Genomic DNA, 144179 nt, shown 5'->3' on the forward strand with positions numbered 1-144179 from the left:
CCGTCTGGCTCTTGGCAGCGCGGTTGTGGTTCGACCGCAGCTGCGGCGTTCTGAGACCAGGCAGCCCCGGCCTGTGGGAACGAACTCCCCTGCGGCAAACACCCTCAAACGCGCCCCCCCCCCCTCCCCCCCGGGCCAGTGACCGCACCGCGAAACGCCGTGAGCCCAATAGAGCTCTTTAAAAAAACACACTTCCAGGAATTCAATGTCAATGTGTTATATATGCCATTATAGCCACATTTGCAGAGGTTTGCAGTGTTGCATCTGAGCATACGACTCGTTCGTTTTCATTTCCCTGCATAGGAAATGCACAGAGTGAAATGCACAGAGTGAATAAGAGGGTAACGCTTTGTCACACTGAATACTAACATATACCAGCCAGGCTAAGACCAAACAGATGCCGCAGTCCACTCTATCTCCTTTATTGGACAGTAGGGCTACTTTGTTCCAGTGCAATGACAGGCACACATGTTTTCACATAAGACACACATCTGAGTTGCGTAAAGGAGATGCAGTACATGGTTTCGATAACTCATGATTTACTTGGAAGCAATGGCTGGAGTGACAAGCCTTTTGCTTTTATGTTAGAAGTAGCTGTTCTTCCAAACACACTCGGCCTTTGTACTTTTACCTCATTCATTACTGTTGGAAACTGGCGACAGTTAATTCATTTCCAGGTTCTGGGCGTTGTTCCTTTTGTGCTTCACTGCTAGCTAACTCTTTCTGTCTCAGTTCGTATGCTTGCTGTTGTAATGTTTAAGGTGAAACTGTTCCTGAAATGGGTTTTTACGGCACAGATATAAAATCATATGATGGTGAATAGATAATAAATTGAAATTTGTTTTTGGGGGAGCCCTCGTATTTTTATGGCAGTGAAGAAGTGATCTAGGTTTTTATTTCAGTATGAATATTAGTACAGTACTTTAAATGAAATTTTATAATGGGATTGAGGATAGAAGAATACCCACAATTTCAATTGTCCAATTTAAAGTTTGTTGTCCAAGACAATCCCATAAATAATATGCTACCCAGTGAAATTCTGACATTTATTTTACCCATACGGGTTGACAAATGATAAACCCCCAGTCTTACCCATCTTGTGTTTATTTGAAAGATTCTGGGGGAAATTATAAAGCACCACACCATTATGAACTCTCTCCTTCAGGAAATGGGCCTGACTTGTGTATCCATATGCTAAGGGTCTGTTGCGCGGGGGTTAAGCTGTGATTTATAACGGGGGAAGATGTGGTTTATTTTCAGCTCTGTAGTAGTGATGAAAGACGGCTCGCAGATTGCTCGCTTGGTTATAAATTCCAAGCTCGCGAATGGTGCTTTCTAAAAAATCTGTTCAAAGTTTTCATGACCAAAGGAAATCAAATGTAAAAGTTTTTTTTTTTTTTTTCCAAAAATGATTCCCATGCAAAGCTTCCAGAATATAATGTATAACAAAAGAAAGACTAGAATATGTGAACTCAGCGGGAGTTAGTGGTTAAGGATATGGGATTTCCATCCAATTAATGTTTAGGATTTCCACTAAAAGAAAAGGAAACAACACTCTTTAAAGGATTGTTTACCATGTGTACACAGTTAATCACCCTCTGAAGTACGAAAACGAGCCCCTGTTCTATTCTGAACACAACCCAATCAACAGCAAATATCCTGTAAAAAAAACATTATATTATTACAGAACAAAGACAATTGCATGGTCAAGTGCTTGTTTAAGATTACCAAGCATAGCCATGTCTGTGAGTGGCTATATTTATGAAACTGACATGAGAAACAAAATTCCATTTGACCGAAGCCTGCCTACGATTCCACACAAAGACAAACTAGACTTTGCAAATGCCTATTTATATTTATAATCTTTCATAATGTTTGTGAAAGTGAAATTCAATTTTAAGAACTGTATCAAAATGTGCCATTGAACTCAGGTCATTGATGCTAAATACCTTACCCTATATAAATGAGCCAGCTAGCACTATGGTATTTCTGCAAATATTATCTTGATAATAATGATGTAGGCTACAAGTAAAGAAAATGAAGTTCAAAATAAAGAAATGAGTGCACAGATTTGTGTGAAATGAATAATTGAAAAATTGGCTAATGAAGTGACTATTGCTTAAATTAAATTAAATGAGTGAGCAGTTATGCCACTGACTCACATTCTGATTGCATCAATATTCATGTCGTAAGTACAGCCTCCATTTAAAGATATCTTAATTTTGTTCATGAATTGAGGGCCTTATATACATACCATTCAGCATAAATGTTGGATAATGCTCATGGTTTACTGATTATCAGGTACAGTTGCTTAGTCGTATAAGCCTTTCAGTGTCACGTCTCATTTGATTTCTTGAGATATGGCATGTCAACACGAGACCATAATGATAGTGCTGAATTGATGCATGCACCAAAATTGCCTGCACTAATACATACTGTATATGTTCAGCCACCATATAAACATATGGAGGCATTAACATTTTTTCAGAAAATATGCAGTTTTGATATTATGATATTATCCTGTCTTTATCTTTCCAAATTTCAAATACTTAATAATGAAAGGTTGTTTCCGTTCAGGATTATTGGCAATTATATTCTTTGGATACCTGGTAAGAACCAACTAACACACACACACAGATTCTATTTCATGCTCTTTAGACCTTTGACCCAAGCATTGACAAACAGGTGCTCTCTTTACAGTATCTTGTAACATGAAGGATCGCTCTCGTCTGGTTATTTTTCAGGCCAAGTAGCTGTTGGAATCATGAGGGAGCGGTAAAGCTAATTCTTTGTTTTAGACATTAGACGTCAAATTATTTTCTGAGTTCCAAAGAAAGAATCACTGTGTGTCTAAAGGCAGATTAACATTTTGCATGCATTCCATGAATGTTTTTAGAAAATGCATCTTATAAAACCCAACAGCTGGAACCAAATCCAATTGCTTGTATATTTTATTACTTTTGGGTCTAAAACATTTAGATTTTTGAATCACCGCCATGATAGATAAGTAAGGGCAATAAGAACCAGATGATATGAATTATAAATTCATTTCAGCGATTTTGAAGGAAATAAACTGACCTCAGTGTCTGGGCGCATTTGTACAGCTGCTTGACCGGTACAGCTATTGCCTCTCGAATCAATATCTACATCGGTTCAGACTCACTTAAAAGTTAAAAGTTACTGTGCTTTAAATATCAACCAAAAGAATGGACATTCTATCGTATATACCATCAAACCCCAATGGACTTTTTCAGACCAAATGGAGAAGCAACATTTTTGTGAGATAGAAATAAGATTCCTAATTAATCCGGGTTTGCTTGAATGGTGGTCAGTATCACAATGCTAGTAGTTTCATACATAGAATAATTGTTGTATTTAGCTATTCTGATGTAATCTCTACCTCAAATAAGCACATTTACTGCATGAAATGTACCATAGAAGCACCAATCTTATATTTTCCAAACACGGTGTTAGAGCGGACCTTCAAAATCAGAATCCTGACACAACTTAACACACACACACACACACGCACAAGCTTTCATTCACAGTCTCTGTGTCCACACCTGGATATCCTTGGCTTTTTGCACAAGCCTGAGATCCAAGTTCTAATAATCTCGATGTAAATTGAGAACACTTAAGTGATCTTGCGGGACTAGAATGCTCGCCACCAGGGGTCTAGGAAGTGGCTTGTGCCACAGATGTGCCTTCTGGCTTAAACACCGTCCGCACATAAAATTCTGCATACTGAGTGACAGCAACACGGGTCATTGTGGTCCTCGATTCCTGCTGAGAGCTGAGTCATTATTACTAATGGGAGCATCGTGAATGCATGAATGCATTATCCTTTAAAGCACCATGAATGCATGACTGACAATCCGTTGTCAATCCTGCACTAACAGAAGTAAGCATTACTTAAAATACAGGTAATGGCTAAAATTACCAGACAAGTGCTCAGCTAGTGTAACATGTATAACAGTTTTATCATTGTTGTGACAACCAAAGCTTGTAAAATTTTAGGTCAGTGTTCTAGAACTCCATTGCTTTCCATTACCAGTAGTGATTGTCGCACCAGCATTAGAATGTTCCGTTAAGATCACATGTTGTGATCTTACATCTGAAAGGGTTAAAGGATTAATGATTGGGAGAATTCTCCCCACAGCCGACCCATTCTATTGCACTATCGTCCGACATCTGGCAACGTGGTTCTTAGTCCTCCGGCTGCGTGGATCATATTGAATTGATTCAATCCTTTGTCTTCCATTGTTCATCCTTCCACCATCCAAATGAGAGGAAACCACCGTCCAATTGCCCGGGTAGGTCATGTGGGAAATAAGTTTACGGAAAAAAAACGCTTGATAAAACCGCGATTTTGAGAGTGACATAGTTTCACAATTCACTGGTGAATTTAAATGACTTCTCTCTCGTTTTTGTTCAGTCCATTCCCCTGAAGGGGAAAAAAAACACTTTATCAAACTGTTCACAACCAGCTTTCTGACTGTGAAGCTTGCAGTGCATTTGGTATTAATATCGAGCATCAATAATAAGGTCGTTTTACAAAGACATCAGGCCCCCATTAAGAGAAAATGACCAGGGACATATCTTTCAGTGTTACTAGAATATTCCTTCTGATTTGGTTTACATCTGTATGTTAATTTCATTGTAATAAAAGGTTTAACTTTATGAGCCACATTTTCTATAATTACCATGTTAGTCATATATAGGCAATGATATAGATATAGATAGATAATTCAAAGTATGCTCAGTCTAATCAGCACCACAATTCATTATGAATGTATAGAAGTTATTTAAAAAAAAAAAAATAACAAAGTGATTACCTTTAAAAACATGTGGCTTTCAACAGCAAATAATGTATCAAATGCACCAGCCACTGCTGGATGTTGCATAATGTAGTCTTCATCACTATGCATTCTCAACCTCCCATGCCAACTTCATCATTCAATTACTTTTTAAACAGTCCCATAAGGAATTTATACATTCTTTTAAGTTCAATGGTTGCATAATACTAACATTTAGTATGGTATAAGTTATTATTGTTATTATTGGACTTTCTGTGATTTTAATTCTGTTTTTCATTTCAGGATAAAGCAAACTTCAGTGTTTAAGATAATGCCACAATTTCATTTATTGCAGTATAGAATCAATAAACAAGTATTTCCATTTTTAATGGGTGATTATAGAACAGTGTTTACTCACAGGAGCAATAGAAGAGTGATGAATTATTGCATGAGTGCAACAAAGAACTGAGAATAGGTCAGATTGGCAGGTGTTATTCCAGTACAGGAGTGATCTGCTTCAGCCTTAGTCTATGTGTCTCAGTTTGGTTCAAACCGCCAGGTAAAATAATTACAGAGTCATTCAAATAGCTGTCATAATTCCCCTCAATTTTCTAACCCGCCTTCTCAAAATATGTTATCGAGGGGGTCTTACGGGAACTGTTTAATGTTCTTCACTGAATCACTGCCTTGACAGAACATAAGATTAGCATATATTTGTAAATCATCCTGGCATTGAAATGTGCAATTATAAGGTATGGTGTAAATATTCTCAGAACTTCTACCATGATCGTATACCAGGCTTTTTAGTCTTGTTTACAGTCAGCTGAAGCCAATATTGATGCAAAATGTTTACTTGAAAGCTAACGTTGAGCCCAGATCTTTGTTGTTGGGCTTGGGATAGCATCAGGACACAGTCCCACTTGCGCAGGCCTCCCTTAGTCCATCCCACAGATCCTATCGGAGGCCGCGTGTCTTCCAAAAAATCCCAGAGCTGCCTTGGCAGAGAGCGACCGTCTCCAACTGCCGCAAACAAACTGTTTCAATCAGGCTGAAAACAAAGCCGTACAGGAGGCCAAGAAAGGCCCGACTGCACAAATTACATGTGAAAGAAAAAAGTATTTCTGGAAAAATGATCTGAGGAATACAATAATTATGTTAATTTGCATTACTCCTGATAGCTGTTTGGAATGTTGGGATGGATGTGCACAAGCCTGTGTTCCGGACTTCTGGAGAAGACCCTAAATGAGACGATGTGTTTGTAGATTCTGGAGAATAACGCTTATTAATGAAACAATGTAGTTGGGCCATTGCCAGTTTGCACACTTCTGACAGACTCCATTTTGGGCCTATTTGATCAGGTTTTGTTCAGTAGAACAAAATGGCCTTTTGTTTAGAAATTGGGCGAGGTGACGTCCATGTCAATGGGCTTGATTAAGTGTGCATTTATGCTGAACACCCAGTTTTAACTGAAAGAGCTCTACTCACTTGGTCAGCTTCAGGTTCTTCGGTGTTACACGATCACGTTCATGAGCCATGACCATGAAACAAGGAGTACAACGTTCTTTATTTTAAACAGCAATGAGCCTTCTCCTTTTCACTGAATACTGTACAATATGCATTAAAATGTATTTCATATAGACAGATCAAAACAGCATAGTGTTATAGAGGTGCAAGTCCAATAAAGACTAGGTTCTCATCCTGGACTGGTCAGCCACAGTACCTCTGAACCTAGCAAAGTGGACTCAAAGAGGCTTTGTGAACCCCAATATATGTGGCATGTAAGTGACAGTGTAGTAGTATGGAACTGGGCTTGCAAATCTGAGGCTGTTGGAACTCCCAAGTAGAGCTTGTTGCACTCTTGAGCAAGGCACTTAACCTGTCTTTCTTCACTAAAAAATACACCCAGCTCTATGTATAAATAGCATGTATAAAGAATGTCAGCAGGCTATGCTGCTCTGAATAAGAATGTCTACTAAATGTCTGAAATGTTAAATGCTGCCTCCACACTAGCTGCAGACAGAGGTCTTACTTTCCGGTATCAGAAAAAAGACAGTTCAGTTTATTCGTGCTTGAAGACAATGAATTTTTACATTAGATAGCATTGTAGCAGTGTAATGTGGGAGGCAAGGCTAGTGTTGAGATGGAACATTCCAATGTATTTGTACTTTACGATGAAGAATTCTTAAATTAAATAGCACTGCAGTAATGCGGTGTGTGAGGTAAGGCTAGTGTTGAAATGGTACATTTCAATTCATTTGTGCTTTATAATAATAAATTCTTAAATTAGCTAGCTCTGCAGTAGTGTAGTGTATGAGGTTAAGGCTAGTGTTGAAATGGTTTACTGTGTGAGGCTAAGACTAAGCTGGAGCGGGTGTTTGAATGCTGTGCAATGCAGCGCTGAAGTGGCAGTGGTGACAGATGGGATTTTTTTGCATGGAAATCCATCTGCACTGTTTCAGTCCGGCCGGTTGCCAGTACCATGTGAGAATCATTACAGCGCTGGTCTAGTCAGCTTTGGCACACAGCGGCCCGCATCACTGTCAGTGACTAATTCTAGCGAGTGTAACTGATGTTAACCAGTGCCTGCGTTTAGAGGACTTTCCTTTGAGATGGTGCAACAGCAGGACCACAAAGTCCTCCTAATGGAGGCATTTCTTCGCTGGGTATGCTGTTAATGCATACATACTGTATGTGTGTATAAACACAGACCCCCCTCCCCTCTCCACACACACACACATACACACACACACGCACGCACACACACACACACATACACACATTCAGCTTGATGACCCTTCCTTCATACTGCAGCCCTCCTCGCCAAGGTCACACATATTTTAAACCAGGCCGTCGCAAAAATAACCTCCCTTCCCCCACCCCCCAAAGGCCTTCCCATGTGTTTTATATCATTTCAGGCTTTCAGGTCCACCGCAAAACAGAAGGCTTTCATTTTTCACTGTCAGGTACAAGCAGAGCTCGGATCCAAACGCCAACCGAGAGCATTCGCCTGTTTTAATTCGGCGGCTCAGTACTTGCAGCTGTGTCGTGGAAGTGGTGTGTCGTGGTGCTGGGACAAGAGACACAAGGACGTGCCCTCCACTGTGACAGCTACGGGGCTGAAGGCCAGTCTCACTGTGGAGTCATTACTGGAAAACGAACGCCCAAAATGCCTTTCTGTCCAACAAAAGTTACAATGCAAGCCATTGGCAACCAGGAGACATGCTGAACCATTCAGCAAAATAGAGAAAATCTATTTCTCTTCTCCCGATTGAGATGACAGATTCAGTGTAATCAATTCTACCATCGCCATTTATTTGTATTCTTAAATGCTGAATATACAATGAGAGGTTGTCAAAACTATTCTGCTGGCAGATAGCGATCCAGTGAATTGATATTTGGAATGGGAATCAGTCCCGGGTAACAAGCTCTGAAAACACTGGATGGCAGCATTGTACTGTAGCACATTAAATGTTTCTTTTATGTATCTCCCACTGGTTGTACAGGCTGTATTTATGCAGTAGCATTGTGCTCCACACAAATATCCCGGTGGGGACAGTAAAAGTAAATATTAAATCTTGTACCATTTACTGGAACCAAAAATGTATTTCATAAACTGCAATTAATTACAGATAATGTCTACGATGTAACTACTCTGAATGAGGCCGGGTAGTAGATCATTTCTGTAATTTTCCATGTTTATTGCAGTTTGTATATGCTGCTGAACCAATTACTGTTCCCTTCCCCCAATAACACTGTGTGAATGTTCAAATATTTGCCAGTCAAAATCATAGTGCTGTCAGCATTCAATAAAGAGCGACAGAATTCTCCACCTGACAATAAGCAGACATCCATGTGCGTAAAGCAGTGCTGTGGATTGTGATCATACCGCTGGAAGGGAAAGCGTATTTAAGATGACAGATGACTGCAGGGAATTGTGGGCCAGGATGGCCTGGACTACAGATCATCCATTAGGTTCCATAACAAAGCTTAACTGCTACTTTTGGAGAAATCATCGCTGAAGAATATCAGGACGCACCGTCATGGTTTAGTTGCATAAATCATTTAACAGAAAAACGCATCGGGGGAAACAAACTGTTGAGAAGGTTTTAAAGATTGATATTGGGTCGTAGTTATTGCTATTGAACTAAGGAATTCAACTAAAACTACTGCCCTCAAAAAAGGAGAAAGAAAAACAAATATCAATGATAATACAGAGTTCTGGTTAAAATGCATTTACCCAAAAAGAAAATAGTATTTTCAGTCTGACTGCAAACAGATACGCACAATAAATGCATGCATTTTTCTGCCAGCCAGTATGTTTTCTCCAATTTGCGGCTACGAATTCCAAAACGAAGATAAAAAATTGGACCACTCCAACCCCGTCCCTCTCTGCAGTCATGGACCGCTGTAGCCCTGTTCCTCCTCTGGTTCGTGCCAACACCTTGATGCAGCCTGGAGCTCCAGATGGATCATTCTGCCCCTCTAAACTGCACACTACATTTCATTTGGACTTCTACTTTTCCAGCTAGTTTATAACATCAACTGTAACCTGCTCAACCCATTTTATTTGCTATGGTAGATCCCTTATTACATTTTGGTTACATCTTCTATTGCTATTTTACACCAGGCCAGCCAGCAGAGGATGAACTCCCCCTCTATAGCCAGGTTCCCCCGAGATTCCTTCCCATTGGGGAGTTCTTTTTTCCACCATTTGAGTTTTTCTCCCCACTGGGGAGTTTTCTTTTAATGCATGTCCTCACTATTCACAGGTTCAGGTCTGGTTTTTGCTCTTTTACTTCTACTCTGTAAAGTGTCTTTGTGACAGTTCTCAGTAACAAGTGCTATATGAATAAAATTGATTTCATTTGAAAAATGACCCAGCAGCACTGATCTGTGCGGAACACGTTATTATGAGGCCAGCAGCTTAGCGTCGCCATCTTCAGGTCACGTAGTGCTACTGCTCAATTTACAGCTCATAGTTCTCTGAACACTCCCAGGATTATAAAAAGTTTATGAATTTGAAGTCCAAGTCTTAATCTGTAGCGACACCGGCTTTCTCATAGTGCCAGAACTGTCATCAGTAACTTTTTCAGGTTTCGATGATCTGTGCTGGTCTTTGCAACAATTATCATTTTGTTTAAAAAGCGAATGTGAAGTTTGAAATGAAAAGCAATTTATATGCAAAAACCCCACAACCAGGGTTATAAGATTGCTTTAAATGCAACCTAAGATCAGGTTCATGCAAGTCCAAAAATTCTTTAACTAGATAACTGAATTTTAGTAATAGCTGCCACGGCAAGTCTTTTAAAAATTAAATTAAACACAGTAAACTTATTTATTAACCTTTATTTATACAGGGGGAAAGGTTGACTGAGCACACAAACTCTTTTACAGCAACGCCCTGTTAACACCCCCAAGTCTTTGGATTGTGGGAGGAAACCGGAGCACCCAGAGGAAACATGCAAACTCACAGAAAGGCCCCAGCCAGGATTCAAGGTACCTTCTTGCCAACAGTGCTAGCCACTGCACCACCGTGCTGCCAAAAACCATTGAGTAGATAAAAAAATATGTTTCCGGTTGGGCGGACAAAGAGCAATGCAACACAGCCCACCAATTCAACCACTTTTCAAATCAACATCACATCATTAAAATATGATTAGTGCTTCATAGTTCAGAACACTGCTTTGGACACAAGATACACATTCAAAGTGTACATTTCCTCATAACTCAACATCACCAATGATCCCACCCCCGGAGGCTTGCTGTGACTAATAGCACACTTAGAGAGGTTTAGGGAGCATGTGTTTCTAATTGGGGTGCTAAGAATCCAAGCATGCAATGGGAGGGCAACAAAAAGTGCTCCTTCCTCCAACAGCTTTGGTCTATAGTAAAAAAAGGCGGGATAAGAGGACGTTACCCTGTGCTATGGACACTAATCTCCGTTTGCTTATTGGATCAAGGTTGGCAACTGAAATCAAAGCCATAGGTCAATATTGTGTGAGGATCAAAGACACTCCAAAACCAAATCGTTCATTGTACTGTACACTAACCATTTCCATAAGGTTAAACACATTTGAGGAATATATTACACATCAGAAAATGCTTGTCACTGCCAAGAAGAAAGGCTATCATAAAACCATGAAAAAAGTGATTCCATCTGAAAAGCACTTATGACAATTGATACACGATGTGACCAAAAGTATCTGGACACCCCTTGGTTTGGGGCTGTTTTTCATGGTTTAAGCTAGGCCCCTTAGTTCCAGTGAAGGCAAATCTTAATGCTACAGCATACAATCACCTTATAGATGACTCAGTGCTTTCCCAACAGTTTGGGGAAGGCCTTTTCCTGTTTCAGAATGACAATTTTTCCAGGCACACAGCGAGATCCATATAAACATGGTTTTGTTGAGAGCGGTGTGGAAGAACTTGACTGGCCTGCACAGAGCTGGCCCTGACCTCACTAATGCTCTTCTAGCTGAATGGAAGCAAATCCCAGCAGTAATGCTCCAACATCCAGTATAAAGCCTTCCCAGAAGAGTGGAGGTTGTTATAGCAGCAAAGGGTGAACCAACTCTATATTAATGTCCATAATTTTGGATGAGATGTTGGATGTCAGGTGTCCACATACTTTTGGTCATGCAGTGTATGCAGAAGTAAAAATCTACCTTTGCTGCTGTATACATTTGATTCAAAGCAGTCTTTATTGCAATCTCTTGGCAATACTTTGAAAGCTTGTGATTGTTCACATTTTGACATAACCACTTACTGATAAAAGCTAAAAACAAAAAAACTATTTTTATTGCATGCATAAATTATCTTTAAATTAAACATTAATAAGACAGTGAATAAATTACCTAAATTAATGGTCTCATTTAAAGTACAATTTGTTCCAGGCCGCTGGGTGGCCGAATCTGCTAAGGCACTGATCTAGTGCATGGAAGGACATCACAGTGTGGCACTGAATCTGGACTGCACCAGTGCCAACTGTGGTTGGCTGCCCTGCCAAGAGATGCACAAGTGGTTCTAGCATTGGCCAAGGATTGGAGGGTCTCAGCTGGTCAGAACAATGTCACTGTGCACCTGTGACACCAGCTCACCAATTTACGATGCGTATTTTGTTGGTTTTTTTGGGGGGTTGGAGATTGGCCAGTACAGATAACATAAGCTTTCAAATATTTCATGGGAAGGAAATGGAAATTGTTTATTCGGGGACCTGTACAGCGGAAGCATCCAGAATATTTAGCGAAACAAAAGCAGGGACAATTTCCAAAAAGGTAAAAACAATGACGTCGACAACAAAACAAAAACAGACTCTTCAGCTTTAGAATCTCTTCCTCTTCACAATCTCCGGTTTCCAATTAACTGGATGGGTTTCTTCAGTCTGAAAGCAGAGCAGTCAGTCAAAACATTAGTAGCGTCAGTAAGTACAATCCTCTCAAGCGTCTTCATTGACGCATTTCATCATACATTGCAGAACAGTTCTAGACTCTGTGGCTTGTTGAGTGTCATGTCATTTAGGGTTTTTGAATGCCGGGTCTCCTGGCAACAGGGGCATGCCAACGACTTAAGTTTGCCAGGCTGGTCATGGAACAATACTTGTTTCTTCCTTTTTTGCACGGTAGGAGTGCAGAGGCAATTTGTAAAGAATTAGACATTTGTTCTTCAATAAATGTACCCTCAGAAGGCTTGGGATATACTCAATGCTAAATACAGAACCAAAAGACACTCAGCACTAATTGGTAAAGAGCACTTAGGACTAGAAACACATTCTCATCTTAAATGAGGTTGTGGCGAGGCAAAGGTTGTGACGTCCATCTCTCACTCAAGAGGTTTTTACAACCAATGAACTGACTACAGTTCAAAACGTGCAAGACCACCCACCGAGCCCACAGATGTCTGGGATTAAAATAACGAGGACATTAACGAGGCAGGTCTTTACCGCAGTGTCGTCCTCTCTGTACACCTTGATGGTCTTGTCGGCCTCGGCGGTGATCAGCCTGCTCTCCGATTGGTCAAAAAGGCAGGCAAGATGCCGATCGCTGTCAGGAGCCGCTGCACGCGCGTGATCCGCTGGAAGTTGTAGCCGGTCCTCCAGTCCCACATGTGGATGGTGCCGTTGTCGGCTGAGGCGGAAATGACACATCTCAGATCAGCAGTTGCGCAATTCCCTCTAATTTCATCCCACAGATTACCAATCAGCAGTTAAGTCAGGCAAAATATTAAGTGAGCATACCATTGCCATTGCTTTTAACCTTTTAAGGTGTAAGATAACAAATATGTGATTAGAATGTTACATTACATTACATTACAGGCGCTTGGCAGACGCTCTTATCCAGAGCGACGTACAACAAAGTGTATAACCATAACCAGGAACAAGTATGACGAACCCCTAGAGAGAAGTACGGTCAAGTGCAGGAACAACTGCATAGTTCAACTTGGACCCTTAGGTTAACTGATTAACACTAACAACTAGAACGGCAACAACGCAGTCTATGGAAAATACAAGCAGTATTAAGACAGTAAGCATCAATCACTATGAAACAGCTGCCTAGTTACAACCTGCTTACAGTCATTTACAGGGGTAGGAGGATGGAGAGTGCAGCCTGAAGAGGTGAGTCTTCAGTCGTCGTTTGAAATGGGAAATGTTCTTCCCTGAACATTCTATTCCTGATGTCACAATCAATACAGGTAATTGAAAGCAATGGAGTTCTAGAACACTGACTTAAAATTTTGAAAAAAAATAAAAAAATTCCAAAACACCCACTCTTCAAAGAGACAAGAGAACCAATGGCCATTTGCTCTTTTTTCCCACATATTTTCAAAAACAAAATGGTGATATCACAAACTGCATATGTAGGTGCTTTTGTGGATTTGCCCTCTGAAAACTAGTCAGAAATTGATCCAAAGTAGAACTTACAAAAGTACAATAGCTAAACTACACATTCCCAGAGTCCTCACATCTGTAATGAATTAATTTTAAATGATGATACTTTAAAAGCTGCACCTTGTTTTATATAATTACTGCACTTGAGAAAGACTCCTCTCTTATATCCACCAAGGCCATAGTTTACCTCCCGATACCAGAACGCCGTCTGAGTTGACTGCCAGTGTGTTGATGATAGCGTTGTGGCCGGAAAGGTTCTGGATGAAGCTTCCATCCGGGAACTTCCACTGCTTAATGTTGTCTGGGGAACCGGAGGCGAAGGTGTATCTGGATGGAAGAAAGATCAAACTCGCCAGGTATTTCACGCCTGTAGTAAATGCAAGCTGCTAGCCTTGTGATGCTAACATCTGAAGAGGCACAACCAGCCGCTGGAAAGCCAATGGGTAAATGGGTACTTACCCCGGCATGCTGCTTGTGCAGTGGTACAACTTGGTGATGATGGGGCTGTGTTTCTACGTTCTATGAAAAGGCATTTCTAAGTCATTTAGCTCCCAGTAGTTGACAGTCAGCTTACATTACATTATGGGCATTTAGCAGACCTTAAGCACCTTGCTAAAGGGCACAACAGCAGAGTCCAATCTGGGAATTGAACCTACAACCTTTTGGCCACAAGCCCCGTACAAGGACACTACACCAAAGCTTTCCCTTGTTTAGCGCAATCATGTTAAACGATGGATATTTCCCATGATTTTACAAGATACGTATTAAGTGATGTTAGCAGAATGTGGTACTCACTGACGGGGGTGCAGAACAAGGGCTCTGACAGACTTCTTGTGATTGGTCAGCGTGGCTCTGGTCTTCCCGGCGACGAGATCCCACATTCTGATGGTGGTATCGTGGCTGCCTGTTCAAGCGAAAGGAAGATGGACGAATGAGGCTGAGCGTATTGAAGCAGACGATACAAAAAATGGTTCCTGGAGATGTATGGCCAGCGGTCCAAATGCACTCTGTATTAACAGCTTCCATAAGCTGGAGGCAGCTCCTTGATGTTTTCAAAAGGAATCTAAATTCTGACCGAGAACTGTGAAAAGTGTGCGGCAGGGGGAAGGGGTTACCGTGGATACAGAGGGAGGGGGCTGTACCTGTGATGACCTGAGGTTCCGCGGCCTGGCACTTGACCGTGGCCACCGTGTTGGTGTGTCCGGACAGCGTGTGCACGTTAGCCTTGGTCCGGATGTCCCAAACCTGCAGCAGCAGCACACGGACTCATTCAACAAACGCACTTTCTGCCACGTCTCTCAAGATGGACGACAGCCGATCACCTGCGGCTTCTCAAATCACCGACACCACGGCTTTTTAACGAGAGAACCCGCCAAATTAAACCGTGCCTGAAGCTATGACACCTGCTAGACGCAGACGGTTACATGAAGCTCCCCCCGCCCCCGTTTCCCAAACCCGTGCAGGGAGGAGCCCGCGGGGGGGGGGGGGGGCGGGACTCACCCTGGTGGTGGAGTCTCTGCTGCAGGTCACCAGGACGTCGATGGTGGGGTGCAGGTCCAGGTCGTACACCGCGCTGAGGTGGCCGTGGTAGTGGCGGATCACCTGGAAGGAGGGGGCGAGGCGATCAGCGGGCTGGGGGCCCTCGGGAGCAGTGACCCCCCCAACTCCCCGTCTCGCGGAGGGGAGAAAATAAAACGAACGGGGGGGAGAAGGCACCTTGTTGTACTCCAGGTCCCAGCACTTGACCTGCTTGTCCTCCCCGCAGGAGAAGAGATAGGGGCTGCGGGAGCTGACGGCCACGCCCCGCACCGTGCTGATGTGTCCCGTGAGAGAGAGCTTGAGCTTCCCACTCGCCAGGTCCCAGATCTGTCCACAGAGACACGCACAGCTAAAACACATACATCCTCACACATCCCATGTACAGGGACAGGAGACATTATTGTCATTGCAGAAGGTGGGGGGGAGGTGACAGTACTCGCCTTTATGGTCCTGTCGGCTGACCCGGTGACAAACCACTGGTTCCCTGGCTCTACCGCGATGGATCTCACCCACCCTAAATGACCACTGATGACCTGGAAGAGAGGTACATATACGACCCTGACAAAGTACATAAGGCAGAAGAAGCACTGGGCACAGATTGAACAGGAACCCAAACTGGGGTTGTGTCTTTCAAAACCATCCCAAACTGAGTCAGTCTGAACCAGGCAGTAATGCGCTGCACAATGCTCTTATTAAATGAGACACCAGAGGGCACTGTGCTATTGCCTTAGGGCAGTGGTCTCCAACCCTGGTCCTGGAGAGCTACAGGGTCTGCTGGTTTTCATAGTGACTCTGCACTTCATTAATCAATTAGAGCAGTTGATTACACAGTTAACTTAACTCACCTGGTGACTTTGATCTCAACTGGGTGCTGATTTTAAGGTGAAAACAAAAACCAGCAGACCGTGTAGCTCTCCAGGACCAGGGTTGGAGACCACTGCTTTAGGGCCAACATTGCTTTACGACCCGCAGCAGTTAGGCCAAAACGGTTTTGGAGACAGAGAGCTGTGGAGGAACCCCTCTTACCCGGTACAGTTTCCACGGCGGGTGCCACTGTGGCTTGGGCATGGTCGGAGCTTTCCTCACCAGCGACACGTTCTTAGTCCCTCCTGCCTCCGTGAGGGACTGAACAGCGCAAAACGGAAAGTGAAAAGACAACAAGTGGCAACAAGCAGAGGCGAAAACTGTGAACAGCGGTCAAGGACGAATGATATGCACTTGCGAGGTTCCGTCATTCAATGCCTCCAGTGCGGCACAACTTTGCGATACCACACATTTTTGTTTGATATCAAAATTGGTTATGACAGGCCTCCACATCCATTATTGCTGCAGCCATAATGCAGCCCCTGAACCCGAGGCAGATGTGCTCACCATAGCATGGAGAGGAGGCTGTGACCTGTCCGCACTCCCAGCATGTCTGTGAATGTCCGCTACACTGGCTGCAGTGCGAGTGGTATCCTGCCTGCAGAGGGCAGCAGAGAGCAGATTTTTCTTACTTTATCAAACACTATGCCACTAAAATTTATACAGATGCACTTTAAACTTTAAAACTTTGCTTTGATGACAACCACTAATTACCATAACCTATATCTCCTACTTCTTGCTCACACCAGTCCTAACCTTTCACCTCATATTTTCTCAAATTTTAAAACTAATTCTGATAATGAGGAGTGTTAGAATTTGCCCGCCACTGGTAAAACTTTGAGGTCTCTTACAGAACAAGGCATTTTCATTGTTCAGAATGACATTATGCAGATACTGTCGCAAAAAGGAAGGGTAGTACCTTGCTTGTGATGGAGGCAGTGCTAGCGCCAGTGACTGAACTCCACCTTCACTGGGCATCTTCTGCATCTGTGTGTCGGCCGTCAGAGCTACCCCTAGTGAGAGAGAAAAACAACAATTCTTGCAAGTGAGAGTTAAAACGCATAATGCTTTGATGACAACTGCCACAGATACTACTGATGTTTTAAATGACAAAAAATAACAGCAAATGGCAGGAATCTCACCAGGGCCTGATGGATAATGATGTGTTCCAGTGATGAGATACTCTGGATCCAGATCTGAAAATGAAGCAAAACCTTGTTTCAGGATGACGACAGATTCAACAGAACCCTCATATATCATCATTCAATCGGAGTCAGTAGATCTCACCAACACACAACATACCATTACTTCAGACTGAGGTATTATTTCAATACAAGCATTCCTAATACATTGGGCAGGACTGTAAGAACCTGCCTGAGTGTGCTGGGTACCCCTGCTGGCTGTAGGGGTCAGTCATCTGTTGCTTGGCTTTCTCCTTCCCCTCTTTAAGAACGGGCATGTGCAGAACACCACCATACTCCGCACGCAGCTTGACTGTCATCTTCAGTTTATGACTTTAAAACAACCCATAACAAAAAAAAAAACTCAATTCAGTCAAGAGAACAATTAAGGCAGTACAACCACAATCCGGTCCAATATTAATTCTTTCTGATATGATAATCTCCACAGAGTGAAAGCAGAGAAAGCGTGAGCATTTAACGCACAGCGGGTCGACACTAACCTTCCCTCGTCAATGGCTATCGGCTTGGCATGATCTGCCACGAACATGTCATGCGTTCTCTTGAGCGACCTGAACACCAGCGTGTGCACGGAGTGTTTCTGAACGTCCTGGAAAGGCGGACATACAAGCAAAACGAACGAACATGAACAACGATCGTCCCGATACCTAATGTAAAGGTCCGAAAACAAAATGAGTGTAATTGAAGTTACCAAGGAAGAGCAAGAGTTATACAGCGTAGCTAACTCGTTATACTAACTAACACGTTACATAAGCTGTATTTGCATTTCAGACTACGGTACGTGAAACGTGTGACGATGACATACCTCTGCCATTGTGAAATGTTTTTATTAAAACGCGATAATAACACAAGGAAAGGCAATTCATAAACAAACTGCCACCTCCCTCCGTGGCTGCATCAAACCACGCACGCCCATGCGGAAATATTTCCTTGGTAAATAGGTTATACTTCCGGCTAACTGAGTCAAGACCATAGATATGCATATTGAAAGTCCTATGGTCAAGACATAAAAACTATATTTAGGAAAAGTAAGAACGTAACAAGTAAGTGATATGCTCTGAGTGTGTAGGAGGGTTGGAAAATATCCAGTTTTTGTGTTGCTCTGTGATTCTGGAAATAATATTGCGTAAATAGTATGAGTCATGTAACAAATATTTTTCTCAATGGACAATTTCTCTTTAAATTTAATATTATCCTTTAGACATGAACGAATAAATAAGAGTTTGATTTATATTAAATGCTTTAATTTAACTACTCTTTATGACTTTTAATTCGCATTCTTAAGTGAGTTTTTCTTAGTTCAGTGAAACAGTACAAAGTGTCTGTTTGAGGTTCATCCCACACATCCAATCATGCCATTGTAGCAAACAAACCTGGGGCAAGGAGGGCAGTCAAACAGGGTTGTCAAACAAAGTACATTGATTCCAGCTTTTTGTAGTTCAAACAAATTTTCTTGCAAAAATAATCTCTTATTTTCCCTCAAGAACAGGCCTACAGTTAGATACCGTTTTTTTGTGGTCCTTTTACCTTTTACTAAGGATAGGTTGCTTAGGAATAATAATACTAATAATAATAATAACTGGAGTAGAAATGTTTATCTTGCAATGATCCTTTTTCCTGTGTTGGATTGGATCTGTATTGGATTGTTAGGGATGTATCCAAATCTGAAAACCTATTTGTAAATGTACAGATGATGCATTGTATACAGATATTATTTTGTCCAATGATACAAATTGACCAAGATATTTCAGTAAGATATTCTGAAGATGGGTTGAATGGAAAAAATGAGAAAAAGAACCAATATGCAATAAAACAGAACCAACATACAATAAAACATGAATATTTGAATACACAGCTGTATCTTTAGCAACTTCATTGGAAAACGTTTTTACATGTCTTCTATTGACAATTAAATAAAATGAATCAATATTAATTTAGTGCTGCATACTAGCCGAATTACCATTTCACTGAAAAGTAACATTGTGCTGTGGTTTGATTGACAAATTGCCCCATTCCAACATCAATTCCCAACAATGTTAGTCAGTGTTGACAGAACATTTTGGGTTGAATATTAGACAATGTGTCATACAATCCTACCAACTGAAAAACAGTACCTTAAAGTGGAGAGGGGAGGAGTCTGCGTGAATATATAAATACTGTGCTTTGCCCTGAGGAACATGCATTAGAAAGAAACCACCATTACAGAAACCAAGACACATTTTTCTTCATCATGAAGCGGCTTCTGCTTCTTTGTCTCTTTGTGTATGCTGTGCAGTGTGCTAGCACAGACTATGATGAGTCTGACCTGGTAAGTTCCTTTTAAGAAGGATTTGGTCGTGGTAAATATATCAGTCTTACTAAATAACATATCTCAATATTTTAACATTGCCTGTAGTAATTAATGGTCTTATCTTTTGCAGGATGATACCGTAGATCCTACGGTAAGATTTCTTTTTCTAATGTTATCCCAGAATGCATAATCCCATTAAAAAATAATACATAAAAATTTGGTGACTACATCTCTAATAAAGATTTAACCATTGTGTTCATTTATGTAACACATTTGTGAAAAGTACTATGAGGTGTGGGAACACAAGGAACTGTTTGATAGGCGAAGCCTATAAGCAGATCCTTGTCCTGGTCACATGACTGACGTGGTGAATGAGCACTGACTTAGGCACTCTCTTCTCTTTAGGCCAAGACGCTTGACCCGAGGGGACACAGGCCTGTGTCGAGAGGCAATGACCGCTACTCTACCTATAATCCCGCTCCTCCACCTGTCAGCGGATCTAGTACGTACCGGGGCCGGCCCTCTACAACTACCACGGACGAGAGTACCCAGGAGCAGCAGAAGGAGGAGCAGCCGGACGCAGGGGGCTGCACCCACCTCTCGGAGAAAATGGTGAGTCATCGGTTCTGTTTCTCTCTCCGTTACTCAGGTCCGTATTCAGGAAATATGTTGGACGATGACTGCTAATCTGGGATCAGTTTAGTCTTTTAGCTCAGGATGAATAAGGTTTGGTTATGTTCGAGGGAAAACTGATCCTAGATCACCTCTCCTTCTCTGAGGCACTTTGTGAATATGGCCCTCAGTGTACAAAAACTTGGTCTGTCCATCCTGAATGTGTCAAAGCAGACATACGCTGTGGTAGTGATACAATGAATTAATATATTTATCAATTATCAAATACTATGGTATATGATATGGTATGGCAAAATGCGGTACGATGATTATAATAATTAAAATATAAAAATAAAAGTAAATATAAAGAAAAGTAAGGAACAGTCTGAATCCATTTTTAACAGTAAAGGACAAGGCAATTTGTTTTTGATCATGTTCCATTTATCATTTAAAAAATTAGTTTCCCTTTCTCTCAGTTCTCTGCAGAAACCTTGTTGTATGGAATGATGGTTCCCAATGTTATATGCACTAATAATTGTATGATTCCCTTTCCTAACAGGGTGTCATGTGTCCAACTGGATGTGAACTGAAATCCGTCATTTTGAAACAAGAGAAGTCCGTCAAAGCCGCGGTCACTAAGCTGAAGGAAGATGTGAACGACCTGTCCAAATCCTCAAACACCATCTACCGTTATGTGGATGGCCTTTCGAATGCTCTCAGAGAGAGGCAGCGCGTCAGTGAAGGTAAGCTAACACCTCATTCCGCTGCCTGCGCAAGACTTCATACTGTACTCCAGTTACCATGAATAGCATATAACATAGTAGGGCCAGCCAGCGGGGACCTGTACTATTCCTGAATATAGTTCAGTACCTACTGATAATTCAATAATTCAACAGTTGATAATGTAACATTTACAGTGATGGGTTTAGCCAAATTCTCTTCATGTTTCCCCTCTGCCTCACTTCCATTGTGCTATTCACACCCTTTCCTTGTGTGACAGACAACACCAATGTGGTCGGGCAGTACACCAATGACCTGGAGGGACAGCACGCCTTCGTGAAGGACACCATCGACACAACATTCCCGTCCAACATCAGGATCCTCCAGAAGGTCCTGGAGAGCCTGCGGGATAAAATCCAGAAGGTGGAGACGGCCATCATGGCCCAGAGGACCAAGTGCGACAAGCCGTGCACCACCTCCTGCCCCATCCCGGTGGTTTCTGGGAAAGAGTGCGAGGACATCTTCCGGAAGGGAGGGGACAACTCGGAGATGTACCTGATCCAGCCTGACTCCTTCTTCAGTCCATACAAAGTCTACTGTGACATGACCACTCTGAAGGGAGGTGAGTGACAAAAAACTGTTCTCTCCCTCTCCAGCTCAGCTGATGTGTGGTGAACATTCTGGCAGAAAATGGCTGCTGTGCATTACCCAGTTGGGTTTATGCGGGTTCTTGTTTTCAGGCTGGACTCTGGTCCAGAACAGGCAGGATGGCAGTGTGGACTTTGGCAGAAGGTGGGACGATTACCGGGCCGGTTTCGGCAACATCGCATCCGACTCCGGAAAGGGTTTCTGCAGCAATCCAGGTGAGGCAGCGGGAAAAACCCATTCACGTCAGACACTGACATTGCCCACACCCTCATGTTATGCCTTCTGTAAGTAAAAGTCCTACCATCTGTTTCTTCCACCCATGAACTCAGCCAGCTGATTTCACTAATTAGTTCTACTTGCTAGCTGAAGATTTGTGCTGATTAGCAAATCCTGGCAATTGGAACAAAATACTGGGGAGGATTTTTATTTTATGAACCTGGATTTTCCACCTCAGAAATTTGGGAAAAGAAAATGCGCAGGAGTTGCGTAATGGTAATGTGGCTCATACACGTTGACATGCTCTGTGTTTGCGGTCGCGCTTTTATTCTCTGTGAATGTTGCATAGTGAAGTTACATGACCGCAGTGCCACAATGTGCTAAGTCTGCTCTTCCCGTGTATTAGGGGAGTACTGGCTCGGCAACGACAAAATCAGCCAGCTGACCAAAATGGGCCCGACTGAGGTTCTGATCGAAATGGAGGACTGGAAAGGAGACAAGGTCAAGGCCCAGTATCAGCAGTTCACCGTCCAGGGCGAGATGTCGGGCTACGTGCTGGCGGTGGGCAAGTACCAGGGCACGGCGGGCAACTCCTTCCTGGACGGGGCCACTGAGCTGACGGGCGAGAACCGCACCATGACCATCCACAACGGCATGATGTTCAGCACCTACGACAGAGACAACGACAAATGGTGAGTGCGGCGGCGAAGGTGGTCGACGGTGGGCTCTGGGTGGCCTCGTTTAGCCGGGTCTGGCTCAGCGGGGTTCTGGGCCGCGGTGTCTCACGGCGCTCTTTGCCTGTGTCCCTTAGGCTTCCGGGAGACCCGACCAAGCAGTGTTCCCGGGAGGACGGAGGAGGCTGGTGGTACAACCGCTGCCACTCGTCCAACCCCAACGGCAGGTACTACTGGGGTGGGCAGTACTCGAAAGACATGGCCAAGCACGGCACAGACGACGGCATCGTCTGGATGAACTGGAAGGGGTCCTGGTATTCCCTGAAGGCCATCAGCATGAAGATCAGACCGTTCTTCGCCGCGCGGTAATGCTCGTCCCTGATGGCCGGAGACCTCCCTCAAGATCACCCGACAGCCTGACATCATACCACATTATCCCAGGCCTCCATCTAAGTGTTAAATAATGGCAACAGCACTCAGCAATGCTGGTTACATTTCAAAGACCTTAAAATACCGTTGGCAGTGTTTTAACTTGGAAGACGTTTGAATGTAAAAATAAAAAAGAAGTTTATATGTGCTAGAGAAGGAGAAACAACTGTAGCTACATGGATAGCTAAATATGTACTGTACAACATGCAGGTAACTAGTGTTGGTTCTTGTTATTTGAAAAATGAAAGAACTTGATCAAAAAAATTGAACCAGAAAAAAAACAAAAGAATTATACAGTCCAAAGCTTCAAATCATACCTGTTGGGGATGAATTTTCATAGAGATATTACATGATCACGACTTTGCAAACTGGACGTATAGGAAGACAAGACAGGCACTAAAACTGCTATCTGGTCATTTGATTTGTTTGTGCAAAGACAAAGACATGGGATGGCCTGAGTTGATGTGGTTTCTTGGTTTCTGTCCATCAATAAAATGTGATGATGAGCATCTTCAAGACTTGTGTGATTTAATTTGCACAATCCTTGCATAAACCTCTGTGCCATATATATAAACACTATTGGGTTATTGTGACCTGTTCAGTCAAGGACAGGGTGGGGTGCAGCACCCCAGAACAGTCCCATGAAGTAAGTTAACAATAGACTGCCAGACAACACAAAAGAAAGCAACATAAGCTATTCTTTACCATCGTATACTGTACTAACATTGTAACACTGAGCTACTGTGAAGTAATATTATACTTGACAGCAGTCTCAAATCCGGACATTACAGCCAAATAAAGAAAGGCTTTGATGTCCCATATCTAAACTTGAAAGCTATTTAATTATTGTAATGGCAGGCCTACTTCCTGATCGATCACACGTCTGTTCTGCGACACCTGGGAGTGTGGCTTGCAGCAACAGATGGGAGGGAGGTTAAGATAGGGAAGGCACTGCACCATGTACCAGCGTTAGCATTTTAGCAAAGCCACATTGTTTTTGTAGATAGTTGGTGAAGTTCTCCTTACAAAAATAAACACTACATATATTAACTCTTGGGATTATTGCAATATTGCAGTGCCCATGGAACCTCCAGAAATTAAACCCATTTCCTGTGGGTCTCTTCAGTTTTTGAAAAAAAAAAAAGAAGAAGTATATTATGAGTTTGTCACCCATAGCCATCACCAGGTGCTATACTACTGCTATCTTCAGCTCCTTGTTGCATTTGGATTCAGACCAAGTGAATGACTTGGCCGATCAATAATTTTCCAGTTTTCGGTTTTGAAAAACTACTTTGTTGCTTTAGCAGCATGTTTGGGACCATTGTCTTGCTGTAGGATAAAACGCCCATTTGCTTGAACTTATGCAGATGAGATGCTTCTGTACACTTCAGAATTTTTTATGCTGCTATCAGCAGTCACATCAGTTACAATGAAGACAAGTGAACCAATACCTGTGGCAGTCATAGCAAACTGTAAACCCCCATCGCCATGTTTTACAGATGAAGGTGCTTTGGATCTTGGGCAGCTCCTTTTTGCCTCAATGGTTTGCTCTTGCCATCACTGTGATACATGATCTCATCTCTCCACCATCCATTTTTTCCAGAACTCTGCAGGCTCTTTTAGGTACTTATTAGAAAACTGTAACCTGGCCATCCTTTTTGCAGCTAACTAGTGCTAGCTAACTAGTTTGCATCTTGCGGTGTAGCCTCTGTAGTTCTCTTCATAAAGTCCTATGCAGAAAGTAGTTACCGACATATCCATGCCAGCATTCTCAATGTGACTGATCTGCCAGACAGGTGTTTAGGGGCTTATCTTTATCATGGTGAGGATATTATTTATTTTGGTCATCAACTGTAGAGATATTGCTTGGCCTACCAGGCCCTTTGAGATTACTGAGCTCACCAGTGATCTCTTTGGTCTTAATGATGTTCCAAACAGTTAATTTTGGTGAACTTAAGATTTGGCCAGTGTCTCTGACTGTTTTCTCTTATTTCTCAAACTCATAATGACTTCTTTGACTTTCATTAGCACAGCTGTGGGCCTAATTCCAATAACAGAACCAAAAAGCCTAGAATCAAGACTAGACACTGAAAGCTCTCTTATACCTGCACTAAGGAAGCAATTGAACACTCCAGACTTATCAGGAACATTTTTGAAGCCATTTGACCCAAAAATTATGGTTCCATGAAATGGGGAACTATGTATCAAAAGTGCTGTAATTTATACATGGTCAAACCACAAATCATAAAAAATACCCTTAAATAAAAGCTGAAATGTGCACTGCAACGACGTGAGAACTATTTGATTACAAATCTAAAACAGTGGAATACAGAGCCAAATCAAGAAAAAAATGTCTTTGCACCAAAAATTCTGAGGCTCACTTAATGTATACAGATGTGTGTTTCTAGGTTAATGTCTGAGGTGAAATATAAACAATTTTATTAATAAAAAAAATCAAAAAAGTGCCTGAAGCAGAAATGCCACATGATGCAGTACAGTACATGTCAATTTATATAGATGTGTGTACCTAGCCCGAGTAAATGATGGGACTCTTTCAGGCCTAAGGCATGTTGATGCAGTGTTAAAAAGCAATGTACTGTTTGAAGGTTCTAATGAGAGGTTAAAACTATTTTATTTCAGGAGAAATGTTCAGAAATATAATAGTTTGTGAATGGCATCTTCTACCACAAACTGATGTCTCAACCATACAGTAGAGGTCTGTAATTAAAAAAAAGGTCAAGTTATGAAAAACCCGCTAAACATTGTTATTTGGTATTTTATTAATATTATCTATTATCTATTAATAATCTTTTAATTTCCTATTTCAATGACAGGCAGTTAAACTGTAAAAAGAAAATTTGCTTATGGTGGATTATTGAGTTTTATTTAATTTATTTACATCCCTTGGTTATCAGCAAATCACATAAGGAAAGTTTGAAGCCTTTCACATACTATATGCAAACATTCTTATAACCTCTGGTCATAAATATCATAAACTTTTCAGCCATGTAAAATAAATAGTCTCTCATCTCCTTAATGCAGTGTTCATAAATGGAGAAATGACGTGAATGTTAAATGATCAGGAGTGTGATGGTCATATTAACCTAGAAAATCAGCCTCCAGCACGACAGAAAACTAAAACAATGGCTTAACTAACAACGGTACCGCAAAGTTCTGAATTCTCAAATGAAGGTAGGTAGAGAGTAGCAACTGACTGAATGTCAGAATTCGGGAGACAAGGTGACCAGGCAGTTTTTACATTGGCTGTCGATCTAAATATTTAAATTCCCTTTTTATCTATCGTCAAAATCACTTGTCATGTTTTCCACTTCAAGTTCATATTGTTCGATATCTTCAAAATGCGTCAGAAGTTCTTGTTCAGAGAAAGGAAGCTTTTTCAACGAACGCAATATTGGGGGATCGTCGCTCAGCGGTGTCTTTTTCAGTTCCCCAGTGTCAGGTTGCTCCACCTGCTCAGAGACCTGACGGAATTCATGCAGTTCTTTTTCCAGCGTTCTGTAGCTCTCTCTGTCAATGTTATAGACCTCAGCATTTTTACATGACCCTTGACATGCTCGGATTTTGATGTCAACGTCCACCTAGAAAAATAAACATCATTTATCAGACGGGCAATTACATTTTAACATTGAACAAACACAAATGTCCTTGACTGGGCAAGATTTCCTAACATGAATACGATGCAAAGGTCATACTTGTTTTCTTTATATATTTTTTTCTTTTCTTTTTATTCCCTCACAAAACGGAGCCTGTGCTGCAATGTAACCATGACAATTGTACAGAGCATGATCCAAATACAAATCGACTGATTAACCAACATGCTTTTTGCCTAGATCTCTAAAATTCAAAAGTGTAAATATCTTTACAGTAAACCTTTGCATGTGTATACAATCCCTTATTCCTTAGTGTTGGCTGCAGATTCTTCATTCCTCTTACCTCTGTTCGGTAAATGGCTGCTATCTGTTGCTGTATTTTGTCATATTGACCCTTCAGTTTCGCTGAGAGTTCAGTTGCACGTCTCTTCACAGATGTAAGGTTCTTTTGCAGTTTGTCCATAAGCTCCAGATATTTAGCCTCAGCAACTGTTGTGGAACAAAAATAGCATGCTGAAACCCAAGTTAGAGGCATGCACCTTCATCTTCATACCATGTATGAAGATCTCTTCATTAAGTTTACACTTATCCCCTATTAAAAAATAATAAAGCTTGGCATGAACGCAGTTTCAGTGAAATTCAATGTAATCATCAAGCTCTTTCTTAATTACATGCATTTATCATTTGTACAGCTTTACAAATGCCACTCTCAGTGACTCCCAAAACAATAATGCTATACTGCCTTGAAAATGTTAGCACTTGATTAAGATCCATTACATAGATGTACGGACAAAACGCTTTGCAGCTAAATTGAGCTACAGCTATTTTTTGTTCTTTCAATAACAGATACTGGCAAGAATTATGAAGCCAACAAGTAAACATCACACGCATGAACTTGAATTGTTGTAATAGCTGTTGGTTACCATAATTTTTCACTATAATTTTCCTGTTGGCTCTGTGAATTTGTTGGGTCCACAGCATTGTCTTCTCTGCTTTATGTCTGTCTTCTTTTGCTCTGTCACACATTTGGCCAAAACGGCCAAGCAGGCTTTGTTCGGTTGCATCAATATGACCCTGCAGCCTACAGCCTGAGGGGCATTTGACATCCTGTCAACAAATTGCACAAGATTAGCCAGTTTTTCTGTGTGTTCATGTGCAGAACAAATAGGCTTGTCCCGCATGTCCAAAATTGTTTGAACAGTTCCATAAGGACTCAAAAGATAAATTACATGCTGTATTTATCACGCCTAAATAAATTAAATACCTGCAGTTAATTATAAGACTGTTATTAAAATAATCCCCTAATTGTAACAATCTGGCCTCAGGTAGAACTGATAAAAGAGTGTAACAAACCAAGACAAAAGTGGTAATAATGCAAGAATAAGATTAACATTAAGATGTCATTAATGTCAGTGCTTTTATAATGCATTATATTATGATATATTATGATGGAGTTGTATGACCCACCCAGTCCTCGTCCGTACACAGGGGTGGCTGTGGATGGGTGGGGCACCGTGACCCCCGTCCCCTGAGGTATCCCCGTCTTTCTCTTTGGTCTGGCTGAACGTTCTGTTTCCAGACTCTACACACTGCAGGACAAAAACAAATAAAAACAGTGTGTATGTTTGTGCACGAACCTGCAAGTTATCATGTAGTTATTATGTACTGTGTGTCTCTGTTGCTTATGTCCTTTAATGTTACTTTAGTATGTGGACATGAATAAAAGTATTAAGATGTGTATGCTTATGCGTGCATGTGTGTCCGCCCACACACATATGCCCCCACAGTAAGCATTGATAATTCTGCTTTTAATTCCCCCCGTCTGTTTATTTTTTAAACTTTACTTTTCACTTTTTTCCTGCAGATGTGCTCTAAAATATAATGGTGTGTGGATTACTTACATACCTCTACACAGGCATGCATATTAAGAGCATTTGGCGAAATGAAGAGTGAGTAGGGGGCGGGGATATCACACTTGACAGGGACCCATCACCAGTGATCCACTATCCACATGTATGCATGGATAAATTATGGAAAATAAACATAACCAGTTCACTTCAGCAGTGTTCCTATAACTGTCAGTATAAATATAATGAGGTTATTTGTGCTCATTTTAAGTTTTGTTTTCCAAAATGGAAGAGTTAATAACAACCAACGTCTGTTACCTAAGCCTACAGAGTACAATAAGCCACCAAAGGCTAAAACTACAACTATCTTATAACCTTAGTTGTGTAGCAATTATATTTGCATTTGTATCTATGTTTGCATGTAGCCTATGCCTGGATTCATAATGGACCATGAAAATCAATGCCTCTCAAGGTACAACACTGGGTGTAACAATGCTTTTTTTGACCTGTGTTTTTTCTAAACATTGAGCGAGGTGGACTACATCACTGTAGCCTAGTAGTACCTTAGATCACTGTAGCTGTCCATCTCAGAACGGCTTTTCGATTTTCTGAGGAGTGGATCTAAGTAGATGTGCCCTAAACTGGCCATCAGAAATTACACTTGAAATGGAATTTGTTCTTGTAATCTGATTCACAGTGGACATTTTCATCATCCTTCTCTCCTGTTACTGCTGCTAAAGTGATTTAGCTTTCACTGAAGTAAGTTCTGATTTCATGACAGAATGAGGTAGTATAAAAGGTAGTTTTGGGGCCTGGATCTGTGTGAGAAACACTGCTCTAGAAAACTGAGATGGACTCTGGATTCACTGCATCTCTTACTTTCTTGGTCTGGGCTTTTCTTTCCTTTCTTTCAAGGGGGACACCCTGGGAATGTACGGTCTAAAAAATAAAGATAAAACCCCTTTAAGTGCTTGGCTTGTGCAAGAACAGCAGACAGGCAGTATCGGGGAAAAAAATGAGCACAATACAAAATATTCAGTGAACACATGTTTTTTATTGGAAAAGCTTCTCGGAGTTACAGTGGGTTTTTTATATATTAAAATTCAGATAATTTTTTGTGATCTAGACAAATGTAGTTCCAGACGTGATCTCACATAGTGGCAATGGGCCTGACTTTCATCCGAACAGTTTTCAGTGAGTAGTCTGCTGGCTTCAACGGCAGCCAGACTACACCATTTTCAATCTCGTAGGGAACATTGCTACCTGGATCGTACTGACCCCCCTTGAAATATATGCCGTTAAGATTAGCTGACCGGCAGTTGTTGTACCACCAGCCACCCCCATACATCTCGGCACAGTTCTCCTCCCACTTATCGTTGTCTCTGTCATATGTGCTGAACTTCATGTTGGCGTGAGACAGGAAAGCACCTAAATCGGGTTGCCCACTCACAAGTGCATCCCCAGCGTTGCCCTGGTACCCAGAGACATGTATAGGATACCCCTCTGCCTCTGTTCCTATCCTAACCAAGTACTCTGCATAAAATTCCTGGCCTTCCCAGTCCTCCAGTTCTACCCTGAGCATGCTCTCTGCCTGAGTGAGGAGATGCAGGTACTTATTTCCCAGCCAAAACTCCCCCCGGCCTCGCTGGTCTACACTGCCAAATCCATCCCTGTAGTCCTTCCAAGTCCGGTTGAAGTTAACGGACCCATCCATTCTCTGCTGCACCAGGACCCAGCCAGCGAGCATTGTGTCATGGTCACAGTAAACCTCTACTACATCCTGTGAGCCATCTGGCTTAATTTTGAACAGGCCACTTTTATCTCCTGATGTATGCTTCTGGAGGATATCAACGCAATCTGAAACAAGATTACACCTGCAAATTAGTGCTTAACTGCATGGGCTTTGGAGGATCCAAATAGCAACATTTCCTTAACGAGTTTTTTTTCCCTGCTGGGTAAATGGGGACTCAATGAGTCATATCTCGACTCTTAAGATACAGAGAAATTATAGGTGCAAAAAAAGGAAATAGCACCAAAAAACAAGGTTCGTGTTTGATCGGTCTAATAAGCATTACGGTAACTGAGAGAGAAGCTCGCTGGTACATTATCTGTGGTGCACACTTTGCCTTTTAGTCTCATTAGATTATTTAATGTTCATGGTTCACTGGTCTGAAAATTGAGATTCAGACTAACTGGTTCTGGAAGGATTACGCCGGTGTACCTTTTCCAACATAATCGCTCTGCCGTGCTTCAGAGGGGCTCTTCAGACTACGGGCATGGATGTCTGGAAGGTCCTCTTCCACTGCCCCACCCGTCAAACCACCAAATTCAGAGAATACGTCCTTGAGGGACCCACCCTTCACGGATTTGGTGCTGGTGGAGCTATGGCTGGTGAACTTGAATAAATCATCACCGCCACCTTGGCTGAAGGTTGTGATTGATTTCCCATTAGTTGGATCCTCAAAGAAAGACCCAAACTCCCGGGAAAAAAGGGTGGTCCCTGTACCATCTTTTCCGTGACCATCCAGACCCTTGCATTCTGGTGATTCCTCGACAACCTCCACTTTCTCGACAGACCCGTCTTTCGTATGTGTTTCCTTTTTAATGGTTTTAGTGCATGAAATGGTATGGGTGCTGCTGTGTACCTTTGTGCTCGACCCTGTTGCAGTGGATGGTAGGTGCCCCGTACCTGGGTCCCTGCTATTGACTGTGGTCGATGTCGAGCCGGTTGCCATGCCCTCCAGGGATAACTGACGCTGGTCAACATCAGCGAAGAAGTCTTGTTTCTGCTCCTGCCCCTCACCTGCGCCGGACTTATAGATACTGGGAACAGTAACTTCCTTCAAGATCGTGCTCTTCATCACCCGGAGGGTGGTCACGGTCTCAACTCTCTGGATAGCCATGGCCTCCAACTGGGCAAGCTGTTTGTCCAGGGTGATATAGCTGTCTCTGTCGACAGAGTACTCTGTGTAACTGGCGCAGGAGCCCTTGCATGAACGCAATTTGATGTCGATATCCACCTGAGGAGGAGAAAAGGTTGAGTTTTACTTAAATTGAGTTTATCTTGCTTTTGAAACACATCTTTGGATGAGGTATGACAGTATATTCAAGCCAAGTAAATCATTCAGTAGCTCAACCAATTCAAGCCAAGTAAATTATTTAGGTTATATAGCCTAATAGCCTAAGACAGCCTAATTCACCATTTCTGAACTGTATTACAGATTTGTCCTTTACACCTGTGGGTACCTTCTGTTTGATAATTTCTCTGCGATACATCAACATTGAGTCTAAGGATATAGCTTCTGTTCTGTGCTATTCTGCTTTAACTTTAAACTGTTTTTTTTTTGCAGTTCCTGTCTAGTGCATTGTAGTTCTAGCAGTTACGGCAATTTTACTGAACTATCACAGAATTACCTCCAATCTCTTCATCTCCTTTACTTGATCTAGAACACGTCCCTTCAGTGCCTGAAGAAGTTTGAGTTGGGCCTCAATCTTGACTTTAATACTGGCTATTCTGGTCCGTAGCTGTTCAGCCAGACCCATGTATTTGTTGTCATTGCCTATTGAGATAAAATAGTACACAAGACAAAGACTTAAACAAGAGAAAAGGGAGATTACAAACAATACATAGAATTCCATTCCTATAAGTAAAAGTAAAGTGATGTGTTGAGGACATTGATTAATCATAATTCTGCCATGACTTGCTATTTTTTGCAACTGAAATTGCTGTAGAACAATCACTATCCATTCACCTTCAAATTTACTGAATTAAATCTAAATAATCAGTAACTGATTTTCCTTTCCAATTATGGACCTTATTGTTTCTTCCAGTCAACTGTCAGTTTTGAAACAAATGCAATTGTGGGTAAAATGGCTTTCAGACACAACGCACTTTCTCTGCAACCAAAGCAGAAAACACACTTCCCAGGCCTCACCTGAGTTTATGAGAACTTTCGCCTGAGTCTATGACCAGTCACGCCCTGAATCTGTGGCCAGCCACACCTGAGTCTATGACCAGCCTCACCTGAGTCTGTGACCAGCCTGTCTCGCAGAAAGTCGTAGGTCTGCTTGGTGACTTGGTCAGTGGAGCGGTAATGTCTGCGGTTCTCCTCCAGAAACTTGCGGATCTTATCGATCTTGTTAACGAGATGCCGATCGGCCTGGTCTAAAAGCCCCTGAATCCTGCAGCCAGAGGGACATTTGGGACCCTGTGTGTCCAATACAAAAAAAAATACAGAAAAGGCTGTTTTAAATATTAATCAACCAATAAAGTAAGGGATTATACCAATACCCCAGAAGCAGACCAGAGAACGTGAGTCTTCTCATCAGTGTCCCCCAAAAGCATATAGGTCTCTACACTACAAAATGTTCAGTGTGTTATTAGTTAAATATGATGTAATGTTTCTGTTACAAACAAATGCATTGTTTTGTTCTTTATTTAAATCTGATCTTAAATCTTCTAACATTTTGCTGTGTATGAAGTTGCCTTGAGGTTGTGTCTGAGTTAAATTACAGTTCTGATTTATGCAGCATTAACTTTCATTTCCTTTCCAAAGATGTAATAGACAATTGAAAAGAATGGCAAAATGCTGGGAATGCTGTCATTTTGGTGAATTGTATATTAATGTCCAAATTGTACTATATGGAGTGACTGAATGGTTTTGGAAAATGCCCACTGTCTTACCCAGTCATCATCTGTGCAAGCTGGCCATTCCTTTTCGGTAGCACACTCTGAGGCTTTGTAGCCATGCTCAACAGGGCGAGCTCCCCTTGGATCCAGCAGTACCTGCAACAGCAAGGTAACACATAGGGAACATGTTTCGCTAATACCAGTAGGGTTTCTTCTTCAAGCAATCCAGTTTCTTCCTCAATAAATCATTTTAACTTACACCTTACAATACCATATTCATGAAATTCTGTATGAGCAATTATAGGCATGATTGTTTGCTGCAATCACATGGGAATTATCCCTAGATTAAATTGGCATTCGTACATTTTGCAAGTAAATGAAGGTGCCACATTTTTCAAGGCAATCCTTTTTTTTCAACACTTATTTGATGATCATTGAAGTTTAACATGCAAGACAACAGATACAACGCTTTAATGCTATTCTGAATAAAAATTTCAGGACGCTTCAGGTCTATTTTATTGAATGACTTGTGTTATGAAATGGTCAGCCACGCAGCATGGTAGAAGAGGCAACTCACCGCGTGGACTGAGAAGACCAGCGCCAGGAAGCAGCAGGAGAGGTACAGGAGTCCCATCTTTTCTTGTTTCACTTGGAAGATGAGGGAAATGCAAGTCTTGCCTGCTTGCCCACCCAATTTGAATCTTTCTCCTGACTAATTTGGGGTTAGTCATTGTTTATCTTCTATTATCTTTGGGAGTTCACCACCCCCAGATTTGTGAATTATTGATGGATGGACATTTAGTTCAGTTGCTCAGGCTGAACCCTTGGACCTGCTGACGCGGGAGTCGGGAAGATATTGATTTTGAAAATGACCTGCTACTATTGGGTAAACTTGTTTGTTTTTTTTCCCAAAAAATCAAACACACCGATGTACCCTTCAGATGTACATCAGTCCACGCCCACACCCACGCTTGTATGCCAGCATGGGAATCATTCCTGCAAGTGACTAAATAAAACATTGACAAGAACATTTCATTACTGCACAAGTTTACTTGGTCCATTATGCAGACCTATTACAAACAGTTACTGGCACTGTCATTCAGAGTGGGTCCAGGAAGGTCTGATATTGACTGTGTTATGTCAGGTTGTTTATGCATGGTTGAATATTAATGTTGTATTATATTCATTTTAGTACACACACTCTCTCTCTCTCTTTCTCTCTCTCTCACACACACACACATACACACACACACATCAATAATTTGCTCTCTTATTAAAAATATAAATGCAATGCGCAAGTCTTAAATAAATGCAATGCCCAAGTTCCTTTTTGAAGGGTAGTTTCATTACTAAACAATATGGGGAAATACATTGTTTTATGATGCATCTGATATTCACCACACTGAATCAAATGCTGATATTTGTTTAAGAAGCTGACAAGAAGCTGAATCAGAAATGTTTTCTCACCTCTATTAAGTATTGTTACATTTTTGTATTTATAAACAGATCATTGAGCTGAAGATTGGTGATACATTATATGACCTGCATAATAAACTTTCTGAAATTGCGAGTGTTGAGAAACATGTCTTGTTGTTAAACGTTAACGGCTATGTAATATGTGTCTTTTTAGTATTCAGTATGAACATGTATTTGTCTTTCGTACATATCCTGCGCTTCCATATGTACAGTCCGTATATGTCAGGGCAGTGAATGTGAATGTTGTGTTGGGGGTAGAAAGTTAATTTGGGAGAGGTGACTGGGATTCATATATATGCTATATTTTTAAAACTGTAAATTGGAGTTTTATATTTATCCGCAAAATCCCACTGCATGCAGTTAATCTGGTTTATGTTTATTTTAAATCAGAAAACATTATTTAATACTCTATGAGTAAAAATGTGGGATGGACCCATCCTGAATCCTGAGCTAAAGCAACAAAAATTGTGTCACTTTCCCAATGCTTTCACAAAATATCAAAATACTCTTGTGTATTAATCAGTCACTGATCATTGCTGGTATTTAATTTCAAGACAGCAAATTTAATTAAAACACCACATTTTGAACATAGAATCATTTATTTCACAAATACACAAGTACAAACAAACGAGAGACAGATATTGAGGTATTCAGGAACAAACATGGTGTACAATACATGTAATAGCTTAAGTCCTGTTCTCAGAAGCATAAAGCTTTGTCCTTTAGATGTCTCCCAGATCTCCAAACTGTTTTACCGTCTGTTGCCCCCCACCCATGGCCATCCTGTTAATGGGGATAATCTTCATGGAGGTCTCTTTCATGGAATACCAGCGGCTATGCCATGTCGCCCAAATGATGCCATTATCATACTCATATTGACCAGCATCCTTTGCAGTATACTTTCCACCTGGGGGGGGTGAAGGCAAACAGTAACTATTTGATTTACTCTAAAAACCCCAGGATGCAGTAGAGACTGTGACAGTCTGTAAAGTTACCTTGAAATAGTGTTCTGCAAAGAACACTCTTTCAAGTTAAATTACATTCATTAATTAAATGTCAAAATATTTTGAATTTTGTACATTAACATTTTCATGTTTTTATTCATACATTGATTATGTTGTTAAATGAAAGGAAGCAATAAATAATTAAATTAAAAATAATTTTGATACTGTGCCTTTAAATGGTTCTGTGTTTCAAAATAAACTTGAATAATTCACATAACTTAATGATTAAAATAGGATTGAATGAACTGGATGATTCACAGTGCCCTCTATGAAACCCTCTGACCATGCAGCTGCTAAACATGCCCAGAACAATGGTCCTGAGTATGTCCTTTGATTAATTGGGGGTAGCAACGCTGATTTGCCTGTACAATGCAAATCAGTGTTGCTACCCCCAAAAGTGGTTTCAGACTCAGAGTGTTGCCTGGACGCCAGAACATACCTTGGTAGTATTTGCCATTGAGATGAGCTGCGTGACAGCGGTTCATCCACCAGCCAGACCCGTCCTGTCGGGCACAGTTCCCCTGGTACTTGTCGTTGTCCCTGTCACCGGTGCTGAACTGCATTCCGTTGTGGGAGGTGAAGAACTTGTCGCTGGGGTCGTCCCCAAAGTCAAAGCCATCGAAGGCATCGCCAGCGTCCCCTCCGAAATAATAGGCGTACGTCAGGCGGTAGTGGTCTGCCTCTGGTGCCACTCTGAACATGGCGTAATCTGCATGCCTGGGGACAAGATAGAGACAAAATGATTATAGTGGATATCATAATTACTCACTGTAGGGATGTGCAATAAGAGCTGATCCATTTCAGGATTCCATGCCAACCACAGCTGTTAATTATTTCATTGGCCAAATACGCTTGATATTAATTTGTTATTTGTTTCTAGGCCCAGTAGAGGAAAGGACCAACAGTGGTGCACTGGTGTAAATTAAAGTCAGAATAATCGGTTGGGACAAAAACCAACCAAAGCACTATCCCTCCTGGCCTGGAGTTATGGGCCCTTGATCTAGAGTAACATGAGAACTGTGTTGGTGTGACTTGTGGAATCATTACAGGTTGACATTCTTCATTAAATTCGACATGAAAACAGCAGTTGCTGCTTTTTTACTTAAAAAAAAAACATAAATGAGGAGTTCTGTCTTTGATCAGATCAAAAGGTTTTGTAAATTTTGCCATGGACGACTCCTTTACTGTACTTTTTCTGGCCCTCCCAGTCGGTCAGTTCGATCCGTAGCACGTATGGAATAGAGGACTGAGTGGACAGCAGGTGAATCTTCTCATTGCCCAGCCAGAACTCAGTGGTGTCGTCTGGAGACAGGTAGCCAAAGCCCTCTCTGTACTGAATCCAGTCCTTAGAGAAGCTAATGCTACCATCCCGCCTCTGGAAAGAGGATTGTCTAGTTTTAGACATTTTCAAGATACAGAGGGGGGAAAAAAATCACAATATGACAAAAAAGCTTACCCTTTGAAGCACAGTCCAGCCACTTCCGAAGCTGTCAATCTCACAATAGACCAGGAACTGCTCTTTTGACTTCAGGGGCTTAATGAAATATAAGCCACTGCTCCTAGCACCTTTGTTGGCAACATCCTGACAGTCTAGTATCAAGAAAGGAAAAAAAAAACACTATGATATAACAGAAATAACTACACAATCCTCCTCATTTCAAGTCCAAGGAACAGTTCTGAAATTATAAACTGATTCCCAATTTACACAAACTGTATCAGCTACAGCCTTAGGAAGAAGGTAAGAGATCTTTGTTAACATGCCTTTACGAATTATTGTAAGCAAATCCATTGGTTTAAGAAAGAAGACAAACCCTATAAAATATTGTAAACCTGTAAGTATTTGACTTAAAGCCAGCCTTTAAATCTAAATCCAGCACAAATTAGTGATTTATAAAGTTGTTATGCTGTGGTAATGAAAGGTGCCACAAATAGATGTTCCACAAAATCTTTATGAATACATGAAATACATGATCATAAACTGTTCTTCTTGAGGGAAGTGCACCTAAACAATTACAACGAAGCATCTGTATTTAACCTTTTCCTGTGGTGGAGTGAATCTGAATGGTGTCCTGGCATGAATCTTTACATTCCCTCTCCAGCTGAAGAGACAGGTGTCTGACCTGGAGCATTCTCTTGTCATTTGAATCCAAAAGGTGATGAAGCTCACTAAAAAAGACACGTTGTTTTCAGTATCCCTTTAGCACAACTGAGCTCTACCCAAAGTTAGACAATTGTGACTAGCAAAATTTTCAGTTATACTTATGAGTATTAATTTACAGATGCAAGTTACATTTTTTTAATTGGCAGAATATTTTGTTTTCATGAATACATTACATTACAAAAATGATTAAACCAGTTTAAAAAAGAAACAGAAAAACACTCACTATATTTGAGCCTCTTGAGCAACAATGCTTTTTTCAAATCTCAGGATGTCATCCAACATAGCTGATGATCTTCTGATGTAAAAATCTGCTCAAAGGATTTTCACAAGGAAAAAAGAAATGACATGATATTGATATATGGAAATGAATGAAACTGACCCATACAAAATAAGAGCCAAGCTTGCCTGGTGGAGTGGACCTTTGGGCATGTGAGGCAGAATCTTTCATGTAAACCACCTTTTCCTCTGCACCTTTGGTTTGATTTCCTATTTTCTCCAGTAAATCCTCTAAGTCATTGAGGTTTTTGTCCACACTGGGCTTATACCTGTTCAGGTAATCAGCAACTCCACATGTTGTGGGGCAATATGAACCCTATAGGAGAACAAATTTAAATGAAACAACTAATACTGGCAATCATGACACTTAAATATATACAGTAGAACCATCATGATATTAAAGTCAGAGATTTATGCATAAAAGGTGAACATTAAATGGAAACTAATAGCATTTTCCACTCAATACATACATACATACATACATACATACATACATACATACATAAATAAATAAATAAAATTACCTTGCCCCACTACAACTTTTTTCAGGGGTTTTCAGCTTTGGAGCATCACAATAAATATGGGCAAGTTAATGTTCTAATGAGACTACTGAGAGTGGGAGCTTGTATAACAGCAGGGGCTAAAATAATTAAAAATGTATAATTTTAAGTAAAATTGGCATGTTTTCCACTTCACTTTCAAAGTAACATTACAGAGTTTTAAACAATCCCTATTCCTGAAGTGTTTGTATCTTAGACATTCTCCATTAAACGCGCACGCATGCGCACGCACACACACGCACACACACACACACACAAACTGGTAGTGTTTATATATAAACATACTCACAAACTCATCACTTGGTATACATGATTCAGGTTGGTACATTGGTTGCTGTCAAGGGAGAAAAAAGAGCAAACAATGAAGCAATGCAAAGCACAAAGGATATTGACCAAATGCACTCTGGCAAATAAATGAATCACACTTACTGCCCATGATGATGGAGAAAGAAAAAGCAAGAGGCTGGTTGCATAAAAAAATAATGGAGCCATAATGCCTGGGCAGTCCTCAACAAAGTGAAGTTATTCCACTTGAAGACTCCAAATGTATCTGCACAAGGCTGTCCCCGGAATGGGGAGATAAAGGTTTCTTTGGGCAGGTGGGGTAAGGACATACCCGTGATCCCATTTTGACCCTCAAACTGAGAGGTTAAAGAGCACTGACTGTTAGCGTGAGCCATAGAAGCATCGCCTATAGTTGACATAAGTGTGAGTGACCCTTTGTATTAATTAAAGACATAATTTCCCCCTTTAATCCCAAAATTTGGAATTGTCAGTTGTTCATCTTCAGTTACTGACTTGCCATCTACTACAACCATACAACAGGAGCACTGCAGGTGAAGCACATACATCCATCAGGTGCACTTTATGGCAGGCCAGCACATATTTGATATACCTTGGTCCACACAGTGCTAAAGTCAAAGTGTTTTTATTTGTCAAGTGCACAGTATAACACAAGGTCATTCTGAGCAAAGAAATTCTTATGACATGGCAGGCAGCAACTACGTAGGAGCAAGAGCAAAATTATCAAAAATATCTAAAATATACACAATATTAAACATAGTATTAAATATTAGCAGCAGTTCCAGCCTGTACAGATGGGGGATATGGACAGTGAGAATAGGATTATTAAATATTTAAATATTAACCATATAAAGTGCAGGAGTGCTGATGAATATGTGCATAAGATTGTGATACATTGTGATGTACATTGAACGTGCATAGCATACAAAGGAGGTCATGTGATCAATGTGATCCCTGAGATTAATGTTGCTGGTTGAGAAGCCTGATGGCCTGGGGGAAAAAACTGTTTGTGAGTCCGGTCGTCCGTGCCCGGATGCTCCGGTAGCGTCTACCAGAAGGCAGCAGCGAGAACAGACCATACTGCAGGAGAGAGCACTTCTTAAGAAATATTACTCACTGATTGATGATCTCTGACCAGTCATTAGGAGGAACTAATGCAGTGGTAAACCATCCCAAGTTTGGCAGGATAAGACCAATTGTGTCAAATTACTGTAGACTCCAGGTCACAGTCAGCTGATGACATGGCCAGTGCTTGAACCTGGTACTAAGGGGTGCAGCCTACACTTGTGGGTGAGGTTCTGAACTGACTGAGTCACTTTGGAGTCCAGTAGTACTGGACTGAATGGTATTTTAAGGAATTTGTTTCAATGGGTTTTTATTTATTTATTTATTGCTAATATGTGGACGTGACTTCGTTATCACAGTAATAGCTCTCAACAATCTATACAACCTAAGACAGAACACCATCTATGTGCAAACATTACTGCAACCATCTTGGCTTGCTAATAATTTCTCGATCACTTCAACACTAAATTGAACTTCCTTAGGCCTACTCATGGTTTCCTTTTTACAGCTGGGATTGTTTACTTATTTATTGCGTGTGTGTGCAGTGCCCCCTTGTGTGCGTTTCAGTCCAGCATACGCGAAAAATCAGGAACCATTGAACTGCTATTTTGACAGCACGGGTCTTATTTCTTGAAGCACAGAAAATCTGTACCTTGAACATTAACATTACATTAAACTTACTCAGGAAAAAATATAAGTTAGATCATGTTTAAGATCTTAGTTTTACGTCGTAGCGTCCAAGGACCAGGTTGGATTACGCTGAAAGGATGTCATTCCGTTTCGTCCTTGAGGTCCAGCTGTGGTAATAAATTGATGAATTCAGACAGTGCTAATGTTATCAATGATCTATCGACATACGCTCAGAAGACCTACAGAAATTCCATACAGTTGAAGACATATCGTCATGAAGCCAAGAAATGTTATTCATCTGCAAAGACTACTGTTAGAATTGGATGTGCATCGGGTTTCTGGGGAGACACTGCAACCTCTGGTAACTAACATTGTCTTACTAGTCATGACGCAAAGGTTTATAAACACCCAGCTAGTTAACGTTATCTAGTGGCTGGAATGTGCATAATTGACTTGCTAGCCAGCTACCATCGTATATTTCGTTCTCTAAATCTGTCACTCTTGGCTAGCGAACTAGTTTAGTCGTCTGCTTGTTAGCCATCCGATATAGAGTACTTGTACCTGTTATTTACCTGGAATTGTTGGGTAGATAGCAGGCATTTTCAGTGCTCTTGTAAGCAGGCTAACAAAAGCTTGACATCTAAACAGCAAATGTCACCTCTATGCAATTTGTTGTAGCAAGGTGAATTGTCTAGGTAACTATGCAATGTTTTATAATATAACAGTGATTTCATAGCTGGCTGAAGTTAACATTTTATTCAGATTGTGCACAATATCAAATGGGCTGGCTAGCTGTAGTGTAATCACTTACCTGTATGTTAGTGATTATGAGGTGCAAATATTTTTTTGTATACATCACAGTCCCACAACTCATATATGGAGGGAAGCTGGATTTCTTGGTATTCGATTATCTCTCAGAAATTACCATGTCCTTGCTCACAGCTGTCAAAGCTAAGGTTCCTGTAAGTGTCAATTTCCTTTTCTTTTTCAATGCTACTGAATGGATTAATGAAAATTTTGAATTATAGTATGCTACCTAATGTACAGTATATGCATAAAAACAAACAGACCAAAAAAACAAACCAAAAAAAAACAGTAGTGTTTTTTCTTTCGAATAGTGCTAGTAACTATAACTGCCAAAATTGAGTGTATAAAATTACATTATATTTATTTTTTGTGACTGTTTTCTCTTAAAGACTATGGGATACGCCCCTGATTTTGTGCAAGCTGCCATGGCTCCGTACATCAAGGACATCTATTCAAAAGGTAAAGTAACAGAAATTTAAGTCCAGTACAGACACTTAAGCAAGGACAACCCTCAATCTAATGCATTTCTCCAAAAAAACCACTAGAGGTTGTTCAATAGCCATTTAAAGTTGGCGAGGACCGCTTGGTGGAAAATTATCTGGTCTAAAACAAAATTTACTGCGTTCATATAACAAACCCAAGTTGACCGTACTTCCCAGTAATATTGTGGGAACATGGTTGGATTTGCTGGTCATGAGCCTGCACACAAATCCTTGGGCCTAAATAATAATTCATGAACATAATTCCTTGTATTTCTGACCTCTGAGACTGTACTGTATGTATTCAGTGCTCTGTTGTATATGTGCAGAACTCGGGGTATTTGACTGTGCTTGTACTTGCGTCCTTGCAGGGATCCGTGTGATCAGCAACGCGGGGGGCGTGAATCCCCTGGCGTGTGCAGCGGCCTTACAGGAAGTGGTGCAGAAAGCTGACCTCAACCTTAAAATTGCCGTGGTAACTGGGGACGACCTTATGCCACAGGTAAAGAAACTGGCCACTGTTAGGATCAATCAGTGCTTTTTTCAAAGACTGTTGAGCCAAAAGATGATACGTTTTCTGTTTGTTTTAAATGCACTGATATTGGTGTTGGTGGTGATTTATTTTGCTCTCCAGAAGGACTCATTGTCAAAATTTAGGATGGCTGATGATGAAAGTTCAAAACCCCTTCCCAAAGGCATTCACAGCATGAATGCATATCTTGGGTAAGCCTGTATAATGCTCTTAAAACTTTTATGCCTCTGCATTAGCCGCAACGGAACTTTAGCTTAAACTCTTTTTTGCTTGTATGTTAGCTGCTGCTCAGCGCATTTCATTTCAACAGTGAAGATTTGTCTGACAGATTATTTGAACAACAATGTCTATATTGACATATATGCTCAACGGCTTTTGGGTTTACTTTAAACCTCAATTAACTGGGTTATAAATTCAATCACCTGTGCAAACGTGACAGAAACAGCCATGAAAAATTGCACAAATTTGTTGAGCTGTTGAGGGCATTATAGCTAGAACCCCCCCGAAGCTGAAAATGTTGACACATCACGTGTGTGCTAGCCATACATTTTTTTTTTTTTTTTTTACAAAATACGTGCATGCTTCACATTATGATTCTAGTGTTTCTAAGTGGGTGCATGTGCCACAGAGTAAAATACCTGAAATGAGTATCCAAATTGAAAATGATTAAGCTGCATGGAACTATGGACTTTCCTGTTTGATTAGCATTATTTATAACAGTAAAACCTGTAATAAGGAAGTCCTCCCAATTACAATATGGGCAGCACCCAGACAAGTTGTTCTCTGTTATATCCTTTTAAAAAAGAGTTGGTGAGAAAAGGAAAAAACAGAAAAGAAAATTTTGGCAGTTATGACTTTTTAAGCCACTGTGCCAAGTTAAGCCACAAGTCAAGTTGTGCCTTCAGAATTATGAAACTCCACATGCTGCCATGCCATGCTAGCCATGCTGATACTAATTTTCAAACATGAGTTCATGTTTCATATCCCTTTGTTATGCAAGCTATAGATGAGTGGTCAGTTTATTATGCCTCTGTGTGATATGTTACTGTGTTACTCTACTAATATTATTTATCATAGCAGAACAAGCTATGTTTAAAACAAGCAAGTTAAAAATAAGCTACACTAAAGGTGGAAAGACAAACTACTTTGGCCTTTTCAAAGTGCAGATTCTCCACTTTTATTAAAACACCTTATTGAAGTACTTTATCAGGAGGCAGGTGTGGGTGTGTCAGTGACTACTGTCCACAGAAAACTTCACAACAGAACTACAGAGGCTACACAGCATGATGCGAACCTCTTATGGTTTGGGCATGTATGACTGCCACAGGTACTGGTTCACTTGTCTTCATTGATGATATTACTGCTGATATTACTGCAGCAGCAGAATGAATTCTGAAGTGTACAGAAACACCTGCACACATTCAAGCAAATTCCTTCCAACTCATTAGACAGCCCTTCATCCTACAGCAAGACAGTGACCCCAATCATATTACCTAACACAACAATGGAGTTTAGCTGAAGAGAAAACTTAAGGCAACTTGCCCAAAATCAAGCTGAAGATGGCTGCAGTACAGGCCTGGCAGAACAGGGAAGATATCCAGCACCTGGTGATGTCTATTAGTCATAGACTTCAAGCAGTGATTTCATGCAAAGGATATGTGACTAAGCATAATATAAATTTGCATAGATATGAATATGTCCCAAACATTATGGTGCCCTGAAAAAGCAGATTTGTTGATTTGTATTTGTATTGACGTGCTTCTGTTTGTTACTCTTTTTGTCCTTTTCAGTGCCTTACCCATAAAGAGGTGTCTGGACCTTGGTGCAGATATAGTAGTGACCGGCCGCTGTGTGGACAGTGGAGTGGTGCTGGGGCCTCTGATGCATTCGGTACAGTATTTTATCATGCTGATGTACCCATGACCGCAATATGAGCAGTTCTGTGGATGATAACCTGAAAAAGACGTTAGCTGTATTCATCCAAATGACAGCAGTGGAATTTGTTTTTCAATTGTTGATTGTACAGATTTTAAAGATGTTGCAGATGCTGTTGTTGTCCGTCTTGAACCTTTTGACTCCCCCCCCCCCCCCCAGCTATCATTACTTCTTAAGCTAACAACTCAGCCGTGCCAAAGAGATAATGTCCCATTAAGCAGTCACTTTTGGATTTTAATTCCTGTGATATTTTTTTGGCAGTTCGGGTGGAAACAGACCAGCTATGACTTGCTGGCTGCTGGAAGGTAAACACTGCATCCGTGTCCTCAGATGTGGGAGCACCAAAACAATTTTGGGGTATATTTAAGTTCACGGAGGGGTAGGCGTAGTTCATTCGGTCCAATAATAACGGTTTTGAAAACTAGCGGAGAAAAATATGCAAATATTCAGAATATTAAACAGTTAATTCATCAAATAATTCTTATTGCCTTGAAAAACATAGCTTCTAATCTGTAGACAATATGTATTTGTGGGGTTCATGTGAAGTTTTTACTTCAACAGGACTGGACGTTAAATGTGGTAAACCTGGGTTCAACTACTAATAACAAAATTAGTCAAGCTATGAACAAACTGAAACTAAAATATGTAAGAGAATGCATTTTTTGAAAGAGCTTTGAGCGGTGAGAGAGAAGCAAAATGGAAATGGGTATCATAACATTTCAGAATTAGCCTAATAGTGATAACAATAATTAGAATCAAGCTGCATCGTTACTGGTTATAAAAGTAAAACTCAATTCAGAACCACTATAATATGGTGATCACACCATAACACATGCTTTCTGATCTTTGCTAGACAGAAGCAAGTTCTCATTTATCTAATTGTAAGCTGTTTTCATTCACTATTGTGCAAATCTCCACTTTCAGTGTAAGAATACTAACACTGAACACCAGGTCATTCTTGGGAACCAAATTAAATAACACCAGTGCAAGCAGACCATTAGTTGTCATAGGCAAACATCTCATGATTTGCAGGAATAAATTTCCTGTGTCTTTTGTGAACTGCAAATGTCTTCTGTGAATTTACTGTAAAACTAAAATGTTAAATGCACTCATGTATATATAACTCAGCAATACAGCTTGCTTTACCAGACCACCCCAACACCCCCCCCCCCCCCTCAAAAAAGGTGTAATATGCATTGAAAATAATACATTTGTAATCATTTTGCAATTTTTTTGTAATGTGCTGTCAATATGCTGAACATCGTATGAAGGTCTGTGCTCTCTCTGTAGGAGAAATGACAGAAATGACAGTGGTGATGCAGGGGTGGTCTCACAACCTCTATGGCTCTCAGCCTTGCAGGTCACCTGATCGAGTGTGGCGCTCAGTGCACCGGAGGGATATTCACAGACTGGCACAAGGTCCCAGACTGGTGAGACAGATGTGTTCGCTGGGAATTCCCCCCTTGAGGCTGCCCCCTTGTGGCCATTTTGTCATGCAGTAGGTGGCCCTGTCTAGTGATGAGAGAGCGAGGCTTCATAAGCTCCAGATTGGTTTGTGTTATCGGTTATTGGAACCACAGTCATTTTTCTGTATAGTGCAAAGGCTTTGGATTGGCACAGTCTCTGTAAAAGTCACCCCGCTTCCCATACTACTGTGCTTTGGTTGCATGTCCTTCACAGGTGATTGGTCGCATGTAGCTTTGTTTCCATTGGTCAGTGTAATGTAACTGGTGTTTCCTTCCCTGTGCCCAGGGACAACATGGGCTTTCCAGTGGTGGAATGCTCTGCCGATGGGTCGTTCGTACTCTCCAAGCCACCGAAGACGGGAGGCCTGGTGTCCTTCGGAACGGTGGCGGAGCAGCTGGTGTACGAGATCGGGGACCCTCAGAGCTACCTCCTTCCCGATGTCACGTGCGATTTCTCTCAGGTCACCATCACCGAAGTCCCAGGTTACCCTCATTTCTTCCCTCCTTTTTCACTAAAGCCTACACTCTTCCCAGATTGCTTTCATTGAAAATAGCACTTATATACCATGATAAAATCTGGTATAGGAAAATATATATATTTTTTTTTTTATCAGCTCAAGTTGAGATCATGGTTATTATTATGCAGATTGTATGTATGGTAAGTTACTAACAAGTCCATTTAAAAAGTGGTTCAGGTTCAGGTTTTCCATTGAAACATTCACTGAAAATGGTTGGCTTTATTGCTCACTGCTATAAATGTATGAATGTAATCATGGTTTATAGAGGCTGTAAACCATTGGCCTATGCTACTGAAAAGGCCTGAACTGCCTGTTAGTAGTGACCTTATTTCACTTCTGGAAAAACGTGCAAAAATATGACAGGGGACAGATGGATCTCTCCTGACCGTAAACTGAACCCTGCCTTGTCAAACAGGCATGTTTCTTCAACTTTTGCTGCACTGAGCTCTGACCCTGAACTTAAACTAGCCTCCTCAGTGTATATCACAGTCAGCTAGCTACTGATGTTCTTAACCACTGTATGAGGCTTGACCATGTGTTATTTCTCTCACAGTGTGATGTGGAGGCTAAGAATGAGCAAACTAGTGGCAAGTAGAGGCCAATATCAATATCACTGGCATCGCTTGCAAATGCTTTCTGTTTCTCTAGTATTCTTGTCACCATACTGTAAGTATGTTCAGGGCAGCTGGTGAATGGTAGCCATTGACGAAATATAAAACCCTTTATTTGAAAAATGCACCGTCCTAATGCCCCCCTGACCTAATTTCCCTCATGTTTTTCAAGGCTTGGTACCCACCCTCAGTGACCCAGTGATCCCCCTTAACTCGTGATAGGCTTGGTAGTAGGATTATCTGAGAGATTTTGGACACATTTTTTATGACTTGTAGGTTATTTGTTTACTTTTAATTTATGTATTTATTTTTGTGTCCACAAAGGTGTGGATGGAGGAGCAGTGAAGGTGAAGGGCGCAAGAGGGACGCCACCATCTGGTGACTACAAGGTGACCCCCCCCGCACAGTCTGCTAGCCCCTCCTAATTCAGTGCGCTTCAGTGACAGAGAATTATCTTTCTTCCCCCTCTAGGTCTGTGCCACATACATGGACGGCTTCAGGGCCACTGCTGTGTGCCCTGTGGGAGGCCCAAGGGCTGTGGACAAGGCTAGACGAACAGCGGAGAGCATCATTAAAAGGTGAGCTGCCTTGTAGCCGCAAGGATAGTGGTCTGTTTAATTGACATCCAGTGGTCCTCGAAACCACCCAGCTTACCCTGTTGTGGCGGCAGTAGCGATAACACTATATGTAGCCCAAAATGCACCTCTATGGAAATATGAAAATAACTTAATTAACTTAAGCTTTATTAAATTAACAAAGAAAACACTTGTTGCTCATATCAACTAAACCTAACTTCCAGGTGAGCTCTTAAAGCAATACTGCATTGCTGATATCAGCAATGCAGTATTGCTTTAAGAGCTCACCTGGAAGTTAGGTTTAGTTGATATGAGCAACAAGTGTTTTCTTTGTTAATTTAATAAAGCTTAAGTTAATTTGAAATCCTTGGGCCACAGTTGAAGTATGGACATATTTGCATACACCAAATCCCCAGTACAACTCATCATCTACAACATCCTCCATAAACCAAGACTAGCACTAGCCTCCTCCCATGCAATTGTAGCTAGCCCCTGCTTTTTCCTCCCCTTCCTGGATTGTTGCGTCTATAACTAGATGTGACACACTTGGAGGGGAGTGCTATTTCACCTGCTGCCGGTGCAACACTACCAGTACAGTTCACTGGAGTGTCCCATCACAAACCAGCAAGATCTGAGCCTATGCTGGAGCAGTCAGCTCCCCACTGAGACCTGGTGCCTTTCCTAGTTCCACCACTGGGCGGGACGCAAAATTTCAGGCCTGTTTCCCCCAGTGGGGCTCATTAAAATTGATAAGAACTTTCTTATCATAGCCCTTTTATTCTTGTGCTCCTAGGACACAGAAAATCTTCCGAAAGCTTGGCCTGGAGGACTACAGTGCTGTCAACATTCAGGTTCTGGGTGCTGAAGACACCTACGGACCTAATGCCAGTAACAGAAGTGTGCGTCTCTCTCCTTGTACATTTACTTTCACAGGTTTTTCTGAACACAATATATCATAAAATGTTTGAAATATTGTAGGATCTCTGCTTCAAACTATTAGAAAAAAAAAGGACTTCGATTAACCTTTGACATCAAAAGTACGGCCACTATGTGAACATCAGTGTGATTTCTAAAAATTGTTAACTGATATTTGAAAATCACAACGTCACAAATTAGTCCTTAATAATCTTTCTTTGAGTGGAGTAATGCATTTTCTTCCTCTTTTTCAACAAGAAACTTCATTCATCATTTTGAAAATGATGTGGACATTCGGGGTGTAATGTTTTCCCGAAATCGGATTGGATAGTGAATGCCCGACAATACTCGTGGGACCGTCAAAGTTAAAACCGCGCATGGATTTTTATTTCTGGGAAACAAATGTTAACCTACATTGCTGATTATGTAATGTTAACTAAAAGGATAAACTGTAGTGATAATGCCTTCGGGTTTATTCTGTGCGTAGATGGTTCTGGTCAATGACAAAGCACGATGTTCATTTGCATGCCGCTCTGAAGGGATTAGATTAACTGGATTTTTATGGTCATTATTTCGCTCTGAATTTGAATCTATTCAGAGCATGTTCTGAGTCAGCATGGTCAGTACCTTCAGACAAAGAGTCTTGGGACACCCATGACCCGTTTAGAATGTAGGTCAAGAAAACAAACAGTTTCACACGTCCTAAATCTGTTCCCTGAGGAGCGTGTATGCAGGGCACGTATGATGCATTTTATACTCCTTTCTCTTGTGGTCTGGGTAATTTGAAACGGCACCCTTCAGAGTTCAGGATAACTAGTGCATACTGAAATAAAATATTGGAAAAGACTAGAAAAAAAAATTCCGTTGTTCAGAAAAGGAGGGATTCCGGGCTTTTGTTTTGCCTGTGTTGAAGTTAATCTTCTTTTATTCCGGTCTGGTGATATTTTCTCCCAGATTCATACTCAAGGTGGATTGACGCCTGAGCATGCCAGCCTTCTTCTTCAGTATTTTAATAAGATACATTTCAAGCCACTAGCATTACAATGAGGCCAAGATGGCAGAACCTAGAATAGCTTTCCCGGTTGTTCCTAACCGGTACTTTTCTCTCATTTGGAATGCCTGATTATGCCTCTCAGGTTGTGCCGCCTGCACCCATGGTCAGGTGAGCTCTGCAGCTGAAGTGACTGCATCTTTTGCAGTCAGTTGTGTTACCCCCTGTCGCCCCTAGTCATTGACTGCTAATGACGTAGCCTATTTGACATGTTTTTATAGTGCGTATGTTAATGACTGAGCTAATAGGGAGCTTACTCGTAGCCTAAATTTTCCCAATATTCATATGTGTTTGATCAGCATTCTCCTAACTGTATCCGCCATATTCTCGTGATTGGCAGTTTGTGTTTTAGCTTCATAATACTCATTTTAAATTGCTTTTGTATGATCTTGTGGCGTATACAGATATTATCAGTGAGCTAGGTAGTAACTGAAAGAAATAAGCTTTTAAAGTCCACTTTGGCTTCATTTGATCCTCTTAGGGGTCCCGCGAGGCAGTTGTATGGCTGGCTGTGCAACACAAACTGAAGAAAGCCTTGGAGATTTTCTCCAGAGAAGTAGCTCCTGCAGGCACTGGCATGGGTAAGTCAATGTAGTGGGCCTGAATTGAAACATTCATTGTTATCATAAGTATAATGGTCACAGTATATTACTGTGCCAGGGATACACATGGGTGGTGGTTGAGTTAAGATCAATGTAATGTTCTTTGGTTTTGCAATATAAATAGCTGGTATCTGTCATCCAATGTTATATTATTTTTGTGTTGTGGTTGATAGGTTGAAACTCATCCACAGTTGTTTTTTTCTTCTCAAATTTAGGCTCAGTGCAGCTTGACGCCCCCGTATTGACTCCATCATGACCTCAAATTAACTGCTTTTCCTATTTGAATCTCTCCATGTGGCCTTCGTTTAGGGGAAGTGTTTTGCTCTTAAAGGAAGGGTCAGAGTCTGGGATGTTTCGTTTTTGTGCAATGCTGAGTTCATGCCTCGGTCACAGACAGTAAGCTCTCTCAGCTGAACGGTCTATGACCTCTGTACTGAGCATTATTTTGGTAGTGCATTTGTTTTTTTCATTTAACAGCCTTTGTGTAAATTGCACTTGCTCTGTTTTTTGCAAAAGAAGTTATGCTGTCCTGTCACTTTAGTTGCACAAACATCTCAGCATTGTATTGTTGATTGAGCATTGCTTCTTTGCAGGCTATGTGCAAAAAAGCAAACGTGGCAGCAAAGGTCTATCTTTGTGAACTGTTCCCGTTCCACTGAACCTCTGATAAGCTGAGAGACGTTTAATCCAAACATTTATCCTTGAGGTTGAATGCAGCCGAGTTTGTGTTTGTGTTGTGCTGCGTAGGTGCATTGACCAGTCTTAAATGGTTTTGGTTCCATTTAATTAGGCCTGGTACTGAACTACAGGGGTGGCCCAGAAAGGAACGCCCCACATTTTAAAAACGATTAATTTTCCCATGAAAATGGTTTGTCCTGCATGATTATGCTTTTTCGCACTGAAATGCTCTTCTAAAAATAACAGCTTATTCAATTTCTTTCAGTTAATTTTATCTATTAAAAAAGAGGGCGATCTGAAGTAAATCTCAAGAGATTTCTACTTGTTAATCAGTACATTACAGTACATTACATTTCATTACATAACAGGCATTTAGCAGACACTCTTATCCGGAGCGTCTTGCACAACCTTTTTATCCATTTATACAGCTGGATATATACTGGTCGAGTACTTTGCTCAAGGGAACAATGGCAGTGTCCAACCTGGGAATTGAACTTGTGACCTTTGGGTTACAAGACCAGCTCTTACTCAGTAGACAAACACATTGCTAGTACAGCTGAAGTATTGTGTAGTACATGCTGGCACTGTAGCTGAATTTAGAACATCTATAAACAAAAAAGAATAAGATAACTTGTCTATCTTTTGATTTCTAAAGGCAAGGTCATCTGTGCTAAGGATGTAACACGATTGACTTTGCCAAAAAAAACTGAAATTGCAAAATGTTTGTGGTTTGGCCAGGGGACAATCAAAGGTCAGCTCACGTCCCTGCCAGTTGGGCTATCTGCGTGAAAGCATGTCGACCCAGAATTTACGCAAAAATTCTGCAGTTTGCCCTAGATTCACAGCTGCAGAGTGGTTATTCTCAAAGGAACCGGGGCTGAAGAGCTAGACGTTAGGCTTTATCATACAATGTGGAAGACAATCAAACACTCACCAGGCTTCTCGTTGAATTGTTTCTGTTTTTTTCTTTTTCTCATCATTGGTTCTTAAGGAGTTCATATTAAAAAATTGGAGAAATGAAGCACCTACATTTCACAAGTGAAAACTCTTACGAAATATTATTTTAGCTCTGAGAGGACAGTGTCAGGGGACAGTAGCAAAGAGACACAATTCACCAGGCTTCTATATTCCCATCTTGATTACCACATCAGTTTTTTTTGCTGTCTTTTTCTTAACTCTGTAATTCTGTTCATTTTTGTGGTTTGACTATATTGTGGGTTAATTAGAGGTATTCGTGAATAATCAGTTTGTTTTCCTTTCTGTAGCCCCTGGACTTACAGGAATAGTGGGCGGCCGACCAAGAGTGTAAGTCCGCTTACCGTACAGCAGCACATTTTCATTGAGAAAGTAGGTTTACAGGGCTGCTTGGTGGCTCATCCTGTTAAGGCACTGTTTTAGTGCATGGACGGGCCCTAAAGTCTGGTTTTGAATTATTACCTCGACAGTGTCAATTGGCCGGCAGCCTGGCAGGGCAACGCACGATTGGCTCCAGCATTTCCCAGGGAAGGGCTTGTCTGCACTTTCCCTTATCTGTAGCAGAGATTTCTGCAATGAGTGCTAATAAATACAACTGACCATTCCGAAGCAGGAGAAAAATTGGAACAAGCATTGGAATAGAACAGAAATAAAACGGAAAGCAAATGTTATAAAACTTTTCATTCATCAGAGTGCAGGGGAAGACAGGTCAGGGGAAATGCCAAAGTTATTTCAAGGCATATCATTGGAAGAATCACATCAAGTCAAAATGCATTTATCAAGTGCACTTTACAAAAAAAATTATGTCACAATAAACTTTGCAACATACCCCGGCGAGATAACTGTAGGCAGTTGCTGTCTGAGTAGTCTTTGTGGTAGGCAACTCATTTATTTGCTCTGTAGCTGGGAAGGCAGAGATCAGGATCTGGCAACAGACAGATAATGACTGAACGATTAGTCTAACAGTGGATGATGACTTTGAGGAACTAGAGACTCGATGAGGGGGATGCTGAAATGACTTTTACATTATGAAGTTTTGTTTATGTTTTTTTGTTTCTGAAGCTATACTTATCAGTCTTTTCTACCTCTCATAGGTCCCCTGTGCTGAAACCGTTCTTTTTCCTGTATCCTAAATCAAATCTGAAGGTAAACTCTTCCTGCTATGCACTTTTCACACCATTTTATAATCATGGCTGCAAGTTCCAATCCCAATGAAGACATTACATTACTGACATTTAGTAAACTTTTTAGCATTCTTTTGAAGACAGTATCCATTTCTACAACTGGATATGTACTTAAACAGCAAAAATATTTACCCGGGCTCTTCAGAGAGACTGCCCAAAGTAGACACTGGAACACTCATACAAAATAAAGCATGTTTATTTAAATAAGACTGACATTTCACTTAGCATCTTCTTCAGAGTCAACGAGTAAGTACCTTGTTTAAGAGTAGTGTCCAACCTGAAAATCGAACCTGCAACCTTCAGGCTCTGTACCCATCACACTACACTGCCATGACAGTGCTGGTATTGTATGCTTACGTAGGGAAAATTCTATGACATTGATTGATTAGTGTGTATCCATTATGATTAACTATTTATTTCAGGTAGATATTCATCTCAATGGAGAGTTTACAGAGACATATGAAGGGGAGGATCTGTTTCTACACGAAAATCAATTTATACCTCACAGGCAAGAGGAAGAGTGCGACGCACTTCCAGGTGCGATGTTTTAACTTTTTTTTAATAACATACATGAAGAGTTTCTTTGCTTTACTTGTGCTGACTCTCTCCTATTGCCTGGTAACAGGATGGCCCAACCCCCCTAATCTGCCATTGGAGGACTTGAGCTTTGGTGAAGGAGGGGAATTTTACCTTTCTTCCATTGTAGTTTCTCCTCTTTATTCACAGAGGGTAGAATTTGACCGAACTCTGTCCTCTACAAGACAGTCACGGTCAGCAGTGGAAGAAAAAGTATGGTTTTGAGTAGTATGAAATAGAACATGCTGTCATTGCCCATTTCATTTGATGACTTGATATAGTAAAGTGTAATGAGCAGCACTTCAACAGTTTATATCTTACCTCAGATGTGTAATCTTGTTCTTAAGTTCTTAAGCCCATCTCGTTGGTTAAATGTCCTCCATCAGTTCAGGATAGAAGGGGGAAAATGCACGTGCTCAGTTCCAAATGCACACTGCTGGCTGCCTCATTGTGCAAGGAATTACCCTTTGCACAATCAGGGACAATCCTCAACCAATGAGCCAAGCTTTAAGCAGAATGAGCCACTTAGTAGCTACCTCCAAATGAACAGATGTGCAGACCTCTTATTTTTCTAGTAATTACAGGTAGGATCCATTTTAATTGTGTTGAGTTCTTCATATTTATTTTTGAAGCAGGTGCCTGTTGTAGATTTTTATTTATTTATTTATTTTCTGTGTTTTGGCTCTGGTCACTTTATAAATCAGGGTAAATATTTCAGTGTCTCATGCAACATTGCACTCCACCGTTCACTGGAATGAATGGGAAATATAAAATGCAGACGTGTGACTTCGCTTCAAGCCCCTTCTAAAAAGTGAGGGAGTATACTGCAGTTTGATAAAAGAGGCTTTACTTGCTGTTGTCCAGTTACTATCAAGCAGCTGCGATTTCCCTTGCATTTCCCTGTATTCTCCCACCCTCACTATTCACTACATTAGTTTGCCTTCAGTCTCCCAGCCACACACTGGCTAGAGCAGTCAGACACGGATGCTTGTGTCTGTAGTCAGTGGTGGTTTCTAATTGATTCAATGTGTGTGCGGTTGTGATGCATGCTTGTAGAATGGCACAGCATTACAGGAACTTCTTTCAATGAGACATATTTGACCTTTTTATCACAGTTTCGATCTCAGTCATCAATGTGTAAGTAGCCTCAAACGGATGTCTTATTCAGGTGATTGTAATTACAAACTGATGAACTTCACTAAGAGGGCATACTCTTTTGGTACTTAGCTTGACCTGTGTGTAGTTTCTCTGTCTTAGACCGGCTTATACACATACGTATTAAGTATTTCCTCTGACATGAATCATTGGTGCCTATAGTATGGTTGTGAAGTTTATAGATTAAAAGTTTGCTTTCCATGACATTTTCTGAATAGACTGCTCAGCAAAAAAGCCAAGAACAAGGGCTGAACTAAGAAACAGTGAGATGTTCTTCTCTCATTTATCCCAGTACTTTTGTTGCTGAACTTCTCTCTGGAAATTAGGGCTTTTCAGAATGACGATATAATAGTCGGTGTTTACAGGTAATCTACTCCCTGGAAAGTATTTCAATGTATTGTCATCCTGTTGGGTCACCGAAAACAGAATTTCTATTCGTCTTTGACTTCAAGTGAGCCTGGTGCTGCCTGGGAACAATATAGCTCTCTGGATGGGACCTCCACATCCTTCAAAAGCAATCAGTTCCTTGCAGTAATTAGGGTTTCGCGTTTCACCAAACAAGAAGCCCCAAAACCGCTGCAGTTACATGCCCACTGAAAGGTAGTTTCGTGAATACGCATTCTCCTCCCTTTTTTTGTAGCAGTCTATGAGAGCATAGTACATAAAAGGCCACAGAGAAAGTGAAGGATTTTCCATGAAGCAGAAGGAAACAATGCCTCCATGCAGTAGGAGTTGAGGCTACTACGTCACTAAAGCTACAAAGTCTCTTTTGCAAAATATTGACTCCACCATTCACAATAGATTGATTCAACCAGGACCCTTGTCGCTTTTATGTGTTGTTTTATGGGCAAATCCATGTTTTGTATCTGCCCTGATAGATTTGCCCATTGGCCCACACAGTTACAGACTGGAAGAGCTAGCCTACACCAGGAGCGGAGACAAGGGTGACTCCGCCAATATTGGTAAGACTTTCTCTTCTGTCACGGAGATGGCAAATGTTATGATCCAGTCAGTATAATGGACTCATAATGTTTAGTAATGATTCTAAAATCCTTTCAGAAATATCAGAAATAAAACCCCAGTAAGCTCAGGGGAATAATTTTGTCTGTGGGTTTACGAGGCTGCCCGGTTCTATGCCTGGATACTGCCTGCTTTCTGCTTCGTGCTGCCCAGTACTCAGGAATCCTAACAAGGGCACCCATTCACTGAACTTGGCCCGCCAGCCGTGCCCAGAATATTGTGCATTTTCCAAATTCTCCTTGGTTATATTGACGCAATAGGTATGCAGCTACACGTGTCGTTATAATTTTTTCTTTGTACTCTTCGAATGTTTTTGTTACGTTTTTTGTGTTTGTGTATACATAAACAATTTTGGGCTTGCTCGCTAAAAATTTCCTTCAGGTGTGGTAGCACGACACCCCCTCTATTACCCGTACCTGAAGAAAGCGCTGACGGCCCAAGTCGTGGAGGAGTACTTCCAGCACCTCATACAGAAAACCGACAGCCACATGCCCTCAGTCTCCCGGTAAGCCAGCGTTACCGCGAAAACCGCGTAATTAACGTAGCCGTTAAATCAGAAACATATTACACAGTGATTACACTGTGTAGGGAAAAAAGTGTTTGATAATTACTTTTTATGTAAACTCTGCATATCAATGTACTAAACCACAAAAGGGCTGGTGTCAGTCTGAAAGTTTAGTTTTAACGAAATTTTTATATCTTTTATTTCTGCACTCGAGCTAAATTGCATTTTTGTGTGGAAGCTGCCTGTCCCAGTAGACTGTGCTGAACTTGTAGTCTGTGAGCTGAATACAGTTTCAGCCGCAGCTTTTATTGCCCTGTCAGACAGTCTTTGGGCGTGAGGGGCATACACACTTCGAGCCCCGCTGATTCCGCTCGTAAAAGGGCCCCGGGAGCCAGGGCCCGCTTTTACGGCCCCCGAGGTGCCGGCGAGGCGGCTTTACGAGCGGAATGGGCGGGGCAGCGGGGGGGCGCTGCTGCTTCCCTCGTCTGAGCTGGTGGTGGCGCTCTTTCAGCTTCGAGCTGCCAGGGATCTACGGCCTGAACTTCGTCCTGAGGAACTCTCTGGGCGGGGGAGGGGTGGCGTCTCTTCGCAGTGACCCTCAGGTGAGCCCCGCCCACCTCCACCTCTACCCCCCCTGACCCCTCCCCCTCCTAGCAGACGGATGAATCCATAGCAGCGTTGCCTCTTGGCCCAGTTGGGGATTTAACTGCTAGTTAAAAAACTAAAGCTGATCAAAGTAATTCCACGTGTAGACTCATTTCTGTTCTCCTGTTGCTAGCGCAGTCATCCTCGTAATCACCCCTAGACCACAGCTTGCAGTTGATACAGAACTGAGATACTTACTCAAACGCCTATACCTACTTAACCAGGAAACAAGGCCAAATTACCATTCGCACAAAAAAATACAATACATTTTGCTGGTTATGAACCATAATACTACCTTATTTGTAAAATGATACGGGTGTTAAAAATGTATTTTTGCTGTTTTATGCAATGCACACAATCTGATGCTCTTTACTAATGCCTTTTTTTGTGTCTGTAGGGCAAGGCATATGGCCAGATGCTGCTGGACTATAAAGTAAAGGACTTACCTGATCTAAAGTCACTGGTGGACTGAACTGAAATCGACGGCTGGTCGGTAGTGTCGTGATCTGAACAAGCTGTTGAATATTACTGGACAGGGGTCCTTACACTTGTGCCTTTTGTCACAAAAATGGCCTTAAACGTGGCAGTGTGTTGATGTGTTTTTCTTCAGGCATGGTGCTTTCCAATAATTACAAACCTCTAGCAGAAATTCTCTGTCAGATGCAATGGCCAAACTCACAGATAATGCCAAACGGGACTTTGTCATTGATACAAATGAAATTAAATGTGCACCACAGAATATGCAGTGCTTCATTTGTTACTGTATCAGGGTCCATCTACTGTAAGCGGTTAACACTGAGTGATTCAAACTCCAACTTGTTCAAGTAAGGCTCGGAACTTATTTGTGATAATTGAATGCATTTAAATGAATCCAGACGGAATTTAAGATTTAACAGTATTTGTAGAAGAGAGACTAACTTGTGCTTCCTAGGGAGGTGAAAATGACTTACAATGTAGAAGAGATAACAAGGCTTTTCTAAATACAGCAAAGGGAAATTACCACTTCTCTTGTAAAATAATAAAGAATTTAGAAATTTCTTTGAATTTCATGTTCTCCATTTTTCAGTGGTGACTGATTGTCTTATTTTGTATGGCACGATCTCATTCTGTACGACAGTGTCGGTCAGAGGTAAGAGGTCCCAACAAATTGTTTCCTCTCCTGCTCCACACCCGTTCCACTACCTCAATGATACTGATAATGATACTGTTTTATTCTTTATTTTTCAGTCTGAAATTAACTAAAGACAAGTTTTTCACCACACTCTTATGTCCAACGGTACATTAATACAAAATAAAAATAAAAAAATTGTGCAAAAAAAGTGTTCTCGTGCCAGAATATATTTTTCTGCCATGAAATAAAATAATTTAATGAAGAATGCAATCCAATACTTTGGATTGCATGCTAGCAATAGCTAGGTAATTCGCGTTATGCATATGTATTTGTCATAATATTGAACAGGTATATCTGGAATAAACTATGTCACCTACCCCTAGCGACAAGACCGTGACACTCTAATGTGTGTGAATGGTGTACTCCTTAAATTCTTTGCGACGGCTAATTGCAGGTAGGCCTAGCCTATTTGTTTAGGCTCTTAGGGGGTGTTCAATTAACCTCAACTTAAACGGGAAAACATAAACATATTTTAACAAAACATAGTTGCCTAAACATGCCGCCTATCTTTAACAATGTTCATGCGCCATAGTTTACGGCAGTGAACCTTCAGGGTATACCTGTCCCACTGTTCAAACTCACGATTAGCAGATTGTGATGGCGTCTAAAACAATGGTAGGTACGAAAGGGAAGGTGATTAGCACATGGTCCGCATTTCACCCGCAGCATCTGTCTGGTAAATGGTAGCATTCTCGTGTCGCTCCCGGACATGAATCTTTCTAAAGATTCAGCCCTTTGGTACTATACTACTACATATAGATCTGCGATGTTGTTTTGTGTCGTTGCAGGACACTTTTCAGTAGCCTAAAGGACGATGCTGAGATGGTTACGTAAAAAAAAAAAAAAAACTTGTTTATTCTCCGTTGTTAACAGGACGTAGTAGAGTGAAAACGAGTTGACAGTTGGCTTTCAGATATATTCTGTTTTCTCCGAATCGCAGAATTTTCACACACTTGTAGGCTACTTAACTTATCCGATGAGTCGCTATAGTCCTTTGTCTTTATACAGTATGAGAAACGAGACGATAGTTGTCCCTCAGCTGATCAATGTGTGGGCCAATTGTCTCCTGTCTGGGCAAATTGGAAAGTGGCTGTTCTGGCGTAGGTCCATGTCAGAAAATGTGATGAACGAGACATTCGTTTTACGCTCCATATACGACTGCAATGGGTGAAGGTAACGTGTGGGTTATTGTATATCATTTGTATATTGGCCAGTTTTACCAATGGGTATGAGGGCGCTAACAAATAATACCGGTGAACTAAGCTGTTGCGGACTGTATCACCTTCAACGCAGCTTTGCTTGCATAATTACACAAAGTGTGTATTCGTGGAACTATCCACCACACTGGAACAGACTGACCTATGCAAATGATTATACATTTTTCCCAGTTTTGACCCCGTCGTCCATTCTGCTACAGTGAACGTGTCGCTTTTGGAAGTTGTTTCCCCCTACTTCCCAGACGCGTCAGTCGAATAGGCTATCCTACATACTACTTATTAACTTAAACTGAGGTGTTGACGCGTGGCTGCCCTGTCCATTGTCGGTCAGCAGTTGAACCCGTATGCAAACTGCAGACGTGTTGACCAGCGCACCCTAAAGGGTCTCGCAACTATGGAAATTGAATTCTTGAACCCTAATGGCGCTCATTTTTTGTCATAGGAAGTGAAAATATTTTGCTCTCTTTTATCATCCACTATTACAGTGGAAGATTAAAATATCCAAAATAAAATTGAATTTCAACGTTGAATTAATTCATTAATTAAATGTGGAAATAAATGTAGGCTACACATGAATCAATAAGTAATATATGTGAATAATGCATACAAGTAAAAATATATACATCTCTGTGCATTTTTGTGTACTTCTCACATTTTCTTGGAAGTTCTTTAAATGGTTGCACCCCTTTTTACACAAGTTAAACAGAGCCTACTGCTACTACTACGGCTACTGCTACTAGTACTACTACCACTACAACTCTTACTACTACTACTACTGGTAATAATAATAATAAATAATACTAAAAGTAATAACAATGTGTCACAGAAGTAAAAAAGTTACTTAAGTAAATTAAGAAAGTCAGAACTACTTTTTTTTTTATTCTAAGTCATAATAGGGAAACAAACATGTTAAAAAATAAATGATCATCATGAGAGCACTCCAAGCATATGATCAGATTTGCAAGTGCGTTGTCCCTGGTAATGAGACAAAAAAGCCTAGTTAGCTGAGTCTAGTATGCTGAGGCATGTTGTAAAAGTGGAGACAAAAGATTTTCAGTAAGATGTGCTGGGGTTTTTATTGAGTCTCATTAAAAGTGCTTGCTTTCTGCAAACATTACCATAAACCCTTGAAGTTAGCTGCTGCCTCAAGAAATCGCCTGCAGTTCAGGTTCACACAGGAAGCTAGAGAGCAAAAGGTCGAACGATGTGAAATAAGGAGTTGGCAGGACTGTGAGAGTGAGTGACACATCATGGTGGCTTCTGTAAGAATGTCTCCAGTTGCTTTCGGAGTCGTGCCATCAAGTTTGAAGATTGCAATTTTGATAAGTGGTGAGCTATGCTATCTGCCATAGACTTCTGTTCATGAGAGTACATTCCTTGTGAATAATTAAGAATCTGTCATTATTGGAAAGTACTGACTTGAAATAGGGATTGTATTTCAGTCATTTGAATTCTCTCCACAAAATAAATAGTTTGTTAATTGTAGCAGTATTTTTATTATTATTATTATTATTATTATTATTATTAATTTGACTAAAGTAGCTCAAATGCAGTTTTATTGCTAAGATCCACTTTATCATTAGGGAGTGTAGCAAATACAAATGTAGATAGAAAATGTATCAGCACTACTTGCAAAGGTGAAAAGTTCAAAGGAAGCATCAGTTTCTTTATACAAAACTATCAAATATCAAGCTGTTTAGCATCCTCTGAGCATTTCCATGGTGAGAATATTTACAAATTAAGATACACGTGTGAAAGGGGCTTAAGAAAGTCTTTAGATGGGAGGGTAAAATCTGAAGTGTTTGAAATTTCTTTAGCTAGCTTATCAAAAGGTCACGGAAGGGCTCTTAAGACAGGTTCCTTTCTTCGGAAGGGAGGTGCAGGGGAAGAGTCTGACTCTGAAAATTTGAAATGCCTCAGTGTCCATCATTGGCCTGACGGTCTTCACCAAGTCACAGCCGGCAGGTCACTAGGTAATCCCCTGCCCAGCAGTTGGAGAGCATTAACCCCACGCTGAGCTCCATTGTTGGGTTGAGCAGACTGATCTTTTCTTGTCATTGCCAGTGCTCTGGTCGAATCCATACTGTCGGAGAACACAGAGATGGATGTGTACATTTTCCCTAAGCTGTTAATCTCTTCTTTCTGCATTTAACGAAGGAGCAGGACCCTCAGGGTCTCAGATGCTTAGGCAAATGTCAGTCAAGGTGAAAAGGTCCCAGGCATCCTACAAGGCTCAGAATGAGCTATGTTGTTTAAGTCTCTCATTTCAGTTGCTGCTCACAGCTCACTGACACCAGCTCAGCTGTCCATTTATGTTTTTATATGGGAATAAAAAAACATATTAGCAGTCTCCAATAAACTCCAAATAACATTGCATTTTTGCAATGTTATGTTTTTTTTTTTAACCTACTTCTGCATTTTCAAGTGAGGATAATATTTTAGATCTATTTAAGTTCAATTGTGTAGCAAAAACTTTACTTTGAAGCTTTCTAAGACCAAATTCTTCCAGACAGGTCTGAATGGGGTAGCTGTGTTCAGCTTCCACAGTTAATTATTGCCGTATGGTTAGGACTCCCCCTTTCTTCTCTTGAGCCTCCGTAATGAAAGCAGCTTGCCCTCAGACTTTACTCCTCCCTGTCTGCTCTAAACTCCTCCAAGTTTTGGGAAAAAGAAACCTAATTCGCATCAAGACTTTAGCCTTTATTGATTATCTCTTAAATACAACGTATTCCTGCTCAGGGAAAAAGTGTAGCAGTATAAGATTGCTGAATGATTACAGTTTGTAGACTGATCAATATTATTAATGGATGTAAAAAAATTGAAACAGGCTTTACAGACCAGGTTCACGTTTTGACTAAAACAGAATGGAATGAAGCAGAATAAAGTTCATCCCGTCTCCTCAGAACTGTTTTAAGTCGACAAACTGTTTGAGCCAATAGTGTTTCAAGCAACGACATGATGTCATCAAGTCCCCTCCTCGCGCACATTGGGATAAAAGCTCTGAAATAAATTGAGTCTTCTGCAAAACAGAGGATCTCAATATGCTGGACTCGTTGACTTATCTTTTAAAGAAAGTTTTTCTCCTGACCAATTTCACCCTGTTTAATATTATTTCTTCAGAGGAAGACAAGTGCACAGATTATTGTGAGGGACCTTCTTTTCAAAGAGGAGATTTACTAGAGGTCCCGCGCACTCTGTTTATACACTTTGGTATCTATCTAGGTGAGAACAAAGTGGCTCATTTGATGCCAGATATTATGCCTGTGATCACTAATGACAAGTGTCAAATTCAGAAAATGGTCACCAATAAAAGACTTCTCCTCGGTGTACTTTCCAAGAACGCCACAATAAGAGTTGATACAGTTGAAGATTTTGCTTATGGATCGAAAATTCTACTGAATAACATGGACAACATTTTAAAGATGCAGCCATTGCCCAACGAAGAAATTGCAAAAAGAGCGGAAAAACTTATCGGTGTTATTCCCTACAGCCTACTTTGGAATAACTGTGAACATTTTGCTACCTACTGCAGATACGGCTCATCCGTGAGTTTACAAACAGACAAGGTAATCGCGTTTGTTTTTTCATTTTTTTTCCTGCACTGCACTGCATTCCATCGTTAACTCGCAGTAACGATGGAAAGATTTTCAGAATACATAAACGTCAAACGCCGTTGCAAATGTAGGCCTATAGCTATATTTTATCTAGAATGCAATTGGTTCACGCAAATTAGTAACAAAAATGTGCACGAAAATGTTCTTGTAGTAATATTTATTATTGAAATGACGGATTATTGCTTGTAACTGCAAGAGATGACGATGCACTCGTTGACCCCGGTGGATATAGGCGATGGGGAGGGGGGCGGCATTAAGCTAGCGCTACTATTCTAATTACCGCTGATCTGCTACAATGAACACATGTCAGTTTGTCATATTACTTACAAGGGGGGGGGGAAATGTTTTTTTCCATTTGAACATGCTTAGATGTAGTGCCTTTCAATGCCATTTCCACTGGGAGCGGTAGTGAAGGAATTATTTAAAACGTGAGTCTTTTTAATGAAAAATTAGCCATTTTTTCTTTGTACGCCAGGTCAGATGAAAAATAAGACTTGTAAACTGTAGTTGAATCGGCTGTTTCGTGCCAAACATTTAATGTCCCATGAAACGTTAAACGAAACCAATCCATGCTTACTATCTTGCATTTTTGCACTTGCTAGGCATGACAAGCAGGATGCAAACGAACGTACATAATCTATTTATCAAAGGAACGAAGTTGCCAGAACCTGTCTAATCTATGATCTATTATTCAAAACATGCATTGTGCTGTGTAATAGTTCTAGTTATTTCCTACTGCATTCAGCTAAAGTATTCTTGGAGTTATGTGTAGTAAATATGCTAATATGCTGAGAGACGCTTTGTCTAGAATGAGAGCCTACAAAATATTTTGATGATGAAAAGGGTCCCCCGAACTGTAAAGATTTTACTTTCCTGTTCAGGTCAACAACAAAAAAATAATAATAATTAGGCATGACTCTAAGCATTCCTTTTGATAGGCATTTAGGATCACAATAGAAACCCATTATACTGTACCCATGAATTAATGCCGCTAGAATTAAAATGCACGCATTTTTCTGTAGCATTGCTCTGTCCATGGTACTGACATTTAAAGAAAGTTATTCATAATCCTTTCGGATAATGTTGTGACGATAAAATATCTATGCAAATGTTGTGCCTATAAAGCACCTTTTAAAGGTATATCAAAAATCGATATTATTGTTTTCCAGTTACATTTTCTGTAAAAACAGTATTTTTTACTGTGGACATTTCTATCTGTATAATAGCGAATTCTTTTAAATTCTGGGTCAGTCTCAAGAATAAACACCTAATTGATAAGGCATATGAACCGTGACATACGATAGCCTAGCTGCTGCAGTTTCATAGGAGTTAAAAACTACTGAAAGGTCATCCATATAGTAGGATAACAGTTCTGATTATTGCAGTTTAAGCGATGGTGACAACAGGTGCCTGTTGCAGATGCAAATCATAGACAGTCACGTGACCTCCACAAACAATATTTATGTTTACAGCTGCATATAAGCCCTCTTGTTGAATTGTAGGTTGCTGTCAGATGTACACTGCAGTACACCTCACCACCATGTACACAGATTACACATAATTAATGGGATCAATATGGATCCCCAGAGAACATGAAAGTAGTTGATTGCTACCCCTCTTCCCCGGAAATACATTTGGGAAATAGTAGTAGTAGTTTGGTACTGCTTTACTGTTAATGGAGATGTCCGAAAGTGAATGTCAATGGTTGTTATGTCATCTAGCTTTGTGTTGAGGAAAAAATGATTGATGCAATACTTGCTCTCTAAAATATTGTGCTCACACCTTGATTTGGGCCTGCACAATACAGCAAAAAGTTAAAGGCTTGGAATCGGTCGCAAAGTTTATAATGAATGATGTTCCTTACTGAGTGCCTTTCCTTCACCTTTCAGTTCTGTGAATCGCTGAAATCAATGATCCGGGACCAGAGGAGCATCCTGCTCTCAGTTTTTCTGGGAATGCTGTCCATCGCCTATCTGGGCATGGCCCCTTCCACTGCCATACCCACAGTCTTCATACCATTCATGCTTTGGATGGCTGGCTGACTGATCCGGGACCAGGAACTTTGTCTGGAAACAGTGTCATTTTATTTTAAGGACACGTGTGTTTCTCAATGCATGAGATGTGTGCATTTCTTCCACAATAGAACTTACTGTGTAAGTCCAAAAATCTATGCTTATAATTTTATACCTAAATGAACAATATTTGTATGATATCTAATTTTTATTCTAAGTTTTTACGATAATTGTATTGTATTAATAATTCTTTAACATTTTTATAAAACGTCACATTTTTGCAGTATAGTTCTTCATGTAAATGCCATGTACTATATGAATAATGTATGAAATGTATAGTATTATTAAAATTACTTGAGCTCTCTTGTGCTTTGAGTTGTAAATATGAGAAGCTCCATATTCATCCACCAATTCAGACTTTTCCTTGTAAAAGAAACAATATGCACTATGACTAACTCTAATGGACACATTTGGCTTATATTGTTACTCTTTAAATGAGAAATATTTTACTCCATATAGTGGTCACTGTTGGCACTGAGTTGAGTTGATTATTGTTAATGTTAATAATGTAAAAATTACTTCTTTTTTTAAAAATAAAGAAAATATAATGTCACTCATCCCTTTACCCTCTATTGATGTTGAATATTTTAGTTGCCTTATTTGATAATTTGATATTTCAAAAAATGTGTAAACCCAGCTGGTTGTTTGTTGCTTACTTGATGGAAGTCGGAGTGTAGCACAGTGGGTAAGGAACTGGGCTTGTAACCGAAAGGTCGCAGGTTCGATTCCCGGGTAAGGACACTGCCGTTGTACCCTTGAGCAAGGTACTTAACCTGCATTGCTTCAATATAAATGGATACTATGTAAAAAAGTTGTGTAAGTCGCTCTGGATAAGAGCGTCTGCTAAATGCCTGTAATGTAAAGTCACATTTTACAAGGCCGATACCCATACATCTGATTGTTTTAAGGGGGCACATTGGTTTAATCTCCCTGTTGTCTATAACGTGTAACTAAAGATATATTCTGTCGTTGGTGTGAGAATTCAGTTGCAACATTGCATTCAAAAGCAAAAATCATTAAAGTTTGAGATTAAGTGATTGACGAGCACAGTGGATAACTGTGACTGCTGGGAAGTGATTGTGAACAGACCATCATGTTATTCATGAGACTGACATTAACTGAGCAGAGAACTTCATATGGGACTACTTGTTTATTGGTCATGTGTTCCTCTTGATGCTTAGCTGCTAATTTAGACTGGGTACCTGAAGATGACATCAGTAGTGCCCCGCCCAAACTTAACACCTGAAACGAATGTTCCTGGTCACCAGTAATGGTGTGATACTCGGGCTGAAATCAGTCAGTCAATATGCTATATTACGAGTGAGTGCATTTGGTCAGTTGATGGACAAAATCTGATTCATATTTACGTGGGGGAAAAAAAAAACATAAAAATGGTTTTGCAAACCGCCTGACGCATGGGAAATGGGCAGTTCTAATGGCAGCCCTAATTATCTATACCAGTTAGTATGAATAATTCTGTGGCATTTACTTTGTCAGACTTCCAGGATCCCATAACTGTTCCTGCAGAAACTCCTGTATAGTAAAAGGCTAAGCGCTGAACTAAAATACTTCCTGGTCTGCTCAGCCATCACCCGGGGTCACCTTCTTATAGTAAGCAACAGAAAGGATGGACAGGGTAAAGGTAGCACATACATACACATAAAACATAAAGGCTATAAATGGACTGTAGCATGCCTGGTGCAACTATTTACAATGACGGCTCTAATCTTCCATCATAGTTCAACTGGTAAAAAACATCTGAATGAAATTGGTTGCACGCAGCTCTGACCTGAGGTCAACCCCCTTATGTACGCGGTCACCTCCGCGATGCTGACGTGTGCATGTAAGCAGATCTGCGGGCTCTGACCTTCCCGGTGGTGTGATCTGATGACGGCCAGGCTCGCCACCACTGCTTTACTACGACTCCGCTCTTAACACAGACGCTCAGTCTGCAGTGGCCTAACTGTTGCATGCGACCACTTGCACTCTTTTGCCGTGAGAGTTAAAGAAACCCTGAATTTCCGCTGCTGTGCTGCACGCACCTTTCTCTGCCCTGTCTCTTACTTTAAGTAGGACAGCACAGTTGATGACCAGTTCAAAGTCAATGTGAAACTTTACCTGTCTAAGAAGCTGGAACAGTCTTGGCCCCCAGTTCAAAAATGATAATAAAAACCAAAGGGAGCTATGGCTATTTTGCATACTCCAAAACATGACTGTGTCTCAGTTCATCAAAACTAATACACAACAAAGAGCATTACAAAAGCACCACAGAGACATCATTCATCAATGTATTGATGTTGCCAGTTACCGAAATGAAACTCTTCTTTTTTTCTCGAGAGAATGAAATTTTTTTTAATTTTCAAACTGCAATGCAAATGTGTCTTAATTCCTGTCAGCTAAACTAAAATGAATTGACATTTGGATATATAACTCACCCATCGTATGTCTGTGAAAAAGTATCAAATTAGTGTGTAAAGTGGATTTAAAAAATCAGTTTCAGGCTTACTTCCATAATAACCATCCCACAAAAGGGAATGCACAAAGATGTAATGCAACTGCCACACAGTGTTAATAATTGGTGTGCAGGTGCATAGCAAGTGGCAGTTGACTCCTAACTGGAAATAATCTGAAGTCAGTTTTGCTTGCAATGTCAGCTCAATGAATATTCTGCCAACATGGTACAGTATGTCTATATTGGAAAGTGAGCAGAATGAAAAATGCTTCATTGTACTACAATCCGCCTTCACTTACGTTCGAAACTACATGGTACACGGTCTGCAGGATTTACTGGACAATTAATTCGACATTCCCTTCCGAGAAGCTAGTGGTTGCTTGTTTTGCAAACCAGATTCCTTAGAAACGATTATCTTTGGAAGTTGATTGTTTTAGGCTTACTCCCTTGCCAAACAGCAGGCCAGTTCATTCATTTTAAAGACTCATTTAATTGAACAAAATCATAAATAATTTTATGTGCCAGCAGTTCACAACACCAACAGGGCTCTAAACCACATCTTAATTTCTGTTCTTCTTGTATTATCTGTTTACTTGAGACCAAGTAGCAAGACTGGCAAAGAGTGTGAACATTAAAAGTAGTTTAGGATTAAAAGCTGTTATTCTCAAGCAGTTCCCCACTGTATTTCCCTAAAAGACCCGCAGCTGTGGCCAACAATCTGTAGATTGGGACGTCACTTACATTCACCTCCTTATTGCTTTGCTCACCTATTCATATGTTGCAGGATAGCAACATATTCTGGCCTGACAATGATGAAAACATGATAAAGTCAAGAACAATCCAATTTAATCTGAACTGTTGAACTGAACCTGAACAATTACTTTGGCTTACTTTGCCTGGTTATTTATCTGTACCAGGGAATTGGCATACTTTAAATGGCCTAATTTCACATATTTACATTCTAACATTCTCATAAACAATGCCGTTTTCCAAAGCTTAGTATTTGCTGAATTCCTGAAGTCTAAAACCTTTAAGTCTTTGGCTCCTCCCCATACAGTAGGGATAAAAGGAGCAAGTGTGCAATCTTTTCATGACAGTTTCAAAGATGTTTCCTTTTCAGTTCTTGAATTTGTTTTTCATCGCAGCAAAAGGCAAAGAGGAGAAGGAGCGTAAATATGACATATCGGCTTACAAAAGAGGGGACTTGCTGGCAGTCCCCCGCACCATTTTCACGCACTTCGGCATCTACCTGGGGGACAACAAGGTCGCTCACCTGATACCCGACATCTTGCCCGTCCTCTCTAAAAACCCGAACGCGATAAAGAAGACGGTGACCAACCACAGGCTCATCCTCGGGGTGCTGGCCAAAGTGGCCAGCATCAGGGTGGACTCCGTGGAGGACTTTGCCTACGGGGCTGAGATCACGGTCAATCAAAGGGACAAGGTCTGCAGCCAGTGGCCACTAAACAACGAAGAAGTAGCCAGGAGGGCCGAGAAGCTGCTGGGATCCATTACGTACAGTATCCTTTGGTACAACTGTGAACACTATGTCATGCACTGTAGATATGGCAGCGCCACCAGTTTTCAGACCGCTCAGGTATGGCTCATAAGTGGAATATGATAATAAATTACCAACACAAATTCATGCTGTCTCAAACAGTGCTGGTATTAAACTGACAATGTGTATTTTTACTGTAATTTGTAAATCTATGAGGACAACCCGCAATTACAAAGTATTTCTTACTTATTTGATAAGAAATACATTCAGATAGAAATCATCTTATAAAAGTACACATCTACCTACTGTGCATCTTGGTCATTTTTAAGTGACACATTTGTTAGAACGTGACTAGGTGTATTAACTCTTTTCAGCTTAAGTGTTTGAAAGCTCCTTATAGCTAGAGCAAGTTAGGTCCAAGGAAGTAAGCCTGGTTTCTAGTTTATAAAACAAAAACAGTGTATATATTTAAGTATTTTCATTGAGAATTTGAGATAAGGTTGTTGAGCTTGAATTCCATACTCAGGGCAATCCCAAACCTCATGAATAAAAGTGTGGGGAGCACCAAGAGAGCAAAGCATGCATTTGGGGCTTGGAAGAATTTTCATTTGAAATATTCTCCGGGGAGTTAAGCATGTTCTATGGATGTAGTTATAAGTAATCATTTGATGGTTTCCTAGTTGGGAGCTCTACATTGGACCAGACCAAGCTCCTGTCAATAGTTGAGTCAGAAAGTGGTTTGTCTTTGTGCCATAATTGGTTGAGTGGGAGTTGTTTGTATGCAGACTTAAGCAGTACATTGTATAATTTGGATACCATTCCTTTTGTATTTATTCCATTGGCCAATATTTGTGATGGGTGTGTGCCAGCAGTGGCTGACCCATAGGGTACGCCATAGGCATCACAAAACAAAGCAGTAATTTTAAAAAAAAATTTTTAAATGAGATCCCAGGTAGATTTTAAGTCCTGGAATGCACACAGCCCACAATCATCCATTATGCTCTTCAAAATGTGTATTCATTTGTCAGACCATGATCGAAAAGAAATAGAATTATTTATATTTCCCCATTATGATAATGTAAAATGCCCTAAACTAGAGGGACCACTCACAGACTTGGATATACATGGCTTTAACATAATTGGGATCTTCAAGGTTCACTATTCTCCACTATTCTGAGAAGTACAGCTCCAGTAGCAGACACCATCCAAACTACACCTTGTATTGATTGCTAAAGCAGCAAAATATATGTGTAATTCCTTCCAATATCCTCTAATTCCCCGAAAACATACTAATATGTATAACTTGGCAGTGCTATACAATTAGAATTAATGTTCATTTAAAGGTACTTGGAAAGGTTAGACAATGTGACACCTATGTTGACCATCAGTAGAGCTTCTGGTTTACAGAGCTATATGAACATGCAGGTTAATGTTCCCTAATTTACATGAATTATGATTAACTAACATCACATATGCAATGTGATTTCCGAGCTGCTCTGTAATGGTGCAAACTCAGATGGCATCACATAGATCCACTGTAACTTTTGTTATATTGCAATCTGTATACACAAAAAAATCTATATTTATTCACTCTGTATTATTGTGTAATGTATTATTTACCACTGCCATCAATATCAACATTTTCATCTTTCACATGCCATACATTTGTGATCTCAAAATGTAGTCCTGGTGGGCCTTGGTGTTTCTATTGCATTTAAGCAATTAAGTAGGTAATGAAAGTCATTGAGTGACTAAATAGCCCACTGCTGATTGAAAGGACTTAAATCCCTGCCCTCAATGAAACTGCAATTTTACTGGTGAACAGTGCCCTCTAGTGTTTGTACTAGAAAACTCTATCTTGCCTCACACTCACTGCTCAATTTCAGGGGTCCGCAACCCTGATTCTGGAGAGCCATAGGCTCTGCTCATTTTTGTTTTCACTTTAAAATCTGTAAAAATATTTTTTTTAACTGTGTTTACCACACATTCTGTCACCTCTGATGTGGCCTACATCAAGGTTGAAAATGATGTCACATAAAATGAATAGGAATTCAGGTTGCCTAGTTTTTACACATTATACGTCCATTGCCATGATACCTGATCAAACGTTCTGTTTTCTTTTCAGTTCTGCAATATTGTGAGGGGAATTATTTTCAGCGAAAGGAGTGCCTTCCTCACCGCCATATTGGGACTGGGAACTATGCTCTATCTCGGCTCAGTGACAGCATACACCACCCTGCCCACCCTCCTCCTCCCTTTTGCTCTCTGGATCGCATCATAACCACATGACCCATGACCAGTTTCGCCATGCCAATGAACAACTAACTTTTTTTATGTTGGAGCTTTCTTCGTTTCTACTTTTGATGGAAATAACCTGGTTACTGTCATCAACACAAATGAAGATTATGGGAAATTTACTGTGTTTTTGTTTCAAGTGATTGTAAATTGTAAAGTTTGCAAGGTTGTTATTCAAAGTAAACGTGTGTACTGTGTACTATATTTTACCACATCCCTGACACTTTTAAACAGAATTATACTAAAACTTCAGCATAATTTTGTGAATCATCTATGAGCAGAGAGTTTGAAGTTATTCATCATTAGAGAACATCATAATTTCATTTTCTTGATCAATCATAGAATGTATGAAGCCTTTTGGAATAATAAACATGAATACCTCATCTGTCTCTATTGCTTGGACAATGGTTTTTGAAAATGTGCTATCATTATGCACATCCATTTTTACCAATATAATATTTTGCTGCTGCTTCAGACATGTGTTTGAGCTATTATTGTGTGGTATTTAATTTGCATAAGTTAATTTTGAAAACAAAAGGAAAAAAAGATGCAAAATAAATTTAGTTGGAGCAAATATACCTTTTCTCAATACCCAACAGCTTGTTAATGACTTGCATAGGAATGCATGTTAAATGAGCCATGTATCAAATGGAATAACAGCCCTTTGTATAGTCCACGGAGTGAGGAGGATATTAAAGGGGCCCTGTGCACTGTAACTGGGAATGAGATGTTGAAAGCTCCCAATCTCTGCATGAGCGAACTGAAGATAATTTGTTTTTTATGTTACAAAAATATCTGGAAGGTGCCGAAAATGTAACCAGCGCAACATGAGCCAACTCATTAACTGCGATACCAACAGACAACCAAGTGAAGGAAAAGATTACAATGTCAGATTTCATTTCACACATTCATATCAGCAAGTTTTAAAGCAGGTCGGGGAATACCAGACAAAATATCAAGTCAAACTTTAGTTGATAATTATATGCTGCAATAAAAAGCTTGCTTCCAGGCTTCACGGGGTGTCAGGTAACATAATGCAAATAAACATTAGCGTGCCAAATAAAATACTAAAAGTCCTCTACAGACTGAATCTTGGATGATATAAATCTTGGTTCCAAGTCCTGACCCTGGTCTACACTGCAGCTAGCAGGACAGCCCTTGGTTACCTACAGGACAAGATTAAGTCCTACATGCCAGCTCAGCCTCTGCAGCAGGGCAACTTGCACTCTCTGCCGTCCAGGTGAATGTTTCTCACTCGTCCTAACAACAGAGTTTCTTCACCCTAGCTTAACTATAGTGCCTTTATTAATAAAAATAACAACAACAACAACAACAATAATAATACTAATAATAATAATGATTATTATTATTATTATTATTTTTGCCTACTACTATAGTTTTTTCTTTCATTAAGAGTAGACTGTGATTATAATAATACTAATAATTATTATTATTAGCCCCAAGTACACTATGCTATTTCGACGAGATGACCCTGTTATTCGCTGTTTAACATCTCTAAAGGAAAAACCCTAGGTCACGGACGTTAACATCGATGGATAATGCGATTAATAAAGGAATTCCCCCCCTCGTTTGCAACACTGTTCTCTGATTGGTTCAAGATGCACCAGTGCGCAACCATAAATGAAACGTGCTCGTGGACAAAAATCGAATTGGGGTTTGGAACGTCGTTTAGCTGTATCGCCAACATAAAGTTAGTTTGCTAATTAACAACAACGTTAATTTAAACGTTAGATTACAGGATTAAGGTAACGTTAGATGACTAAAACTTTAAGTGTTCACTTTCAACTGTTACAATTTTCAGAGGCCTTGAATGTGACCCAACGATTTATCTTGTAACTACTTTCATACTTCATTTTATCCACTTCGAAGGTAACGTTAGCTGGCCAAGTAATTACTTACCGCTGCTAGCAAGCTAGTTCAAGTGTACTGTGGGGAGAACAGCTAGCTACTATCAATATGTACACTGCAAATTAGTTTACGTTAGGCATTATATATTTTTGTTATATCAGCTGACAAACTAAATAGCGATTCACCAATCAGTAGCAAACAATCAATCAGTTTGCAGTCGGTCACTGTTTGTGGATAACGGTATTTCCTGAATGGCCAAACCCCGGTTGTGTGGCACGATGATATCCTATAACAGTCGACCTTTGGCGGGAACTCCAGAGCTAGCCGACAAGCTATTTTAGCGACAGCTCAGGACATAGTAAATTGGTTTAGACAATTATGTACATTCTTCTTTGGAAATGTATCACTTGGTTACTTTAAATTTCAGTAATTACCCTTAGTTAATCCTTACAGTTGTTGAAAGCTGTTGACAGCTAGCTGGCAAGTAAGTTGTGTTTCAAGCAATCCCAAGCGAAGTAAGCGACTGACCGATACACAATTTGTACGAACCGTTGGCCCATAGAAGCTGCCTAGCTACGACAGTGACTAGCAAGTAACGTGAGCAGATAATGATACTGAAATCAAGATACTGTTTTTTCAGTGGCATCTTATTGAAACAAAGAATTTTAACATGTCGTTTCACTTTGTTGTACGACGCTGTATTTATTTACTAAGCATGTCTCAGAATACTTAAAATGTTGTTCTTTCTCATTTAGGAAATTTAAGCGCTTATGGACGACGATAGCCTAAATTCGGTGCATGGAAGCAGCCGGATGGACAGACCGAAGGAGGCTGCGCTACTGGCCTTAATGGAGAAGTCAGGCTACAGCATGGTACAAGAGAACGGCCAAAGGAAATTCGGTGGGCCACCTCCAGGTAGCAGGACATTATTTTCTTAGTAATATTTGCACAATCGCGATACACACAGTACCTCATGCAGAAAGGTCTGAAAGTTCAAGGTTCAAACAGATTTTTTTCCACAAAGTTTGTCTCTGAACTCTGTATCACCCTTGGACAGATGTTTAGTGTTCAATCAGGCTGCCATATTTGAAGAAAAAAAATCAACTAAAGCATCTATCTGGTTTTCCAGTCATTCCATCAATCTACTGTAAACTTGCTGAAAAGACAATACAAATTACAGGTAACAAATGCATTAGTTGTGTGGGAACTCCATTTGCTATTCTTTGCTGTGCAATATTAATTTTTACGGCACACTTCTATACTACTGTATGCCTTAGAGGAAAATTACTGTTGATGCCTAATTTATATCAGTTACCACCTTGTAGCTCTTGGGGGAGCTGGTACTATGGTTGAAATGAAAACCAGCATACACAGGAAGAATCCAAGTTCATGCACGAGAAGCCATGCTGTAGACAAATGTCTTCAATTTTGGTTTATTAACATAAAAGTCCTATTCAGTTTGTGCAGGAACTAATGGACAGTCATTTGTCTTTTTTTTTTAGAACATATTTGATAACACCATCTTTCCTTTTGTGCTGGAGTCAAATTAATTACACATTTTTGCTTTTCAAAGAGAGAAAAATGTTCAAAGATGTACAGAACTGCTTAGGAACAGTACGGGTGAATTATTTACGAACCATCTGTTATTAGTCTGTCAGTTATACAAAAGTAAAGATAAGTGCATTTTTGAAAGCAGGTGAGATGGCTTCTCAACCCGGTGTGGGTTTTTTGGCTGGGGAGGGGGATGAATGCTGTCGGTGCCGGTTTTCAGGGTGGGAGGGGCCCCCGCCGCCACGAGGCTGCGAGGTCTTCGTGGGGAAGATCCCGCGAGACATGTACGAGGACGAGCTGGTGCCCGTCTTCGAGAGGGCGGGGCGGATCTACGAGTTCCGGCTGATGATGGAGTTCAGCGGGGAGAACCGGGGCTACGCCTTCGTCATGTACACCACCAAGGAGGCGGCGCAGCGCGCCATCCAGCTCCTGGACAACTTCGAGATCCGCCCGGGCAAGCCCATCGGCGTCTGCGTCAGCCTGGACAACTGCCGCCTCTTCATCGGCTCGGTGCCCAAGGAGAAGAGGAAGGAGGAGATCCTGGAGGAGATGAGGAAGGTGACGGAGGGCGTGGTGGACGTCATCGTCTACCCCAGCGCCACCGACAAGAGCAAGAACCGCGGCTTCGCCTTCGTGGAGTACGAGTCCCACAAAGCAGCGGCCATGGCCAGGAGGAAGCTCATCCCAGGTACCGGGGAGGGTGGGGGGGTCCATCTTTGGACCCTTCATCAAAGGGCCCAAAGATGGCCATAGCCACCGTGTGCTGCCAGTGAATGGTTTGAACCAATTGTGTTTTGCATCCACTCATTAGGGGGTGCTTTAAACCTCCTTCCACAAACCCAAATATATCATTTTAGGTGCATGCCTTTTGTGACAGATACCATTTTTGGATATGCCAAATTTGGGGTAGTGCCTTGTGGAAATGCTACTTCACACAGTAACCTGAAAAAGGTCTGTCTCAGGTATTTGCTGCATTAACTGGGGGATTGTGTGACTTTAGGCATGGCTTCTCAGTTATATTAATCTCTTTGGACCCTTAAAGCTAAAACTTTTTTTAGTTTTAGTTTCAAGAACTTTTTTAGTTATAGTCAAAATGAATATCATGTAAAATATGTTTTAAGGACTTATTTTAGCCTACATAACATTCTCAATTAGCTAAAATAGAATAACTGAAGTAGAACCATCTATAATGATTAATTTATCACAGTGCTGACCATCAATAAAGTCGTGCAGGAGTGCTGGTGTAGTAATTAATTTTGCAGTACAGAAACCATGTTGTTTTTAAATAACATTTTTGGTCAATATGATGATAAATTAGCTTTAGCTAAACTGTTTTCATTTTAAAGCAAATATAAAATGCTTTGGGGTGGCACGGTGGCGCAGTGTGTAGCACTTACCTTGGTTTGAATCCCGGCTAGGACCTTACTGTGTGGAGTGTTCATGTTCTTCCTGTGTCTGTGTGGGTTTCCTCCCGCAGTCCAAATATATGCAGGTTAGGTTCATTGGATAGTCTAAATTGCCCCTAGGCATGAGTGTATGAGTGAATGGGATGTGTGCCCTGTGGTGGACTGGCGAACTGTCCAGGGTGTATTCCTGCCTCTCGCCCAATGCATGCTGGGATTGGCACCAACACCTCCAACGACCCTGAGCAGGAATAAGCGGGTAGAGTTAGTGGATGGATATAAAAAAAATTTGAATTACTCAATGTTTATTAAAGCCAGTTTTATGTGGAAAAATAAGTTTTTTATAGAGTGAAATAATGTGGATCACCAGAAGATGGCAGTAAAGGGAGCACGTTTTATTCTGAGGCTGACTTTTTTGTTTATATTTATGCCTCATGAATAAAACACCATCCGAACAAGCAATTAATCTTTGTGAAGTTAGTCAAATTAGTGTTTATCAGACCTTATCAAGTCAATAAGTTCACTGAAAAGTGGACGCTCTAGAAGATAGAAAGTGTCTTACTGTTGCCTTTTTGTTGTTTTTGCGATTACTAGAATTAATGAGGCTGTTCAGCATGTGGAGATGGTCTGCTTGAGGAAATGTGAGGAACATATCAAGCGTGGCTTTTTTCTCAGAGCGAGTTTTACTCTGTTTTCACTGGCACATGCACTGCCTCCGCCGCTCCTGATGCGTAACTCCTCCCTGTCAGGCACTTTCCAGCTCTGGGGCCACGCCATCCAGGTGGACTGGGCGGAGCCGGAGAAGGACGTGGACGAGGAGACCATGCAGCGCGTGCGCGTCCTGTACGTGCGCAACCTGATGATCTCCACCACGGAGGACACCATCCGCCGCGAGTTCGGCAAGTTCAAGCCGGGCGCGGTGGAGCGGGTGAAGAAGCTGACGGACTACGCCTTCGTGCACTTCTACCGGCGCGGCGACGCCGTGGACGCCCTGCGCGCCATGAACGGCAAGGCCATCGACGGCTCGGCCATCGAGGTCACGCTGGCCAAGCCCGTCAGCAAGGACGCGGGCCGCCGCTTCGGCCAGAGGGGCCACGGCCGGGGCCCCTACGGCGACGGCGTCCTCCTCCCGGGCAAGGAGGAGGCCGGCGACGGGCCCGCCGGCCCCCGGCCCCCGGGCCTGGCCGGCCGGCTCGGCGGGGCCTACGTCCCGGACGTGGAGCGCTGCGTCTACCCCTTCTTCCCGGGCTCGGCCCTCATGCCCGTCAGCATGCAGTCCCTGAAGCCCGGCCAGTTCTGCTCGGCCGTCACCCACCTGGAGTACTACTGCAACAAGAACAACTGGGCCCCGCCCGAGTACTACCTGTACTCCACCAGCGGCCAGGACGGCAAGCTGCTGCTCATCTACAAGGTGGTCATCCCCAGCACGCGCAGCAGCTTCATGCCCGACAAGGTCTGCACCATCCTGGAGGACGCCAAGGAGGTGGCGGCCCAGAACACGCTCTGGAGTCTAGGTCAGTAGCCCCGCCACCCCTTGCCCCGCCCATTGCCCGAAAGACCGCAAACACAGAGAGAACTCTCTGGAAGCAAAGTCAGCGGTGTGAGCTAAACCGTTACGCAATCTACAGTTGGTATGATCGGATATCTTTGTAGCGCCGAGGAAGGAATCGCACCACGCGCAACCGAACGGCGCCGCTCAGGACCGGCGGTAGTTTGTTTCAGTCCCGTGCGACGGCTTCCATCCTTCACGTTGACAGCTCTTTCTCCGCCTTAGCTTAGCGTCAGACAGGCGGTTTATTGGACGTGCTCAGAAGTTACCGAGAGTCTGCGAAGCAGAAAACATCAGCTTTTTGCGAGGACGTGGCGTTTAAAGCTGCGTTTATTTAACCGTAGCGACGCCGGTGCCAGTTTTTTTTAGGCTGTGACACATGAAGAAAAGCCAATAAATCTCTGGAACGTCTGTGAATCACAGTGCTGTGCAAGATTCACGCACTCCAGCTGAAGGAATGCCTGAATGTTTGAAGCCTTCACAAATACAAAAATTACTTTACTTTTAAGAACAACTTGCATCCAAGAATTCACCAGAGACCCTGAAATTGAAGCAAAATGACTTTTTGCTTGTCAAAACACGGCTAGCTTTTACTTTTAAAAAATCACTGTCACGTCACAATACTGTGAAACAGTTTTTGGAGCAAAGCTTTTAAACTGAAAAGGCCCAACAAAGTGGCTTTTAACTTAACCGAATTAAACAATCAGAAAAGCTCCACTACAGAAAGACCTTTCAAAAACATTCAAAGTTAAGAGGTAACCTCGATAGGGTAGGAAGATGTCACGAACGCATGAAAAGTAGACACTTACAATAGATTATTGCAATAGATTGCTATTGTTAAATACGATAGATACAGTAGATACTGAGCAGTTATTTGAAGGTGATCAGATTTTTTGGGCGAGTTGACCCATGTTGCTTCACAAGTTGCTTCGTTGTGGCTAAAGCGTAAACTCTGGCTTCATTCCATGCCTCATGGTGCCATGGAATAGTTATAAAATGTATCTTTTTTTTTCCTTCTTCACTGAAAAGTTTTTTGCCTGTTCAGTGTAGTATTAAACTAAAGGAAGCCGTAAATCAGTGGCCTTGAACTGACATTTACTAGAAAGCTCACATATAATTAAATACCAGTTTCTATATAATATTGCAGTGATAGCTCACCTTCAAAGTTTGCTCTGTTTGTTCTGCCTTATTAACTTTATAGGAATGAAACAGAATCCTGAATTAGTTTGAATTGCATTTGCTCAAATCAGTCTGTTTGATTGGCCAGCATGTTTAAAATGAGGAATGTTGTTTTGGGTGAATTAATACACCCTTTCTTGCAAATTTATGCGAGGTCTTGTTTTTATATTTTCATAGGTCCTCTTACATGAAAGCGCTGTCAGGCCAGAACCGCACCTCAGAATACTTTCATCCGGTGGTGAATAATTACGCACGCCGCTGCTGTTTGCTTAAGGTGTCTGTCAGAATGAATAAGTGATGAGGTCTGTCACTTTGCCACAGTGATCTCGATTTGTGAGTGGAGCGTCACAGCGGGCTCATTAAGTCCGTAGTGGAACCGTATTGAAAGGTTGTGTCTGCGCTCAGTATAAGACAGAGCTCACTACGCAGCAGGATTCAGCCAATGGGGTTTGCCGAAAAAAAAAAAAAAATGTTCAGGGCCCGGGGTACATTATTTTATTTTAATTTTATTTAACCATTATTTAACCAGGAAAACCCTATTGAGATTGAAATCTCTTTTGCGAGGGGGACCTGACATGAAACACAACGTTTCCCAACAAGACTTAGCCTACACCTAACAAAATGTACAAACGTCAAACGTGGAATGAGACAGAGGTGTAACAATAATTGAAAGTAGAGAAGAGGTTAAAAGAGGTTAAAAGCAGGAGCGTACTTCGGTCACAGAATCGTGAATTGCGTGTTTAAATCCAGAATTGAAATTCTCTAAAGCGAGGCGGCAGGTTCTGAAAACGGAGGTCTCTCCGGAATCTTCTGCACATATCCGGCCAACTCGGTCTCGCTTGGGCTGCCAACCGGCGCTGCAGACATCCGGACGTTTACCGGCCAGGCGGGCCCCTGCCTGCCCCGAAAAAAGCCTCCCCAGGCGGCCGGGAACCGCTCACGCATCAGCCCGGTTGTCATCCAGCCAAGGCACATCAGAGCCCTTCCAGGGTGGGGAGGGACTTCCTGTCACTCATAATGACCTTCGCGTGTGTGTTGTGTGTTTTTTTTTTTTTTTTTTTCGCGCAGACTGCACGTTCCACGGGCCCGGGTCCCCCGGCGGCCTGTCGCCCCCGGCGACCTCCGGCACCGGCCTGCTCTCCTACGGCTGCCGCACCTGCCCCTACCCGGGATACCCTCTCTCCCCGCCCCTGCCGCTGGCCGGCGGCAACGGGCAGAGGGTCTACATCTCCAACCAGTCCGCCTTCATCTAGCCCCGGGCCCCACGGCGGCCGCTGGAGGAGGGTAAACCGTCCCGCTCGGCTCTGCGCGCGCACGCCATTTCGGTTCGACCGATTCCAGTGCGCTTAATGCGACCGTTTGCATGCGCGCTATTTGGAAAAAAAAAAAAAAACGTTAGCCCCAGCGGTAGGCTACACACGTAATTCTGCACCGCACTAGAGTGGAACGGTTCCGTCCGGGTATAAATGAAATTGAGCCAATTAAACAGTCGGGCACGTGGTGCTACTCCAGCAAATGCACTTTTGTACATTCAAAATCCGCCCGACTGGCTTAAATCCAAACAGGAATGAATTGATTGAAATTGTGTCAGCAAATATATATTTCATTTTAAGGGCCAGCTCTTTTCACTTCATAAGAAATTGTTTAAAAATAAAATAGTGACTTACCAGCTGGGCTCTCCCACATAACAAATTTTAGCTATTGGTAATAATGACAGTGCTTAACATTGCCTTCAAAATAACATAATTGTTGAAAAATACACACTTCCTTGTGCCTAAATTATATGCTTAAATTATTTGTTTTCATTTAACTGTTTTACTAGAGAATTTACCTTTAACCCATGCATTTAGGTTTTTGCGTGGAGAGTTGACCATATTAATTTTTTCTGGAAGGCTCTGGGTAAGATCCAGTTTGACTGTATAAATGTTCAGGGTTTGTCCTTGTGTATGTTTCGCTATATGTTGTGCAGAATATATTTCTGATGAATGTGGCAGTAGGTCATCAAATTACCTTTTGAAATCAAGTGAGCAAATCCAAAATATATAATCTATATATAAATAAAATCAGAAAAAGCATTTTATTAAACACTAATTTATAATACTAAAATGACTATATTTATTAAATCATTTAATTCCATATATATATATTAAAATTGACCCCTGCAGTATTAATATAGCATTAAAATATTGACCCCACTTCTCTCACCATCTTACTGTGTTTTTACTGCATTATTTACTTTTGAATATTATTATTTTTTTGTGTGTATTTTTTTAATGATACCATTCGGATGGAGAATGTTGCTGGTTAAATAATAGCATTACATTCTGTGAACCCATAGTAAAACAGTCTCTGCTACTATTACCAAAAATATTGTTCATGATTCTGCAACAGAAATATCCCAGAGTTGAAGTTCAAGTTTGAGGCCTGGGGGACTCCATATTTCTCATTCAAACCAAATGGGATAGCAGTTCCTTTTATGGGGTTCTTAGGTGTGCATGCACAGTGCATTATAACGTGCTACACGGGACTACATGACAGGATCTTTCATTCTTCACTATCTTTTATGGATATTCACACTGTAGCTACTTCCGGGTTAATGTGTTCATGGCCCCTGAGCGACTATTGAGCACTCATATCAACAAATCTGTAGACAGTCTCAGTCATAATGAATGAATATTGTTTTGTAGTCGATATAGCACTCGATAAGGCATTGTGAGTGACTCCATATTTTGACCCAGAAATGCATTGAATTGTTGGATAATGTTCACAAGATTTTGTGATCTTTTTACTGAAAGAAAAAAAAAATGTTATGCTGTACATTACCGTAAGTTTTTTTTTTGCTTTTTATCTGCATGTTTCCTGCTGTGTTTAGAGTAGTTGTTTAGAAGTGGTGCTCACAGGGTAGTTGTTAGACATTTTGAAACATTGTCATTTCATTTATTCCCGTTTTTGTGTACATTTTGTTCCCAGTTCTCACACTCAGGGCCAGATTCACATATGACTGATGGGATGTTATTTTGAAGGAGCTAAGCTGATTGTTGATTAAAGCCAGAGCTGGAAATCTATTTTGTTATCTCATATGTCCCCCCCTCTTCCCTGTCTTGGTAGGTAAATGTTAATAGCTGATTCAAGATATAATGTGTCAGTGGATGGTATAAATAAACAGTGGCAATTTAAAGCAAAGGCTCGTCGCAGAAACAAGACTTTGGCCGCCGCCCAAGTGTAGATGAGCTCGCGTTCTGCGCACATTCGAGAGCGTTTGTCATTTCTTTAATGGATAGTCGGATGTCTGCCGTGTTATCTGTTAGCGCCTAGCGTCTGGGCTGCCTTTATCGTCGCAGCTCGCTCCGTCCCATCCATATATTTAGAAAACTGGCAGGCCCTCAAAAGTTTTAATTCACACATACAGATGTAAGGATGAGATAGTACCATGTATGAATGCTAATGCATCACATGACGTCTCCCTCTGGCGTGATTTGAATATGGCGTTTCAGAATTACAGCTACCAAACGACAAAGTGAGTCGCTTCGACCTTAATGTCTGATTAGTGGAGGTGGTCTTTGTTGTGACTTCAAAGACATATAAAAGAAATACATCACTCTTGGATGTCAGGCTTGGCTTTAACCATTAATCTGAATTCCTTGTATGATAAGCAACTTTTGCCTTTCTGTGAAACTGTACCTTTTATCCTCCTATTAAAGCAATAGGACTGTTGCAGGTTTTGCACTCTTTTGGCTACTGTTAAATATATTAGTTAAATTGACACCAACTGTCTACAACAAATGGTAAGGCCACATTTGTTGATGGTGTTTGTTCTGTAGAGGGACTTTTCTTTTGACAAAGTAGCTTAGAGCATTCATGCAGTCTGGTCTGTTATTTATCACAAGTTGATTTAGTGCATTGAAGGTTTTTTTTATTTTATTTTTCTTTAAATTTGTGTTTGTCATTGTCTCGTTTATGCATGGAAGTGCACTGCTGATCAGCTTGTGTCATGTGAGTTAAAATGGACCTTTATTTTTCCTCATGTACAGTTGTGTAATACTGTTTCGGTAGTGGGGGGATCATGTTTAATAATAAAAAAATTCAATAAAAAATGCATTTCGGTTCATTTTGGAATAAAGAGGTGAACAGAATTCCTTGTTATATTGCGGAGATCACTTACAATATTCATGCTTACTGTACCTGTGCTTGTTTGGAAGCTCTCAATTTACTGGTGTATGGTGAGAGGATCCCATGACATTTATTGCAAAGAGCAGGGGATTCCCTGGTCTCCTGGTTAGTTCCCAGCCTGCCACCCAATCATCGCCCATATTCATTGGTTAGCAATCCTTCTCTCCCACTTTATATTAGCTGATGTGTGGTGAACGTTCTGGTGCTAAATGGCTGCCATGCATCACCCAGGTGAGCGCTACACGTTGGTGCTGCCTGGTTAAGCGGTTTCCTCCTCATCTCTCTAAAGTACATTGAGTGTGAAGAAAGAGCCATATAAATGCAAGGCATCATCATCATCATCATTGCCTACCTGCTAGCTGAATTCCTCTTGGGAAACTGCCAACTTCCCAAGACATAACAGTACGTCATCTACATTTTATTACAAGCAGGTATATAAAAAGTCATTTCAGTCAGTCATTTCAGTCTTCAATCTTAAATTTGTTTTGAATAGTTTACCTTGTGTCAGATGTAGGGAGGTTAGATAATAGAAATATTTTTATGTGCTTGCTTCATTTTGAATCTTAAAAATGCATTTAATATTTTGGCATTGTAATGTCGTTTGTAATAGAAGATAATCGGTAAGTGGAATTGAGCTATTTTTCTTAGTAATAGTTGCTTACAGTATATCAATGAGTTAGGACACTACGAAACAGCTAGGTATCATTTTTGCATTTGCAAGATGTACTGGTAACAAATCAGCCATATTGCTTGGTGCCACTTTTATTTGTGAAAACTCTTTACTGCACATTTGGTTGAGAGTTGTGAATTAGTGAATGAGAGTGTTGGGGTGATGGAGGTGTGTAGAGCCTTTTAGATGTCAGGCGCAGGAGCCGTATGTCACTCTGTTGCCATGGTGAGGGACAGAAGAGGCATACAACTGGAATTTTCATTATTTGCACAGATAAGCCCTTCACTAATGCATTCTAACGTTTTAATGACCCTGTTTTCATTTGCTACTTGTCTGACTGTCGACCAAGCATTGCAATAAATATTTGTCTTCTTTAGTCAGATTACATTTGCACAGACCTCATGACATTTTCTTCACATAATGCAAGTTAATCCAATGTTTGCCCATGCTAAGTACATGGAATTAGCTTCGTTTTCACCATTGTCAACAGTGAACACTTTATGTATAAATACAAATGCAGCTTAAAAACAAACAAACAAATAAATAATGGTTTGCTGTCTGTTTGATTTCCAGCAATTTGATTTGTCAGTTGTGGTCATGCTTTTCAACATGTCAAAATTAAGTATTCCAAATAAAATTTCCAGTGTGTACCATGTATAACTGAAACAACTGGTACAAGTGGCAAGAGCTTCTCAAGCCACAGGGACAGCGCATTTTCACAATTCTTTGTGCTGTGGGGTGGCACAGCAAAATCCCTGTGCTCCAAAGGCATGGCTTCACTGGCGCAGGCGCTAAGCCTGCTAATGCTCTTCCCTGACAGCCTGAGCTCAGATCAGCGGGAACTCCGCGCGAGCCTGCTGAAACGCGACAAGCTCCTTATTACAGCACGACAATAACGAGGAGCAGTCAGTGCGCCTCACAGCCGGGTGTGGGTTCAGATGGTTGGAGGATTTGTTCCAGCTTATCGATCTATGCATAGCAGGGTTTGCAAAGGATGCTGGCGTCCTGTCTCGGCCCATCTGTGCCCGCTCTGTCACACGCTGTTTGGGTTTCTAACTAGTCCCAGTTACCCTAATGGGACTGTGCAATGCACCACACCTGACCTTTCAAGCATATACAATGGACTCACAGACACATCGTAAAACATGTCGTGTCACACACTGTCATGGTAGTTTTTGAAAAACCTGTACCAATTGCAAAGCAATGACCCAAAACTAAAGTCATCGGAAATGAATTGTGTACAGATAGTTTTGTTTTGCCAAAAATGACATTGGTATTGTAAAGATTAACTACTTGAACTTGAGCTGATTTCCATTGCATTGGCTAAATGATGTGTAACACAATAGACTGCAAAGCAAAGTTTCTCAAAGGTAAGTAGTGGAGCTTTTCAAAGGTCATTTGGTGAACTGTACAGCAAGAGATGCAATAAATCATTCCAGCTACAGCTTAGTAAGACAAGGACCAGACACATGGTCAAATGAGTCAGGTGTACTGTCAAATTCAAGGGACCGCAAGAAGCATGTAGCGATATAACTTACCACTCTTGTGGCAAAAATTCATAAGGTCTTGTGCTGCAAAGCACCGCCACCTCCCTCCCCCATAGTCCCCCGTGCGTCATAATTCTCGCTGCATGAAGTTAGGGGTCATGAGTTTTTTCACAGAAAATTGATATAAATTCAGTACTGTACACTGGTCAACATGACTGGTCTTAGGGCTGTAGAGACACTGGGGATTGCATCGATTCATACAAACATGTCCGCCTCATTGTCTTAATGTTCTGTCGCGTGACGGATAATCCTCCTGTGCGCCAGGTCACCGACCGTGTCTCGTCGAGACAGCCGAGCATGAATGGTAAATGGACGCTTTATAGCGTACCAAGCGCTTACATGCTCTCTTCGCCAAGCAGTTAGGGTTATTCTTGCTCAAGGACACTCAAACGCCCGGCGGTTTGACGCACCCTCCGACTGCACATCGTCTACCTGAGCTATGTCGCCAGCATGGCCCGCCAGACGGAGCGGGGGTTTCAATTAAGTCCTGCCGGACGAAATCTATAATCGGCAAGAGCCGTGCATGATGGCGTAAGGCCCTGTATCAGGGCTTGATAAGTATGTCCCCTGACTTTCCTGACACGCTAAATGCGATTTGCTCCGCTCAGATTTATCAAACTCTTCCTCACTTCAGGCAGCGGATGGATTGCCCCAGTGCCAGGGACTTCATTTGATCCGCAGGTTAATTTATTGTCGGACTTAGCATTTGTGATAGAACCCCACCGCACTGCTTTTGTGGCCGACGGCAACCTTGGATGCATCAATAGTTCTGCGTTGAGCCTGACCGTTGGCCAGGCTCGGAGGTTTCAAGCTGAATTTTAATAATTGATAGAAGCGCTGGAAATATTTTGTGAGAGGGTAAAACGACAGCCACGGGAGTGCGGATTTAGCTTCGCCTCAAACTTTATCATACCCTCTGGGTTTGTTGGACTTTTGAAATTCTTTTTCTGAGTTAACCCAACTCGAGAATTGTAACACTGGAGCAGCGTGTGCAGATCACCAGAAAAAAAATAAAAATCTGGTCAAGGTTTATATGAAATTTACTAACCCCAGACCCTTCGTTAAGAAGTTTATGAGGCAGCTGACAATTACAAACACCTTGATGTGAGCGCCAGAACACCCTACAAAGGACAGAAAACATTCGCCTCTCTTTGAAGTTATCAGCAGGGTAACAGTGTTCTGTAGCAGCTTTCTTCTCCCTTTTTCCTTCCATTTTGGGTGCAGTTCCTTGTGTTTAAAAGGTAGGATCTTCAGTCGTCCATAGACTGTGAAGTCCCTCGGCAGATGAACCTCCTACTCTGATGCAGACTTTTCATAAGACACCAAGGCTGGGGTTTATTTCCGATGGGGCGATAACGAGACAGAGCCCCACTTCATCTTTCTTTTCCCAGGCCAAGATCAAAGGAGGGCTACATTTTTCAGATTTCACGAGGTGCCTCTCCTTCAGATGACTTGGCCGCAGTATGTTCGGGAGCCTGCTCTACTGGGCACACACAAACACACACCGGGACCCAAAAAATTGCTCACTTTGGACTGGCGAGAAAAACACTGCACAAGAGAATAATACTGGTCAGCTTTACCTCCAGAAATGTCTGAACTGGTGTGTCTTTTGTTTACTTCCTCGTGAATTTGCTGTGTGATTGTAAGCGTAAGTATTAAACCTAAACCCATCAGGAAAAAATGGAAATGCACTAAAAAGCTTAGAAATTTCAACGTTTTTTTGTTGTAGAGAGAGCCCTAATGGATTTTCTGGTACTTTAAAGCCAGGAAGTGTTCATGATTTATTGCTCTTTTTTCATCAAGTATAAATTGGATGATGGAAAACATTTTTATGCTTGGAATGCATGTCTATTGTGAGGCATGATATGAAGACTGCTTATGGATTTATCAATATTTCAGAGCACATTATAGCAGAGCCAGGCTAAAATAGAGTCTGAGCTTGAGGGTCCTGAATACAAGAGTAGAGGGCACGTGATTTTAAATTACACCCAATATCTAAATGGATACTCCATTGTTCTGGGTCACCTTAAAGGCTTTTTAAGCATGAAGATCCATAGATTTATATGGGAATTTATTACTGCGGCTTGGGTATTGCAATTCAAATGAACTTGTCAGGTCAGTCTATCAAAAAGGGTAGTCTCTTATTTGTATTGAGATGACCTGGGGCTTTGAAATGGGGTTCAGTCTATAGGTTCACAAGTAATAGGGTGCCTCAATGACATTATCTCGTATAGACAGACATATTACATACATGTCCTTTAAATTGGAGCCCCATCTTCCCCTCAGCAGAAATAAAATTAGCATTCATGGTATAATCTTTGGTTTGTACATTCGGTCTGAATTCTGCAATAATAACACAAGCTGTCTGTTCTCTTGTCTCTTTGTCCTTTAGCTTGTCTTTTGTTAGTGCTACTGAGAAATCTAAAGTCTCCAATCCGTAAGATAGACCCACGTCTCGACTCCTCTGTTTAAAACCAAAAGGTCACACATGCTAATGCTGAAGCATAATGTTAGAGTAATGGACAGGAAGCTCCTGTTCTTTGTGCAACCACAAAGTCAGCTGTGATGTGCTCTTGCCTACACCACAGGTGTGAATGTTAAACGGATGCCACCTTTGCAATGATTAAATGCCTCTCATCCAAAGAGTTTGTATGCTCTGCTGTGCTCATCTTTTGGAACTTCGCAAGTGTCGTGTTGGAAGTTTGTAGCGAGTACTAGATCGAATGGCCATGTTGAAGAAAATTTCAGAGTTGCTGATTAGCCAATTATCATAATTGCCTGCTCTATCGCAGACTGGACACAAATGACAGTAATAAATTTGCACTGTACAATAACTGGAAGTCTATGTTGATTTTTGCATGTTGTTTTGGCTTTCTTTAGCTTGCTTTGGTGGTGCTGATATTTCTGTTATTCTTTTATTTTATTTTGTGCAGATGTTTGTATTGTTTATCCTTGTTGCTTTTACTTGCCAGTGGATGTCTTTCATAATGCTGTGTCGGTTATATATGCTAGGCAATTTCACCATTGTTAGGCACCATTGGTCATGGTGCCATAGGCTGCCAATTATGTAACTTATTTGGTCGGGCTGGTTTTGCTTACAAGGCACATAAACAATTCCATTTGTAAATAGCAAGTTATGTAAATGCATCCTGTCTACAGTCAATTGCAAACCATTACTGAATTTGACAAGTCACACTAGATTCAGAAGTCTTGCAAGCAAATAAAGAATGCGGTGTATCGTAGAAAGGCAATAACAAACAGCTCTGCGGCAAGGAAAAAAGAAATCTCTGGAAGAAACCATCATTGAGGACACCCTCTTTTAAAATGTCAGGCTTGTCATATTTCATATTTTGTAAAGTTTTCAAGAATGCCGGGTGATCCTAAATCAAACCAGTGACGGAACGTGAAATTCATAGGCAGAACCTGAAGGCCTTGAACTTCAGTGCCCAATTAAATCCAGCGTGCATCCGCATACCGCAAACAAACTCCAGTATCACAGCCTGTGATTTGTCAGCCCAAGCAGTGATTAGTGGGGTCAATGCGCACCGGTACGCGGGGGCCGGTCCAATTGAACCGGAGCTCACCGCCTCAGCTTTCTCCAAATGGCAGCTCGGGGTGGATCGATTATTCTAATTCCGCGGTGGTTTGTTTGCAAAACTTTCCTCAAAGGTCAGACGGAAGGCCGCGTCCAATCGCCGCCGCAATTAGCCGTCCGCGCCGCTGCACCCGTCGCCGGGGAAGCGTCGATTCCCGGAAATCGGGATTGATACGTGGGCCGCATTCGAACGCCTACGAGTTTTTAAATGCGTCTCTGAAGAGCCTTGGCACGGTGACCGGGGGAAAACGGTCTCATTAGTTGAGCCGAGTGACCTCCTCCAGAGGTGCAGCTATAAGCACCGGTACATAAATCAATGTAGACACACAAAGACACACAGATACATAAGCTAAGAAAGACAGGACCTGTAAGTGTCAGATACACATGGCTGTGCCGTGATCTCATATCAAGAGTTATTGATGTGACCACCGGAGCCCGTTCCTTAGACGTGAGACTTCTTTGCATCAGTCACTTTTAATGTAACATCCTCTCTCGTCTGACGAGAGTGAGATTAGTTCAGTTGGTGGCTGCTTGATTAATTGAAAAACGTCTTTATAAATCTTAAATACTGTGCGTCAGTGTCGTTAACATTCTTGCATCTTCATTAGTTGCTATTTTTCTTCTCTGAATTTAAAGCACGTCAAATTTTATTTTATGCAATGCCACCATTTCGTTTCCCTAGAAATTAATTATGTACTAAACCAATAAGGAGCGGAACCTGTGTTATATCGTGAATATATGCATGGCTAGGGAATTTTGCATAATAAAATTAAGTAATCACAGTCAATTTATGTCACAATGTTAAAAAATATATATAATGAAAACAATGGGCCAGATGTACGTACATTAAACTCTCAAAACATAAAAAGCAAAATATGACCTGACGAGGGTATGTTGGTGCCTTCGCATTCTGCCCGAAATTAACGTCTTATTTACTAATGCTACACCTAATTATGCAATCAGCAAATGGGGCTGCCTACTAATAGCATTTCGTGAAGCAGAGGTTCAAAGGCAAATAAAAAACTCCTGTTTAGTGCATTGATTATCTTCATTGGATGTGGGGAAATTGATGTGTCCTCTGGTGAAACGTACAGTAAGAATGTATCCAGCACTACGGACAGTAGTCCAGCAGAGCTGGAAATTGTCTATTGAATTAATCCAGATGCAAGATGCTATAATGTTGCAAGGTGTTTGACTTTACCTGGATGGAATGGAAATATGTTGGAGGTTCTAGGTCATATTCTATTTCTCCCAGAAGAATAATTAATTCTATTGCTGGGTGTTTGTCACAGAAGGCACAGGTGTCATGATTCTGTCTTTTTGACAGTTCCCTGTTCCCCTTTTTAGTGCTTTCTGTGTTTTTTGTAGTTTTGAATGGCAACTGTACCGCAGGTTGGAGAAACTTGTCATAGAATGTTTGACAGCCCCTGTCAACAGTCCTGATGCTACTTGCCCCTTTTCCTGTAGCTACGGTAGCATTGTCAGTGGCAACAAGCGCTCCATCAAAGACTCAAACCTTGCAGTGTAGGCTGCAACATGTACTAAATCTAACTTCAAAAAATAAAAGCAAATGCAAATTAGCCCAATTTTTGGAAATTTGAATAATCCAGCTTGGGCATGCACAGTTTCTAGAAATGTTCTATTAAAGGCACAAAAGCATGCTTTTTCCGTGATGGACAAAAGCTATTAAATGCACCAGCCTATCAACACATTTATTCATATTTTTTAACTTGTGGCCACAGAGTAAGAGTTGATTTAATACTGGAAATTTGACTGTAAGTGATTCTTGTTTGATAGATTCTTGCAGCGCATCTTTGAGGCCTTATACCTGTGTCTTTTTCTTGCTTGCACCTTGATTTGATCTACTCTTTGAAAGTGGAGACATTTAATTCAAAAATCGAGCCTCGTTAATTGCTTGACCTTTAGTAAATTCAGTGGAATGCATAATGAGCCACACTTATAATATCTCTGCCCGTCATTTGCGTGGTCATCCATTAAATGTACATGCATTAAGGAGAGAGGAGCACCTTGCGATGACTCAGGTGATTGACATGCATGCACTCCCAGCCCCCTGGCACCTGCTTGGTACTGTACATATGATGCTTGTTCATGGGGTGGAATGCATTACATCTCCACCTGAAACTAGTCGCAAAAGGTCAGGCCCAATGTGCCTTCTAGATGAATTCAACGTATTGGAAAATATTTTCATAATTTCATTCATGCAGTGTCCATTGTTAAGTGCCATTGCACTCTTGACTCCTGCGGTAGTCTTTATTTATTTATTTATTTATTTATTTATTTATTTATTTATTTGTGATTTGAGTACATATTGAGAGCAGTTAATGTCTCTGTTATTGCGAATATATCACAAGTTAGTTTGATGGCAGTTGTTTGTCAAAATAACTTTATTTGACACGTTGTTTGAATCATATGGACACTGAGGCCTTCATTATTCATTATGCCTTAAGAGCCCAAACCTGTATGGCATGTACAGATGAGTAATTCTGCCTGATTTATGGCTGCACTCAAAGTACTTCCAAGCATCAGGAATTATGGGTAGAGCCATTATATGTCCACCCATCAAAGTCAACTATTTTTTCATGAGTCATTTCTCATCAAAGCGTTAGCTCGGTCAGACCGATGCACTGTGGGACTTGGACACATCTGGACGCAAGAGGGTGTTGTGAGGATACTGAAGCAAAATAATCAAATATCAGTGTTAAGTAAAAAAAAAAAGGGTCTGAGGACATGATCTGTGATTGTGAGAATGTGAACTAAAATTCTGAAGATGCAAGTCTGGGATTTCTACTCTTCCGCAGCTTCTGTTGTGCAGCCACTCAAAAAGCCTTGTCATTGGCCTCCTTGAAAAGGTTCATTAACTTTAGGGAGAGGAGCTTCTATGGCGTTCTGTTCTCTTTCCAGACAACAGCTTAATCTCAATGCTGAGCTCCACAGGAGATGGAAATGTAGAAAAAAGTAAGAAAGTAGAAAACAATTTGCAGTTAGATTGAACTCCAGTCTTCTGTCGGTAGGCTTTTCAGAACTGTTATATATAAAGGATTGTTAAGGCATAAACCACCACTTGTACAGTTGTCACATATCATGTACTGTAGTAGATTGTCATTCATAAAGGCACCTTCATTGCATTTCCCCTATGTCTCCTAAGTTTTAGTCCATAAGTTTGGGCTCTTTGTTGGCAATGCTTGATGTCACCACTTTTCTCTCTCGACAGATTCGGGGAGGTTTCACAAACTATCTATTTTTTTCTTTTCCTCATTGTTGTTAATCCATTCAACAAGCTTTGCATATGCTAATCAATGTTAAACATAGATAAGCATGTTTGACTTGCAAGCAAACACAGTCCCCAGGATGGATTTGTTCCAGGGAAAGACGTGAACGTTTGTTCCAGAAACTTGTTCAGAAAGAGGGGAGTGATACAGCAAGGCAGGTTTCCTGTATCAGAAAGTTACTCTTGGAAATGTCGATTTGGTCACGGTTTATGAAACTTTAGTCTCTCTGTGGGGCCATTTTATTTAAAAAAATGTAAGAGTATACACATGAGAGTCAAAACATTACAGACAATTTTTTTCCCACGTGGTGCATTTGACAGATTAATATTTTGGCCATAGTTAATTGGAGAAGAGGAAACCAGGAAATTGGCAGTGACATAACACACATTCTGCATGTGCAATGAATCTCAGTATGCCATGAATAATGTGTGTTTAATTTTAATTAAACTCAGGAAAGCATAAGCAGCAAATTTCTATTTTGGACACATCGGCAGAAATGAGCAGGAAATTTGAATTTCAGACATTTGCATTTTCATGATTTATCTGTAGAAAACACCTGGAAAATGAATTAGCGGACAGACTGCAATATGATTAGTAATGCCATGCATGTCATACAGTGTTGTGGCAGTGGAGAGAAGCTGATCGCTGATACCCATTACTCATAATAATCAGATGACCTGCGGCTATGCGGTTTGCATCTGATGACAGGATATGCAGCCAATTATCAAGTCCCCGGATAATCATTGCGAGAATCAAAATAGCTGAAGACAAAACAAGGTTGATGTCTTACATCGATTTCAGATTGATGAAAGGTGGAAACGGTGGTACAAGCCACATTGTTATTGTCCATAGCTTTGTGCTCACAGCTGCAGACATTTTAAAAGAGTGTGGTTTGCTCTTTAGATTATCTTCTAACTCATGGATGGGTACAAAGGTCAGGTGGTGGATGGCAAGGAGGCAAAGGTTGGCTTCACAAGTCTCAGGACATGGGCGTGGTCATGTGCTACTTCCTGAATCAATGGGCTGCAGTCATGAGAGCCTAACAAATGCGCCTGGGAAACCTGTATTCCAAATGAAAATACAAGTTGAGAGAAGCTCTTCAAAGCGCTTATTTTTGCACGTTTCCAAATACAAATCCTGCTTGACCTTCCCTGCCAATTCAAAGTGTTTAGTTTACAGAGACCAGTCAATAATATAGACATGAAAATCAATAATGAATTGAAGGCAGAGTGTCTTTTTTCCCTGAGTCAGAGTAGCATTTTCTTCTAGTTTCATCTCATACAAACACCGAATATTTAAAAAGTCATTTGGGAGGAACATAAAGATCCGTTCTAAATGGTCTAAAATTGCTATTTCTTCCTCACAAAAAGGTTTTAAGCACCATTAGGCCAAATATAAGCTGCAGATACCATCTGTTATTCTCGAGGTGAGGTTGAAGCTAAAAGGTTTCACTCTGTGAGAGAAAAGATTTTCTGGCCCGGTGCAGTTTTGGCACTGTGACGAGCACCGTGCACCTTGGCTGAAATACTTTTCTCCCTTTTTCCTCTTATCACACTGCACCACAAACATTGTGAGAGCTTTTCCCTTCCTTTTTCTTTTTGTGATTCACATAGGTCATGATTTGAAAGTTTATTTTTTTATTTTGGATGGTCCATTATTTTTGTATATTTTTCATTAAGTATATTTTTTAAGCCTTCTATCCCCTTTTCTCCCTAATTGGTTCCCCAAGAAGTCACGCTCACACAATTAATGCCCTGCATAACAAGTGAACTGCAAGCACCCTAAATAAGCAGGGGCTGCTGGTGTGCAATGAGACCTCACTGTTGGCTAAAAACCCTCCCTTCCTGGCCAATAATTGTGTCATATATGCGGTTATTCTCAGTTTTCCTTCATGATAACATAGTTTTTCTTTGCATCACAAAGTTCTGAGTCACTATATTTTATTTGCATTTGTGGTTAAATCTGCTTTCTTTAATGTATGGTAAATTTCCTGTAGTAATGTTTGTTTGCCTTGTAATTCAAACTGGCCAAATATTTTGTTAATGGGCAGATTCATATTGGCGCACTTGTGAACCAAACATAGTGAAACAGGTTGAGACCAATGATGCAGAAATTAAGTTTTATATCCAAGTTGCTGAATGTAATTTTTTAATTTCCTGTTATAAATATTCAACATTTTTCAGTGTTTGCTTCTGTTTGTATTGTAGAAGTATACTGTGAATGTGACTCTGTTCTGTCATTATATTCTGGGCCACAGATAGGAGGGAAACTGGGACATTTTGCCCTGGGCCCAGCCCTGAGGGAGGTCCAGGATATGGGCTATGGCAATTTTAAATTTGTTACAAAATATGTCAACAAAAATATATTTTGTCCTGGGCCTGAAAATCCATAGCTGTGGGCCTGTGTACAGTCATCATAATTAGTATTACTTAGAATATATAATAGAATTACTGATCACTGTTGGACATGCAGATTATGTGCATGTTTGTACACGCGTGTGTTCTCTGCCCTTTCAAAGGTCAGCCAAGCTCTGCGTCTCCATTCCAATGCAAAACTAACAGGTCGATTTCATATCCTGTGGGAGACCCCTGGATTTCATCAGTATTCATGAGGAGGATAAGTGAGGTCTATTCATTATGGCATCAATACTGAGCACATCCGGCTAATGTTTCTCATTCAAGGGAGGCAACACCAAAGTGCTTCTTGACAAATTGGAGTTTGCGCCTAAAAGTTAAAGATTTTTTAGACAACCTCTACAAAGAAGCACCAATGGGCCATTGTGCTGCAAACAAGCCAAAACTCTCAATTACTATAAGTGGACCATCTGCCTTTTTTTACGTGTCGATTTTTTGGAAGCCCCCATTATACAAAGGTTCAAGAAAATGACAAAATCAAACAAATAAACAGATACAAACAAATGAACTGATGAGAACAATTTTCCTCCATTGGAAGCACACGGTTTTGCCCGTCAGATATCTAGCCTGGGGAATACTTACCAATAAAGTATCTCTCTGCCACTGACTGAAGAGACTGAAAAGCTAAAGAATAGACAACGGCATACTTTTGATAGCTACAATTACCAGCTAAAATGGTAGCCTCCGACTAATAAAACAGCTGAAAATGGTCAGTATCTATACTTAAATGTCAGAGCGGAAAAAAACCTGAAAGCACGCAGAGCATACTGAATGGACCTCAGATGAATGTTCTCTGTGGAGCATTCATAGCATCTTGAAGCACTGGAGGGAATTTGATGTTATGGCTTAAAATGTGAACCAAATTGTTCTAAAGTCTCCGTATTCTTCAAAACCTAGTGCAGGAGGAACTGAGAGGCTTACAGACACATAAATCACGCTCATTGTAAGACAGCTTCTTTGACAATGACTCTCAGTTACAGACACAATTAAATGGCTCCTCAAAGAAACCATGCAATATTCTTCTATTAATGTGAAGGCAACTGCTAATGGTGACACTCACTTTCTGACAGGCTAAAAACATCATTAAAAGATGTTCTTTTTCTTCTGTGTCTAGCTACGTACAATAAAAATCATTTTGTGTCTTATATTCCTGCAACATATCTTCCCCCTTGAACATTACCAAAATATAAAAAATATAATGATAAGAAAACCATGAATCATGGGAGTAAACTTATCTTGCTTCCCTCTCGTGAGAAACTTTCTGCCTATATCTAAGCTCTTCTTACCAGCTCTATGTCCATGTTTGTCAAAGGTGAATGGTGGCAGAGAGACGGGCTAGTTCAATGCTAGCCTGCTAATAAGAGATAGCAGCTAGCTGAGGTTAAATATAAATATTGAAATCTATTACCAATGACACATGAAAACAGTTTTTATTTACCAATAACAATTATACTGTAGATTCACTCCTCTGGACAAAATCTGGATTACATAGGTTTATATAGGTTAGGGATGGCTGCACATTTGATGTCAGCAAAGAAGTATCTTATAAAGTGCCATGCCACATGCCACTGGTGTTGTCATAATCACCTGGATCTGAGCGGAGATGTCTTGATAAGATAGGGGACAGACCTTTCTGTTCATGAATTCAGGCACAGAGATTGAAAAGTAGGCTATATTTTTGTAAAAACATTTCTGTGAATATTGTTATATTATAATGAAAGATACTTAAGAACATTTATCTTAAGCACTTGTTTTTAACTAAATTCCTGTAGTCTCCCACCGCTGCAATAACCCTGAGTAACAAGGTTGCAATTTCAGCCTCTCAAGTGACAGGTCAATAATGCATTACGGATAATGACTGCAAACGTGTCACCGATTGCCAAGGAAATCCATTTAATAACTTTGCGGAGAGGTGTCTAATGAATGTCGTTGTTGACTGTCACTGTATGAGGCGCCAAAGGATAAAAAGAGCTCCATTATCTGATCCTGAGAGGTTTTGTTCAATTAAAGTCAGTGTGACAACACGCTGAGCATGACACTGCGGGAGGAAGGGGGTGTCATTATTCTCGCCGACCAGCATGCATCAGGCTCATCTCACTCGGCCGGCCTTGCGTACGTCTGATGACAGCACGCGCGGGCCGGTCCTAATTGCATGGAAACGCGTCGCTCGCCTCCTCGACGAGTCTCAACCCAACCAGGCAAAGCTTCAGGTTTAATGAGAAGATGTCCCCCGCTCCCTGACCGAGTGGGCGAACTGACCTTTGTACATTATTTAGTTCAGGCTATGGCTGGGGCAGGGCGTGCTGTCAGTTTTGAAATGTGTTAGTAAGCGAGGTTAGGGTGTCATAAGCACTTGATTAGCATGTCAACTTAACATGCATATTTATTTGGAATATCCTTGCTATGGACTTGAGTCTATATGACTCAATGTCTGTGGGCGTAATATGAATTTTCTTTGCATGCTACACTGTAATCTGACTGGTTGGGCCCAATAATGGGGCAAGAATATTCAGCTAATGGGGCATCATGGCATTGCAATGACAAAATATAGCCACGGGTAACTTAGAGGAGTCGATTAAGTTTCTTGACTGGATAAATATGTCACTGCCCAGGTTGAGCTGACCAAGACAGTTTGCTTACTAGCTGACTGGCCCGACATAATGTGACTTAACAGTGCAAATAATCCCTCAAAACTTGAAAATGTAAATACGAAATATTGACAGCTCTTTAAAATTCTGGGAGTGCAATTGTGGTTGGATCAAAACCACAGGAGTACCCCAACACCAAACTTTAGAACCACTGATCTTGTTAGCAGAAAGTGCTAGCAAGCTGACTATGCTATCTAGCAAGCTGACGGGGCATAACAATTATGCTAATTTGCCTAAAGAGATCAAATTGCAGAATAATTTGCTTCTGTGTTGTACTTTCACTTAATTCCATTACTTCGCTGAAAGTCGTTCATCAAATTTAATTGAAAAGGCTAATTTCAAGGTAAGATGCTAACTTTCATACCAACTGGCAATGGAAAAAACTTTTGATTGCGGTCTTTGTTTAGAGGACCACCAAATTTATTTTCTCATTTGAAACACTCCCTCTCCTACCATGATTCATTAATCCAACAGACAGCTGTTTCTCGGATCAGCAATTTCCATCCCTGTGTATGGGCGGTTCTATTCCACTGAGGTCATATTTCATCAGCAGGATGACAGTGAAGAGCAAGAGGCCGATAAGGAGAGCCTTGAATCTCACTGATATGGGGCTCATTCCAATCACCTACTTTCAGTCCGTACATCCTTTCCTTGCATCCTTCCCTCGCTCCTGAGTTCCACCCAATGGAGGACGCAAGAAAAGGATGCAAGGAAAAGATATGAGGACGGGTGAATCGAGGAAACGTGTATTAGGCGAACGGAACGTCCTTGCTCTGTCAAGGTTTAGTTTGAAGGCACGGGGGAGAGGAGTTTTTTGGGGTTAGAAAGGAGTTAATAACGGGAAAGTGAGCATTTCATTTTGATGTAAAGAATGTTCAGAAAGGAAGAGCAGATTCACTAAGCATTGTTATCCCAGTAAAACAGATTTTAGTGTGACCATCTACAATGGCAATTATTTTTTTAATGGAATAACTAAACGGAATAATGTTCTCAGTGAAGGTACTTTCTGCAGTTTTCCAAGTAAAATGACGCTCAAGGGGCATCAATGAAACCTTACAATGTTGTTTCTGAGAACCAAGAACTGTTATCTAGATGGAAGCAATAGTAATGTACCATTATCAAAATTCCTTCTCGTGCAATTAAGAAATAATCAAAAAACCAATTGAATCATCTTTCACAGTCCAAATTCCACATATAATTAATGCATCAACAAGATAAACAAAATGTTCTTTTTACTGCCGTCTGTCTGTATGGCTGTCTGTCTGTCCTTCTAAAGTCTCAAAGTAAAATAATTATTTTGGGTTTTAACTGGCCTCAAATATTTGAAATATTTTTGTGTGCTCATACCTTCACTGATGGTACCATAGGGCAATACTAATACTGATACCAGTACTAGGGATACTTTTTTGTAACATTACACAAATTACAGAGCAAGAGGAGGATTGATCATTAATGGATGCACATTACTTGAAAATACCCACAGCAGCGACAACAAAAATGGGAGTTATAACGACATAATGTGCTTTATATGAACCTCAGTCTTTGCCGAGGGTATGCCCAGTGGAGTTTATCTTGAGGTCATGCGAGACAAAGTGTTCAAATTGAACATCATTACGATTTCCTCTTAGAAAGCTTTTGACGTAATCGCGCATTTGTCTGCAAGGCTACGGGTAATTGTACAGTTACAAAGGATGGATTCAATGCTGATGATTTTATTGGAAAGAACGGTCAATTTCTGCTGTAGAGCAAAACTCTGTTATCTTCATAATTACGGAACTCCACGTGACAAGGTTGAGTACATCTTCTGTCTGAGAGGGAACGGGCCAGAGTGAGAAAGGTTATTACCGCTCATCGCCGCAGCGACGCATGGATAATGAGGGCACGTCCGATAATTTATTCCTCTCACATACCTGTGTAAAATTAATATACTGCCCATGGTGGGATGATGGGAAAGCTTTCGTCGGGCCCAAGGGAGGATAGTGACGGTGCAGCGTTTTCAAGTCATTTTTAATTAATTTGGATTGTGGAACCTGCCAAGAGGTGTGATTCAGGTTAAAGGACATATGCTAATTGAATTCAGGGATGATTTTCTTTAATGAAATGAGCTATGCAGTATTAGTATGCAAATATTACAGCTTTCGTTTCAATTAAATTTGAATTTCCATAAACACATACTTCCTTTTTTGCCTTCATTGTACTATCACTATCACTTGGGGGCAACATAGCTCAGGAGGTAAGGGCGGTTGTCTGGCGGTCGGAGGGTTGTTGGTTCGATCCCCTGCCCTGGGCGAGTCGAAGCGTCCCTGAGCAAGACACCTAACCCCTAATTGCTCCCATTGTCACTTGTTGATTGGTACCTTGCATGGCAGCCCTTCACCGTTGGTGTGTTTGAGTGTGTGTGTGAATGAGAGGCATCGATTGTAAAGCGCTTTGGATAAAAGCGCTATATAAATGCAGTCCATTTACTCAACATTTGAAAATTAGTATACAGTATTCAGTTCCCAGTTTTCCAATAAACATTCTGCTTGGACAACATGTTGATATAAAAAGCTCTACTCAGCTTTCAGTGCTGAAAAAATAACATGAAGATGAGACTGGGGTTTCTAGTCACGTACCCACAGGCAGTCTATGGTAATTGTATTGTGTTTTATCAGACTTGCAAATTTAACTCTGAATTTAACCAAATTTAGCTTAAAAACATCCACTTAGAGTGGCAACCACTCTGCTCAGCCAAACATCCTAGCTTTAACCTCTGAAAGAACACTGTCAAACCTAGAAGTGTGAAATTACATTGTTTTCTCTGATATGGCTGTTTAGAAGCAGACAGTTTAAAATATGTAGAATATTTGCAGTAAAATGGTGTTGGAAATTTTTGTTAGGAACACATTTTAAAAGCTAAATTTGAAAAAAGACACTTATATGATACTTGTTTTAACATTATGCCAACATATCTTTTACTCATTGTTTAGCACTCTTCTTTGTGCCTTTGAAGTCTTCCCATCAGTCATGTCACACTATTTAAAACACTGATGGTTATCAAGGAATGAAAGATTTGACCACATAAAGTAGCTCAGACTTTAGAGGGCACACTGTCCTTTCACTTACAGTAAGTCTCTTTCCCAGATTTTGGTGGATACTGTGAACACGAACACCACTAGTAATACACTTTCTCTTGCTAATGTGACCCTAGGACACTGGGTCAGATAATCAACTTCACATCGATTTGACCTCTGGGTGTAGTACTTGAGTCCTTGCCTTTCAGCCCGCCTTACAGTTTCCTCAGCGTACTGTCTCTCGAGGCTGCAGCCCAACAAAATGCAAAGCTTATGCAAACCACGGTAATATCAGCTAAAGCCTCTTCCTGCATGCATTTCTGATGTACAGTAATGGGCCCACCTAGCTATGAATCAGTTCTAGAATATAATGCAATCACCGACATCTCTTTCCAGCTTTTACATCACTCCTCCTGCCCATCCCCTCCTTTGCCATATTTGCAGGTTCCTCAGGGTAGGCACTAACAACCTGCGCGCAGTAAAACATCAACCAAAAGACAAACACACTGTGCTAGATTACCTCTATACGGCCTCTTAAATACCAAGTTCAAATCACTTACTTAACAGTTCTGTTACGTCGTTTCTTGCAATGTGTTCCAAAGAGCCATGCCTCAATCCAAGTTTTCACAGCCACATAATTGACACTCCTCTGCTTTCAGTTCTCATCCATGTTTGTGCTATAGCAGTTTGTCCCCAAGCAAAAAAAAAAAACTCCCAGCATATATCTCAACCCATCTCTCTTCATCTTCCTGTTTTGCAAGTCACGTCCCAAGGGCAGGAGTACAACAATGATATGTGAACTGTTGTGAAAAGCGGTACTGTGAAAATGTATGTGCTTTTCTCGTTTTTGTTTTGAGATATTTTTAATGCTCTCCCCCAAAAATATGACTGCCTGGTTTTATTTCGTATTTTATAGCCACAACCTCTATTATTCATTTAAGAAGGCACACAACCCGATGCTCTCCTCCTCTGAAGTGCACAATGTTGGTGAGTCGAAGGAAGACACAGTCGGCATTTGCATCATCCAGATTTGATACTGGATTGTGGGCCTTATCATGTATTAGAACAATGCCTTAACAGGATCAGCCACCCAACAGCCTTATATTTGACATTTTAATGTGACCTTTTTTCTATTGGTCTACTTTCTATAACAATACAATGAAATGTTCTTCCATTGATTTTTCTGGTTCAACGGTGCCATTCCTGATTCACGGTGCAAATTCAATTAGAAATTTAACTTGAAAAGTTGTGAAAAATGCGCTCAGGATATGAGTATGGGGGAAACATGGACGGAAGTATGGGGAAACATAGTAGTGTGCTCAGATGAATGGCAAGAATGAAAGCATGTGCCCACACACTGATTCAACTCTCCCAGTGATTTATGAACAAACAAATAACTTTTCAACCGACACAATCAGTGTACTGTACGTGGGCTGTACAAGGCTACAGCATGTTGACATGCTTTCTTTGAATTGACTGAAACATCTCAGAAAAGGGCATGTTTGTGAATATTATTCCCTAACTGTGCCTTGTTTATAAACATATATTCTAGCCCACTGTCTTTAAACATGTAGTTATCAACTCATTGCCATTGTAATATTAGTAATGAAGTGAATTGCTCATTAAAGAAAGAGATAGATTTTCTGGACCTGCAGCATGAATAAAGTCAGACAGATTTGACTGAATAATGTATACTTGATAGACACAGGTAGAAACAATTGAAAAATTCACACTCTGAACCAATGTGCAAATATTATTTGTGCTTATCAATTTATGTTGCAAACACGCATCCTCACAGTTGTGAGTTTTGTTTCTCTCACGTCCTTCCACTTGTTTGCTGACCCAGCAAACTAGTGTGTAGTGTAGTTTGGCATTGTACTGTATATCCTCTGCACAAAGCTGCCACCGGGCAGATGTACTATATATGCTTTTGACTCTGCAAAGGATCATGTCAATTCCACACAGTTCTGCGCTTCCAGCATAGTTTTGAATTAATGTGCACACAACTGTACATCACCCTCTTAGAAAACCGGGTTCAGAAACGATCCTTGGTAAGAAGGGCAATTGAATTGTTGATGTTTTGTGGTATCTTTTTGTGGACTGTTGGGGTGGCAAGCGAAATATTTATTTAATGTTGTCGTTTGTTTCTCGCTTTTTATTTGTATAGATCAGTTCTTTCAGAAGTTGGACACCAAAGAGGTTTGAGAGTGGAGGCTGTTAGTGGAGTGGTTGGAGGATGGGCTTATTTGAATGGCTGGATTAGACTGGCATCAAACACGCCAACCGCATGATTTCTGTGTTTGGTGCCATTCAGGCTATTCCGCTCTCATTATTATTACGTGACCATCCTCCAACTGCCCCCATGGGACCCTCCACTGCCTTATGCTGTGTACAGATGGTGAGGGGGTGGAGACTATTCCACCTGCTGTACTGAGTGCACTTTGAAATGCTGCCAACAATCTTTTTTCTCTGCCATATCTTCATTGCCAGAGGTTCCATGAAGACAGACGCTGAAGACAGCCTGACAGGCCCAGCTTGCGCCCTCTCAGCGTCACTGCTAGTGATCCAACACTCATTTACGACCTGCTTTCTTAGGGTGCTGTTGCTGGAACTACAAATCCTCTCCTATCGGGTGATTTCAAAGAAAATCTGTTTTCTCAATAAGGCTATGTTATTCTTTTCATGAGAAAACCTCTGCACACCTTCAATAATATCTAACAAACTAAACCTAATACTTTCATGTTGTCATTTTCACAAACAGCCTTCAATTACTGTTGTTTGGACAGCAGGTTGTAGCTGTGTTATTATGTGGACACAGTCCAATAAAACTCAGTGTACTGTAGTCAGTAAGATAGGCCTTGGCTGTTTCCACGGATGATGATCGATTGAAATCTGTTAAAGAAAGAAAAAAAAAGAATCAATTCTGGATTGGAACAGTCCTTTTGCAAGTCCACAGGGTTGTGTCTGATTGCACACATTGTGTTTCAGAAGAGCAATGCAATGGATTTGGCCTATGTAAGTGTAACAAGCTGCACTTTGATATATCTGATCATTCTTATCACCCCTGCCCTCCCCCGAACAGGCTCTGGAACAGTGAAGACATCAAACAAGTCCATTGTCACTTGTAATCAAAAGCCTGAATGCAACCATCGCATTCCATTCAAACAGGCCCTGAAAGGTTATTGGCGGAGAAAAACAGACAACATATCATACACAAGGTGGTGCTACTACAGGGAGAAGGATACTCTGGAATGAAATAGCTTTTCATAGAGCCCTGAATCTGCTTTTGATCTTCTTTTCTTTTCAACTTGCGTGTCTTGCTGTTCTGTCCTTCCTTTAGTACCACTGAGTAGCCTACCATTGAAACCTAATGGAAATGTGCTGTGCCAGCGGGGGCTGGTTTGAAGTAAAAATTCCTTGCATGCGTTTGTGTGTGTGCGTGTGTGTGTGTGTGTGTGTGCATTTTCTGTGCACAAAGCTGTCATTTTATTTTCCCCCAAAGTCAATATAAAATTTTATTAATACGCTGGGCAGAGCCATACCGGCTTCACCAGTTCTAAATGTGATGGGATGCTGCTTATTTGACTGAGATTTTAGAAACGTATCTACCTCTTTCCATTTTCAGTCTTGCAGTATATGATATGACAAAATATCCAAATCATCAGTTATCTTTTTAAAGACACTTTCGTTTTTGTACTCATGTTAAATTATTTTATAGTTATGGTGAGGAGTGGAGCAACCTTAGCTTTCTCCTGCCGTCTTAGTGAAGGAAATGCAATATCACTTGTCTAAATGTGAAAGACACGATGTCAGCCTTTAGATATTATGCAATCTTTTCTCGATTCATTGGAGCACTAAAAAATTGACTCCACTTTTCCGCATTGATTCCACTTCTTCAGAAAAAAATGCCGGTCACGTTGTCATGTTGGATTTTTACGCAGTAGTGAAATCGATCGCCCTCTGTGCCGGTCAGGGAAATATACTGTGACATTCTTCTGTCACAGCTAATGTCAGACAATTGTATTGTATTTGTCAATGCATCAAAAATGTTTTGTGTTCTCTTATTTCTGACAAACACTGCCATGGTTGTTCTCAGGGACAGAACGAAACTATGCCTATTCTGTGGAAGGATGCACAATAATCCTCCCTGCGCCCAGCCTCCAACACCTCAAACCCCACTCTCCTCCTCTTTCTTGGGGGGGGGGGTGGGGGGGCATAAGCACTGGTGTCCTTACGGCCACAGCTTCGATGTTTAACAGCTGTGCCATATAATATTTCAACCTGTCGTGAAATGAATTGCTCTCAGCAGTGGCCTCCTGGCATATGGAGTCATTTTCAGCACTCCTCTGAAGACAAGGCTGAGATTCTCACTCTTGTTGGTGTGAGCTCCTCTGAGAAGCCTGCTTTCAGTCTGTAACAAAGTGAAATTGCCTCCCCGCTCCTCCCCAAAGAAATACATTGTGGACATCTGGCTGTGTCATTGATCGGATCTCATGAAGAGAAAATGAGAAATGAAGACTGATGAAGGACTGAGCGTGATTTCAGCACCTTCTAGAAATCACGCTACTATAATGAATTTGAGACTTTTTTGGTGACATACGGAATCCTTTTCAGATTCACCTGACTGTATGTAATTCGATTAGAGGGCGGACTAGATATGGGAGATGGCTTACAAAAGATTATACCCTTCCTTGAAATGACTAAGAGAAATAATGTCCACATTCTCCTAATGAAGGTGTATGTGCTCACAAAAATTAAAGACATTTTTCTCACTGCTTGAGCACTATAGAGGGAAATTAATCTCAACCTCCCCTTAAATTTAAAAAAAGGAAGGGCCCACTCTCAGTATGATCTTCTTGCCACCATTGCATTTTCAACACTCATAACATTCCTACATCTGGCCATTTTCTGGACCATGAGAATAGACTGTCACTAAAGGGCATTAGACAATTAAGGCAACAGGCTCCAGTGGAATGTATACCAAACTACCCAGGCATATTTTTATGCACACTGGAAAAATATCAGGCAACTGGAAACACGGAAGCATAATTATAACAATATAGGAGAATGTGAAATGGACTGACTGAGGAAACGACATGCCTGTCAGTTTAATTTACATCTCATGTACAATACCGGAATCTATCATTAGGGACAAGTAATAAAGAAAAAACAAGGAATAAAGAAAAACAGTATCTTGAAGGATAACCAAGATAGCATTTGCAGGAGATAATCATGCGTAATAAACCGGAATTTCAGTGAACAAAGGACAGTGTTTTAACTTCAGCCAGGCAAGTACATCTTGTTCAAATAATATATCTTTGGACATCGAAAAAGCATTTGTAAGTACCACATTAGAGACTGGTTAAAATAAAGTTAAAAGTAGAAATCTTTGGAGGTATTTCAGAGTGGGTGGGTGGTAGAACACAAAACGTGACTGCGGGAGGGACCCATGTGAGAGAGATGCAGTGGGAAGTGGAGCTTCACAAGGATTGGCGTATGGACCCCTGCTTTTCCTTATTCACATAAATCTTGACTGCGACATTATTCTATATTAAGCAGAAGTCTGAGCCCTCTTCCCCCCACACTTTCAAGCAATCGGTTTTTGATTACCTTTTATCTTTTATTTAGCACACACAAATCATGAAGGCTATTTATAAGCTCAGTGAGATCAGGCATGGTGTTATCATTGGCTATGTGCCTAGCGTGCCTGAATCGCTGATTCAGGATTTGTAGCCGGACTTTAACATTTCCCATTATCAACTTTGCATCGATTTGCGTCTGCTAAATAGCTTAAAAGCGGCTGAATCAGCAGAGGTGTTGAAGGGCCACAAATGGAATATTCGGGCTGTGAAAAGTGGATGACACCTACAATATTTCCCACATGGCTTTTATTTTTATGTTAACGTGTGGTCATCCATAAGGCAATCCCCACTGCACATGCTCAGAATATTATGTCGTACCGATGGTGGGTTAGTCATCATAAATATTAAAAATCGAAAGACAAAACCCAGGGTTTCTGCTATTTTCTTGTTGAAAAAGCCAAAACGTTTTCTGTTTCAACATGTTAGGAAACATTTTTAAAAGTGGCAGATCACAAAAAAATGTCAAATGTTCTGACGATGTGAAAGGCCACAAATGAGAAATAAAGTGTAGTGTGCCAAAATTGTTCCCGCTCTTTTTATTGCCAGCTGTATGGATTTCTGATTTATGGGATTACTCAGTGGTGCTCAAGTTAGCAGAACAAAAAGGACAAGAAAGAAAAACAACAGCATAATGCACAAAAAAGAAACATATAAAAAAACAAGAATATTAATTTAGTTCACTTATTCAATAGCTCAATATGTATATATATATAAGACAAAGATTATGTCGGTAGTGGATCTAGATTTCCGGAAACCTCTTTGTGTTTCTGGGAGAGCACTTTCCGAAATGTGTTCCACCAGTCTGTCGAGCAGTGGAGAGTAGAGAGATTCCCACACACACACACACACGAAATACAGCTTTTCTTATGCATTGCCATGCGTGGTTGAAAGCACCAAAAGTGATTCCCGCTCCCTCGGACTTTAGATAAACATCTGAGAAAGGGTCTGTGTTTGGGAATGAGGTTGCAGTCCTTTCTCTTCTCACACTGCATTTAAAAGGGTATACATTCTGGGAGAAAAGGTCAACATTAGGAAGCAGATACGAGAACAGACGGTTTAAAGTAGAGATCGGGGACCCAAAATGCCAGTGCACACTCTGGCAGCACAATATAACAAATGGAATGACAGTCTCACAGATCACTGTCCCTGATATGGTATCATGTAAGCGAGAAAGAAGCAAAATCGTAAGGCAAGGACTGAATTGCATTTTCAGAACACACGCATGCAGAATGACAAGGAAAACCTTGACAATATCACAATATTGCTCCACTACACATGAAAGGCTCCTTGGCATGTTATGAACACGTAATCTGAACACACGCTTCCCATTTTGACTCACAGGCTCAAGGACACGCTTTGTATGGAATAGTTATTATTTCTATTATAAGCCGTATCTCTATAACTTTTATTCTTGTTTGTCTCTTTTTTGAAAGAAGAGAACAAGCGAGGTGTTTGACCCTGAAATAGCATTTTTATACCAGCAGAAAAAGCCATTTTTTCTGCTACATTTCCAGTTCTGTGCCACACTAGTTGTGGCATTGTTTGTTTAAGATGTAAATATTTCTGCGACCCAGAGGGGAGACTTTTTTGATGTCTAGCTATGAAAAAAGGCACTTGGCAATCCTGCATTCAGGTATTTTGATTCTCTGTTAAAGAAGAGTCGTGAAGGTTAATATTTCTTTGAGCTGCAGGGAATGGGATTAGAAGTGCTTTTTGGGTGTATGCATGCTACAGTTGCTCACAAAAAGCTCCAGTATAATTATTAGTCTAAATATCAAACATACGTGAGACAATGGTCCAGTTATCATTTCCAAGCAATGCAAATCAATTGGTTTTCCCACGTTGTTCACAGAACACAGTGTGTCTAAGGCAATAAATATTATATTTTGCAACGGTGCGATGGAGAATTTGTGCCATTTTTTATTGGAAATTTGAATTCGTAAATTATGTCTTATAATATAAATTATGAGTGGGTGGAAATGAGGCAAACATTTAGGATGGAGAAAAAAGTTTCACACAGGAAAACTGTATCAATTCAAATGAATCCATGCATGCATTTATTCTACAAGGAAGGTATTTTGAGTGACAACTGCAGTATAGTTTTAATAGGATCGATCAGGCATCTAAGTGAAATGCTCAAGCTGAAAATGGGAAATGGAACCATTTTATGGTTGAAGTTCTTCATGGAAGCATCTTGTTTAAATATAATTAGAATTCACAACCCAATGCAGATAATAATTTTCACAAAAATAGAACATGAGGTTCATCTGAATGAATTATTATGCTGGGTTATATACTCAGTAGCATAATCAAACTTATAGATCAGCGGAAAGAAATCAAATGTTAGTAATAATTGGTTTTATGATTGGTTTTAAGCAATTGGTGAGCATTCCAGCACAAACTGTTGAGATTACTGTGTTGAGATTATAGAGTCAAAGATGTGACACTGTGAATCAACCTTTAAACTGCTACATGGAGTGAGGCATATCTTCCATAAATCTTAATATGTAGGCAATATCACTCACCGGTTGCCCCTTTGGAAAATGAAATACAGCTTATTCTCTATCAGGAAATATTTCTGACCAAGACCAACATTAGACTTTTATTGGATGAGAGATTGATTTTATATAACACGAAAATATGCTGGGGACAAAAAAACAGAAAAGGTGATGGAGGCTGTTCAGAAATGAAATCCAACGGACAGCTCTGGCACCTGAAGACTTTCGGTTTTATGACACACCCCACCATATATTCTACTTCAGCGGAGAATTCTCTGACTCAACTCAATATATCTCCTTTTTAACCATTTTGATTTTTGCCCTCATAAATACATTTAAATCTAGGCAAACCTGACAGTCAGCAGACATAGACAGAATATTGAAATCTCAGAGAGCAGCACACATATAATTTTTTTTTTTGCCCCAATGAGGAGTTTCAGTTATATGCTGTTAAGGAGAGCACTATTTCAGGAAGACAATATCGGTCTTTCTGTAATATATCTGAGGCTAAATGTGTCCTAATGTCAAAGAAATATCTGTTCATTTAGACAGAATTACCTTTTTTGACAGATAAATCAATTGCTTTTGAGAAGTAATTGACATTATATCCCTCTCATATGTTTTGATTGAATTTAATGCTGACTTACTCTTTTTTTATTTTTTTATTTTGACTGCCATTCTGTCTGGAAATTTTCTGATATCTCTGTGCTCTGAAAAGATATTTAGCTGATTCTGTTAATCCGTTATAATGAAAGTTTCATATGGAAAAATACCGTATACCAATTCATCACATTAAGCAGGAATAAAATATGTTTTTAGGCTTGGGTATGACTTACGCATGCAACATGAGATGACCAACAACAACAATAATTACCATGGTTATTAACTGGGCTCTGCAGTTTTTATGGGTCATAATATTAAGTTGCATATTTATATGACTGTCACCTTGCAGAATTCATGTCAATAAAAATGAAAGGCAGAACAAAATTATGTAACTTGTTTTTCTATTCTGCATAATGTATTTTATTTATTCAGTCATGCAGAAAACAAATACACCGGTTAATATTCATTTTAGATTGGGTCATTACATTACAGGCATTTAGCAGACGTTCTTAATGAGAGCGACTTCCACAACTTTTACATAGCATTTACATTGTATCCATGTATACAGCTGGATATATACTGAAGCAATACAGGTTAAGCACAGTACATTGCTCAAGGATCCTAGGACAGTGTCCTAACCAGGAATCAAACCTGTGACCTTCAGGTTACAAGACTAGTTCCTTATCCATTATACTACATAGTTTAGGCATTCAGAGTAAATACAACCGTGACATACGCTAAGTCAGCAGGTTTCAGCTCCCACATGCCTGAGAGTATAGCCCAATCACTTCCTCCCCGTGCCACACTCCTCTCGGTGACCTGTCGGCTGAGGTCAGCCGCCGCGGTGCTAATGCTTCCGTGCTACAGAGGATCAGCCCTCCGAGTCTGCCCCTCTCTCCCCACGACACATTAAAGGAATTGGCCGACCCTTTCAGTCGGCTCAAAGGGCAGCCAGTGTACGAGGGAAACCGAGAAAATGAATCCCATTTGTACAATGATGTGCTGCCAAATAGCGAGATGGTGCTTTTTTTTTTTTTTTTTTACTCACTCGGGCTTTTTCATTATCGAAAGGACCTGGATTTTCAATTTACGCCCTCGATTTACATCCAAAACCCCTTCTCTTTATATTATATTATTGCATTCACCTGCAGATGAATATATATTTAGGGGAAATCCTTGCTATAGCTACTGAGGGGCACCCTCAGCACACCATTCTAACGTATTCTATTTGCGAGAGTTATGTCTCTCGTTAAATTTTTTACCTCCCTCATATTTATCACTGACAAAGTACACTGCACATCTCAGGAGATCCGATGGTCTACTCAATTGACGACAGTACTGAGACTCAGAGCATAACATTATGCAGAAGCTAGAATCTCGTATATCAGACAGTGGGTGCACCCCACCTTGACCTCAGTAGAAGAGAAAATGTTCACCTCACTGTATGTTTCAGTTCTTGTGTTGCTGCATAGCATGGATGATAGACACATGCAGACATCTGCGATATTTTTGTTTTAAGCCATTTGCCTTCCCAAAGTGCAGCATACATGCTGTGGCAGCGTGACTGGACTAGCAAGAATCGTTCATTGGCGTATTTCTAAAGATCTTGGAATTGCGAGTTCTATCCTCATCGCCAGAGGATCACTGTCCTTCACACCACATCACAAGCTGTGATTACATCTGGGGTTTTACAACGCTGCTGCTGTAGTAACATTCAATGTCAATTTAATCTTTGCTTCGCGGCCAGGAGAAACAGCACACACTCACCTTACAGCTACACTAAGGCTAAATCCTTCCGGTTGTGTGGTTTTAGAAAATTACCTTTTGTTTGTCCCTGTACTGTAGAAAAGAGCTTAAAACACAGTAGAAAACAACATTTCCTTCCCTGGGCAGTTAAACTGCCCACTGCCCCCCTTCTCAAATTAACAAATAGAGTTAATTTGTACAGTACATGTCTACAAACATTTGCGATTTCGTCATGACACACAGGTTTTGTTCAGGTGCATCACCTGTAGATAATTGGTAGTGGGTGGTTGCAAACTATTGTTATTTATACTAAGGGACGCCTCTTACATTATATTAGTTACATAAGTTACATTACATTCATTTAGCAAGGGCTCTAATCCAGAGCAACTTGCAGTGTATTCATTTAACGTATTGTGGCGCCCCGAGGCCCTATCGGTGCTCCACAAGAGAGCACGAGAAGCACCAGGGCGGCCGGGCCTACCGCCACCGGCAACGGCTGGGACAGGTGGTGAGTGGACATTACCTCCCGTCTGAAATATTGGAAGGTTTCAGGACCAGGGACAGCAAGCTGCAGACCAGGTGAGCTTCCAAGGATCAGCACCATGGACAGGGCTGCAGCAGAGTGCAGGTATGTGGAATTTTCCACTCTGCTGCAGCACACCTGAGACTGCTTCAGTGAATGCCTCACAGAGTATAAAAGGAGCAGCACAAAGGACTGAAAGGCTGCGCGGGACTAGGGAGAGCAAGTGCGCCTGGCGTCTCTCCTCATCGGTTCATTGGGCGGTAAGCGGCTGTGAGCCAACAAGAGAAAAAGAAAGAGGAAGTGGAGGATTGCAACGTTCAACCTTTTTGCGGAAGGGAGGAAGGAGTGGAGACCGACCTGGAGCGGGCTGGCCAGTGCCCGAGCTCACGCACCTAACCCCTGTTCACTTTGTCTTCCCAGGAGGATTGTACTCACCCTGGGGAGGAAGACTGATACCCCGACCGGGAAGAAGTTTCTGTTCTTTTTTGCTTCCCCTTCCCTTTCCCCCTACAATTAAGACAATTAAATGAATTTTCTGTTAACTGATCCTGAGACTCACTGCACTGGTTCTTATATTGCTGTGGCAACTGCAACTGTGGGTGGTGAGGAAGGCCACAGTATACAAATATTAGTGCCAGAGCTGCCCAACAACATTACCATATCCGCAAGTATATATGTAATATGATGTGATGCAAAATAACTGTGCAGGGTGAAAGCCAAAATGCTAATCCTGAATACATACAAATACTGTAACATCCATAATGTAACAAGTCCTAAAAAACCTAAAACCATTCCAATAACACAACCTGAAATTGTTCAAAGGTTATGAGTGTTAGAGGGTATGGATGGAAGGGGAACCAAGAAGCAGTCCGTAGAGGTGGGCATTCAGTTTGCCTTTGGTGATGGTCAATGGTTCTGCTGTTCTGACCACCATGGGACGTTTGGTCACCCATTGAGGGGGACATCAAAAATCTCAGAAGTTAATTGCGGCTGTAAAGATGGAGATAAGAAAAGTTTGGTTATACTTGGCATGCAACCAAAGTGGTAAATATCATGTTACAAAACATGAAGCCTCAGATTGAGGCATATTAATGATCAATTTTATTACTTTTAACTATTTTTTGTATATTTTAACACGAAGAGATTTTAAAGCAGAAATTGAGCCGGATCTTCCTTGTCCATACACTTCCTTTTTAAAAGGATGCTTTATGGTGGCCTTTGATGAAAAGACAGTTTGCCAGGTCATTGCCAGGTCAAAAGACATTTATCGAGGGAAGTAAATGAACGAATGACATTCATTTTTACGGCGGGCTTTAATGTTTATTGGTTCTGCCTATTTCTTTCGAAGGATGTCTGTCCAAGATGTTGACCTGCCTAGTGGATTTTGATGAGTTACCAAAACTAAGCACATATGGATATTTATTTTCTAAAGCGCAGCTAAAATGCCCTCCCTATAAGAACACTGAGACAAGGTCTTTCACCAAGAGTTTGCGGGTGTGCATGTACTGTTCTGGCCTTGGAGGAGCCTTTAGTGCCAGCTATATTTCATTGAAGATATCTATGAAATTTTTACATAGAGGCCAGATGGATTTATTGGCTGAGCAGCTTGTACTGTACATATATTTTCTTGTCCGTTCTGATACTAAGACTAATAGACTGAACCCACAGTATAGAGTAACAGAGTCTCCAGCAACTGTATTTTACCATCAGTGGTTAGCAATAGCAATCCAGTGATGAAATAATAAAATGAGCATGCCCAAAGATGTAATCTAACAAATCACCCTCTCAACCTTGCCTCAATGCAAAAGCATTTTAATGGCCTTTTATTGTTACTGTACCTCCTTTCCTCAAATTTCTCATATAAAGACATGCTAATAATTCCTTTCAGCTTTATTGCACATAATTTCCGCATTACCACAAATTGAATTCCAAAGCCATAATTATATACATTAGAAAGTCCAGATATCAACAATATTCTCACAAGGCCGGTGTTGCGTGTATCCAATGTCATTGCCATGAGGTCATCTTCTTTCATATTTATTTCTGTATTACAAAAGGGTCAGTCAGGAGGTTGTTTTCCCAGATTAGACTGACAGCGGTTCGTGGTTGTGGGCCTCTCAGTTTCAAGTGAATATTTAACACAAAGCCAAAGAATGAGACAAATATTTGACCAAAGATTGCATGTACTGATGAACAAACAAGACAACAACAACAACAATAATAATAATAATAATAATAATAATAATAATAATAATAATAATCACCTCCATTCTTAATCAATAGATAATAACAGCAATTATAAATCCATGCCAATGTGATGTTTCAGGGGAACAAATATTATTACATGTATGTACTATAAAATTATATTGAACTACAACATTGTATTAAGGTAATCAACTCTTCATTTGTGAATTCAATAGATAATTTTCTTTTATCATTTTGGTATAGTTGTTTATTAGACACGTGCTCTGGCATATACAACATGTAGAAATGAATTACGCAGATGAGGTTAATAATTACATTTGTATGCCTTTTCTGCATTTCTCAAAAATGAAATCAACTTCACAGTGGTGTTTTGAACCGCAATTAACATTTGCCTAAATAACGATATACCGTAACACTGTACAGTATGTGATCTGCATATTTATGAATAATTAAGTTTTTTTTTTTTTTTAAAGAATTCACTCTGTGGTCTTCTAATCTGAACATGAAAACAAATTTACCTGATATATATCCACACCCCACAAGTGTTGAGTTCTAAATATACTCTGAGGCAGGATCAAATAATTATCTGTCAAAAGAAAGACCTGCAATAAAACAATGCTGTATTAATAATGATGTAGCACACAACTCCAGAGCTGGGGTATGAGTATGCAAGCATGCACTTCAATCCTCTTTTTTCGTGGATGAGCACACACATATATGAATCATTGTGTAGTGAAGTGGTTAATATTTCAGTAGTATTTGATGTGAATGTCATCACCAAGTTGGATCCTAAAAGGTGTGTACTTGATAATATGCTAATTAGAGTCACCTGACCTGTGTGGGATATGTAAATTAAATTGAATGACCATAAATTGGAGTGTTCAAGCAGTGTTTAGTTGACTTCACTTTAAATAAAATGTTTTAAAATGTTAAAAATAGTAAACACTTCATTTTGAGGGCATACTATGCAGAATTTTTTTTTGCCTTGCTAATTGCTAATTGTCCTGTTTGCAAGCAATGACGTTTCCTCCTCCATTTTTAACCCTGCCCACTCACCCCCAATTACCTGACCAAATCACTGACACGGAAATTCATTATACACTATCAGTAAATTTCTCACATCAATTACTCAGAAAGTAAATTGCATTGCCAGGTCAGGACCACAAACCAGGTTCCAGGCCCAGAAACGTCCCAAAAACATTTTAGAATAACAAATACAGGCAAAGGTGCACAAATTCGGCAAAAGTGCATAAAGACGGTGATGGATTTTGCACCATAGCTATGCCGTAGCATGGCTCTTTTGTCATTTCTTCCAAGGTAAAAATCCTGCATAGGATTTCCTTTAAAATAGGTCAGTCTGTGAGTCATGCAACGTCCTACTGACAGGTACAAATTAAGCTCTAGTCACCAAAATTTGAGTTCAAGCAATATTTCAGATCAAAAAGTATTTTGCAACACCAGCATAATTTTTCTTATTGTTTTCCTCATATCTTTTCCGAACTTTTTCAATTCTAAAACTCCATCTGTCGTGTTTTCGAGCCTTCCGTGGTCATAAACTAGAGCTTCAAAATCTTTTCGTTAAACTGTGTAGGCGTACCCTTGTTATGAATTTTCTAATAGCAGGAGCTTATGCAGAACTTTTACAGTTTCATTAATGCTCTGCTCTATAAAATAAGGATACTGGTGCTGTAAATTATTCAGTGACAATATAAACATGAGCAATGGGAGCTTATTAAAAATAGGGAACTGCAGCAACCAGTTACTTTTTTCAATAACACTACAGAAAATAGTTAACTGATTCATCTAATGACAACTACGGTTAACAAATATAACTGAACACACATTCACGCTGTCTGACAAGAACTATAAAGCAACAGCTCCATAATAGTAAATACATACTGCATTTGATACTTCAGAACAGGCTGCAAAAGACATTAAAACTGAGAGAGATGATGTCCAGTAATGTTTGGATTTGGTTTGGTTTCGCACTATGCACTTTTGCGTATGACCGGCTTGTAAGAATACAGTATGTAAGAATAACCTGAATGTGGTAATGAAAATCCACAGGACGGGTTCAATCATATTCAAATGCTGTTTAGACACTCAAATAGTTTTATATCTTGAATAGTTGTATATCTCGACAGTTTTTCAACAACAAAACAGAAAGGATTTTAAAAGAAAGTATATTTCTGCTGGTGGAAAAATGGCCAGCTTAAATAGCATGATAGTCTGAAAATTAATATGAAAAGTAAAGACACTGAGCTCAGGGAATCCCCCAGCTACACTCTCAAAACTTCTAAGACAGGTGCAAAATGATGCAAGATGAGGGAGACAGAGTGCAGATCCGGCAACGTCAGTCAGCATCAGACAAAGTGATGGAATTGTCTTTGACATTGAGCACATTTGTAAAAAGAGTGCTGTGTGATTGCTGCCAAATTGCACGAATACGTGAATTTCAATTACTTTTGAAGTGCTTCAAAAGTAAGCAATAAGAGTCTTTTTGGTTATATGTTTACAAAAGCTGCTTGTTGGTTGAAGTTAAGAGTAACATAAAATAGAAACACCAACATCAGCCATCCTGACCTCTAGGAAACATATCCCAGGAATGCCCCTATCCTTGCCCCCCCCCCCCCCCCCCCAGAGAATTCAAGGGCTCATTCAATGACACATTCTGTTGCTGGGGTGTTACCATAGTTACCAACCCCAGGGATACCCAAAGGAATGTAAAAATGCACCTATTGGCTGTCATGTACTCAAAATCAGAGTATGACCCTGACTCAATCTCACTGAAATGAGCAGAATACAGTGGAGAGGTCTGAACTACATTTGCACCTAGTTAAACAGAAATCCATGGACCTGTGTGTGCTTTTTTCTGTGAGCATCACATTTAAAATGAATGATGAAGGTGAAAATAAAATGTGTTGATGTCTTCGTTAAAAACACATTGAGGTGTGCACAATAAATTAAATATAAATATGAAAAACATATACCATAGGCCTATATTATAGATAGTCTAGTACCCTGTATTAATCAGAGATCATATTTAGAATATGTCTTAAATTGTCCTGCAAGTGTGTTTGCTTTTAAAACCTTATACTGGAATTATACAATCTAAGTGTTATGGGTATTATCTGATTTGCCGAGGAAGCTGGAAATTCATAACACTTTCACAAAGTACGTATTCACTGCGACAGGTGGTCTGGTGGGATAAGTAGGAAAGTCGATAGGATTTTACATGTATAGTTACTCAGTATTATAATGTAGATAGATATAGCACGGATACTGTACTGGACAGGGTTCGCAGTTTACATAATAACTCGTCTTTAGCTGTAAAGCACTACAAATAAACATATTCAGCTGGCGTGCTTAACGTGCTGAGCACATTAAGAACTCCTCTGCAAACCATGCTCATAACAGCACAGCGCGTAATCTCAATAACGGAAATGTGAACACCATGAGCTTTATTCAGACATAAATACCTGACTACATTCTTATAAATCAAAATATAGTCGGGTCAGGCACGAGTAACTGATCTGAATGTATGTTCTGCATTTAAATAGAAGCTCCTCCTATGAAGCATAGTAAGGTGGCTGCACCACTCCTCCCACAGGCGCTTTCTATAAACTTGCAGGGTTTTCCATCGTGATTCAGTGTCTGTTGGTCCCAGCAGGATGGGATGTAGGGAGTTGCGCTGTGCGCGTGTAATGCATAAGTTGTTTGCAGAAGATACAGACATTACAGGATCGGGAATACTCTGTGTGGGGCCATAGTGAAGAAATCATAGCACGTTCTGATAGTTTTTCAATCGTTTAGCCCACTTAATTGCAATCTGGAAATATAGCAACGTTAATAACTTTTTTTTTTTGGTTTTCCTGGTGTAATGCGATTTTGTACCAAATGACAATGTGAAAACTAATCGGGCAATCAAACTAATACACCTTTGCTGAATATCACGTGGGAATATAGATTTTAGATCGATGTAAAAGGATAATCTCCAAAACCTTTCGCTGAAATGATGGCATAAAGAATGCATAATTGGATACATACATAACACATGAACGCGGTGAGTAGTCTGTTCGTTCGCATCACCAGTATAAATTCTGCAAGTTTCGAAGGCAGGTGTTTAAATGTTTAACCCATTCTCTTGCTGTATCAAGGGGCGTCTGCCTTGAAAAGCTATTAGCTACTTTTTTATTTACACAGATACAGTGCTTAGGCTACAAATAGTTGCCTATCTTTAGCAAATAATTGTATAGGCTCTACTTATCAGCATATATACCATGCGCTTTTCTGGCGTGAATAAGCTTTAATAGAGGGGACTTTCTCATGTGTTGCTGACATGAAAAATTGTATGATTTAGCGCTGGCAACTTGCATTCATCCAAATAGTGGCTGTAATTCTATATATTTTAAGAATTCATACCAATGATTAAAAACTCGCAATAATTTTGATTAACAGCGTATTTCAAAATGTATAAACCTATGTACGTTGGAGTAGCACTGTCTCAACCATATTATCGTATTCTTACCTTTACCTATCGTATCCTTAGCTTTTCCTTTCATTACTTGGTCAGTGCCATTGATTTTTGTTTTGTAGACTGATCAGATAGCTTCCTTGGAGACAAAGCTGAACGTGTCACAGAAAGCAAATGAACATGAATTTCACCCATCTCAGCACGGGGATGCATACTCGCACAGCGACCATGCACTGAAACAGCTACATAACGTTAGTTTTAAAGTCTTTATTTTAATTTCCAATAAATATTTTAAATATTTTATTTATATATTATTATTTTTGCTTCCAGACGGAGATGAGGCATTATGTCAGATTCAGATTTTAAATTTTATCAAATGTCCAAGTGTATATCTTTTAAGTCGAACATGCATGAACATTGTTAGTTCATGGTTTGACGGGCGGAGGTCCCGTAGTGCACCTGCTCTAATATTAATGCATGTGATGGAGAAAACTCCGCATTCTCTGTAGTGCAACCGGTAAGAAGTGCTCATTTGCATAAGTATAAAAGGTATCATAGCTCTGCTAGCAACCACCATCTATATTCCACAAACACACTGTATGCTGTATAGTTTCAGTGCAGTAATTTATTATGTGAGAAACACGTGAAACCTTCAGTATTCTTCGCACAGGAATTCATAGGAATTCAAGGCAGATAATTTAATCTACATGTGATTAAAGGGATAGTTCATTGTCGCTGCATAAACTGATTTTGAGTTACTTGAAGTGTATTTTCATGCTTTGGACCACAAATCCCCAAATGTCATTTAGTTACTGTCCCTGCCATAGTACAGACAGCAGGGCATCTGAAACTTAATCTGAAAAATGTCCTGCATTACACGTAGAAAAACTGTCCAGGTCGAAAACATACCACAAAAACTGAACAATATATTTTAAAACCCCCAGAAAAAGAACTATAAATATAAGTTTTTAAACCTATGACTACATAATCATATTTCACATTGGGCAAACCAATATTTTGTGTAATTATAATGTAACTACCCACATTTTTAGTTGTGGTACTGTAATAAATTATACCAACCAATGCTGTCTGCTGACAAATGTGCAATTTTAAAAAGCTGTGCATGGTTGTTAGGGGGCCTAACATGCCCTGTACTTTCAGGGTATCTGTGTCTGGTGAGGAACTGTAACCAATGGATTCCAGAAGCCGAGCAAACGCTACGCCGGAGGAGCTCTCCCGTTTGGGCATGGATCTCACCACGGCCTCCATCGTGCACGGCGATAATTCTCTCTTAGGGCTCGAGGACAGCACCAAACTATTTGGAGTGCAAGTGGTTCTCATCCTGGCCTACAGCACAATCATTTTGCTCGGCGTCATTGGAAACTCTCTGGTGATTTATGTCGTGTGTAAGTTTAAGACTCTGCGTACGGTCACCAACTTCTTCATCGCGAACCTGGCGGTGGCCGACTTGCTGGTGAATACCCTGTGCTTGCCGTTCACGCTGATCTACACTCTGCTGGGGGAGTGGAAGTTCGGGCAGGTCCTGTGCTTCCTGCTCCCCTATGCCCAGGGCCTGGCGGTGCACATTTCCACGGTGACGCTGACCGTCATCGCCCTGGACCGACACCGCTGCATCGTCTACCACTTGGAGACGAAGATGTCCAAGGACATGTGCTTTTTGGTCATCGGGATAACCTGGACCATCAGCGCCGTGCTAGCCAGCCCGCTAGCCATCTTCAGAGAGTACGGGCGGGTCGACTTCACGCCCGAGCAGTCGATCCAGGTGTGCACGGAGAAGTGGCCGGGGAGCAGCCGGGACGGCACCGTCTACAGCATCTCCATGCTCCTCCTCCAGTACGTGCTGCCCCTGTCCATCATCTCCTTCGCCTATGTCAGGATCTGGAGCAAGCTGAAGAACCACGTGAGCCCGGGGGGCCGCAGCGACCGCCACCACCGGAGGAGGAAGACCACCAAGATGCTGGTCACCATGGTGGTGCTGTTCGCCGTGAGCTGGCTGCCCTTCCACGCCTTCCAGCTGGCCATCGACATCGACAGCAGCGTGCTGGACATGAAGGACTTCAAGCTGCTCTACACCGTGTTCCACGTCGTGGCCATGTGCTCCACCTTCGCCAACCCCATCCTGTACGGCTGGATGAACAACAACTACAGGACCGCCTTCCTGGCCGTGTTCAAATGCGAGCAGAGGTTGGACTGCGTCCACCCCGAAGCTCGCGTACGAGTCCGGACCAAAAAGACGCTGGAGACAGCGGACATTGTCAGCCCGCACTTAAATGCCACGGATGTCTGAGTTTGTGGTTTGAAAAAAAACATAGGTAATGTATATTTGTACCCATTAGCACATAAGTGTGTACTCTTGCGTAGGGTATTGTGGTGTTTTCAAACCGGTTTCTTATTGGTCGATTACCTCGGCCAGCTCTGTGAATTGTAATGTGTCGTGGATTCTTTTACTGTGTTGTACTCAACGATTTTCAAAAATCATACAAAAGGGCATCCTGTCAAAAGTGAAAGCATTACTACGGGCATGATTTTTGTATTTTGGGGTAGATCCATGTGAAACACAGAATCACACCTATACCATTTCTTTGTGAGCCGATTGATGATTTAAACTACTGATGATTTTGAAACACCAGCAGACATTGTTGGCACGCAGGACATGAGTTTGATATTTCTGGTTTGGGCCATAAGTTTACAAAGGAAATTTTAATCAAGAAAAGTGACATTTATAGCTTAACATCACAACAAATATGAAATTGGAACATGTTGAGCTTCAGTGATGGGTGATAAATATTTTAGATATAAGATAACTCATAAACCATTTACATAAGATTGAATTTATGTGTCTCATTGAAAACAAACTTAGAACAAGTTGAATATTAATCACAATTGATCTGAATGGCCAAGTACACATTAGAAAAGAACTGCCAGGTCTACCATATTAAATGGAATATTGCTCTTGTGAAAGTATTAGAGGCAGCCTGTTGCCACCTACTGGATCATAACCAATTCTAATATAGGCATTATTCAGTTGCACAAATTTCCACATCAGTGCATGCTAATGCATCTACATTCAGTATATTAATTCCTTCATAGCATACATTTTATGTAATTGCAGCTTTTTTGGTATTTAATTTCCCTGTAAACAAGACTTGGTTGGGTCAATGTGTGGATATAGGTTCATATGGGTGAGATTTACCAGTGGAGGCCAAATCTGGAACATTGTCAACAATAAACTTGTTGCATCATGCTCACATTTTTATTCTCCTGATTCTGAGTTAAAATGGAAAAAAACAGTACACAGAGCATAATAAAAGTTTATTTTGCAAGCTAGCTAGAATGCAGGAGGAACAAAACTAGAAACATTAAATCAGGTAACTTGCTTGAGATATCTAAATCCATTAGTTTTATGGCTTTGATTATTAAAACAGTTTACCAGCAAATCCTTATTATAACACTATGAGTATAAAAAGATAGATCTATCACCATAGCTTGTAAATCACAAATATATCAGTCATAGACAGCGCCTCTCTCCTGCTCTTCCACCTCTTGAAGAGCCAACTAATATATTTTCTTCTTCAAGCTTTCGGATGTTATGTGAACTGTGCACATCTTTACCCATAAATTAAATACTGGTGAATTATTATGTGAAATTGTGCACCCAGTGCTTACATTTGAACGTGAAAATATGCTTGCATTCAAAATAGTTAAACTGTGAATGTTAAGCATCTTAAAAGCTTGGGAGTCATAAATATTTGGATGGCTATATAAACAATACCATAACACATATACAACTGGTTGCTTTCCTTTGTTTGACATACTCTTGAATAAAAGCCTCGTTTTGAAATGAGTCATTACATTAAATGATAAGCTTCTTCAAAAATTCCTTCAGAAATGGTGGCATTATAAATAGACACTGTGCACTGCACTTATCATTATCTAAATTAAATAAACAATGCTTTGTTGGCTAGTCTGTTCCTATAAATTTATCCTGAATAAATTCCTGTGGAATACGATGCGGCTCGTTTCACTTTTCAATTTTCTTTAGTTCCAAAACTCTTTTATAAAGTTATATCAAGCTTTGGTAATAGCATCAGTGAACATATCAAGGCAATATGAACACTATAAGGAACGTATCCAACACAATGTTCAGTTTCCCAGTGTAGAAAAGGCAATGGCTTCATCTTCCAATCTATGGACAATTTTGCTAGTTGAATACAAGGGCCAGCTGATCCGAGACTTGCATAGCAATTTCCAGTTTGAAATGAGCAAATGCATGGCAGTGTCAATGATAGCGATCTGGAAAGCCTGATGGGTTTTACTGGGTTTGAAGAGGGGGTTCAGAATATACAATTCCTTTCCCAGGCATCACACATTTAATGGATTTTACACTATTATGCAGCAGATGTACGCCATTATGATGTGAATCATACTGAGTCACATTGACATATGCTTTTTAAAAACAGAAAAAAAGAAAAGTCCATGATACCACATTTTCCGTGATTGTGGATAGTTGCTAGCCAGTCCATTTATCTGTGTTACTACTGCATAAGCAGAAACAGCTCATGTAGAGCACCTTAAAAGGATTTGTTCAGCGAGAGGCTGGAGTGTAATTGGAGACTGAATCAACAGACATTTGATGGATTTATTCTTGGTTTTTCATGACCTTTTAGTGAGCAAGGCTACTGGAAACCATTTTCTCCGAGATTCTTGGTTGTACTTCCTGTTTCAATAATGTCTGTAGGCTATGATAGCTATGATACAGTATGACACTGCATAATGCATTCATAGCAAAACATGTTAAAGGAACTCTGGCAGAGTACATTTCACTCTGATAGAGTACATTTTATACATATTAGGTGCATGTAAACTGTTTGAGCTAAATTTCCGATGAACATTTAGCAGTGTAGGAAGCTAATGTTTCCATGGAATAATTCCATTACAGTTGTGCCATTCACAGAAAATAGATTCCACCAGACCTGTCCTCTTCTGATCCCAAGAGGTCCGTAGTTTAATTGATCAATTCCGTGAATGTCTGTTCAGAAGTTATAACTTTAAACATTATTTTGATGTGGTAGACAGTGGCTCTCCCTCATTTGAAAATCCGCATCACAGGTCTGAACCCTTGTATGTACATGCTGCTGAAAGATCCATTACTGGCCACCACATGTATGTAAATGGAGTCTGACAGTGTCATTTATGCAGAAACATTTATCAACTTATAACAAACAGGAAATGAAAACGTCACATTGAATTAGTTACACACGCTGCTGATACAGTAAGATATCCATGTGTGTCGTTTTCAATGTGTTATCGTGGGCAGATCATTTTCTACAGGATAACCTGATAATACGCAGCAATGATATAATTCAGAAGAAATGCTCTTTAACTCTACCTTTGATTAAAAGTGCACTGTAAGTACATTGCAAGTTTTGGATATGGGTCGGATTGGTTGGATAATTGGCTGCTCATCTCATTCAATGGGTTTTTGATGTTGATGTTTCTCAGATAAAAAAGTGAAATATGAGCCTAATAATATGCTATGAGATGGGGAAGTTAATATTATGAAAGAGGGTGGGTGCACACAAAGTCACTGTTAATAAATATTTTGTTATAACATGTAAATTGTAAATGATATCCTGAAACCATTTTATACTGAGGTGCCAATAACGTTCTTGATGTGAATTCTATGTAAGATAGGTATTTGCTCTAACAATACATTTTGAGGACAATACATGTTCAGATAAGTTCATGAAAACAGTATATGCAGCACAAACAGTTAAAGGCAAAAGTACTTTTTTCTCCACACTTCCCTCTTCCCATCACAGGTTAATAGTCTTCTCATCTATCCATAAGACTTTGTTCTAGAACTCTATAGTTTTTTATTGTATTTCAAGAGAACCTGGGCATTCTGTTCAAGGTTTTGCGTCTTGCGTTGAACCCTTTGAGGTTATGCTGGTGTAGTCTTCTCTTCATCGTAGTCTTTGACACATATATTCCTTCACCCTAGAGAGTGTTCTTGATATGTTTGACTGTTGAAAAGGGGTTTTTCTTCACAATTGAAAGTATTTTTTGGTCATCCACTACAGTGGTCTTCTGCAGTCTACCAGGTTGCTTGCTATTGCTGAGGTCACCAGTACGTTCTTGCTCACTGTCAAAGTAACAAACAGTTGATTTTGAAATGCTCAATGTACTGGCTATGTCTCTAATTGATTTATTCTGATAGCCATCTGCACTTTAATTTCATATTCATTGTTTTATTTGAAATCCAATGTGCTGGTGTACATAGCCAAAACAACAAGTAATATCACTGTTCCAATAATTTAGCATTTAACTGCACAATTATTTTGATTTATATGCCACACACTAAATGTGCAGACCAAAGAAGTATTCTTCAAAAAACTATTTTATCAGACCTGTGAAAACAGAATTCAGCAGTGTGAATTCAAACAGAAAATGTGTTTTGTATTGCTTTGATTCAATGCTCTATTATTGTGAATGGAAGTACAAATTATTGTGAAAGTAGATGCTAAAATCTGTGAAATTAAATGAACTTATTTAGTATTTAGTATACAGTATTTTATTTCCAAATATACGCTTGTTTGTTGGTTCATGGACTATTTAAGATAGATTCCTGCTTGAACAGCCAAAATTAATTTCTAAATATTTTATTTAGAATAGGGTAATTCAACGTAGTATAATTTAAGTTAGGAAATTCTATCAGCTTTCTTGAAACAAAGTAAGCATCTGATTTAATCACCAACAAAGTATTTGATGATACCTATTTTTCTATCAATAACATATTTAACCTAAAGTAGTACTGACTTTTATAACTGCCTCAACTTCATTTGTTTCTTCGTGCAAATGCAAGCATTTTACTACACGAAAAAATCACGAATAAAATGTATTTGGAAACAAAGTATTATTTTTTCATTTGTGCAGCAATAATTATGCACTTTGCATGAGAATGAGCAACTTAATGGAAATTGTGTGTATGCATGAACCAAGAGGATTTGTATAAATTCCTTTCTGTCTATATAAAATGAATAAAGGGGATTAATTCAAGCCGGACTATCGGAATGGTATGTAGAGCCCTGAAGCCAAGTGTGTTGCAATTATTATGATGTATTTAACCACTTTGCCCTCATAAATATTCATGCAGTACATTGTAAACCATGAAAAGGAAGAGAACACTATGACTGCTCAGATGAGTTTAATTAATTCAGAGAACTTCATAGCTTCATTCAAGTTTAATTGATATTTTAATGATTAGCTTTCAGACTATACTCAAGTATTCCTTACCGGTGATACCATTATAACTTAATGTGTGCATTATAATTTTTGTGCTTTGCAGACATCCTTCCATTTGACAACTTAGATTACATTTGAAATATTATTTGATTCAGATTTAGTTCCCTCCTCAATGACTGAAGTTCATCATCTGTTTGAATATCCAAACCGGTGACCTTCTCAGTTGGAATGGCTTCAGTGGAATAACACCAGTCGCAGATCACAATGGTACATTAACCATGTACCATTGTTGATTACTTAGATGCATCGCTCACTGAGTAAAGTAATTGTATACAGTTTTAGCTCATTACTCATTAGTATTTACAGGGTCTACCATTAATTAGCATTGATTTAACTTTTTCTTGCCAGTGAAGTGTTCATTAAAGCATAAAATAGACATACAACTGTTTTTCAAATATATAAATAAACATGAAAATTCAATTTTAAAAATCCTGATAGGATTCTGACTGTTCACTAAGCAGTCACAACGCTGACTGGTTAACATAGAAATAGCCGTAGTTGGTATTTACAATACTTTCTTAAGACTTAATTTTTCTTTGTACTAAGCAAGCCCCACCCACACAAAAACATTTTGCTGTTCACTTTTTAAAGGTCAAAACGTTCAAGAGGTTTTTTTAGTGCTATTAAAACCGGACCAGGTACGGCCTTTTACAAAAGGAATAGCAATTAAAACAGCAAAATTATTATATATTATGGTGTTAGATAAAAGCTTTGATTAGTTGGGCTAAATTGAAAGCAGGTTGCTAAGTCTGATAAGTTGATTGTGCTAATGTAAACCATCTCAAACAATGGTTGACAACTACCTCACAGTCTGAAAGTTCATAATGTTCTGGTACTAGCTCTCAGAAAGCAATGTATTTACAAATAAATTCATTTTTTCCCCTGTGCAATAAATGAATTTAATATTGAGGAAACAATTAACTTTTTATAACACAGTATAAACACAAATCACTGTACTATGAAAGTAATCAAAGATAAAAATAAGAGAACTGCAAGATACAGAAAGGTTTTTAGGGTAGAAAACATTAATGTGCACCAGAAATCAAATAAAAATATAAATAGCACTGCAATGAAACCCCACAGAGCATTTACAAAAGTTAAATTAAAACCGTAGTATTGTAAAAGATTAATAATAAAAACGAATAAAATGAATAAATAAAGAAGCTCAGTGACATGCCATCCTATAGAAGTATGTTTTCAGTTCTGAGTTCATGATTAAAATTTGAACTGTTCAGCTTAGGAACTGTCAATGCTGCCGTAGTCCTTAGTGCCTTTTACAGCATGTGTCCTCTAGAATAACTGCAAAAGCTTGGTTTGCGTGTTGTCGTAATGATTTTCATTGGGTGCACATGTAATTTATATTCACAGTAATCTCACATGTGTGGGATAGACAGTGCCATAGCAGCAGGGGTCAAATTAGTAGGTGGGGTCTCACGCTGCTACCCAATCCAGACATGAAAAGGGGCCTTCAAAACCGAGCACCCTAATGCGGCATTGTACACTGCTGTGCATGTGGTAATAGTATTCTTGTGAAATACGCAGGGAAAGATTGTTGCCCTCAGTCAAGATTGAATACTGTAGATGTCTGCACCTGGAAGTCTGCAGTAGATGAAAGGGTGTGGCTTTGTATGCCCTGCATAACAAGCTTCTAGACACAGAGGTCTTTACTATGACCAACATACAAAATGCAAAGCTGTAGGTTTAAAAACAACAGCAAACATTAACGCTCATGGCCAATTAAAGAAAGGAACACACACTTATGGCCAATTGAGTTCTTCTGACACCTTGAATTTCAAGGGGTGCAGCTAACCACATAGTGTGAAATGTACGACAGTTAATGCTTGAATGGTTTTACTTTATTAGTTCTACACAACTCAGGAGGTAAAACATTCACTCTGACAGTTGATCTCTGGGTATAAAATAGCACCGGCAGCCAAATAACTCATCCATTGTTACTAAAGACCTCTGTGACTTGAAAGTTTTTTATTTTATTTTTTATTTTTTGTAATGTGCAAATAGCCCTGCTCTTTTAACAAGCAATTATTCAAACTGGAATACAAGAATGCAGCGCCATTGTCTTCTGTAACATCACAGCTTCGGCAAAATGTTTCTTTGTTCCAGTTTTTGTTATGATAAATGCTGTAAGACTGGCCATGTTCACCAGGTTTTTTTCCACCCTGCAAATAAGTGAAATGTGCATTATTCCTTTGTATTCCTGACTGTGGGCACCCATAATATTCTCTGACTTTAATAACCCAAAAATAGGAGTCATGTTGAAAATGAATATTCTCTGCTCGATGTCAACCACATTAGTATTCATGTATAGCAAACTCTTTCAAATGAACACATCCAGTCATGTTTGTCACATTTCCTTTGCTGTGTAGGATATAAAAAATGATTCACACCTTAATGAGAGGAAGAGAGATTGTTTGAGTCCATTATTTATGGAAATCTGACTGAAAGGTGCAAGGAAAATAAAGAGAAAGAATAGACAGGCAGAAAATAACATATTTAAATCACATCACCAGAAGGGGAAGATTTAGATAAAAGGCAAACCATGTTTCTGTTTTGGACACTTTATATGCAGGACCAAAATGTTAAATTAAGTTTAAATATAAAATGGGATGCAAGAAATAGAGCAGGGAAAGAAAGACTTTATTTCATCTCATGGTGCTTATGGGTTGATAAAAGCAGACAACAAAGGAAACTGTGAATGGGATAATTAAAAATTTAGACCAGTTTTGGAGTGACATCTTGTGTCCTTCAAGATTGCCTTCTTTATTCTGTCAAATGGTCTGTCAGTTCAAACTTTCAAAAATAATTCAGTTTTGTTTTGGTCTTTCGTTATAGTTAAAGAAGTGTGGCTTTTCTGTATATTGATTTGCACAGTAGGGGTAAGGCAATTTTATGCTACTATAGCATAAGTCATATAAGCACTTTTTCGCTGACAAATGGCTGTACACAATTACATAATTTTTTCATCTGCAATAGCAGATCCACTCAATATAATATAGTAGAAGAGTGGGATGTTCTACATACAACAGATGTATGTAATTTAGTCAATAGAACTCACTCTGAGATATTTTGAAGGAAAGCTCTATTTCAGCATGAAGTTAATACAAAAAAGAAGAGGGGAAAAAATAAAGTCTGCTGTTTAATCCCTGGCCAGCCTCAATTCATTGGTGGTACAGGCACACTGAGAAGTTAATTAGCCTCAATGTTGGCCTCATTTAAATAAATTATTAAAGAAATGTAATGAAAAGTCATTTGATATTATTTTCCCATTTTTAAATTATGAAAACACTTTGGTGATAGGAACGAATAAAGGAAATAATTAAACTGAGATAAGAAAATGCCAGTAAAAAAGAGAAATAAATACAAAGGGAAGGTATAAGAAAGCATTAAAAAGATAAGGTCTCCATTTTCTAACGGACAAAGTAAATATTGTAATATATAATTTCATTTCAAGCCTTCTGAAAGCCTTTCCTCTGACTTTTATGATAAAAAAATTGTTAAACTTCCATCAAATTGTACATTTCTGTAGTTGGCTGAAATAGTTGTTTAGTAAAACATAATAACACACATGAAATATTTATGAATTTCAACTTGAACCATCATATCAGTCTGTTACCATGAAAGAATGTAACTGTTAAAGCAAATAATTCAGGGTATTATCTGACAACTTTTGGTAAAAAAGAACTTAAGTCCTCCTTCAATGTAATACACTGTATGGCCTGCACATAGATAGGACCCTCATTTCTGTGATTGTGGATCGCACCAACCTGCAACTGTGAAAAAAATGGCTATCGCTTGCATTTAACTGTAAAATTTAAGGTCAGATGGTGATTGAATCCAGGTCTAGGCCTATGTCAAGGCAAAACAAGTTTCTGTCTCTTGGAACCATCAAGCAATACTTCTGTTCTTGGTTATGCTGTAGAAGATAGTAAGACATATTATTTATCGCATATAAACATTTGATTAAGCATTCTACTGTTGTGTTATCAACTAGTTTGACAATTTTATAAAGCTGAATATGTGATATACAGCATAGACATGGAAATTGTCACCATGTATACAAATACCTTCGCCTGAAAGGAGTGTGTACAGTGAGAACGTGATAAGGTCAAGAATCCAATGTTTGCCTTTTTTGGCATAGGCTTCTCCAGGGCTACAAAGAATAGTATAATGGTAAATCAGGATTGAAACAACCAAGATTGTCCAGAAAGACCCACTGATGCATTTATTTGGTAAAAATGATGTGGCCTCCTGTGCAAAGCAGTGCTTCGGTCTTGTAGGGTACAAACACATGGATCGTCAGCATCTGCATTTAATGGTAAACAATTTTGTGTTAAGCTGCCTATTTGTTGTGTTGGGAGTAACAACCAGATTTTTCAGGATTGTGTAGTTAATTGAACACTTTTCTTTTTCAGGTAAGAGTTTCCACAGGGTCATAACATTCAAACTCTTTCAAAGATAGAGAATGAAGTGCAGGAATCATGTTTGTTTTCTGTACTGTCTTTAAAGAAATAATCCCACGTGCTGTCTTTAAAAATTTGATAAACTCACTGCTTGCTATTTTCGGATGAGACTGGTTTAATGGAAAACAAAATTCTTTCAGGGTCATATGACTATTCTCGGAGTAAAAGTTGCTCCTGCAAAATAGGTCAGCATCCATCCAGGAATATTTGGAATCCAATCCAGCAAATGTACATGTTTTTGGTTGCTGCAATCAGATTGCACAGGAAATGCAGTCAAAAGCACCTCTGACAGAAACACTAGTACAATCATATCCTGTGTTCTTGCCAGCAATACAAATAAAGGCTTGGAAGTAAAAACATATAAACCCAGAGACTGTTTGTGGATGGAGGAAAGCATATTTCTTTCATAAACAGGCAGACCAATATTTGATTTCAGGCCCTGTAATTTTCACCAATGCAGGTTCATCAGAGGATTGGTGAAAAAAATCCTACCTATAATTGGACTGTAAATGTAATGTAATGTAATGTAATGACTGAAATTGAAATCAAGGTGTTTCAATGGAGCTTTTCACTTCTGCTTGGCCTTCATTGTGTTTGAAAGTAAGCGTGATCTATTAGTGTGGTCTTAGAGGCTCCAGATAATATGTATGCAAATTGTGATCAGTGTGAGTCTATTGGCTGGTTAGCTGCTCAATTCTCCAAAGGTGTAAGCTTTCGTCATCTAAGATCGATCACAAGGAGGCTAATGTGCAGTGCTCTAAAGCACTGCATGAAATTACTTATTTTTGGGCTTGTTCTATATTCAGTCACTAACCTTTAGAAAAACAACAACAATTGTCTGTGTGCTTTTAAACAATCAAGCTAAAAGGAAAATAGGACATGAAAACATTTGTAGATAACATTGTATTACATGGTGGTCTGAGCTACACATGGGTCATTTATCGGAAGATAGACAGAAAAAGAAACTGCGGACAAACTGGAATTCTAATGTTTGACAAAGCATGATCATCAAAATGATAACTGTATGAGACACCACTGAAATAATAAACATGCACGTCACAAAAGCAATAACAATCCACAGTTTCACTTTATGAGATGTGATCTGTAATTTCCATCGCACCAAATGCCACTGTAGTGATCTTTACAGAAAAATTACGGTTGTCAAAACAAAGCCAGTCTACAGAGCACCACAGTTTTCTGGTCCAGTCTCAGTTTACGTATTGACGCATGAATCAGTGTCGTCGAATAGCCCAGAGGTTCCTCAGTGCTGGTTGAGCAATGGTACTGACAGTCTTTGTTTCTACTAATTAAATGATGGCAGGCTGACTGAATCACAAACATCACAGAGATGTGTCCCCTTTCTGCTGTAAACTGCTTTTGACGGCCTCCAGGGTGCTAGTGCTAGCATTTCTGCCCATAGACCCAGCCTCATGCTCACGCACACTAAATATATACATGGATCGTGCTCAGTCCTCTTTTTATAACCAACTAATATCCTTCTGACTGCTTCAATTAAATTGCCTCAATCTGAATTGGTGATTTTGAAGTGCTTGACAGCAATTTCAAGTTTCTAGACTTGAGAAGGGCTACATTACTTGATAGGTTTATTCCTAAAATGTCGCATGCATCCAGGAGAGTGAAATTTCTTTATTCCCTAATTTTTTTTTTTAATTCATAATTTTAAATTGTTTTATGTTTCAGAAGTTGTATTCAAAGAATGAGGCTGTGAAGTTGGAAACAGGCAAGAAAATGTTTTTGCAAAGGGCCGTTCACCACTATTTTCAAGCCACATCATTTCTTGTTTCTTGGATTCTTCTTAAAAAGCTGTAAGAATGGTTTGACTGCATTCAAAGCTAGTTAAGTCTGGTTTGATCAAATTGTATATTTGCTTAATTAAGTTCATTTTATTAAATGTATGAGCATGGTTTTATTGGTGTGGCTAACTTTAACACAGTTTCTCCTTATCTACTGTACTGTGGGTGTTTTGTACCTTAAATTAGTCTTTCCTGACTAGAAGGTATCATCATATATTAACTCTGTATTGTATGTAGAGTATATGATTGTTAAATAGATATACAATAATACATAAATAAAAATAAAACATTTAAAGTAACTAATGCAATTCACGTGTCTGTAGCAAGGGCAGGACAAGTTACAGTATGTCATTCAGGGTGAACAATGCTAGATAATTTCCCTTGCAGCCCCTGATGGCCCTACCATCAAATTCCCATTACCCAGCTTGACAGAAATACATTGTCCTCAATACTGTTTAGTCAGGGTGAGAGAGGTGCTATGACCTGACATCCCCACAGCCAATGGGATTTCACTCCTTATGGCAATTTACTGATTGGTTATAGCTGCATTAGTATAGCAGTTTGGTCTAACACAAATACAGTTGGGTAAGCTCCAAAAAAATTACTTGTGTTATATCAAAGTAAAATATCCCTTTAACACACAGGGAACCTTGTGTAGGGAAACAATGATGAACAGCACTCAGAGCCGAAGTAACATTTTAACAGATAATATTTATTTTGATACAAATAGCAGAAAACCAAGCAAAGTCAAGTCTAGACTTAAATGTTAGCATTACAGCAGACTTTTCATAGTTTTTCGCTTACACAAAGAAGACGGAAGATGAGCTGTCCAGAATATTAATAACATTGTGTCTGTCAGATTTATCCGGAGGCTAAACAGACCAGTACGTACAATTCCTTTAGTTTTATCACAAAGCCCAAATTCAAGGAAGATATTTTGGTTATACTTATCATCCACATATTCTAAGCAAAAAGCCTTTTTGCATCGCATGACACAATTGCAATAGAAACAAAGGAATCAGCTTGGCCTCACTCTTTTTACATGACCGACACTCATAATTGCTGAAATAACTTGAAAGTAAGATATGGCTCTGTAGTCTGTTGGCATTCATATTTCATTGTTTGTACTTTGTACCGTGCCATTAGACACAATTATGTCCGTTGTAACAAATAGTTTAATATTTCTTGAATACACTTTCACTTCAAAGTAATCAAACTATTTTGTGAGAGTCTGAAGAGTAATTTGTAAATCAGAACGGGTTTTTTTTCTTCTTCTTTTCCTCTGCTCAGTAGCACTCTCACCATTGTTACCATGTCTTTTTCTTTTCTCCTTAAGCTGACGGGTTTGGTTATGTTGTTTTTTTTTTGGGTAAATAGTTTTTTAATATATATTCCGTTGCATATGCATTTCATTCCAGAAGAAGGGGGCGTGGTGTTGTACTGAGAGCAGTTACAGTCGTGCCCGAGTCACGGTTGGCCGGTCGTCCCTGAGTGACGGGAAGCCTGAGCTGCCGCAGGGGGTCTGGGGTAGAGGCAGGTGGCAGAGCTGCAGTCTCCTTGCCTGAATCTGGCAAATGGAAAGTAGGCAGACAATGATGTCTGCTTTGACAGTTCCCTGCTGTGAATCCCCTAGTAAGTCTTCCTGTTTATTTTATTCACAGCATTGTAATGAGTCCTGTTCAAATTTTACAGGATAATCTAAAATATATGTATATAATATAATTACATTTTTTTCTACCTTTATGCCCCTTCATAACTGAAGTGTAAACAAATGTTACGGTGTTATAATGTTTAACACTTGTAGTGATTGTGCTGTAATATATTTTGTTTGTTTGTTTGTTTTGCTCTTCCCTGTATTTTTTTTTTTTTACTAGAGGAATGGCATTGTGAGCATCGTTTTAGAATTTCTTTTTTTTCACCCTGAAGAATTTTTGTCAAATGATCTTGCTGTTATTTATATTGTTTCCCCTAGCGAACTCTTTTGTGACAGTTCTGTAAATCAGTCGAGTTTGAGTCTAACAGCTTTCTTTGAGTCCTTGGGTGGGAAACTCTTTAGATTTTCAATTGAAATATAAATAATAAATGGGGTTTTCTCTCCACACAGGGTACTTTGAGGCAGTCTGATGCTGTAATTAGAATTGTGCTCATATATCCATTGCATTTTAAAAGTTAATTCAAAACCATTTTATGTTGCTCGTACAAAGACACCTGACCAGAGAAAGAACTCATTAGCCCATTGGTGAAGGTGGGGGTGAAGGGGGGAGGGCGTGTCGCAAAATGAAATATATCATCACTGACTGCAACTGTGCTTTATTATTATTGACTAACTGAGGTAGAGAAAAAACTATGTGACCGTTCATATTCAACAAAGGAATAAATATCTATGCCCTTTGCAAAGCATCAATCAATGTGGCCATAATGTATAAAATAAAGTGACAAAAATCTATTTTTTTAGATAATTGCACTAAAAACAGAAAGGAATGAATATTAAGGAAAGGAATAATAATAGTGATTCTGATACAGATATGAAATATATACATATGCATAACCAGTCATCATTGAAACACTCCCCAATACATCAATACATAATGGCTCACAGTAGGATAGATTACTTTAATTAGTCTCTCCGGGGTGACAGACATGTTTGCCCTTTACAGCCTGGTTCTGGTCAGTCTTATCCAGTGCGCTGCCACCCAAACAGATTGTCTATGTTTTCCACACCTAAATGACCATTGATTTTTTTCAGCCAATCAATTGAGCTGTTGATTTAAGTTTCCCTTTGGGAAGACAACACACAACTTGATTATTTTACCTGTTTTTTTTTTTTTTTGGTGAATGCTGGCATTACACGTGAGAGCACTAATAAGCTTGGAGCCTAGATTAAAGACAACTGACTGACGTTTCCCAATCAGTCGCTCATGTGACTCTCCACTGTTGGATGGAGCAGGAAGAGTGAGGTGAGGTGTTTCTCTCTCTCTCTTATCTTATTTGCTTTAGATTAATCCAAGGAATTCAGTACCAAAACACATGAATGAACAAGAGATTTAACATTACAAATAGACAGAATAAATATTGTCATAAAAGTGAAATTCCATCATGGTCCATTTATGGAAACAGTGTCCAAAGGTGTCCTTTCATTTATCATTTGAACTTCAGACAGTTCTTGAAGGTGTTCCCTGGCTTTCTGATATATTTTTTCAGTTACATTTTGTTTCCATTGGTTCAGGGTAACACCATCTCCTCCACAACTGAAAATGACAACAGTTTTCTCTCAGTCTCTAGTACGTGCACCGCAACCTTATGAGAGAGTTGTTGGATGTGTTACAAGAGGACTAACCACCAGTTCAGGCAAACCACTTCTGTTCTTACTTTTATGATATTATATTCTGCAGCATGATATATTCGACAGATTTACAGTGACAGTGGGTTAGTTTACTGGGTTTTATTGAATGTGCTTAATTACTAATTATTTCATTTTTTAAATTGCTAATTATTTAAATAAAAATGGAAAGAAAGTCATGGAATTGAAACAGCAGAATTAGGAGCTGTGTTGTAGTCTAACGACTTCCTGCTTAGCACTCTCTATGATAAAAGTTAGGCATTTGACGATCTGAACAACAAGCATAGGACAATGTAAAATGAACTGTGTCCGCTCTCTTTCTAAGTTCCCTATGCCTCCATGCGCTAATGATACACATTATCAGCTTTTCTGCTGCAGTCCAGTGGGTCAGCTTCATCTGAGCGGAGGGGGGAGAGGGGTGTCACGGTTTCTGTGCAGGTAGATCATTTTTCTGTGCCTGCACCGGCTCAGTGGTTAGCATTCCGATTAGCCACTCGGCTAATCGTTATTTTGGGGTGTGGGGACGACTAGTTCGAGCTTGCAGATTAGCCACTCGGCTAATCGTTATTTTGGTTCCTGTGGGAGGATTGTTCCTGCTTGAACATTCCATGCATTCCTGCAGGGTTACCTCTGATCGGTTTCACCTGTGGGTTGCTCACTTCTTCCGCTGATTACCAGCCACACCTGTGGCTGGGTATTTAAAGCGTCAGTAGGCAGTGGAACGGTGCTTGAGTGTAACGTGTTTTGCTCTAGCCAGTTCCCTGTCGTATTCCTGAGAAAGGTATAAGGAATTTAAGAACAAAGAGATTTAAAAAAGAATTCTGACTTCAGTTTGTTTGTTTTTTGGAAAGAGGTATTAGGACGGTATAGGTCCAGATTCTGAGGCCGGCGGTTTTAAGGGGTTATTGTGTCACCGTTGGGGCACAAACCTTTCTACCCTTTACTAACCAGTTTTTCCCCCTGGTTTTAGTTGGCCTCAGAACTTCTTCTGTTTGTTTTTGAAAAGACATTTTCTTTTTCTCAGCTTCGGTTCGAAGTTGTTTATTTTTCATTTCTCTTTTCCCTATTCCTTTATTTTCCTTATATACTCCTTCTTCCTCAGTTACCTGTTTAGGGGTTTATTATTCATTATTTGGGATACGTCCCCTAGGAGTATAGCACCCCCTTATTTCGTCTCTCACGAGACTCAGTGGTTACTGGAGTGCCCTTTGGTAACTTATAGATCCCCGGTTTGGTCGCGTCTGGTCTTCACCCTTCCCCGCCCTCACAGGGGCCTATGATCTGTTTCAGACGGGAGATGAATACCGTCTCAGAAAGCCCATAATGGGTTAGCAGACATTTGGGGCATGTCAAAGGTAACAGACCTCATCATGTCTTACAAAGAGGGAAAAGCCTGCGGGGGTTGTTAAATGTTCACACATGACAAAGTCCTTTGTCGCCAGAGTGTTCAATCTAACTAAAAGGTTAAAATGTCCCGGTACCCATTATAGGGTAATAATTTGACCCCATTATTAACCTAAAATGACCTTCTTGCACCCATTGATTGAATGCCAATGTGGTGCCATTGATTGATTCAATTATCCTTATCACAAATCCATATTCTGCATCTTTATGAGTAACAGACATGGGAATTATGTATGAGGGTCTTACATATCAAGGTTTAGAGTCATTCAGCCAGATGTACAGTATCAACAGTCATCCATCTTGTATCAATCAAATCCTGGAAAAAAAGATAAAGGAAAGCCTGGATTCAAAAAGACAAGTTGATGTTTCCTTCAAGCAGGACATTCGGTAAATACGGACAACAGGCTTAGATCACACAGTAGCGTCACTTCACTGACGGAAATCTCAGAAATGTATATGTGTCTGTCCCCTGTCAAGTTTAAAACTGAGGGTAACATGATATGGTAACATTCAAACTAGTGTTTAAAGAATTAGCACGGCTAACTGTTTTCTGGTTCTTTATAGTTTCATATGGTCGACAAAGGAAGTTGGGGGCAAATTAAGTTCTCAAAGTTAACATTAAACTCTTAGTATCAATTTGAATTCTGTGACACGTCAGAATTTTGTGACCTCTTGTTTAAGAACCTCCCTTATGCTACTGTTGGTCTTTCCTCCTTAAGGAGGAAGAAAAGCCTTTCAATCCTTCACTTCAGGTTTTGAGGTTTTGAAATGTATGGCCAACAGCAAATATCCCCACAGAATTACTTACTAGTACAGTACAAAAGCAACAACACCTTGTTCTATGTCTGGGTACATAATAAAGAATTAATTTACAAATAAGAGCACAAATAAAGTAGTGAAGTGAAAAATTGTACAAGCAGTCACTAAAAACCAATCAAGTTTAAAATTTCACACTCACAAAATCAGTTGAAAAACAATTAAACCACAAACAAACCTTGCCCACTTACGTACGTTGATTGTATTACGCCACATTTCTCACAAGATTAGTCCATATGTTTACAAATAATATATTTGTGCTGAGGACCATGGCATGAGCACAATAAAATACAGAATTTGAGAAACGTACCTCATGGCCTCATTTGACATACATGTCATATAATATAATTCCCACCTCAAGAGGGAACTCAACCCCTCACACTGAGCTACGCTCTAACCTCCAGCTGTGCTGTAGGTCTGTTTAGTGACAGGCTGACTGAAAGTGATTGCCACAACCCCTGACTGCATTTGGAATGAGAGAGACATGTCCCCGTTTCACTAAATAAAATAATATTTCACGCAGAGTCAGTGGAAGAGGAATGAAGGTGTGTATGACTCTGATACTGCACTGGTCCGCTATGATTGGTTGGAAGAACAGGCATTGACCCTCCCCACCAGAGCATTCAAATTAGCACAACTACGAATCCAATTTTACAAGTTTGCAAATCTAGGTACACTGCAAAATTGGGTGCAAAAGTCATGAGGTTGTAAGAGGTTGATTCGACAGGTTGTAATTTCTGAGTTGTCTCTGCACTAGTTGATTTGAGAGATTGTAATTACTGAGTTGTCTTTGTTCAAGTTTGAAACGGTTATTGTGTGTATTCTCAGATTAATTTGCAGATTTGTGAATCCATTATACAGATTTGGAAAACCATTTACAGATTTGCAAATCTATGCTACAGATTTTCGAAATCCAATTTACGGATGTGAAACCCCCTTTACAGATCTGTGAATCCATTCTTCAGATTTGGGAGTTTTTGCTACAAAAATTCCCCCATACTAGTTCATCACCATGTGGTTAACCTGTCAAGATATGTGGCAAGCCACAGAATGCTAGCTTATTTATTGTTATTTGTACATCTGTCTTCCGTGCGTATTATGTTACTGCAGTGCGTTCTTCAGCCGTTCGCCTTCACGCTTGCTGTATGCAATTAGTGGTGATTTGCTGTCATGCCACAACACCACGAGTGGATTTCTATGGAAATGAGCGCACAAGAAAGGTGCAAATAGACGGGTAATTTTCAAGGCTGCCAGCGATCATGGGAATCAATTACGTGATCGTTTTTAGATGCGTGTAAAGGGGGAGCATTCTTTGCGATGGGCCCGGAGTGAGCCATCTGCAAGCGATCTGCAACTCCGCAGGCAAAGCAAAGGAGAGAGCAACTGAGTATAGAATGTTTGTTCTCCAGCCAAAATACCTATCGTCCAAAAATCTTGGGCAGAAAGATGCGTAAAGCCTCTGAAACGTTTTCAAGTCATTCCATTATGCAAATACACCAATGTCAATATGGAATAGCTAGTGGTCCAAAGAAAGAACACAATACTCACGTTGCCAGCGCTTTTTGACAGCTATTGGAGCACAGTAGCAGCTGCCGCTGGCATTTTTGGTGCATTTCTTTCAGAATTGCGCTGCCTGTTGCAATGCATGCTCTGTTAAGGCATTCTAACGGATAGATCTGAATGCAATCAATCAAACGCGAGCATTACACTCTGCCTTCACAAACTTGGCTTGGCAAATGCGTGACTTTAGTGACTTTTCATCAAATTATTCCTGCTTGAATCTTGCCCCCGATTGCATGCCTGTTGTTAATTTGACCCTGAAGTAAATTATATAATTTCATGCATTATGAACGTGCTAAATTAAGGTTGACATAGAGTCGGCTACCTTGAGAGGTTCGACAACGTTCTCTGTGACCTTAGCACTAAGCCCCTGAACCCATGTGACTAGCTGCTCAAAGGCTCAGGTCTTCCACTTTGGCTCCCTACTGTCACATTAATGTTAAGCCTTCTTGATCCATTGTTAATGTTGCCATCTTTCTGTCAGTTTGCCTATGATTCTCCACCCATCTATCCATCCATTGTCTAAACCGCTTATTGCTGGTCAGGGTCAATGGGGAGCTGGAGCCCATCCCAGCATGCTTTGGGCAGGAGGCAGGAATACATCTCGGACAGGACGCCAGTCTATCACAGGAATGCATCTTGGACAGGGCGCCTGTTTATCACAGGGCACACACACCATTCACCTAGGATTCTTCTAGTGGTATAATGCTTATCTATAATACATCTCCATATTTAGTTATTGTAATGTCAAAATATTGATTGTTTTCCTCAGGCAATGTCTCCAATTCGAAGCCTATAATGCTTGTTTTTCATGCACACACACACACACACACTCACACACAGACAGGCACACACAAACACACACACATACACCATTATATTACCTTCCAGAATTTGATGATAGGTTACAGGTCCACAATGTTTTAGTCACTCTGTATGTGTTGGCATTGTGGATCCCTGATCATATTTCTGAAATTAGCCTTTAGCATAGGCAGGTTTCTGGTCTCTCTGTCTTCCCCCCTCTCTTCCTCATTCTGCAGTTTGTTCCAGCATGCTTTTGTTTTCTATGCTCATATCCCCTTTTCTCTTTCCATTATTCAAGGTCTTATGAAAAGCTGCAGAACACAATTCCTTGTTTTGTGTTCTAAAAATCATACTTCCCTAGGCCTTGCAGATATTGGGGTGCCCTGCAGTGGCATAAACAACATCAATTATTACTAAACTTTCTCTTGAAATAGTGTGTGTGGTGTGGGGATGGCTGGTTTGAGCAGCCAAACCTGCCCTGGGTCAAGCTAATTAGACCTGGCCAATTGGATAATTGGTTAAGAATTAGATAATTGGCCAGGCTAATTGGACCCGGGAACAGGAGTGGCTGTACCTGTGCATAGTGAGGTAATCAGTCTGCACAGGTTAAATCTGCCATCCCCACTCACACAAAGGAGAGCCTCTGTCATGACAGAGTTAACATCTGCTCTTTGGCTGTACCATCTTGCCACCCTTGAAAATAAACGTGGACTGTTTGAACATCATCTCCCTGTGTCTCTGTGCTGGAGGGCCCCTTGGAAAGCCACTTCGGTGGCCTGTGGCAGGCTTGTTTGCCACAGTGTGACTAACATGCTATTCAGGAAAACACCTCACGCATGAATGCAACCGGTTAGTGTTCTAACAGCAGAATCATGGTGCAAAGAGCTGTTGAAAGCCGCAATTTATTCATCCAGCAATGATGACCTACAGGTTGCCCTTTCATTAAAAAAAACAAAAAAACAATTAACCTCAATCATATGTATGTCAAACACCTCTTTCTCACTTGGCAACGTCCATCTTCTCCACTGTTCTATGCATTACCTCGCATTTTTATGTTGCTCTAAGTGGTGTTCCAGTCTTCTATGCATTCAATTCAGGCACTTAACACTAGACAAGTGAGAGATGACTCTTATTGCTCAATTTATAAATCAGCGGGAAATGAATATGCTGCTCTTCGGGAATTAAAGTAGCTGTGGACAGTGCAACAGCACCCTCTTCTGGAGACTGTTAAATCCTACAAAATTCTAGGAGTAGTTGTTCACGTCTCAGATTTTCTGAGGTTTGACAAGTGCCATGTTGGCAGCAGACAGAAGGCTTTAGAATCAGGTGTTCTCATCAGTCAGTTCCACTTTCAGGTGTTTCCATTCTCAAAAAAAAACAAACAAACAGAAAAAAGGAACAAACGACACATTAAAAGTCACTCAACAAGCCATTTCTGCTGCATCTGCCATTGCCATTTGGATTATTTTGTATCTGTGGTATAAATGCACATACCAGGTAAGAATGTGACATAAATATATGTCTGTGTGTGTGTGTGTGTGTGTGTGTGCATGCATATGTATCTATATGTTTATCTTATTCCATATATTCCTCGGTCTTGTGTGCTGCATGACACAAGTGTTTGAACATACTTAATGCATGATATGTAATAATAAAATGTTTCATATTTTAATATTTACAATTTTATATGGCCGCACGTATGCTGTAACTGCTTTTTCAGCTACTGTCTGGAGAGTAAAAGGCAGGCATGAAGAATAATGATTTCCTGCTCACCAGAGGACAGCTTATAGCTTTTCCACATTGAACCAAACAGAAAGGAAACATTCATCAAACAGTATGGCTGGTATGTTTGTTTAGCCCTATCCTCCATGATCACTAGCCTGGAAAATCAAACTGTCAGTCTTTGTCACTCAAACCCCACACAGAGAATAATTGAAAGCGTTTATTTTTTTCATTGCTACCTCAAAAATACTCGAAATACGAAAGTTGTTCACACTTATATTAACGGCATATAATTTTCTCCATATGGTGGACCAATGGTGGATCTTTCTCCCTGCAAAGATGTCTGTCCATTTTGTCCAAGCAGCCCACTGAATCTTCAGCTGTTGTCAAACTGGCTTAAAGATGTCATGCATTCTGAAAGAAAATAAAATGACTAAATGGAGTAAATAGTTTGTGAAAGGCTAATAAATATTATTTACATGAACCTTACCTTTAACTTGAACTACCATAAGCTACCATAAGCCATGTAAAGGTAAATCACTCCTTAACATGGTGAATGTGAACTCACCTGATCACAGCTAGGAAGAATTAATTGACTCATCTAGTCAATTTGAACATTCCTGAAGTGAACATTTTGAACAAACTGAAATTTTATTAAGCAACTGCACCAAACTGCATGATCCAGAAATCTAGCTGCTTTCTATCTGCTGTAAACAGACAATATAATCTTCAAATCAAATGGTATCACATAATATAAAATGTGCAATATAATGGGGTAATATTTTAACTTCCCAGTCCTGGTAAGCACAGCCTACATGCAAGAAGTGGTAAACTAGATGTTCTCCCATTTTAACCCAGGTTATATGAATATTTAGTTGGCTTTCTGGATTGCATTCCCTATTTGTGGCAAAGTAAATATTCTTTAATAGAAGGTCCTTATTTTAAAATACAGCATAACCACCAGAGGTCAGTGTTTTCCACTTTAAATGAAGTGCTGTGCTATTCATCAATTGCTCATTATTGTTTGAAGAAGGCCATAGGGAAAGATAAGGAAGTGACTGGGCCTCGACTATCAACTAATTAAAACCAGAAACAAAAGCAATGGTTAAACAGTTTTATTTCAACCTATTTTTTATCAAAATAAATGCCACTGTAATATTATAAATATATATGTTTACAAGGGATCTCTGGTGATGCAGAGATTAAAATGAAGTCAAAGCTATTTAAAATTAACATGGGAAAAAGTAGAAGTAATATATTGATAAACTTAATGCCAAGAGAGTTGGAGAATATAATTTTGGCCAATTTTTCCTATTTTCAGTGATCTAAATAAAGACAAAAATTCTGAGGTAACATCTTTCAGTGGATACAGATAATGGGAAATAAACTTTGATTTACGTCTTGCCCTCTGGTCCATATGCATTGCTTCTTCTATGGTATATATTTTTTATAGACAAGAGCAAAATTTTGTACCTATAAATATCATAGCAGCTACTCACCATTGAAAGACATTGATTGTTTAAGCGTGACAACAGGGATTGCCCTAGGTAGCATAAGTACACGTGTGAGAATGTAAGGTAATTGAAAGCTGCTGTCATGGGAAATCACAGAAGCGCAATGCCTTGGGTATTGCAAATGAGCCAACAGTATGTGAGCACAGACATAAAGACGATGCGTACTCCCACATGGGCAATTGAGCTGGCACAGTAAATACTCAGTGCTCACATTCACAGAACATTGAGATGATAACTACAGCTCCCCGTGACAGAAGTGTGAGTCATTATTTAGGCCCGCATTATTTTAAGCCATTTGGCAGTCCCCAGGAAAACACATACATTTTAATAATCACCTACTCAAATTATGCATTTGTACAAAAATTACAAGGCCGACCCTTCATTGCGCGAAGCATGGAGTTATTAGTGTCACTTCTGCTTGTCCAGCCAGAATTAACACAACCAAGAAAAATGGCAAAGAAACATAGTTAGCATTCTCTGAGTGGTTAAGTGAAGGGAACTGACCTTGGAGTGACCTTCTGTATTTTTGCTCCGTGCATATCCCTGAGTCTGAGATGTGAGAATGCACTCATTGTATGTGTCTGTTAAACAGGGCGGAGAAGAGACAGAAAAAGGACACATCGCTCCAGAGTTCAGGGTGAGGGCGCGAGTCACTGGCCGGGCCAGCAGGGAGTTCTGCTCGTGGTCACAGTTAAGCTATAATCATCTCAAATCTCCATCACACAGGAACCTATGCCTGTTTGCGTCTGGGCATCTAAGGCATGTGTGGTGGACCATCAGCATGCTAAGCCAGTATAGTTAAAATAAACATCATACTGTATCATTACCTGTGTGGATTCCTCCCAAGTAAGTATGCAATGACTTCACAAAGCTCTGAAATGAAGATTCAGTGTCTTGGCATGTATGATCAATCCATCTATCCATACATCCATCCATCCATTATCTTCCCTGCTTACTCCTGGTCAGGGTCGCAGGGGGCTGGAGGACAAGCAAATAAACAATTTGTACATATATTTTCTGTCTTCTCACAAATAATGCGAAAGCAAATCAAATACACAAGATTTTGTGTAATTTTCAGAGCGTCTCTGTTGTTTAAATTTTACCTTTGGACAGTTACACTGCATGACATTTATACAGTTCAAATGGAAAAAAATCCCTTTGATATTGAACCACCGTAAACATTTTGTGGTTCAGCAAAGCAGATGGAGTACTGCTGTATACAGTAACATTTTATGCTACTCTATTATGCTACAGTAGATATTCTTCTTTTAACGCATCAGGCATTAACTTCCCATTAGATGCTGTTTTAAAATTTAAATCCTGCTCCACAGTTCAATTATCCTTGAACTGGATTAGCATATAGAAGAGGAACAACAAAGGTCTAAAAGCTTGAGCATGTAGAAGTATCCTGCCGAGCGTCTGTATTATTTAAGTTCTGAGGTCTGTTTGTTGTGTTATGAAACACAGGCCCAAATATCAAATATTCATGAATCACACTTCCACCTCTTTACACAGCCTCATCAGGAAAGGACTCATTAATCTTAAGCTACAACCAAATATCAATCCATTAAAGTAGAAATCATTTCACTGAGAGAAAATATAAAGTAGTGAAATGTTAATATGAGCCTTCCATAGAGGTTGACCACATTATTATTATTATTATTATTATTATTATTATTATTATTATTATTATTATTATTACTATTATTATTATAACTTACTTTAATGTGACCAGCTTCAACCATGCAAATGACATACAAACCCTATTTCCCTGAAGGTACAGACTGACA

General features: G+C 40.2%; 10 protein-coding genes and 2 long non-coding RNA genes across 15 annotated transcripts; 7 read left to right on the forward strand and 5 right to left on the reverse strand.

The window, feature by feature from the left end:
* Positions 1-11474: 11474 nt before the first annotated feature.
* On the reverse strand, positions 11475-18261 carry LOC135259751 (pleiotropic regulator 1-like). Its single transcript, XM_064344460.1, is given in 16 exon segments — positions 11475-12177; positions 12736-12860; positions 12863-12919; positions 13868-14007; positions 14476-14584; positions 14823-14925; positions 15181-15282; positions 15397-15546; positions 15660-15752; positions 16246-16344; positions 16591-16681; positions 17003-17096; positions 17226-17279; positions 17458-17597; positions 17765-17871; positions 18088-18261. Coding segments are annotated over 16 exon segments (1533 nt in total). The 5' UTR covers positions 18097-18261; the 3' UTR covers positions 11475-12117.
* A 1189-nt stretch (positions 18262-19450) lies between these two features.
* On the forward strand, positions 19451-23382 carry fgb (fibrinogen beta chain). The gene is made up of 8 exons (XM_064344463.1): positions 19451-19590; positions 19703-19723; positions 19978-20184; positions 20744-20927; positions 21185-21526; positions 21645-21767; positions 22175-22460; positions 22580-23382. Exons 1-8 carry the CDS (start codon positions 19513-19515, stop codon positions 22809-22811), a joined length of 1473 nt encoding a protein of 490 aa, XP_064200533.1. The 5' UTR covers positions 19451-19512; the 3' UTR covers positions 22812-23382.
* A 2102-nt stretch (positions 23383-25484) lies between these two features.
* Positions 25485-29281, reverse strand: LOC135259754 (fibrinogen alpha chain). The gene is made up of 5 exons (XM_064344464.1): positions 29209-29281; positions 27950-28071; positions 27406-27589; positions 26826-26971; positions 25485-26470 (listed from the first exon to the last, which is right to left on the reverse strand). Coding segments are annotated over exons 1-5 (759 nt in total). The 5' UTR covers positions 29210-29281; the 3' UTR covers positions 25485-26164.
* Positions 29282-29363: 82 nt separating this feature from the next.
* fga (fibrinogen alpha chain) lies at positions 29364-33688 on the reverse strand. The gene is made up of 6 exons (XM_064344461.1): positions 33537-33688; positions 33014-33115; positions 32354-32537; positions 31744-31889; positions 30551-31349; positions 29364-30186 (listed from the first exon to the last, which is right to left on the reverse strand). The coding sequence occupies exons 1-6, from the start codon at positions 33591-33593 to the stop codon at positions 29480-29482; spliced, it is 1995 nt and encodes a 664-aa protein (XP_064200531.1). The 5' UTR covers positions 33594-33688; the 3' UTR covers positions 29364-29479.
* A 1327-nt stretch (positions 33689-35015) lies between these two features.
* On the reverse strand, positions 35016-40383 carry LOC135259756 (fibrinogen gamma chain-like). The gene is made up of 10 exons (XM_064344466.1): positions 39857-40383; positions 38866-38996; positions 38726-38770; positions 38006-38192; positions 37824-37908; positions 37475-37605; positions 36896-37029; positions 36630-36814; positions 35879-36156; positions 35016-35342 (listed from the first exon to the last, which is right to left on the reverse strand). The coding sequence occupies exons 2-10, from the start codon at positions 38926-38928 to the stop codon at positions 35158-35160; spliced, it is 1293 nt and encodes a 430-aa protein (XP_064200536.1). The 5' UTR covers positions 38929-38996; positions 39857-40383; the 3' UTR covers positions 35016-35157.
* On the forward strand, positions 40384-57701 carry LOC135259755 (uncharacterized). The gene is made up of 20 exons (XM_064344465.1): positions 40384-40795; positions 41296-41396; positions 41631-41700; positions 42092-42222; positions 42355-42443; positions 44043-44142; positions 44449-44492; positions 45540-45617; positions 45940-46136; positions 47107-47171; positions 47254-47360; positions 48151-48256; positions 49805-49904; positions 51869-51908; positions 52673-52724; positions 53185-53299; positions 55372-55455; positions 55895-56018; positions 56530-56620; positions 57061-57701. The coding sequence occupies exons 1-20, from the start codon at positions 40510-40512 to the stop codon at positions 57133-57135; spliced, it is 2055 nt and encodes a 684-aa protein (XP_064200535.1). The 5' UTR covers positions 40384-40509; the 3' UTR covers positions 57136-57701.
* A 4323-nt stretch (positions 57702-62024) lies between these two features.
* On the forward strand, positions 62025-65290 carry LOC135259757 (lecithin retinol acyltransferase-like). The gene is made up of 2 exons (XM_064344467.1): positions 62025-62617; positions 64555-65290. Exons 1-2 carry the CDS (start codon positions 62093-62095, stop codon positions 64705-64707), a joined length of 678 nt encoding a protein of 225 aa, XP_064200537.1. The 5' UTR covers positions 62025-62092; the 3' UTR covers positions 64708-65290.
* Positions 65291-68294: 3004 nt separating this feature from the next.
* Positions 68295-71356, forward strand: lratb.2 (lecithin retinol acyltransferase b, tandem duplicate 2). The gene is made up of 2 exons (XM_064342071.1): positions 68295-68786; positions 70813-71356. Exons 1-2 carry the CDS (start codon positions 68295-68297, stop codon positions 70966-70968), a joined length of 648 nt encoding a protein of 215 aa, XP_064198141.1. The 3' UTR covers positions 70969-71356.
* Positions 71357-72658: 1302 nt separating this feature from the next.
* On the forward strand, positions 72659-82587 carry rbm46 (RNA binding motif protein 46). 2 transcript variants are annotated; one of them, XM_064344469.1, is made up of 5 exons: positions 72659-72748; positions 73607-73766; positions 74623-75090; positions 76555-77319; positions 79602-82587. In XM_064344469.1, the coding sequence occupies exons 2-5, from the start codon at positions 73622-73624 to the stop codon at positions 79784-79786; spliced, it is 1563 nt and encodes a 520-aa protein (XP_064200539.1). In that variant the 5' UTR covers positions 72659-72748; positions 73607-73621; the 3' UTR covers positions 79787-82587. The 2 variants fall into 2 exon arrangements, with proteins under 2 accessions (XP_064200539.1, XP_064200538.1); XM_064344468.1 differs by lacking the exon at positions 72659-72748 and adding an exon at positions 72973-73335.
* A 36190-nt stretch (positions 82588-118777) lies between these two features.
* On the forward strand, positions 118778-120740 carry npy2rl (neuropeptide Y receptor Y2, like). The gene has a single exon (XM_064344471.1). It carries the CDS (start codon positions 118804-118806, stop codon positions 119917-119919), a length of 1116 nt encoding a protein of 371 aa, XP_064200541.1. The 5' UTR covers positions 118778-118803; the 3' UTR covers positions 119920-120740.
* An 11210-nt stretch (positions 120741-131950) lies between these two features.
* LOC135259761 (uncharacterized) lies at positions 131951-139583 on the reverse strand. 2 transcript variants are annotated; one of them, XR_010331364.1, is made up of 3 exons: positions 139234-139583; positions 136220-136289; positions 131951-132796 (listed from the first exon to the last, which is right to left on the reverse strand). It is a non-coding gene; the product is annotated as an uncharacterized LOC135259761 (long non-coding RNA). The 2 variants fall into 2 exon arrangements; XR_010331365.1 differs by lacking the exon at positions 131951-132796 and adding an exon at positions 134220-134477.
* A 565-nt stretch (positions 139584-140148) lies between these two features.
* LOC135259760 (uncharacterized) lies at positions 140149-143340 on the forward strand. Of its 2 annotated transcripts, none has more exons than XR_010331363.1 (3): positions 140149-140650; positions 140874-140996; positions 142982-143340. It is a non-coding gene; the product is annotated as an uncharacterized LOC135259760 (long non-coding RNA). The 2 variants fall into 2 exon arrangements; XR_010331362.1 differs by lacking the exon at positions 142982-143340 and adding an exon at positions 141215-141369 and having other exon boundaries at positions 140151-140650.
* Positions 143341-144179: the final 839 nt, after the last annotated feature.

The sequence above is a fragment of the Anguilla rostrata genome, chromosome 7, assembly GCF_018555375.3.
Source record: "Anguilla rostrata isolate EN2019 chromosome 7, ASM1855537v3, whole genome shotgun sequence".
Lineage (NCBI taxonomy): Eukaryota > Metazoa > Chordata > Actinopteri > Anguilliformes > Anguillidae > Anguilla > Anguilla rostrata.

Bases quoted from the DNA above. Each gene is read 5' to 3' on its own strand.
- fgb (XM_064344463.1), top strand. From the start codon at position 19,513: ATGAAGCGGCTTCTGCTTCTTTGTCTCTTTGTGTATGCTGTGCAGTGT. The intron at 19,724-19,977 runs GTAAGATTTCTT...TCTTCTCTTTAG, and splicing joins ATGATACCGTAGATCCTACG to GCCAAGACGCTTGACCCGAG. The intron at 21,768-22,174 runs GTGAGGCAGCGG...CCCGTGTATTAG, and splicing joins GGGTTTCTGCAGCAATCCAG to GGGAGTACTGGCTCGGCAAC.
- LOC135259754 (XM_064344464.1), bottom strand. The intron at 26,972-27,405 runs GTAACCAACAGC...GTTCCACAACAG, and splicing joins AATTATAGTGAAAAATTATG to TTGCTGAGGCTAAATATCTG. The intron at 26,471-26,825 runs GTAAGAGGAATG...TTATTTTTCTAG, and splicing joins CAGCCATTTACCGAACAGAG to GTGGACGTTGACATCAAAAT.
- fga (XM_064344461.1), bottom strand. From the start codon at position 33,593: ATGGGACTCCTGTACCTCTCCTGCTGCTTCCTGGCGCTGGTCTTCTCA. The intron at 33,116-33,536 runs GTGAGTTGCCTC...TTGCTGTTGCAG, and splicing joins TGGTCTTCTCAGTCCACGCG to GTACTGCTGGATCCAAGGGG. The intron at 31,890-32,353 runs GTGAGGCTGGTC...TTATCTCAATAG, and splicing joins CAGGCTGGTCACAGACTCAG to GCAATGACAACAAATACATG.
- LOC135259756 (XM_064344466.1), bottom strand. From the start codon at position 38,928: ATGGCTCCATTATTTTTTTATGCAACCAGCCTCTTGCTTTTTCTTTCT. The intron at 38,771-38,865 runs GTAAGTGTGATT...CTCCCTTGACAG, and splicing joins TTTCTCCATCATCATGGGCA to CAACCAATGTACCAACCTGA. The intron at 37,030-37,474 runs GTTAAATACAGA...TCTTGATACTAG, and splicing joins TCACTCCACCACAGGAAAAG to ACTGTCAGGATGTTGCCAAC.
- LOC135259755 (XM_064344465.1), top strand. From the start codon at position 40,510: ATGTTTAAGATCTTAGTTTTACGTCGTAGCGTCCAAGGACCAGGTTGG. The intron at 52,725-53,184 runs GTAAACTCTTCC...TATTTATTTCAG, and splicing joins ATCCTAAATCAAATCTGAAG to GTAGATATTCATCTCAATGG. The intron at 55,456-55,894 runs GTAAGACTTTCT...AATTTCCTTCAG, and splicing joins GGGTGACTCCGCCAATATTG to GTGTGGTAGCACGACACCCC.
- LOC135259757 (XM_064344467.1), top strand. From the start codon at position 62,093: ATGCTGGACTCGTTGACTTATCTTTTAAAGAAAGTTTTTCTCCTGACC. The intron at 62,618-64,554 runs GTAATCGCGTTT...TTCACCTTTCAG, and splicing joins TGAGTTTACAAACAGACAAG to TTCTGTGAATCGCTGAAATC.
- lratb.2 (XM_064342071.1), top strand. From the start codon at position 68,295: ATGTTTCCTTTTCAGTTCTTGAATTTGTTTTTCATCGCAGCAAAAGGC. The intron at 68,787-70,812 runs GTATGGCTCATA...TTTTCTTTTCAG, and splicing joins CCAGTTTTCAGACCGCTCAG to TTCTGCAATATTGTGAGGGG.
- rbm46 (XM_064344469.1), top strand. From the start codon at position 73,622: ATGGACGACGATAGCCTAAATTCGGTGCATGGAAGCAGCCGGATGGAC. The intron at 73,767-74,622 runs GTAGCAGGACAT...GCCGGTTTTCAG, and splicing joins ATTCGGTGGGCCACCTCCAG to GGTGGGAGGGGCCCCCGCCG. The intron at 77,320-79,601 runs GTCAGTAGCCCC...TTTTTCGCGCAG, and splicing joins GAACACGCTCTGGAGTCTAG to ACTGCACGTTCCACGGGCCC.
- npy2rl (XM_064344471.1), top strand. From the start codon at position 118,804: ATGGATTCCAGAAGCCGAGCAAACGCTACGCCGGAGGAGCTCTCCCGT.